The sequence below is a fragment of the Schistocerca gregaria genome, chromosome 8 (assembly GCF_023897955.1).
Source record: "Schistocerca gregaria isolate iqSchGreg1 chromosome 8, iqSchGreg1.2, whole genome shotgun sequence".
Classification (NCBI taxonomy): domain Eukaryota; kingdom Metazoa; phylum Arthropoda; class Insecta; order Orthoptera; family Acrididae; genus Schistocerca; species Schistocerca gregaria.
In genome coordinates this window covers 66,377,051-66,521,229 of record NC_064927.1, presented here as the reverse complement: position 1 = coordinate 66,521,229, position 144,179 = coordinate 66,377,051, and positions in this window count along the sequence as shown.

Sequence of the window (144,179 nt, the reverse complement as noted above, 5' to 3'; positions counted from 1 at the left end):
CTATCACCAGAGGTGTACGGCCAGTGTAGAAGATCGCTCCCCACACCATGATGCCGGGTGTTGGCCCTGTGTGCCTCGGTCGTGTGAAGTCCTGATTGTGGCGCTCACCTGCACGGCGCCAAACACGCATACGACCATCATTGGCACCAAGGCAGAAGCGACTCTCATCGCTGAAGACGACACGTTTCCATTCGTCCCTCCATTCACGCCTGTCGCGACACCACTGGAGGCGGGCTGCACGATGTTGGGGCGTGAGCGGAAGACGGCCTAACGGTGTGCGGGACCGTAGCCCAGCTTCATGGAGACGGTTCCAGCTTCATGGAGACGGTTGCGAATGGTCCTCGCCGATACCCCAGGACCAACAGTGTCCCTAATTTCCTGGGAAATGGCGGTGCGGTCCCCTACGGCACTGCGTAGGATCCTACGGTCTTGGCGTGCATCCGTGCGTCGCTGCGGTCCGGTCCCAGGTCGACGGGCACGAGCACCTTCCGCCGACCACTGGCGACAACATCGATGTACTGTGGAGACCTCACACCCCACGTGTTGAGCAATTCGGCGGTACGTCCACCCGGCCTCCCGCATGCCCACTATACGCCCTCGCTCAAAGTCCGTCAACTGCACATACGGCTCACGTCCACGCTGTCGCGGCATGCTACCAGTGTTAAAGACTGCGATGGAGCTCCGTATGCCACGGCAAACTGGCTGACACTGACGGCGGCGGTGCACAAATGCTGCGCAGCTAGCGCCATTCGACGGCCAACACCGCGGTTCCTGGTGTGTCCGCTGTGCCGTGCGTGTGATCATTGCTTGTACAGCCCTCTCGCAGTGTCCGGAGCAAGTATGGTGGGTCTGACACACCGGTGTCAATGTGTTCTTTTTTCCATTTCCAGGAGTGTATTATCATTTTCTGGACGTCTGATTTTTTTATTGTCCATCTACACTACAGACAGATTAAATGTCACTCCTGTGCTAATGGAAGACATTTTCAACTGTATACATTGCGTCATTTAATTTTCGTTTTACTTACACCACAGTCTCACGCAATAAAGCTTTCTCAAAGGCCATTTGATACCGCCATTCGGTCATTTCGCCTTGATAGTCCTACTTCCCAACAGTCAGATCGTGTTCTCACCTTCTGTTCTTAGTCACGACTAGGATTACACTCCTGCACATTTCTGTAGGAGAAAAATAGTCGATGAGTATGAGGGGATCACAATGCCATAGCTCTCAAGACTGGTCATACTCGCGGAACTACAGCTGCAAAGAAGGAAGGCAGTGTAGCTCCAACGTAACAGTGGCGCTTTCATTTGTAATGTATGCAATCCGCAACATTAGATTCGCACTCGCGGCGTTCCTGGCCTCTGCCGCAATCCACATTATGATGTGAGGCGGAGGGAAATTGTGTAACACAATCTCTATCATGTTCCAGTCGGGAATCTGCATAAGCTCGATTCTCTCTAATTTTACTTTCTTAGTCTTTTCGTAATATATACTTTGGAGACAGCAACATGTTTGATGACTCTTCTAGGAAGTTATGCATTCGGAATTTAGACAGTACACCACACCATGGTACACAAGGCCTCTCTTGTAGCATCTGCCACCATAACTAGATAGGTATCTCTGTCATTCTTTTGGGCTTACTAAACGAAATTGTGGAGAAAAGTGCTGCTCTTATTTGGATCGTCCATTTCCTGTATCAGTCCTACCTGGCACGTATCTGATGAGCAATATTCAAACGAGGATTTTGTAAGCCAGTAATCCAACTCCTTCATGGGCAGACAACACTTCCCAAGGATTCTTCTAATGAATCTCAGTCTGACATCTGCCTAACCTGCGATTAGTTTTATGTGATAGCTCCAACATAATTCGCTCTGTACATAAACCCCCAGATAATTAGTGGATGTCACTGCGTGTAGTGATTATTCTGGATTCGTTTCTTCTTCCTGTTTATGTACAATACGATACATTTGTTTATGTGGAGTTTTAATTGTCATTCCTTGCACCAAGCGTCGAATCTATATTATATATTTACCACGTGTACCAGTATGAAACGAGCGTTAAGATACAATTGTGTCGATAGGGAACATTTGATGTGAACGAGACTTAACTTTTTTTGTTTGGTTGGTATGATATCTGTCAAAGATATTTAGCATTCATCAAGTCATGGAACAAACAGCATCATATGTTTTCATCGTGTTAACAATGTCGGATTTTCTACCAGAAACTGAAGCTTTGCGGAAAGCACTGATTTTTTGTTTTCATTTAAAAATAGGCCTGCAGAGTCGAATCCAATGCTTGTCGAGGCATATGGTGATCATGCTCTATCAGAAGCAACATTCCAAAGATGGTTTCAACGATTCCGAAATAATGACTTTGATGTAAGAAATGAAGAACGTGAAAGACCACCAAAAAAGTTCGAAGACGTCGAATTGCAAGCAATATTGGATGAAGATGATACTTTGAGTCAGAAGTAAATGGCACAATGGCACAATGCTAAATGTTGCACAACAAACAATTTCTGACCGTTTGAAAGCTATGGGAAAGATCCAAAAGTGTGGAAAATGGGTGCCACATGAATTGATTGAAAGATAGATGGAAAACCGAAAAACCATTAGTCAAATTTAGCTTCAAAGGCATGAATAAAAATCAATTTTGCATTGAATTGTTACTAGCGATGAAAAATGGATTTATTTTAAGAATCCTAAACAGTTAAAATCATGGGTTTATCCGGGACAACCATCAACATCGACTGCAAAACAGATCGATTCGGCAAGAAGACAATGCTCTATGTTTGGTGGGATCAGAAAGGTGTGGTGTATCACAAGCTTCTAAAACCTGGTGAAACTGTGAATACTAAACGCTACACACAGCAAATGATCATTGTGAACTATGCATTGATCGAAAAAAGACCACAATGGGCCAGTAGACATGGCAATGTAATTTTTTTACCAGACGATGCACCTGCACACAAAGCCAAACTGGTTCAGGATACAACCAAAACACTTAGCTGGGAGCTGCTACCCCACCCACCGTATTCACCAGACTTGGCCCCTTCCAACTACCATTTGTTTTCATCAATGGAACACGTATTGGCTGAGGAACACATCGATTCCTAAGAAAAAGTCAAAAATTGGATGTCTGATTGGTCTGCTCCAAAAGACGAACATTTTTATTGGCGTGGTGTCCACAAATTGCCAGAAAGGTGGTCAAAATGTATAGAAATCAGTTGTCAGTACTTTGTATAAAATATTTTTACTTTTCAATTCAAAATTAGTGTTTCATTATCACAAAAAAGCTCATTTCATACCGGTACACCTGGTATATACAGGGTGAGTCACCTAACATTACCGCTGGATATATTTCGTAAACCACATCAAATACTGACGAATTGATTCCACAGACCGAACGTGAGGAGAGGGGCTAGTGTAATTGGTTAATACAAACCACACAAAAATGAACGGCAGTATGTTTTTTAACACAAAGCTACGTTTTTTTTAAAAAGGAACCCCATTAGTTTTGTTAGCACATCTGAACATATAAACAAATACGTAATCAGTGCCGTTTGTTGCATTGTAAAATGTTAATTACATCCAGAGATATTGTAACCTAAAGTTGACGCTTGATTAACATTCCTCCGCTGTTCGATCGTGTGTATCGGAGAGCACCGAATTACGTAGGGATCCAAAGGGAACTGTGATGGACTTTAGGTTCAGAAGAGACTGGAACAGCACATTACGTCCACATGCTAACACCTTTTTATTGGTCTTTTTCACTGACGCACATGTACATTACCATGAGGGGTGAGGTTCACGTACACACGTGGTTTCCGTTTTCAATTACGGAGTGGAATAGAGTGTGTCCCGACATGTCAGGCCAATAGGTGTTCAATGTGGTGGCCATCATTTGCTGCACACAATTGCAATCTCTGGCGTAATGAATGTCGTACACGCCGCAGTACATCTGGCGTAATGTCGCCGCAAGCTGCCACAATACGTTGTTTCATATCCTCTGAGGTCGTAGGCACATCACGGTACACATTCTCCTTTAACGTATCCCACAGAAAGAAGTCCAGAGGTGTAAGACCAGGAGAATGGGCTGGCCAATTTATGCGTCCTCCACGTCCTTTGAAATGCCCGTCGAACATCCTGTCAAGGGTCAGCCTAGTGTTAATTGCGGAATGTGCACGTGCACTATCATGCTGATGCCACATACGTCGACGCGTTTCCAGTGGAACATTTTCGAGCAACGTTGGCAGATCATTCTGTAGAAACGCGATGTATGTTGCAGCTGTTTGGGCCCCCTGCAATGAAGTGAGGACCAATGAGGTGGTCGCCAATGATTCCGCACCATACATTTACAGTTCACGGTCGCTGTCGTTCTACCTGTCTGAGCCAACAAGGATTGTCCACGGACCAGTAATGCATGTTCCGTAGATTCACTGCCCCGTGGTTTGTGAAACCCGCTTCATCGGTAAACAGGTAGAACTGCAGCACATTCTCTGTTAACGCCCATTGACAGAACTGCACTCGATGATTGACATCATCACCATCTAATTGCTGATGTGGCGACACATGAAACGGGTGAAAGCGGTGACGATGCAGCATGCGCATGACACTACTTTGACTCAGTCCACCGGCTCTCGCAATATCCCGTGTACTAATGTGTAAGTTCATGGCAACAGCAGCTAACACACCAACTGCACCCGCTTCTCCTGTGACGGGCCTGTTACGGACCCGTTTGCGTGCTACGACCATACCTGTTGCATACAGTTGGCGGTAGATATTTTGCAATATGCGGCACGTTGGACGCTCTCTGTTCGGGTACCGTTCTGCATACACCCTGTAGGCTTCAGCTGCATTTCGTCGACGCTCGCCATAGATGAGTATCATCTCCGCCTTTTCAGTGTTTGAATACACCATCGTCACAGTTCCTACAACACTACACTATCACAGACGTCTGGTAACACGGTGTACTACAGCTGTTCTGCGTGCGGAGACGAATGCAGAATAACAATAGCAGCAAGAGCTACATGCGGACACTGCGACAGCTAGACCAAACCACAACAGTGCATTACAGCTACAATCGTAAACACGGTCGTCATCATAAACATGTCCCTGCAGTTGCTGCTCGCCGACCGTGGTCGGTGTTTGTTACAACACGCAACTGAACGTCGGAGATTTCAAGCGTCAATTTTAGGTTACAATATCTCCGGATGTAATTAACATATTACAGTGCAACAAAAGGCACTGATTACGTATTTGTTCAGATGTGCTAACAAAACTAACGTAGTTCCACTTAAAAAAAAACGTAGGTTTGTGTTAAAAAACCTACTTCAGTGCATTTTTGTGTGGTTTGTATTAAACAATTACACTAGCCCCTCTCCTCACGTTCGGTCTGTGGAATCGGTTCTTCAGTATTTGATGTCGTTTACGAAATACATACAGCGGTAACGTTAGGTGACTCACCCTGTATATCGTTGCGACTGCTCTGTGTACAGGTGTACAACAACATTATTCACGAAAAGGATTGTGAAACCTCCGACGTTATCAAATAGGTCATTTATGTATATTATGGAAACTGATGGTCCTACAACACTTCACTGGAGTATGCCCAAAGGTACTTTTACGTCTGAAGGGTTCTCTCATTTAAGAATGACACTGTGTTCAGTTTTCTAAACACTTTTGAAGCCAATCAGAAATCTCGTCCATTTGTGGTCTTCGGCTCGATTTCCAAAGTGCACCAAAGATTTTGTTGGGAAATGAATTCCATTCATCGGCTATGGCAAACTAAGAAACAGTTAGCCTACATCAACGGTGATACTGACATGAATTTCATCAATGCTGACGAGGAGAACACGGCAAGTGCCATAATCCTATTTCCCAGAAACTTCGCTCTATAGAAAATGGGGCAGAATAACCCGACACATATCTCGACTTATTCACAGATACTCAGCAGCTTCTGAGAAAACGACGGTCAAGGTTTTATCAAGTAAACAGTCCAACCAAAGCGGTTGTACAGTGGCTAGCTTCGCTGCTTCTCACTTTTGCGTCCTGGTATCGAAACCGGATTATTATTTTTAATTTTTGTTTTTTATTTATCTATCCATGTCCGTAGAAGTTTGCTACACGAATTTTTTCAGTACTTATTGAAATAGCAGTGTCCTAATTAGCCTACTAACTGTATGTCTAGTGAATGAATTTTTTAAAAAGGTGAGAAAATTATTTGTAATTTTTTCGGTGAAAATCCTGTAGTGTATCTTGATTCATAATGATCTGCAAGGGCCAGTTTCCGGTAAACAGGTCCCTTGTGCGTAGCTTTCCGCGAAATTATTGTCAACGCCAGAAATTTTCAGTAATGTTAACGATGTTTCGTTCCCGAGTGACATAAATGTGAATAAACGTCACTTTGGCAACTTGCCTTCGCACTACACTTGTGGTGTTCGGAAGTTATATGTTTCGAATGTTTCTACCATCGATAACATCCAAGGGAATGACCAAACCTTCCTGTAGAATAAACGTAACAATAAAATTCAAAACTTAGTATACGAATTGATAAGGAATTAAATGCAAGAACACTATATGTTACGCGCTGCTTCGCTCATATATCAGTGTTTCTGTAATGATGAGTAATGAAGAATAAGTAACTTTAATAATTTTAAATGATGTCAGTGTGTATAGCGGTGTAGATAAGTATGTATAGAAAATGTATGCTGTGCTGGCATGCAGGTACATAATGAAAGTGTTTCTATTATTTTGCTGTATATCGAATTTGAAAGCATGAATTGTATTTTTAAATTATATTTTAAAAAAATGTTTCGAAGAAGTAGCGATTTTAGGGATTCCTCTGGCTCACGTAGTACTGCATTGTGAGTTTGTCACCAGAGCAACACATACCGTCCGTTTCGCCCTTCGTTTTGATCTATCGCCCTATGATGACTAATTTATGATTAACATAGTCAGTTAATAGATCATATTCACATGTAGCGCACCAAAAGCCTCCCACGTTCCACATGCATAGCATAACATAGGATTTGCATTGTCACGGAGTAATCTATAGACACTAAGAGGCGGCGACGATTGTGAAGACGTCGCCTCCTTGCCACTCACACATACCATTTTTTTAAATGTTGATAATGCTCAGAAAAAGATAAAGCCTTATGAACTAGCCTATGATCCTTCTCAGGGCTCAAGCTGGCTGCGAATCAAATACCATCTCAGTGTTAGAGCTGCCAAAACATAACAAAGTGAGTTACAGAGTTGTGAAAACGTATCAGTCAGTTACTTTCACAATTTATAATACTGTCAGTAGTATGAAAGCATATATAAAACCCGTTGAGAAGCACTGTATTGATTAGCTGAATCGTATTACGTAGAATATGTCAACAAATAAACTTGTGTCATACGTTTGTTCGTGAGGCTTCCACACTACTAAACATCCCTAGGTCCACTGTTTCCGATGTGATAGTGTGAATGTGTGGGTGCTATTCTGTCATTCTGCGCAACGGATTAATCTGAGATGTACCCTTTACCCTGTGGCTCCAGAAAGATGCAATTTCCACCCCCACACTACTACAGAAGTCAGACAGACGCTCCTAACGCTCTAAAGAGAAATGCCTGAAAAACTTTCAGCAACAAATATCTTCTGGAGTCTTCCGCTATAAGGAAATGACACAAAAATTCACAAAATTCCTTACGTAACTAGAGGGATACTTGGGTACTGGAGTAGTACTAGTTAGTGTAAGAAAAACATGGAACTAACGAAAGTTATTATTTATTTTGCAAAAATTCTGAGAAATCACAATGGCACTTTTAGTTGTGAATTGAACAAGTTATATCCTGGTTCTTTTCGGAATGTGAAGTTACCTCTTAAGGATAGGATTCGCTAATGAGATTTCTATACAAAGTTTAAGATTGTTATTGACTTGGCAGAATGGCTGAGAGACGCACCTACTCAGCTTGAATAATTATGAATTAAAATGTTGCTAGGTACGGTCGAGGCTGTCAGGTGTGAAATGCAGTGAAGTGTACTGTTGTGGAGGAAATATGGGGCTCGTAAGAGCTGTAGCGCACAATACCATAAGCTGTGAAGACTGCTGTCTGCGCTGCTCGCTGCTGACAAATAAGATAACTCTTGTTCTACACTCCTGGAATTGGAAAAAAGAACACATTGACACCGGTGTGTCAGACCCACCATACTTGCTCCGGACACTGCGAGAGGGCTGTACAAGCAATGACCACACGCACGGCACAGCGGACACACCAGGAACCGCGGTGTTGGCCGTCGAATGGCGCTAGCTGCGCAGCATTTGTGCACCGCCGCCGTCAGTGTCAGCCAGTTTGCCGTGGCATACGGAGCTCCATCGCAGTCTTTAACACCAGTAGCATGCCGCGACAGCGTGGACGTGAACCGTATGTGCAGTTGACGGACTTTGAGCGAGGGCGTATAGTGGGCATGCAGGAGGCCGGAGGGACGTACCGCCGAATTGCTCAACACGTGGGGCGTGAGGTCTCCACAGTACATCGATGTTGTCGCCAGTGGTCGGCGGAAGGTGCACGTGCCCGTCGACCTGGGACCGGACCGCAGCGACGCACGGATGCACGCCAAGACCGTAGGATCCTACGCAGTGCCGTAGGGGACCACACCGCCACTTCCCAGCAAATTAGGGACACTGTTGCTCCTGGGGTATCGGCGAGGACCATTCGCAACCGTCTCCATGAAGCTGAGCTACGGTCCCGCACACCGTTAGGCCGTCTTCCGTTCACGCCCCAACATCGTGCAGCCCGCCTCCAGTGGTGTCGCGACAGGCGTGAATGGAGGGACAAATGGAGACGTGTCGTCTTCAGCGATGAGAGTCGCTTCTGCCTTGGTGCCAATGATGGTCGTATGCGTGTTTGGCGCCGTGCAGGTGAGTGCCACAATCAGGACTGCATACGACCGAGGCACACAGGACCAATACCCGGCATCATGGTGTGGGGAGCGATCTCCTACACTGGCCGTACACCTCTGGTGATCGTCGAGGGGACACTGAATAGTGCACGGTACATCCAAACCATCATCGAACCCATCGTTCTACCATTCCTAGACCGGCAAGGGAACTTGCTGTTCCAACAGGACAATGCACGTCCGCATGTATCCCGTGCCACCCAACGTGCTCTAGAAGGTGTAAGTCAACTACCCTGGTCAGCAAGATCTCCGGATCTGTCCCCCATTGAGCATGTTTGGGACTGGATGAAGCGTCGTCTCACGCGGTCTGCAGGTCCAGCACGAACGCTGGTCCAACTGAGGCGCCAGGTGGAAATGGCATGGCAAGCCGTTCCACAGGACTACATCCAGCATCTCTACGATCGTCTCCATGGGAGAATAGCAGACTGCATTGCTGCGAAAGGTGGATATACACTGTACTAGTGCCGACATTGTGCATGCTCTGTTGCCTGTGTCTATGTGCCTGTGGTTCTGTCAGTGTGATCATGTGATGTATCTGACCCCAGGAATGTGTCAATAAAGTTTCCCCTTCCTGGGACAAAGAATTCACGGTGTTCTTATTTCAATTTCCAGGTGTGTATCGGGATTGACCTTCGCCAATCAAACTCTCCCTGTGCCTTGATGAAGTCAAGGACTCCAATTCGCCCCTAGTCTAACTGGTACACTGATCTGATAACCAATCACCGTGATGCCACTCAAAAATTCGCTCGCAGGCGTTTAACTATATATCTGTCCGTTCACACCGCACAATAAGTGTGGCGGCCAACACAGTGAGCAACGTTTAATCGCAAGGACTCAATGTAGAGTCACACTCCGATTCGCTCTTGACAGAGGTTCTCTCCCAGTGAAGTACTGAGGAGAGACTTGCTCCTCGCTCTTTGAGTACAGGTACGAGCGCACAAGCTCATTACGTGTTCTCGCTCCAAGAGCGACAACGGAACGGCCAATCTTCATGCCAGACATGAAGGGGTATACCTTTCGGTCTCTTCCATTACCTCTGCAGCTCAAGGTGTCAGAAATATCGTCTGCCAATCACCATTGCTCTTCTAAAACGGGAGAATGACGTTTCGTTTAAGGCCACCTGTCCGGAAATCTGTAGTATCGGCGTTTGGCGTTTGCTGTCTCTATGTGAAAACATCTGAAACCACGTGCTATGTTTGTAAAGAATGCGTAGGCCGGGAGCTCGTACACAAGGTAGCGGAATTTGCTTTTAAGCTGAACATGAACACGGGGTCGTTCTCCCTTTCACTCGGGCAAATGCTGTCCGCTCTATGGGCAGTTGCTCGTCGACGTAGATAGGTTAACTCGTCCTGTGAAGGGACCAGCCTCCTGGCATGCAGTTTGCCTCTCCCCAACTAAAAGCATTTGTGACCATCGTGTCTTGAATGTGTGTGTGTACGCCAGCCTCGAGTATTTCAAGCTCGGTGCGCACTTGCAATTTACTTCTTATTTGCATATCGTTTACATGAATTCATACAACATTGACTTTATCTTATCGAGTTTGGGTGTGAATGGAGAGTCTTGATGTGCGGAATATGATTGTAAGGTCGGAATATGTAAGCAAAGAAGGTCAGGAGAATACAACGTCTTACAATAGTGAAGTGGAAACGTGAAGGGACACGTACAGCACAAAACCATACAGGACGACCTCGTTTGTTGACTGACAGAGATAGCTGGCAGTTGAAGATGGTCGTAGTGTGTAATAGGCATACATCTATCGAGACCGTCACACAAGAATTCCAAACTGAAGCAGGATTCACTGCAAGTACTGTGACAGTTAGGCGGGAGGTGAGAGAACGTGGATTTCATGGTAGAGCGGATGCTCATAAGCCACATATCACGCTGGTAAATGTCAAACGACGCCTCGCTTTGTGTAAGGAGCGTAAACATTGGACGATTGAACAGGGAAAAACGTTGTGGGGAGTGACGAATCACAGTATACAATGCGGCGATCCGATGGCAGGGTGTAGGTATGGCAAATGCCCGGTGAATGTCATCTTCTGGCGTGTGTAGTGCCAACAGTAATATTCAGAGGCGCTCGTGTTATGGTATGCTTGTGATTTTCATGGTGATGGCTTTCACTTCTTGTTGCTTTGTGTGGCACTATCATAGCACAGGGCTACACTGATGTTTGAAGTACCTTCTTGCTTCCCACTGTTGAAAAGCAATTCGGGGACGGCGATTGCATCTTTCAACACGATCGAGCACTTTTTCATAATCCACGGCCTGTAGTGGAGTGGTTACACGACAATAACATCCCTTTAAAGAACTGGCCTGCACAGGGTCAGGACCTGAATCCTATAAAACACCTTTGGCATGTTTTGCAACGCCGACTCCGTGCTGGTCCTCATTGACCGATATCGATACCTCTCCTCAGAGCAGCACTCCGTGAAGAATGGGCTGCCATTCCCCAAGAACCTACCAGCACCTGATTGGACGTATGCCTGTTAGAGTGGAAGCTGTCATCAAGGCTAAGGGTGGGACAACACCGTATTGAATTCCAGCACAACCGATGGAGGGCACCACGAACTTGTAAGTTATTTTCAGCCAGGTGTCCGGTTACTTTTAAACACATAGTGTATCTCGTAGTACGGACTTAGTAAATGTGCCTAGCTTCTTCATCAGCACGCACGCTATCTAATGCCAAATTTCAATGATATCTGTTCAGCACTTTAGCCTGAAAACTTAACTGACAGAGTTACTTTCGCATTTATAATACTGACACGACAGTATGGACATACATGTATTAAACACATTGCGGATTTATAAGCATTTTATTCTACCTGTAACCTACGAATAATGCCGTGTATCAGTAAAATTAAATAAAATGTGTGTCTGGCTTTGTTGATTGAGAGACGCAGGACGAGATGTTCTGGCGTTGACGAAAGCCTCTTTATTTGACTCCACTTGTGTGACTTGCACGTCGATGATGATAGAACTATGATGAGGACAATTCACACATCCAGACACGACCAGGAAAGAAGCGACTCCGGTGGGAACTGAACCTAGAAACCTAGAATTGTGAAACGGCAACACTGACCGCGAGACCATGAGCTGCTAACACAAAAATGAATTCAACAAAGAAGTTATAGGAGACACATGTCGCTCAATTGCTACAATGTAACGGGCTTGATATTAGTGTGGTAATACGGATTGAACACGTAAACATTGTACTTACAACTTTTTATCGCATTATGTGGAACATATCAAACAATAAAAGTATTTTCAAAAATATCATAAAGGTTAGAAGCCAAATAGTAAATACCGTCTTCAAAGAGTTATTATTGTTTCATATTTATCATTATATTCTTCAAATGGAGATACACGTAGTAATACATCGTTTCTAAAATGATCTGTGTTCTTTCCCAGCGTTCAAGCTATCTCCGTACCGAATTTTATCAAAACTGATTCTGCTGTTCATTTGTGAAAGCAAAACAGACAGAGTTACTTTCACATTTTTTATATTAGTATGCATGAGAGTTCAAAAAGAGTGTAACCCTTGATAATACCTTACACACATATACACGGTGTTACAAAATGGTACGGCCAGACTTTCAGGACACATTCCTCACACACAAAGAAAGAAAATATGTTATGTGGACATATGTCCGGAAACGCTTACTTTCCATGTTAGAGCTCATTTTATTACTTCTCTTCAAATCACATTAATCATGGAATGCAAACACACAGCAACAGAACGCACCAGCGTTTCAAACACTTTGTTAAAGGACATGTTCAAAATGTCCTCCGTTAGCAAGGATACATGCATGCACCCTCCGTCGCATGGAATCCCTGATACGCTGATGCAGCCCTGGAGAATGGCGTATTATATCACAGCCGTCCATAATACAAGCACAAAGAGTCTCTACATTTGGTACCGGGGTTGTGTAGACAAGAGCTTTCAAATGCCCCCACAAATGAAAGTCAAGAGGGTTGCGGTCAGGAGAGCGTGGAGGCCATGGAATTGGCCCACCTCTACTAATGCATCGGTCACCGAATCTGTTGTTGAGAAGCGTAGGAACACTTCGACTTAAATGTGCAGAAACTCCATCGTGCATGAACCACATGTTGTGTCGTACTTGTAAAGACACATGTTCTAGCAGCAAGTATCCCGTATGAGATGATGATAATGTGCTCCATTGAGCGTAGGTGGAAGAACATGGGGCCCAATCAAGACATCACCAACAATGCCTGCCCAAACGTTCACAGAAAATCTGTGTTGATGACGTGATTGCACAATTGCGTGCGGATTCTCGTCAGCCCACACATGTTGACCGGAAAAATTTACAATTTGATCACGTTGGAATGAAGCCTCATCCGTAAAGAGAACATTTGCACTAAAATGACGATTGACACATTGTTGGATAAACCATTCGCAGAAGTGTACCCGTGGAGGTCATTCAGCTGCTGATAGTGCCTGCACACGCTGTACATAGTACGGAAACAAGTGGTTCTCCCGTAGCACCCTCCATACAGTGACGTGGTCAACGTTACCTTGTACAGCAGCAACTTCTCTGACGCTGACATTAGGGTTATCGTCAACTGCACGAAGAATTGCCTCGTCCATTGCAGGTGTCCTCGTCATTCTAGGTCTTCCCCAGTCGCGAATCATAGGCTGGAATGTTCAGTGCTCCCTAAGACGCCGATCAATTACTTCGAACGTCTTCCTGTCGGGACACCTTCGTTCTGGAAATCTGTGTCGATACAAACGTACCGCGCGACGGCTATTGCCCCGTGCTAATCCATACATCAAATGGGCATCTGCCAACTCCGCATTTGTGAACATTGCACTGACTGCAAAACCACGTTCGTAATCAACACTAACCTGTTGATGCTACGTACTGATGTGCTTGATGCTTGTACTGTAGAGCAATGAGTCGAATGGCGCAAGCACCGTAGTCATCATTGCCTTCCTTCAATCGGGCCAACTGGCGGTGAATCGAGGAAGCACAGTACATACTGACGAAACTAAAATGAGCTCTAACATGGAAATTAAGCGTTTCCGGACACATGTCGACATAACATCTTTTCTTTATTTGTGTGTGAGGAATGTTTCCTGAAAGTTTGGCCGTACCTTTTTGTAACACTCTGTATTATATAACAACAGTATGACACATTTTGTGAAACCCCGTTCTAATGTTATAATCAGTACAACATTCTTGTATCTCCTAACATGATAACATACGAGCAATAACCCTCTACTGACATAGATAGATAAGCTATAAACAAAAACGCAAATAAATTACATCGAAAGCTTTGCTCGTCGGTTTCTCAAAAACGTTGGGATATCTAAGGGATAAGCTGAGACAGGGTTTCGCATATTTTGCCTCGTCCTCCACTGAGCGAAGTTTCTGGGGAATCTGGTTACGGCACTTGCCGTGTTCTCCACGTGAGCGGAATCGGAAGTTTCACTCCCGGCGCTGACTGGGAACCGCCGACATTTATTTATCTGCTGTCAGCTTTGAAAAGCGAGTGAGGCTGGCGCCTAGAGCATGCCCACCACGGGCGGCCGCTGTGACCCACATACTGGGAGGCAGCGTGCGGAACGTTTGAACGGCGCCGGGGCTTTATTAAAAAAGATACGTCAGAGCTTCCGGCATTATTCAGCACGCGGGCGCGGCCGGGCGTGCAAATTTGAACAGGCCCCACAAAAGGCGAAATATTGCAGCCGGGCGCGCCGTTATTTGTGTTGACAATACATGGAAAATCATTCAGCAAAGCGCCCGCCCCGACTGCAATTGTTTTCTTTTCACAGCCGACGTCAATCGCACAATGGCCGCTTTTTTCGAATGTGTTAATTGGCAACCTCTGTGAACAACAGAATGTTGTGTGATCCTCCTGCTAACGCAGCGAGCTAAAATAACGATAACGACTTAATTACAGTAGTAAATCATAAATTTAAATTCCACGTGTTTCCCGCTACACTGTGTGTAGCAGTTCGTGGCTTTCTATCGCCCTCTAAATGAACAATTCTGTCTCAGCACGCGGCCTCTATAAAAACATTTTTTGGGGCTTTTGGGGTAATTACTTTACGATAACTGCAACAACCAAGAAATTGAAGCACAGTGAGAAATTAAAAAAATATAGTGATAGACCAACGCTCATGAAACTAATACAGAAAACAGGTTATTTGTTTTTTACTGTTTTACTTAAACCGAAAAACGGTGAAATTTTTCATTGGAGTATTTCGTAAACGTTCACTGTTAGATTTTAAACACTTAGACTATTGTATAGGTCAGTGATAGGCCAAATTGTCGGCCGGTAAACTAAATAAATGAGTAAGCGCTGTAAAGCGAACATGAACAAGAATATTAGGGGCACTGTGCATGATATTCTATATAACAGTAGTTTTATTTATGACTGCCGATATACTACGCCTTATACGTTCCTGAAATGTCTTTGTACGATGTGACACGGTACAAATTGCACCTGGACAAGATTCTTGAAAACTTTTACTTCAAATTTCATATGAATCCAGATCGTTCCCCAAATTGGAACAATGTCAAATGTTTCATCTAATTCTTCTTTGAATGCCGTAAATTGTTGAGGACTTCGTATAATGAGCAGACTCAGTGATTACCTTGAATAGGCATCTGCTCACTAACTTATCTTGTTGAAAGGAACTGCAGTAAGATGATTAAAACATAGAGAACAAATTTTCTGGTATGGGACTGTTCAAAAATACCATCATACGTCTCTCCACAAAGGGCTGAGGGATACTCACAATGTGGTCTCGTCCGTTATCGGATAAACCGCATTCGTTTCGTGAGTGTTGGTCTACCACTATAAGTTCTTAGTTTCTCACTGTACTACAACATCTTGGTTGTTGCAGTTATCGTAAAGTAATTAGCACCAAAATTACCCAAAATCTGTTTTTGTAGGTTCGAAATTTACACGTTGCGTTGAATTTGAGCTATAAAAGAAGGAAATTATTTCTGGCTATATTTATATCGCACACCGCTTCCCGTGACATCACCGAAGTTAAGCGCTGTCGGGCGTGGTCGGCACTTGGATGGATGACCATCCAGGCTGCCATGCGCTGTTGCCACTTTTCTGGGTGCACTTAGCCTCATGATGGCAATTGAAGAGCTACTCGACCGATTAGTAGCGGCTTCGGTCAAGAATACCATCATAACGACCGGGAAAGCGGTGTGCTGACCCCACGCCCCCCCCCCCCCCCCCACCACTGAGGATGACACGGCGGTCGGATGGTCCCGGTAGGCCACTCGTGGCTTGAAGACGGAGTGCTTTATATTTATATTGCAGGACTGGTGTAACTGTCTCTTTCCTATTGGCATTCCTCTTCAGCCATGCCCCTTCGTGTCACTTTTTCTCCATCAGACAGCATTCTAAAGTATCCTCTCCATCTCTCGGTAATTCTCAGTGATGTTCCACTGAAGTTCTAATATTAACTTTTCCCAAAACCTTTTTAATCTAATAATTCGATTGTACCACAGTTATTCTTTTTAGGTGCAGTGTAATAGCTTGTTGACACAATGCCTACTTCATATTATCTCGTTATCTGCTATTTACTTTTATTCAGCCAGGCACCTGGGTATATTTCAGCTACATCTTTCTGTTTCCACTTTTCTGCAGAATATTTAGGTGACCGACGAAATCCTCTTCGGGTGCTACGAGCTGTGTTACTATGCATGCTTACTGTCTTGACTACTGGCTGCAGAAAATAGAAAAAATGCCTCGGGTAAATGTCTGAAAGTACATCATTAATCAATGTTGCAAAAAACCCTGGTAAGCCACATGTTTTTTTTATTTCTATGATGCGTATTATTTCATGCGTGATCACACTGGCGACGACGATGGGATCCAATGAGGGGTCCTGCCCATTCGTCTCGTACAGGGTGGCTAGAGGGTGGTTCATTCTCGGAATGCTAAACAACAATTCAAGAAAATCACATTAATAGTTCTTATTACAATAAAGAAGATTTATAATACTTTGAATTTACAACGGTGTCGCAAGCCGGGGACGACATGCCAACAAGTAATGTTCTTCGCTATAGACAGTCTCTGCGTAAGCAATGGATATGGATCACTAATAACTGCTATCGGTCTACAACTGTTCTGGTCTATGAGTCCTAGTGTGGTACTGTGCTGTCCGGCCGAGGCTAGCAGGATGGGCGCTTAGATTCTCCTCTTGTAGGGGCCGCTACTGTCGTGGTGCGATCCTAGTCAGCGGGCTGTTGGCTGACGTCGTCTCACAGCCTTCTCTACTGTATGCTTTCTTCATCTTTGTGGTAACGCTTGTGGTTACGCTCGAACATGGGGGGACTTTGCTAGATGGTGCTATACACACACTGGCTAGTCGCGGCTCTGACACCATCGGTTGTGCTTTAGTTCAGAGAGCCCTTCCTTGTTGACGTTGAGAGCTAGACTCTATGTTTGGTACTGAGTCTTCGTACTCTACGAGAAATACAGTTTAGGTAAATATTCTGTTTACTGTGTTAATTTACTTGGTAATTATTTCTGCTCCTGTCCAGCTTCCCCATGATGAGAGTTACCACACCACTCTCACGACTGTGTGTACAAAATCTAATGCAACGTTATTAACTTAATAGCTCGTTTCCACCTCATTTCTTTGCCATAGATTCTTTTGTAATTCATTCTGCGTGCTGTAATTCTGGTACAGGACTATAGGCCACATTCGAATCAGTTCGTCATATATATTATCTTGCTGTTTTTCGCTCTAAAATCGATTGTGTGAAGAGACGTCATTGTACTCTCTAACGAACTGAAACGCAAAAAGACCATCATGATAAAACAGAGGTCACATGGAAAGATTTAGATGCTCATTTTTCAATGTGGCGGTTCTGTGCATCCTGCTCTGAGCACTTGAGTTTGAGTTGCAGGGTGAACATGTAGCTGCAGATATACACTCCTGGAAATGGAAAAAAGAACACATTGACACCGGTGTGTCAGACCCACCATACTTGCTCCGGACCTGCGAGAGGGCTGTACAAGCAATGATCACACGCACGGCACAGCGGACACACCAGGAAACGCGGTGTTGGCCGTCGAATGGCGCTAGCTGCGCAGCATTTGTGCACCGCCGCCGTCAGTGTCAGCCAGTTTGCCGTGGCATACGGAGCTCCATCGCAGTCTTTAACACTGGTAGCGACAGCGTGGACGTGAACCGTATGTGCAGTTGACGGACTTTGAGCGAGGGCGTATAGTGGGCATGCAGGAGGCCGGGTGGACGTACCGCCGAATTGCTCAACACGTGGGGCGTGAGGTCTCCACAGTACATCGATGTTGTCGCCAGTGGTCGGCGGAAGGTGCACGTGCCCGTCGACCTCGGACCGGACCGCAGCGACGCACGGATGCACGCCAAGACCGTAGGATCCTACGCAGTGCCGTAGGGGACCACACCGCCACTTCCCAGCAAATTAGGGACACTGTTGGTCCTGGGGTATCGGCGAGGACCATTCTCAACCGTCTCCATGAAGCTGGGCTACGGTCCCGCACACCGTTAGGCCGTCTTCCGCTCACGCCCCAACATCGTGCAGCCCGCCTCCAGTGGTGTCGCGACAGGCGTGAATGGAGGGACGAATGGAGACGTGTCGTCTTCAGCGATGAGAGTCGCTTCTGCCTTGGTGCCAATGATGGTCGTATGCGTGTTTGGCGCCGTGCAGGTGAGCGCCACAATCAGGACTGCATACGACCGAGGCACACAGGACCAATACCCGGCATCATGGTGTGGGGAGCGATCTCCTACACTGGCCGTACACCTCTGGTGATCGTCGAGGGGACACTGAATAGTGCACGGTACATCCAAACCGTCATCGAACCCATCGTTCTACCATTCCTAGACCGGCAAGGGAACTTGCTGTTCCAACAGGACAATGCACGTCCGCATGTATCCCGTGCCACCCAACGTGCTCTAGAAGGTGTAAGTCAACTACCCTGGTCAGCAAGATCTCCGGATCTGTCCCCCATTGAGCATGTTTGGGACTGGATGAAGCGTCGTCTCACGCGGTCTGCACGGCCAGCACGAACGCTGGTCCAACTGAGGCGCCAGGTGGAAATGACATGGCAAGCCGTTCCACAGGACTACATCCAGCATCTCTACGATCGTCTCCATGGGAGAATAGCAGCCAGCATCGCTGCGAAAGGTGGATATCTACTGTACTAGTGCCGACATTGTGCATGCTCTGTTGCCTTTGTCTATGTGCCTGTGGTTCTGTCAGTGTGATCATGTGATGTATCTGACCCCAGGAATGTGTCAATAAAGTTTCCCCTTCCTGAGACAATGAATTCACGGTGTTCTTATTTCAATTTCCAGGAGTGTAGATTACTATGCTAAGAATGCAAGAACAGGAACCTATGATACAGTTTATTTGGCATGCCACCCATAGTAAACCATGTCTGAAAAACAACTTCCAAGCCATTTTTAACATTAAATCGCCCATCGCTGTAATCTGAATAGTTAATACTTCGATGTATCAATGTGTAGACAAGAGCGAATTATTATAATGTAACTCTTCTGAATAACTGAGAGTAATATTATACTTTTTCTGTGTTGAAGACACGTCATCTGCTGTAGTCTGATATGCTGCTTCTGTATTCCTGCTTCATCAGTAATATTAGTGCCAATGATCTAGTTGCGAAAATTTTCAGGAAATTTTTAAAAGATTGAAAGAAAAAGGGCAGGAATTAGGGGTAAATCTGTGGAACAGCACATTTAACGATCAGTGACAGTCACGCTTACATGCTTTCCTGTGTACACTACTTTCACATGTCATATAAAGCTCAAGGATATATAAAAATTCGTTACATATCAAAACACTAAGAAATTTACGCTAGCTTATTCCAAGTGCCACAAATGATTCAAGTGTTACTGTTATTATGGGCTTGTCATGTTCAGTAGAGACTGCCATAGAGCACCTCAGACTATACACATAACTTGCTTAACATGGGTATGTTAAGCAAACAAGAGTAATGTCCATCATAAAATTTTATAAAGTCAAATGAATCCAGTGATTAGGATAAAATATCAAAAAAGTCCATTAAGGATAGTACTTTGGAGTCTAGTAACATATTAAACTACGGTGAAACTAGTCGTTTATCAGTGGAAGACTTCCTGAATGGGTGAAATATGCTCAAGTTAAGCCTTTGCTTATGAAAGGAGATCAAGAAATGCCGTCAAGTTTCCGTCCAATTTCACAATTTCTCTTTTTCCGTCATTCTCAAAAATTTTAGAGAAGATAAAATTCAGTCAGCTTATTATCTGGTAACAAATAGTACTTTGCCCAAGTCTCAGTTCGGGTTTCTAAAGGGTTCTAATTCTGAGAAGGCTATCTACACATGCAGTGAAACGTGTTTAATTCATTAGCATTAAATTACAGACTACTGGTATATTTTGCGATCTTTCAAAGTCATTTTACTGTGCAAATCACATCTGTTTAAGTAAATGAGAATATCACGGGTTAAGAGGAAATGCTGAAAATGGCTCGATTCCTATATCTCCGGTAGGAAAGAGACATGAATTAAGCTTTCAGGCAACATCCAACTGGGAAATCATTACCTGTGGCGTCGCGCAAGATTCTGTCTTAGGGCCCTTGCTTTTTCTTGTGTATCTCAACGACCTTCCTCAGTAACATTACCAGATGCTAAATTTGTTTTATTTGCAGATGACATAAACATTCAATAAATAGCAAATCAATTGTATACTTCGAAAGATTGACTTACGAAAGTTTCATGGACATTAATAAATAGTTCCTAGCCAATCTTTGCCAGTAAATTTTGAAGAAACACACCACATACAATTTAGAACTTGAAAGATGTTTGCTAACAGTACATGTCTAAAATATAGAGGCAAACAGAAGAAGTAGCAGTGTTAAGTTATTAGGATTACAGCTTGATACTAAGATCAACTGCTAGGAACACACCAAATACACACCTGGAAATTGCGGGACCGTAGCCCAGCTTCATGGAGACGGTTGCAAATGGTCCTCGCCGATACCCCAGGAGCAACAGTGTCCCTAATTTGCTGCGAAGTGGCGGTGCGGTCCCCTACGGCACTGCGTAGGATCCTACGGTCTTGGCGTGCATCCGTGCGTCGCTGCGGTCCGGTCCCAGGTCGACGGGCACGTGCACCTTCCGCCGATCACTGGCGACAACATCGATGTACTGTGGAGACCTCACGCCCCACGTGTTGAGCAATTCGGCGGTACGTCCACCCGGCCTCCAGCATGCCCACTATACGCCCTCGCTCAAAGTCCGTCAACTGCACATACGGTTCACGTCCACGTTGTCGCGGCATGCTACCAGTGTTAAAGACTGCGATGGAGCTCCGTATGCCACGGCAAACTGGCTGACACTGACGGCGGCGGTGCACAAATGCTGCGCAGCTAGCGCCATTCGACGGCCAACACCGCGGTTCCTGGTGTGTCCGCTGTGCCGTGCGTGTGATCATTGCTTGTACAGCCCTCTCGCAGTGTCCGGAGCAAATATGGTGGGTCTGACACACCGGTGTCAATGTGTTCTTTTTTCCATTTCCAGGAGTGTAATTGCCCAAGCGCCTAAAAAAATCTCTATTTGCAAATCGAACGTTGTCAGACATAGGGGATATGAAAATGGAAAAGCTGTCCTACGGGATTATTTTGGGTAACTCATTCAAGCCAGGCTAAAATTTTGTGAGTACAAAAACGTGTAATGAGAAATATTTGTGGTGTGAAATCAAGAACATTCTGCGGAAGCCTGTGCAGAGCAATAGGGATATTAACTATTCTTTCCCAATACATTTATTCCTTATTGAGATTTGTCATTAAAGCTATATTCCTTTTTGAAATCAACAGATTTCAAAGAATCACTGTTAGAAAAGTCACATACTTTGATCCAAAAAGATCTCCATTATTCTGGAACACATATTTTCAATAATTTGTCAGCAGCAATAAAAAGGTTAACCACCAATAAAGTTCAGGTCAAGAGGAGCCTAAAAGATTTATTGGTGGCCAACTCATTCTAAACCACTGGTGACTTTCTTAGCAGAAACAACTGATGTGAGTGCGGGCGCTTGTGTGTGTGTTATACTAAAATGTAAAATAATACGAATGTTAGTACACTCTGTCTTTAGTACAAATTCTGTGCAGATATGAGATCATTGAAAGTAAGCGTTGTACAATGATTCTTTTATTCAGTCTTAAGTACTGTAAGTAGGCGCCTCTTAGCGCTCGGTATGAAAAATCAGTGGCTGTGCTGTGCGCAGTCTGTGTTTAGTTTGCATTGTTGTCTGCCATTGTTGTGTTGGGCAGCGGCAGCTGGATGCTAACAGCGCGTAGCGTTGCGCAGTTGGAGGTGAGCCGCCAGCAGTGGTGGACGTGGGGAGAGAGATGGCGGAGTTTTGAAATTTGTAAGAATTGGTGTCATGAACTGATATATATATTATGACTATAAAGGTAAATACATTGTTTGTTCCCTATTAAAATCTTTCATTTGCTAACTGTGCCTATCAGTAGTTAGTGACTTCCGTAGTTTGAATCTTTTAGTTAGCTGGCAGTAGTGGCGCTTGCTGTATTGCAATAGTTCGAGTAACGAAGATTTTTGTGAGGTAAGTGATTTGTGAAACATATAGGTTAATGTTAGTCAGGGCCATTCTCTTGTAGGGATTATTGAAAGTCAGATTGCGTTGCTCTAAAAACTATTGTGTGTCAGTTTAAGCACAGTCGTGTATAAATTTTACAAAGGGGACGTTTCAGTACCCCATAAATGACCGTATGTTTAAAAATTTTCCGACTCGTTCCACATCCATGTCAATTATTCCACTTGGGGTCTGTGGACGGTACATTAGCATAGTCGTATTTTTTGTTCATTGTAGATATTCTGAAGGATGTCACCATGTATCAGTTGGAACGAGAAGTACGCCTAATCTGATCTAATCTAATCTAATCAAACTAACTCTCCACTGGTTTTGTAAACCGTCGTTTGTATAACACTTCTGCTCAAGGCCACACATTTAATTCACATTCATGAGTGCCCGATATGGCTTGCAGCTCCATCACTTTAATGGCAATACGATGAGCATTTCTAAATGGAAAGCGCTCGCTAAATCATCGTGGTGTTGCGTTCACACCAAATTAATAAATATCCAGCGCGGAGAAATGAAGTTGCGGTTTGCTTCAGGATAGGTACGGACAATGCCGCTCGGACGGTATGATCCAACCGTTTAAAAAAATATATACATGTATATAATTTCAAGATAATTGAATTCCGCTAATAAATGACTTTTCATACTTGCTAAGCAACTGGGTGTGAGGGGGGGGGGGGGGGGGGGGGTATACGTTTATCAGTTAAGTTTATTTTTTCCGCGTACGCATTTTCATGTATTATGAATTTATTTAACTTCTTTTTTCGCTTACTCTGCTTCGTTACTTTTACAGCGCTACGCATCAATGGGGAAAATACCAAATCGCCTAGTCACTAGTGCTGTTGGCTGTTCAGTAAGGGCTATAAGTAATCATTAGAGTTGTGCTGAGTCTCATTAACTAAAGAATCTAAGGAAGAATTTTTTCACAGTTCAAAAGAAGCACATATTTAGGTTGACGTCACCTAAAATTAGTTCTCCACAAGCTACCGTAAAGTGTGTGGCCGAGGATGCATAACACACCTCGACCATCCTATTTGATTTAGAGGGAGGAATACTTCGAACTGCAAAAGAGAAATGTGCTGGCGGTTTTGAATAATACCTTCCAATCAGTAATGTGCTACTTCGTGGTTGCAAAATACTGATGCGAATTGTACACAAAAGAGTGAACAAACAGGAACATGCGAGGCAATACTGACTTATCTTAGAAAAAGAAAGGCACAGACCCTTTTATATCATTTGTAGACTTGGGAAACGCTCTCGAGAAAGTTGACTGGAGTACACTCACTGAAATTATAATGGTAGCAGGGATAATCTGCAGGAAACAACTTGAATGTTTATAAAATGTATAGATAAAGTAGACAGATGTGCTACTGAGCAGTTTATTGAGTACTCATCCGTTGAGCGTTAAATATGTGAACATGTACCTGCAAGTTGCTTTTTGATTTTAAGTGTTTTATTAATGACAAACTTTAATATAATGTGCTTTATTTTATCTAAATGATGACTTGTCGTGAGGTCCAATTCAAAATGAACACGTTTATAACAAAAAAATTTGAAGACCTGAAGGTGACTGCAAGGTCAATCGAAATCGATTGTTTGTAATTAAAAAGAAAAGATATTTATGCGATCCTGGTTTTATTATGTTTTTGTCAAATAAAACAGTTTGCTTCTCCTGATTTCCAACATGAGAAAATTCAATCATTAGGTAGAAATTAGACTGTAGTTGTAACAGTCAATAGGGAAACAGTAGCGGAGAAATACTGGGGCAAGGTTGTGGCCTATACACAATATTATTATATCTGTACACTGAGGAAGCGCTTAAGGAAACCAAGGAGAAATATTGGAACGGGTCTGGCCGTTGTGGCTGAGCGGTTCTAGGCGCTTCAGTCTGGAACCGCGCGATCGCTACGGTCGCAGGTTCGAATCCAGCCTCGGGCATAGATGTGTGTGATGTCCTTAGGTTAGTTATGTTTAAGTAGTTCTAAGTTCTAGGGGACTGATGACCTCAGACGTTAAGTCCCATAGTGCTCATTTGAACACTTTTTTGGCAACAGATTTAAGAAATTAACATGAAAGGAATCCAACAGAGACCTTTGAGTGATAACAGATTGTTCACCACATGATACCACTTGAACGCCACCACCATTGCTAGAACAGGAAGGCTAAGATATTACCAAGAAGGCTGCGGCGATGATCGTTCAACGAGCGCTGTACAGTCAATCCCATCCCGCACACTAAAAAAATGTTGCAGTGAGATGCAGCCTCTCTAGAATATCAACCCACAAATAACTAACAGAAATATAAAATTTACGGGCACTGTAAATTCCATCGACCAACATGGGCATGCGACTCAAGACTGGCTGGCGAGGGACTGTAGAATTACCGAGGCGTGAATGTGTGCATTACGTTAGAGGTAGTCAATACGGTGCACAAAACAAATAACATACGCGCTTTCCTATCGGAAAGTCCAAAACCTTTGAGGGACTGCACAAGCGCATCCACCACGTATCGTAATCGAAAAATGTGATGCTTCCATAAAAAACGACTAGACAGCTGTTTTAGTTTCTTGCATCAGAGACCACAGAGAAAGAACAGGGACTCGAAGGCAGCTGTAAGCTTCAACAAAACACACAGACAAGTGATCACCCAATTACCTTATCAAATTTGGATTATAAGATTGTGGCAAGGGCAGTGAACAGTAGTACGGCAAAGAGAGCATCACCCCACTCTGCTACTAAGTGCAATACTCCGCTGGCTGATGGCTGACAGTACGAAACAATACTATATGAAAATCAGCGATGGGTGGACATGTCTCATAAATTTTCCCTGCGAATTGTACCACAGTTTCTTAGAAAGAGGAACGCAACAGTCTTACAATCGGCCAGATGTTAAAAACACGATCGCAAACAACTATGTTACTGTCACACACTGTCCTTGTGAGGACGGGAACCGACCCAGCCTTTGTGCCTCGGTCCGTTGACGGCGCTCTGGCCATACGTTGTGCCAGTGTGTGTGCAGGAGCGGATAACTTGCGACCGTCAGCTGGGGTGGATGACCACTCGACCTAGTGAGAAACATCCAGTGCTGCGAGGAGGGTACAGGGTGGTCCATTCATCGTGACCGGCACAAATATCTCACGAAATAAGCGTCAAACGAAAAAACTACAAAGACCGAAACTTGTCTAGCTTGAAGGGGGAAACCAGATGGTGCTATGGTTCGCCCGCTAGATGGAGCTGCCATAGGTCAAACGGAATCCCCATTTTTTTTATTAGATATTCGTGTAGTACGTAAATAATTCTGAATGTTTTAGTTGGACCACTTTTTTCGCTTTGTGATAGATGGCGCTGGAATAGTCACAAAAAATGGCTCACAATATTAGACGAACAGTTGGTAACAGCTAGGTTTTTAAGTAAAAATACAGAACGTAGGTACGTTTCAACATTTTATTTCGGTTGTTCCAATGTGATACAAGCACCTTTTTGAAGTTATCGTTTCTGAGAACGTATGCTGTTACAGCGTGATTACTGTAAATACCACATTAATACGATAAATGCTCAAAATGATGTCCGTCAACCTCAATGCATTCCTCTCAACAGCGAGTAGTTTGCCTTCCGTAATGTTCGCACATGCATTGACAATGCGCTGACGCATGTTGTCAGGCGTTGTCGGTGGATCACGATGGCAAATATCCTTCAACTTTCCCCACAGAAAGAAATCCAGGGACGTCAGATCCCGTGTACGTGAGGGTCATGAAATATGCTATTCAATACCGTTTCAACCGCACGCGTGCTATGTGCCGGACATCCATCATGTTGCAAGGACATCGCCATTCTGTCATGCAGTGAAACATCTTGTAGTAACATTGGTAGAACATTAGCGTAGTAAATCGGCATACATTGTATCATTTAGAATGCCATCGATAAAATGTGGGCCAATTATCCTTCCTCCCATAATGCCGCACCATACATTAAATCGCCAAGGTCGCTGATTTTCGCCTTGTCGCAGCCATAGTGGATTTTCCGTTGCCCAATGGTGTATGTTATGCCGGTTTACGTTACCGCTGTTGCTGAATGACGCTTCGTCGCTAAATAGAACGCGTGCAAAAAATCTTTCATCTTCCCTTAATTTATCTTGTGCCCAGTGGCAGAACTGTACACGACGTTCAAAGTCGTCGCTATTCAATTCCTGGTGCATATAAATACGGTACGGGTGCAATCGAAGTTGATGTAGCATTCTCAACACCGACGTTTCTGAGATTCCCGATTCTCGCGCAATTTATGTGCTACTGATGTGTGAATTAGCCGCGACAGCAGCTAAAACACGTGCTTGGGCATCATCATTTGTTGCAGGTCCTGGTTGACGTTTCACATGTGACTGAACACTTCCTGTTTCCTTAAATAACGTAACTACCCGACGAACGGCCTGAACACTTGTACGATGTCTTCCAAGATACCGAGCAGCATACATATCACACGCCCGTTGGCTATTTTGATCACAGTAGCCATACTTCAATGATATTGACCCTTTGCGCAATTGGTAAACTGTCCATTTTAACACAGGAAATGTATCACGAAGCAAATATCGTCCGCACTGGCGGAATGTTACGTGATACCACATACTTATACGTTTGTGATTATCACAGCGCCATCAATCACAATGCGAAAAACGTGGTCCAACTAAAACATTCATATTTCTTTACATACTACAGGAATATGTAATAAAAATGCGGGTTCCTATTAAAAAACATGCAGTTGATATCCGTTTGACCTATGGCAGCGCCATGTAGCAGGCCATCCATAGCGCTATCTGGTTCCTCCCTTCAAGCAAGACGAGTTTCGTTGTTTGTAGTTTTTTCGTTTGATGCTTGTTTCGTGAGATATTTGGCCCGGTCACTATCAATGGACCACCCTGTATATAGTGCATGTGCTTACGCAGTCTGTCTTCACAGTATATGTACGAGTGTCTGGCTGTAGATAGCTATATGCAAGATGATTACTACATGGGTTTCAGGCTGAAATATTCAAGCTTCCTTACTCAGTTACATAGCAGTGTTACTGAGCAAGTGTCTCTCCGTATTTGACGATATGTAGACCACATTTGCAGGGTTTAACTGTCAGTGCAATATCGCAATCTGTATAAAATAAGTCTCGTCTGCAGAAAAAAATGGCAGACAGTGCTCCCGGACCGGCAGCAGCAGCTGTTTGGCGGGTAAATTCAGTAAGAGCCAAACAGAATGCTCCATTCACACACAAGACAATCTTTGTGCTGGAACGTAGGAGCCTCTACATAGCGGTGAGAACGTTTACCGTTTCAGAGACGTTCGTGAAAAGCATGACGTCATTATTTCCAGAAAGGGTAACACGTGATGGACGTGGTGCAGCGATAGGACCATCAGGAGGAATGCATTCAGAGTTATTCTAGGCTAGTTCCGTAAACAGTTCCTGCTAGGACAATAATTTCCACGCAGAGCTCCTACAGCAATAACAAATGCGACCGTTAACTATTTCTGCGGCACTTTACTCTTTATGGGAAGGGTTGATTCGTAATGGATGATCTGTCCCATTAGGATCGCTAAGAAGAATGCTCTTGTGTTATTCTGGCAAGCATTGAAAAAGATTTCGATAGTGCATCCAGAGGGAGAGACCTGTGACGTCTGTATAACACAGTTTGTGCCATGTATGTTAGAATTACCTTGACCTAGTAAAACATCTTTTTTGATATTGTACAGACACTGTAATCTTGATGTATTGACCCACATGGTTTTCATGTGAACCACTACGAATTTCCACTTACTTCTTTACAGTATTTGATTATGCCCCAGTTATTGGGTTGCAGCATTTTACCCAAATGTTTCAGTTACGATATTCTTTAGACATGGGTTTGGTTTCGATTGCTGTTATTGAGTGTGAGATATTCTTACATCATCTGTCTGATGTCGACCGACTTCTTTGAGTATTCGCTGACACATATCTTTCGATGTTGTATTTGAATGTTTCTCGAGTCAGTTGGCAGTTGATGGTTGGAGTGCTGGCACGTAAGTTTCTAACATTCATTTACAGTGGTTATTAGAGTTGTAAACTCTGGTATTTATTGTATTTATGTCGCTCTGCAGATTATCTGCGTATCCAGTAATGCTGGCAACTGATATGATATATATGGGGATCATAGCAACTCGTACCACATGAAGAACAGTGAGTCAGTGTTTTCAGTGTAGGGAGGCCTTTTCGATATTGGCATATAGCTGCTTTATAAGTGTGGTAATGGTTCAGGTCTCTGCTTGTTCTGAGATTAGTGTTACACCATTTGTAACTGTAGGTTGTTGGGTGACTATTGCAAGCTATCTTCTGCCTGTATGGTTATAATAACTCTTATATTATCTCTTCTTCACTCCTCCTCCCACCCACTATACATTTCGTGCCACGTCTCTCATTTTTTCATAGCTGTTTTAATATTGACTAAGTATCTGCCTGTTGCCAACTCTCATAGGTAGTTTGTTGTTCCATGACACAGTTGTTACTGGACTTGGTTATCTGGCATTACTTGGGTTTGTACGTGATAAGTAGTTTGTAGTGTGGATTAGAGGATTTGTAGAGTAAATGATCGATGTTGACATGTACGATGCTGTTTCTTTCACAGGCAGTTAATTTGGTCGTATGTGACAAATTCAGTGGTTATGCACCCATTTTCGAGTTTATATAATTATGCATTTACCATCACTCAGATTCTGCTGGATAGGTCTATGGAATCCCCAGTGTTTCAGTTGTAATAGGAGACTTATTGTCAACTCATAGACTGCTGTGAGATGGTCACAGTATCACATCAAACGATAGGGTTCGCTTGAGATTCAATTATTTGCATGTTGTGTGGGCTTCTCACTGGCCAACTCATAAATTGGTTTGTGAGACGATATGTATGACCAGTATAACTCTTGAAATTTGATTACATAGATATGATGGTTTTTAGTTTTGATGTAGATCGAAGTCCAAGTTGTACGTTACTTACAATACATTTAGTCATAAGTATATGCAATTTAAATTTTATTGTAGTTTTGCTTGTTTACTTGCGTTTCATACATACGAGTACCTTTCGAGTGGGTTGCTGGACAGGAAGCTAACGTGAACTTTGCTGCCACTAGGCTTTAGTTACGTGTCTGGTGGTAGAACGGTGTTTGTTCAATGTCGCTTTACCATGCAATTACTTTAGTCATATATGACACATTTAGTGATTACATATCTGTCTTCAATTTCGCGTAGATTGGCATTACATTTGTAAGTAGGCTGTTTAGGTTTTTATGTTGGTAACGTCACCTAGAGCTCTGTATGAAAATCACTGGCTGTGCTGTTTGTAGTCTGTGGCTGGTTCGCATTGTTGGAATATTCGCCATTATAGTGTTGGGCAGTTGGATGATGTGAACAGCGCGCCGGCCGCAGTGGTCTCGCTTTACCATGCAATTACTTTAGTCATATATGACACATTTAGTGATTACATATCTGTCTTCAATTTCGCGTAGATTGGCATTACATTTGTAAGTAGGCTGTTTAGGTTTTTATGTTGGTAACGTCACCTAGAGCTCTGTATGAAAATCACTGGCTGTGCTGTTTGTAGTCTGTGGCTGGTTCGCATTGTTGGAATATTCGCCATTATAGTGTTGGGCAGTTGGATGATGTGAACAGCGCGCCGGCCGCAGTGGTCTCGCGGTTCTAGGCGAGCAGTCCGGAACCGCGCGACTGCTACGGTCGCACGTTCGAATCCTGCCTCGGGCATGGATGTGTGTGATGTCCTTAGGTTAGTTAGGTTTAAGTAGTTCTAAGTTCTAGGTGACTGATCACCAAAGATCTTAAGTCCCATAGTGCTCAGAGCCATTTGAACCACTTTTTCAACAGCGCGTAGCGTTCCTTAGTTGGAGGTGAGCCGCCAGCAGTGATGGACGTGGGGAGAGAGATGGCAGAATTTTAAGAGCGGACGATCTGAACGTGTGTTCGCCAGAAAGAGTAAATTTATAACATTGGATATCATGAACTTATATATATATATATATATATATATATATATATATATATATATATATATATATTACTAACTATGCCTATCAGTAGTTAGTGCCTTCAGTAGTTAGAATCTTTTATTCAGATAGCAGTATTGGCGCACGCTGTATTACAGGAGTTTGAGTAACGAAGATTTTTGGGAAGTAAGTGACTTATGAAAGGTATAGCTTATTGTTAGTCAGGGCCATTCTTTTGCCGAGATTATTGAAAGTCAGATTGCGTTGCGCTAAAAAATATTGTGTGTCAGTTTAAGCACAGTCATTTATAATTTTTCTAAGAGGACGTTTCACATTACTTTAAGTTCCACTACATACGATTCCTGGCATTACCAGCGTTTTTGTTGAATTAGTGTATGTATTGCCGACTTATAAATTGCTGTCACTCTTCAACAGTTCATGCCTGACAGAAAAATTACAGTTACTTACGTTTTGATTATGAGCATGGTGTGTGGCCTCCTCACTGGTCAATTAATAACAGGGCTTGACTTTGACACGATTTGTATGACTGGTAGTCCCGATAAAAAAATAATTAATTCAATGCATATAATGGCTCTTGGTTTCAATGTCATCGAAAGAGCTAAGTGTGTATGGCTGAACGGCATTTATTCATAACTATATATTATTTTAGATCTCAATTATTTCTTCATCATTTATGTTTAACTCACATAAACACTTTTTAAGCGATGTGCTACCCAGTATGCTTTTCTGATATATATTGTTGAGTCATCCTTTATGAGTCTGCATCATGAATGTTTCCTTGTGGGTGTCTTTCATACGTTCTACATATGTTATGGTATGAGGTGTGTTTTACATCCGTTTTATAACACGTCTTGGACATTCATTTTATAGTTATGACATAGTGTATGCTCCTCATCTCTGTACAACAAAGCATTTTATACTTTGACACAACACATAGGTCATGTTCCTCCTCTTTATTTGTTTGTGAGGCATTGTTTCCCTCCATTTATCACCTTCTGCAGTTATTTTGTCTTGCAGTAGGTTATTTCAGGGTTGTGCAGATAGTATATGTCCAACTGTCCCATAAATATCATGAATAGTTATTTGAAAAAGTTTCTAATAGAGAGTATAATTGTACAATGTATTGATTGGAAATTCGTTATGGTATATTTTAGTTATGTGTCATTGGATGTATCTGTTTGTTCCATCAAACGTTCATTGTAAGCTCATTTCTAGAGTGTTGCCATTGTTTCTGTTTTAATCTGTTTCTATGTAACTTAATTAATAAGTTGATAATGCTATTGTTAATGTTTTATGCATACAGGCCTGAAGATGACGTGCTGGAGCATTGGAAATGGTTGCAACAAAATCAAATCAAATCATAAGGATGGCTGTGCTTGTTTTACTTTGACACAATAGTAAACGGCCATTGTCCCAGTGACCTCCTGCTAGAAGGACGGACATACAAAAAATAAAGACATATGTCTGTCCTATGCAGCAGCTCAGCACAGGCTCAGTCCTTTCCCCGCCAATTCCAAGGAAGAAGTGGTGACTGGATCACTTAGGTTAGTGGAGCCCAATTGACCTACACTCCTGGAAATGGAAAAAAGAACACATTGACACCGGTGTGTCAGACCCACCATACTTGCTCCGGACACTGCGACAGGGCTGTACAAGCAATGATCACACGCACGGCACAGCGGACACGCCAGCAACCGCGGTGTTGGCCGTCAAATGGCGCTAGCTGCGCAGCATTTGTGCACCGCCGCCGTCAGTGTCAGCCAGTTTGCCGTGACATACGGAGCTCCATCGCAGTCTTTAACACTGGTAGCATGCCGCGACAGCGTGGACGTGAACCGTATGTGCAGTTGACGGACTTTGAGCGAGGGCGTATAGTGGGCATGCGGGAGGCCGGGTGGACGTACCGCCGAATTGCTCAACACGTGGGGCGTGAGGTCTCCACAGTACATCGATGTTGTCGCCAGTGGTCGGCGGAAGGTGCACGTGCCCGTCGACCTGGGACCGGACCGCAGCGACGCACGGATGCAAGCCGAGACTGTAGGATCCTACGCAGTGCCGTAGGGGACCGCACCGCCACTTGCCAGCAAATTAGGGACACTGTTGCTCCTGGGGTATCGGCGAGGACCATTCGCAACCGTCTCCATGAAGCTGGGCTACGGTCCCGCACACCGTTAGGCCGTCTTCAACTCACGCCCCAACATCGTGCAGTCCGCCTCCAGTGATGTCGCGACAGGCGTGAATGGAGGGACGAATGGAGACGTGTCGTCTTCAGCGATGAGAGTCGCTTCTGCCTTGGTGCCAATGATGGTCGTATGTATTTTGGCGCCATGCAGGTGAGCGCCACAATCAGGACTGCATACGACCGAGGCACACAGGGCCAACACCTGGCATCATGGTGTGGGGAGCGATCTCCTACACTGGCCGTACACCTCTGGTGATCGTCGAGGGGACACTGAATAGTGCACGGTACATCCAAACCGTCATCGAACCCATCGTTCTACCATTCCTAGACCGGCAAGGGAACTTGCTGTTCCAACAGGACAATGCACGTCCGCATGTATCCCGTGCCACCCAACGTGCTCTAGAAGGTGTAAGTCAACTACCCTGACCAGCAAGATCTCCGGATCTGTTCCCCATTGAGCATGTTTGGGACTGGATGAAGCGTCGTCTCACGCGGTCTGCACATCCAGCACGAACGCTGGTCCAACTGAGGCGCCAGGTGGAAATGGCATGGCAAGCCGTTCCACAGGACTACATCCAGCATCTCTACGATCGTCTCCATGGGAGAATAGCAGCCTGCATTGCTGCGAAAGGTGGATATACACTGTACTAGTGCCGACGTTGTGCATGCTCTGTTGCCTGTGTGTATGTGCCTGTGGTTCTGTCAGTGTGATCATGTGATGTATCTGACCCCAGGAATGTGTCAATAAAGTTTCCCCTTCCTGGGGCAATGAATTCACGGTGTTCTTATTTCAATTTCTAGGAGTGTATTTTCCCACCAAAATTTCCCGCCATTTTCTTATGTTAGTGGAGGTAGCGCAATTGACCTTTTCACTGCCAAAATTTGAAATTCCCTCCATCTTCTGGGGGACGGTGTAAGGGGGTTAGGTTAGTGGAGGTAACGCAATTGACCTATTTTCCTGCAAACATTTGTACTTCCTGCCATGACGTCGTTGCGATATTGCCATATCTGTCGCCACCATCTTGATCCGGCACCTCGAATAAACTGGCAACAATGCAGAGTGGGGTAACACTCTCTTTGCCCTACTGCTGTGAATAGCCACCTGTCTGCATTGCTTTAGAAAGTCACAAGGCAACCTTAATACTAGCCTATGACTGGGCCTGAGCTGTGGAACAGTATGTGCACAACATACAAGACCCCCTCAGCGTCCATTAAGAAGTGGGATCTCCTTCGCTGACACAGTTGCTGGCACTTACGGCGGAAGGAGGGCAACGGACGCTCAACGCCCATCACACATACACAACACGCAGCCTCAGCAACAAACACGCAATCCGCATAGACAACACAATCCACTGCACCCGTAATGGCTACTCAACCCTGCCCCCTGAAATTGCCGACTGCAACACTAGGCAAACAATGCAGACGCATCCACACAAAAATAACCCCAAACTTGGGGATGGAGAAGGAAGAACACAATCAACAGAAGAGAGAACACCACAGGAGATACACCAACACTAAGCCAACCAAACACAGGCACACAGTCAAACACAGGAAAACTCTGACCAACAATACTCTCCCCTCGCCGTACACAACACACACACCTCAAGAAGAGACACACATCAGAACACGCAAACTGGCCCAGCGCTGACACAAGAAGCAGCAGACAACATACAGCCCTACAAACACACCACTTGACACGAGTAATCGGTGGCTTAGTGGACCCATTATTCCTCATGAGAGCCTGAACTTCGTCACCACACTTCACAGAGGTCTACGTACACGACAATGATTGGACCTCCAGTCTGGTGTTCCACAGTTTCAACAAGCCTCCGCCGGCTACAGGTCATACGGAACAAGGTGCTGCATACCATAAGCAATGCTCCACGATACACAAGGACAGAGAACCTTTACAATGAACACCGAGCCGAGACTCACTCGACGATATTTCGCCACACGGCGATACAGTAAAGAAAGTACAGATCACAAATATCGGCGAACCCCTACGTATTAGCAAAGTTAACTGGCACTAACAACAGAACACAGACATCCACCGAACCAGCAACAACAGGGTAGCCAATACGCACATTAAATGCAAACACAATCCACATTACTTTCACATGGTGTGATCGATTTATGACCAACGGATCATTAACATGGCGACAGTGGCTTGTTGCAGGTACGTAGACGCTGCACCTGGCTCAGGAAACACTGTCGGTGCCTCGTACGAGCAATGCCTCTCATTGATTCAGACCAATGCTCCTTATGACAAACCTAAGATACGACATTGGTATCGAGCATAACTAATCGTAACCTTATTCTTGCATGATTTGTCGAGCAAGCAAGGAAACCTGCTATTGTTCTTACTAACTGTACAGGGTGTTACAGAGCGTTGTTTCCCTTGACGCTTGCCTCTGTACTTTTCAGTCTGCCTTTAAACCAGCTTCTCTTCGTTCGCCTTCGTCCACTTTCTATCGCTTCGATTGACCCCTGTTAGTGGGTAATCCAACCCAAACCCATAGACATCATCGCAGACCCGCATCCTGTGGACTCCTTGATTAAAACTAACAAATGCAAAGGCTACAATCACCTGATATGCAGGGGTTCGGCGGTATTTGCGTTGTTTGTATACATTTAGCACATCACAGGTCGTTAAGCATACCTAGTAAAGAGTGTCTTTGGGAGATTATGTTTCCACCTGTGATTGTGACCGCAGTTTCCCAGATTTAGATTGTTCGTGTGTCTCGAGTTACTGTACAGTCATGTGGCAAAATATCTCCTAGAGTCTCTAAGCGGTATTAATTGTGGGGGTCCCCACTCCCTGTGTACCGTGGAGCACTGCTTATAATATGAAGCATCTTGTTCTATATGATCTGCAGCCGGCGAAGGCATGTCAGAGCTGTGGAATACCAGACTGGAACTGTGTACGTCATCAGAGTTCTAATCAGTGTTATGTACATGGATTTCGACACTCAGAGTACTTTGTCCGGTATACATTGTCACTATGCTGGTGCAAGCATGGAGAGGCTCCATACTTTATGTATATTGTGTGTGTGTGTGTGTGTGTGTGTGTGTGTGTGTGTGAAGCAGTACAGCATCTGCAGTCTGGGTCGTAGGCAGTTCTTCAATGCTAAGCAAAGCAGGTGACAATCAAGGAGCCTCAGAGGCCCACTCTGCACGATGGGATCCTGCAATTCATATCGACGTACAAGAGAAGGGTCAGACACCAAAATGTTGTGATTTCCAGGCCATCAACAGCCTCCAATAACTACAGTCGTTCATTCCGACGTCACGTGAATGGGTGATATCAAGCGAGTAAGTAAATTTAGGTCATCCTCAAATTGCTGCCCGTGAATCATTGGAACCCCAGAAGGCTCTACCACTACCCACTCTCGGGTGGTTCTAGGGAAGTTCCCTCATCTGCAGGAGCAGTACTAGGCGAAACACAAGGTGCCTCAGCTGCCGTTTCAGCGTCATCGACCCCATCAGGAATGCAAGACTCAGCACAAGATACATCAGGGAAAGGTGAGTGAGGAGTAGATGCATGCAACGCCTCACCATCCTTTGTACGACGTTGCACTGTGGACACTGCCCATTTGGTGACAATGATTTCAGGGCCATGCCGCGAGGATAATGGTGGGAATCTGAAATCAGTGAGTTGCGCATCTCTCTTTTGTGCCATTGCACCCTGCAAAGACATGTTACCAACCTAGTGAGCAGTAGAATCGAGATCAGCTAACGTCAGTTCAAATGCGGACTTCGACATAAATACCTAACAGAGAAAACACCTCCCCACTTGCCAACTATGTGGATGGGGCCAGGAGGTGCTGTATTAAAACGTGGGGAGACCTTTCCAACCTCGGTCCGCATCGCAGGGTCCCGCAATGCTCATGCCACCGCCCCAGTTACCCAGTGCTACGCGCTGCTGTGTCGAGCAGGCCTTGTACCCCAGTTATAGTGGCAGATGCTACAAGAGAGGCCTTGTGTACCATGGTGTGGTGTACTGTCTAAATTCCGAATGCATAACTTCCTAGAAGAGTCATCAAACATGTTGCTGTCTCCAAAGTATGTATTACGAAAAGACTAAGAAAGTAAAATTAGAGAGAATCGAGCTTATGCAGATTCCCGACTGGAACATGATAGAGATTGTGTTACACAATTACGTCAGGATGGCTGTGCCAGAAGCCAACTCAGTGGCCACCATCCCTGTTGACTCCATACTGCTCCGCCGGAAGCGATGGGCTGGCCCCGCTGCTGCTCTTCCTCGCGGGCGTAGCTGGGAACATGGAGCTACTATTACCTCGTTAGAAAACAACACCTATTTATACTCGGCTGCACGCCTCTATTTTGCTATCGCACCGCTTTGCATCACGTACGCATAACACTTGGGTTGGCCAGTGGCCCTCTTGTGCCTGTGACTTGCGCCGTGGAAACTGCTGTGTGCGCCCTCTCCGGCAGTTCTACGCCCCTGTTGCCTCTATTTGCTTTCGCAACTGCTGGTATGCGTAACTTACTGCAATCTGGCCTCCACCTGGCTGTAACTCATACTTTGAATATCGCACAAAACTAACTATCCCTGTCCTAAACGGTGGTGCCGCTACAATACGTTGTATGAATGCAGTAACCATAAATCTGTAAATGGAAAGAAATTTTGGGTTTGAGTACCATCTCCACTTAACAGATCCCGCTGCTGCATTGGCCGGGAATCGAATCCGGCAGCCCGTGATCCAGAGACAGCAAAGCTAGCCACTAGACCACGATCTGCGGACGAAACTGAAGCTGACACTACTTTATCTCAGAACACACTTGGAACCCATCGCCGATATAACGAGCGAACTATGCCGCTACCAACTGACACACACCAGAAACTAACGGTATAGATCAAAGGACGATGTAATACATACGACGACACAAACAAGTCAGGAAAATCTACCCAGATGCGCGTGACGCTGCGATAAAGCGGCTAATTAACAACTTTACCACTCGACGCTCGAGGCTAAACTAACAGTAGACCACGACACCAGAGGCGAAGCTTATCCTATTGGCTCCGTTCGCTATTCGGGCAAGCGACTTCAATTTGCAAACGAGTATACAGAAAAGGAAATTCTATAGGCTAGCTATTATTTAGCCGTGACATGTTATACAAGTTTAGAGTCCATGAAATAACTTGCACAGAGCATTGTATTGATGAGTTCAGCATACCATATTAGGTCATACATATGCAGATCTTTCGAACCGCTTCACCATTTGGAGACGTATTGTCAGCAGTTATTCACTTACGTGTCTAAGCACCATGATTGTAAAGAGGGGTCACGATTCCCATTGCGCAGTGTTCGACAATGCGTTGCTGATTATTACATTCCTGCAATTTTTATTGTATCTTCCGACTGATTTTCACAGAGTTTGATGTTCCGTTGTACAAGCTATGTTCCTCATTTATTAGGTGGACTATGTATTGTGCGTGCTACTCACTTCATTTGTTAATCATTTTTGAAGTAAGATAGAGATACAAAATTGTTGAATTTGTTTATAACAAGGCACAAATCGTAGCAAATCAGGGCTTAAAGATACTAGTTGTGTCAGTAATCAAATTTCAAGCGACTTTATCTAACCTTTGACGAGCCATCAAGTCAAATCGCAGAGGCATGGTGTCCAATGGCGTCACCCACCTGCATGATAATGCCCACAAACACACGGCCAATGCGGTGAAGACGACACTGCAGCAGTTTCGGTGAGAAACGCTGGAACATCCATCTTACAGTCCCGGCATTTCACTGTGTGACTTTTATGTGTTTAGACCTCTAAAGCAAGCTATTTGCGGACATGGATTCGCTACGGGTGACGAAGTGTGTGATTGGGTTCAGGCCTGGATCCGACAGCAGCCTACCAGCTTTTTCAAGGATGGAATCGACCAGCTCGCGTCGCAATGGGATAAATGTACCAACAGATCAAAATGGCTCCGAGCACTATGGGACTTACCTTTTGAGGTCATCAGTCCCCTAGAACTACTTAAACCTAACTAACCTAAGGACATCACACACATCCATGCCCGAGGTAGGATTCGAACCTGCGACCGTAGCTGTCGCGCGGTTCCAGACTGTAGCGCCTAGAACCGCTCGTCCACTCTGGCCGGCGTACTACGTGTAACTACATTTTTGAGTTGGTAAAATCGTTACCATTGCTTTACACTAGTGACCTAGTTTCATTTGAATGCCCCTCCCCGCAAGACACAACAGACACAATTCTCAGCTTATCCACACACTAAGAATGTAGTGCCCATTATCCACATTATATATATTGAAGTTTTCCCAGCGTATTTCCAATTTGAACATTTCTCGGGTATCCGACCATGCTGTGCTCTTCCTCTCGGCGCCCTATATATACTAGCCGTTACCCACTCCACCGTTCCTCTCCTGGTGTCTTTGGTGCGGCCGGAGCGGCGGCTACCGGAGGTGGTGGGGGAAGCGGCGCCTGGGTCTGAACTGGGGTCTCAATCTCCCTGCTGCCACCGTCGGGGGCGGTCCTCGATCTCTGTGACCGCATCATTCTCTCCAGGCTGAGTGCAGGGTTCCAAGCCTGACTAAGTTGAAGGTTGCCGGCTTTATTAACTAGATCGTCCTGTAATCAGATTTCGATGGTCTCTTTAGTAAAGTAGTGTAGTAGGCAGACATCTATCCAGGCGTCATACAGGAATTCCAAACTGCATCAGGATCCAGTGCAAGTGCTACGACAGTTTGGTGGTACGCGAAAAAACTTGGATTTCATGGTCGAGCGGCTGATCATAAGCCACAGATCACGCCGGCAAATGCCAAACGACGCCTTGCTTGGTATAAGGACCGCAAATATTGGACGATTGAAGAGTGGAAAAACGTTGTGTGGAGTGACGAATCATGGTACACAACGTGGCTGTCTGATGGCATGGTGTGGGTACGGCGACTGCCCTCTGAACGTCACCTGCCAGCGTGTGTAGTGCTAACACTAAAATTCGAAAACGGTGGTGTTATAGTGTGGTCTTGTTTTTCATGCAAGGGTAGTTTTGCGTGGAAGTATCACAGCACAGGCTTACGTTGATGTTTTAAATACCTTCTTGCTTTGCACTGTTGAAGAGCAATTCGGAAATGGCGATTGCTTCTTTCAACACGATCGGACACCTGTTTATAATGCACATCCTGTGGCGGAGTGGTTACACGACAATAACATTCCTCTAAGGGACTGTCCTGCACAGAGTTCTGACCTGAATCCTATAGAACACCTTTAGGATGTTTTGGAACACTGACTTCGTGCTAGGCCTCACCGACCGACATCCATACCTCTCTTCAGCGCACCACTTCGTGATTGGGCTGCCATCCTCCAAGAAATCTTCAAGCAACTAATTGAACGTTTGCATGCGAGAGTGGAAGCTGTCATCAAGGCTAAGGGTGGGACACCACCATGTTGAATTCCCGCATTACCGATGGAGGGCGCCACGAACTTGTAAGTGTGACTTTTTCAGCCAGGTATCCGGATACTTTTCATCACATAGTGTACCTACGCTCATGAGACCGCTATGTTTATGTACCTTAATCAGACTGACCAACTGCGTTATGAATTTGGACGGGAAGCACAGGACTGTAAGAATGTCGTAGGTCTAATTCGTTTTTACCGGCATCGGAATAGACCTGAGGTAACGGCAGAAAACACTCTAGCTGCCGTCTCGAACTTTCACAATAAAAGAAGTTTCAGGCAATAAACAGATATACATACAACGTGTTTAACATTTTTTTTTTTTAAGTTTCAGATACTCTTAAAGGAGGTAGTACTGGTCAAAACTAGAAGAAAAGTTCCTATAATGATACTTCGGGAATCCAATAGCTGTTGAACTATGGACCGTTTAAGATCCACACTTCATAGGCCGCACTTTGTTTTCGCATGAGGCAGAATTCAGAAGAGGTGGCATATTAGGCTACATTACCACAATTATCACGGGTGAGCAGATGTAAATCCTCGTGCAATCATGGAGATGATGTAACAAGATCGCTCCAGTAGAAACGTTTGGGCTGGAAATGTTACTGACAGACTCATAGGACGATACATTTTACCAATACATTAATTACCAGCGTTATTGGGGAGAGTTACTCCTGCAGAAAACAACAATTGTGGTTTAACGTGCACCGAGTTTTTGCTACGGGTTGTGCGATAGCACAGTACCTCATCGCAACGTTTCATTGGCGATGTGTTGGCCAAGGAGCTCCAGTATCATGGCTCCCCGTTCACTGGACCTGTATCTGTTGGAATTCTGGTTTTGAGGGCATTTGAAGGCATTGGCGCATGTCCAGCCCATGAACACTCTGCTAGCTTTATGAGAGCGTGTAACTAATCCATGTGCCGCAGTCCGAATGGAGCCACGTCTATCTGAAAGAGTGCGTATTTGACCGCGGAAAAGGGTGTGTAACAGGAGGACTGGTAGCCACATGCAACACTGCCTGTAGTGCCTGCTTGTACAGAACAGCCAGAAGGGAATGACAGGACAGCTGTTTTCAGGTATGTCATTGTAGCAACATTTTTTTTCTAATTATGGTTAGTACTTTCTTGTGCAGGAATACGTGAATCTTTCTTGAGCACCGTGTCTAATACGTACATTCAGACAGTACACGAAACAGTGATGACAAAGTAATGGATTGGAATGCTGGCAGCAATTGTCGTCAACGTGTCACTTCGTTGCGCCTTTGCCTCCAGTGCGTCGGTAGAACGTACAACACTCTGCAAGTTTCCTCTCCGAAGGACGATACATTATCCAGGCCGAAATTCGGAAGAAATTTTTCGAATCTAGGAAATAATACGGCTCAGTTTCCCTCTGAAGGATTAAAACAGTTAGTTTCACCCTATGGATCGAAAGTAGTAGAACGTGTCATAGAAGTGTGTGGTCATTTGTGGACGACAAGTGCTGTCGGTGATCACTGCACTTGAAATGTTAAAGCACCACTCAGCCCGCATACGAACTATTGTTCAACAACAACAGCCGCCGAATCGCCAGTCATAGCTCACTCAGATCGTGATATCACAGCAGAAATTTATTGCACTGCTACCATCAACGCGGCGCCATGAGCAGCAGACGAGAACCGTAATTGCTGCATGTTTTCTCAGCAGGCATTAGAGAGATGATTTATTCTATGGGTACGGTACGAGTGACTGACTCCACTTGTAACAGAACCGGAGCTTACCTGCTTTGTACCTCTCTCTTTCCCTCGTAAATGGGACAGAGTTGCGTCTTATCACGTGCATCTGATAATTCTCACGCGTAGTAGATCGTCTACATGAACAATGCCGACAAGATTGCTCTGCAGAAGTCAACGCTCGGTGACAGAATGGCACAGAAAGCGTATATTTTAATTAACGCTGTATTATTCAATATGATCGAAATAAAATGCTAATTACCTCGTTAAAAGTGTTTGTAAAAAATTTTAATGGCAAAAAAGCAAGTGCATAACACGCATCAGAAAAGTATTTCTCTACAATTTTATGTTTTATGTGTGAAAATAATAACTTTCTTCTGAAGTTTCTCCGATGTTGGCATCTTTTCGAAAGCTAAGATCAGTCACTTACAGATAATTATACAATGAGAATCGAAACAAAAGGAACTGCCATTCGGTGAGGGATACGTATTAACATAATGGTTATTTAGTACAGCTTTGGACTCACGTATATTAGGACGTGACCAGTACGACAGCTTCAGACGGAAGGAGCGGTTGGTTTGTTGATGATCTCCATTGAGAATGGGAGCTGTGTGTGCAACATAATTTACCTGAAAAATTTTAAATTGCCAATATGCTACCACGTCTGCTTTTAAGGAAGTGCGATGTTTATTCGTTTCTTTGTAAGGTGAACGTATATGAATGTGACAGTATAGCTTTAGATTAACGACTGCAATCCAATCGGTAGTTTTCTACAATCATGTGTTGAATATTGTAGTTATTCTTAATTTCCATGTTTTAAAGAAGAACTTGGTAAAAGGAAGGAAACACATGGGAAAAAGCGTCTCAGAATTTGGAACATAGAAATTAAAGAAGCCTATACAGATAAGCAAATAGCTTACTTGAAGTTTCTACAGATAAAAACATCAGAAATCTGCGAAACGCAAAACAAAAAGGAACGCTGCGAAATAAATAGCGCGCAAAGTGGACCAAGGGTCGTGGAACTCATTCATAATAGTTTTAGAACACGAGGTACGTGTCAGACAGCAATGAGCATACACGATCATGAAAGGCCTCAACAAGGGAGGGAAAGACACTGCCTCATTGAACATTACACCCAACGCACAATGGACAAATCATTATACAGATTTGTGGCGTACACAGAAGGTTGAAGATGACACACGCGAAGTTATGTACATTGAAACAGTAGGTCCAAATACTATGGACGAACTACAAGAGGCTTTGAAAGATAAACAGAAAAGCAACTGGAAAAGATGAAACAAATGCAGAGCTAATTAAAAATGGAGAGTTACCAACAGATAAAAGACTTTTACAATTAATAAATGAAAGTTGGTGGAACTGCAATATCCCAGACCTTTGGTATACAGCGGAAGTAATCTCTCTTTTTGAAAAATAGAAACGTAATGGCTGTAAAAACTATCATGGCATAAGTATTTCAATCACTGGCTACAGACTATCCTGAAAGATCATCAATAACCGCATTAACCACCAGAATATTACAGAAACCACTATTTCTGAAGAATAAAATGGATTTAGATCGGGTCGTTCATGCTCAGACAATGTATTTCTAATTAAAAACATCATAGAGAAACAAAGAGAATTTAACATAGAGACCCATACGGCCTTCATCGACCTTGAGAAAGTCTCTGACTGTGTGAGCCGTGGTGGCCTACAGAAGATTATGTCTGAACCTGGATATCCCAGTCACCTAATACAGGTAGTCGAAAGTTTTTACAAAACTACACGCATTGAAATAATTAGAAGTAGGAATCGATTAGAAGAAATAATTACTAACCAAGGCGTTAGAAAATGATTCTGACTATCACATACCCTTTATAATGTCTACATTTACTTCATTATTCGCGAATGAAAATGTAAAGCAAGCAAAGGAACTAAGATAACGAATGAGAAACACTTGAATGTACTTTTGTTTGCTGATGACAGCGTTATTATTTAAATATCAGCATTCCACCTAAACAAAATTTGCAAGAAGTAGAACTTTAAAGTTTCTCGTAACAAAACAAAAATAATGGCATTCCGAGAAATATGTCCACTCAGATCAAAAATTGTTTTCGATAGTTCAATTTTAGTACAGTTGTCTCAAATCTCTTATTTAGGCTATGCTGTAAGTTTTGATTTGGATCCTGATATTGAAATTAAAATACGCAAATTCCAAGCTGTCTGTTGTACCACTAGCACAACATTGGGCCATAAAGTACAAAAAGAAATCATAAGGAAATTCTATAAATAACGGCGGTTTCGGTGTTATCCTACGGAAGCGAAAGCTGGGTAACCGGAAAAAAATAAATAAAGAAAGAAAATGAAAAATAAAATAAAGAGATGAGGTTTTTAAGAAAGACGAAGAACTGAAAAAGAAGAGATATGATGAGAAACATAGAAAATAGAACAAGGAAAACTAAAAATGACAGACTAAAAACAAGATACACGTATGAGGAAATGTATAAGAAGGTGATGTATTCTTTCATTCCAACTTCGCGATCTATATATCTAGGAGGAAATGAAGGAAATAAATTAAACTTCAGGAGCAAGATTGAAATTCTTGGTGAAAGGATATCAGTCTTACGATTTTCTAATTACATTACTATCCTCATCGGAACTGAGGAGCAACTGTAGGAAGTGTTGAATGGAATGAGCAGTCCAGTGAGCACTGGATATGGATACGGAGAGAACAAAGGGAAGATGAAAGTAACTGAGACTAGGAGAAATGAGATTAGCGAGAAGCTTAAAATTAAAATTGAGGACCAAGAAGTAGGAGAAGTTAAGGAATTCTGCTACTTTGGAAGCAAAAGGACGAAGGAAGAAGCTGGAAAGATATAAGAAGCAGTCTAATACAGACAAAGAGGGAATTTCTGACCAAAAGAAATCAACTTGTATCGAAAATCGGTCTCATTTTGGGGAGGAACATTCTGAGAATGTACGTTTCGAATATAGCATTGCGAGGTAGTGAGTTGTTACGTATGGAAAAACCGGAAAAAATGCTTCGAAGCGTTTCAGATGCATTGTATGAGGTTTAGGGATTGCAGCCGGATCATATTCATTTATTGCCGCAATATTTGAGCTGGCAACCTTCCAGCCATCTTCAGGTGAGTGTCCGCCACTGGAGACCGCTAGTTCACGGTGTGGGCTTTACGCTACAGAAGGATGTTGAAAATAAGTGGACTGATGAAGTAAGGAATGAGGAGTATCTCCGCAGGATCAGCGCGGCGAGTAGAGGAGCACTTGGAAAACATTTGAAAGAAGGTACAGGCGGATGCGACACGCAAGTATCCAAAACTAGCAGACGAAGTTTCATGGGGTTTTCGCTGGTAATTTCAGCATGGTTTGGGGCACGGTATAGGCTTTAGTTCATCAAAAAAGGATCAAGGCGAAAATATATTGTGATTTAAAGTTTTACCAAAACTTTCTTGTCTGTCTGTCTTAAAACGGTAATCTCCTAAACTACCATTCTACTGGTAACTTCATCATAGGTACCATAATGGATACATTTCATAAAACTCAGATCATGGAGAAAAAGATATTCTTATGTATTATGAAAATGTATGTATGTGTCTATGTTCCACATTTTCCCCGAAATCGATGGGGCGATTTCAACCAAACTTGGCACACATATTAACTATTGTTTGGAAAGAACCGCTACTGTCGTAAGAACCTCCCGCCTACCATAGGGGTGGAGGTGAAAAAGCAGTGTAGTCCACGATGAGCAAATATCCAGATTTTATTCATCCAACATTTGAAAGCGAGAGCACTTTGTGACTTACAACAGGCTTTACACATAATTTCAAACCTACACGAAACATAATTATGAAAGGAGAAAAGTTTATCACATACATTTCGCCAGTTCGTTTTCGCTTCAGGCATGACGTTTTAATTTATTAGTTCTTTGCTACTAAGCAAATTCGCAACACATTTTGCAGACAGTATCCGCATATGCTGTCGAAAATACCTACAAAATTATATTGTTGTACGATATATAGTTGAGGACATAAGAGGAAAGGAGGAGATGGACAGAGAGAGGTACAAGAAGAGATGGATACTCAGCTAGTGAAGAATAATTTGCATTGAAGGTGAGGAAGCTGTAGAAGATAAAAGCTCTAGAAAAAAGACAGAGACTGGAATACACCCAGTAAATAATTGTGTGCACGTAGGGTCCCAAAGAGTGCTTTCGTCATTCTGAAAAGGAGCTATAAATATAATACCGCGCAAAAATAAAATTGAAGTCAAGCCATAAAAGGATCTATAACCCTACGACTATAGTGAATGTGGCGTTTTCTTGAAGTAAAAAGGAAAAATAAATTAAAATATCCGACAATGTTCCTGTGTGCTTACGGTTCACACCTCTTGCCATGTGAGGATAGTCCAGCGCTGATGAACATGAGCGTTTTACTTGGAATACATCGAACAAATATACACTACTAGCCATTAAAATTGCTACACCACGAAGATGTCGTGCTACAGACGCGAAATTTATCCGACAGGAAGAAGATGCGGTGATATGCAAATGATTTAGCTTGTCAGAGCATTCACACAAAGCTGGTGAGGGTGGCGACACCTACAACGTGTTGACATGAGGAAAGTTTCCAACCTGTTTTTCATACACAAACAGCAGTTGACCGGCGTTGCCTAGTCATACGTTGATGTGATGCCTCGTGTAAGGAGGAGAAATGCGTACCATCACTTTTCCGACTTTGATAAAGGTCGAATTGTAGCCTACCGCGATTGCGGTTTATCGTATCGCGACATTGCTGCTCGCGTTGGTCCAGATCGAATGACTGTTAGCAGAATATGGAATCGGTGGGTTCAGGAGTGTAATACGGAACGCCATGCTGGATCCCAACGCCCTCGTATCACTAGCAGTCGAGATGACAGGCATCTTATCCGCATGGCTGTAACGGATCGTGCAGCCACGTCTCTATCCCTGAGTCTCAACAGATGGGGACGTTTGAAAGACAACAACCATCTGCACGAACAGTTCGACGACGTTTGCAACAGCATGGACTATCATCTCGGAGACCATGGCTGCGGTTACCCTTGCGCTGCATCCCAGACAGCAGCGCCTGCGAAGGTGTATTCAACGACGAACCTGGGTGCACGAATGGCAAAACGTCTTTTTTTCGGATGAATCCAGGTTTTGTTTACAGCATCATGATGATCGCATCCGTGTTTGGCGACATCGCGGTGAACACACATTGGAAGCGTGTATTCGCCATCGCCATACTGGCGTATCACCCGGCGTGATGGTATGGGGTGCCATTGGTTACCTGTCTCGGTCACCTCTTGTTCTCATTGACGGTAGTTTGAACAGTGGACTTTTCAGTTCAGATGAGTTACGACCCGTGGCTCTACCCTTCATTCGATCCCTGCGAAACCCTACATTTCAGCAGGATAATGCACAACCACATGTTGCAGGTCCTCTATGGGCCTTTCTGGATAGAGAAAATGTTGGACTGCTGAAATGACCAGCACATTCTCCAGATCTCTCACCAATTGAAAACGTCTGGTCAATGGTGGCCGAGCAACTGGCTCGTAACAATACGCCAGTCACTACTCTTGATGAACTGTGGCATCGTGTTGAATGTGCATGGGCAGCTGTACCTGTACACGCCATCCAAACTTTTACTCAATGCCAGTTGTATCAAGGCCGTTATTACGGCGAGAGATGGTTGTTCTCGGTACTGATTTCTCAGTATCTATGCACCCAAACTGCGTGTAAATGTGATCACATATCATTTCTAGTATAATATATTTGTCCAATGAATACCCGTATATCATCTGCATTTCTTCTTGCTGTAGCAATTTTAATGGCCAGTGGTGTATATGGACATAGGGCGAAAGTGTTATTCTGAGGTTAGCACACTAGAGACATACGTTACATGTCGTTCCAACCAGTCTGAATAGTGCTAAAAGATATGAAATAACAAAGATTTTGCTGAAATGATTCAGCTCGGAGAAATTCGCGAGATGTAACCAGTATTGTCCCGGTATGCGACGCAGCTGGTTTCCAGAGAGTGTGGTCGCTGCAGGCCCTGTCGACGAGGGAAGGGCGAAGGGCGAAGGACGAAGGGCGCAGCGGTGCGGCCGCCGTGGGTCGCGAGCAGCATGCCGGGTTGTGGCAGACACTTGTCACACCGACACGCGAGCGACAGTCGGCGGCGTGAACTTTCCATTCCTCTCTCTGTCCGGTCCGTACTAGTATTGAAGTAATTATACACCAAACAGTCTCGCTGTTGACACTATAGCCCGCAGTCTGTTGGAAAATGAAGCGTACAAAAGCTGTGCGTTTATTAACTGCGCGTGTGGGTAATCCACGTGGCATGGGCACGCGGACCCGACTACCGAAGGTTTTAAGAAGAAAATTTCGCCTCAGGGTTACTCACTGTTCAGTATAAGATAGTTGAAAATATCTATGGAAACTTTATAATACAATAACTGAGTAGCCTGCCGCGGCCGGCTTCAAGAAGACCAAAATTGTTCCGGTGTTGTATCGAGCCATAAACAACGGTTTTACAGGATATTTTTAACTTTTAGAATGACCCGATACAGCTCTCATAAGAATTGTAATCAAAGTTGAATGAAATTGAACTGCAGGGAGGATAAACTGCATTATCATCACCATTATCATCATCTTTTAAACGCTATGCCCTGTCGCTGCAATAAATCTTATTATTTTGTGCTGTCCATTTCTTGGTGTCCTAATTTATTTATTTTTCCTTCTGTTCATTGCGACTATAGAACTTGATATGTACTCAACGTTCCTTAATACGGTGGTTCCGCCTTGGATTTTGCACTCTTTTTCAACTTTATTATAACTGATGTTAAAACAAGAAACGTAATGATGAATAAACCATCAGAAATAAGTTTATGTATTAACAAACAACCACCTAATACAGCAACGTCAAAAAAACAAAATCACCAACACATTTATCTGAAGGATTTAAATCAAGGAATTAAAAGAAATGGAAGTAATGGAAATGTGATTAAGAAGAAGAGTCACAACAAACAACAAAAGGTACTAAAGAGAAAGGCATAGTGATTGACGTGTTTGAGAAATTAAAAAGAAACTTGATTGAACAACTAATTCGACGAAACAGGTTCACAAAAAGCATTTCAGAATGAAAAACTCTGGTAAAAAGGTTGAGAAGCGTGCCGAGAACATACAGAGGAATTAACTGTAGCCGTAGAACCAAAAGGTAAAGTTGGCGAGGGACGGAGAAAGTTGACAATATCAATAATTTTCCCTCTTTCTTACCTGTAACAGATATCTTGCTATTTTCTTTCATGGCTACACCCTGATTTTCCTTCAAAAAATCTTTCCTTCCAACACGCTTGTTAAAAAAATTATACTGTATAAATAACTTTAAGTTACGTTTTCCCTTATTTGATGATTGATATGAAGTTTCTGTGCTGGGCAAAGTATTTCAAAACATTTCATTTGATTTTTCCCGTCCTATCCATCATTTCTAACCATCCTCTGCCTTTATTCGGCAGAATCGTGCTTCGACGGCCAAGCAGTAGCACACTTCAGACGAACGTCTTGAAAAACTATTTCTCCTCCTACTTTCCAATAATTGCCTTATTTAACTGAAAACGTTTCTTGCAGTTGCATATCTTTTACCTATTTCCATGCTGCGTCTATTCTTTTTTGTAATTGCGGTACCTCTACAATGACATGTATTAGCTTCTTCTACTTAATTTTGTTTTTTCATGTAGGTGGCAGACCTCGGACTCCTTTGTTATTTCATAATTTTGGTTAATTGACTGTTAGATATTTTTGTAAGGTTATGCGTCACAGTACTAACATGGTTAATGAAGTACATGTTTATACACACCGTCAGCTGCATAAACGTTTCAGTTCATGTGGTCACTCTGATCATGAACAAAATGTTTTAACTTCTTGTATTCAGATGCACTAAGTATCATTGCCTTAACGCTGATGTTTGCCTGTTTGCGACAATATTGGGCTCGCTATGTTTAGGGCACCAGAAAGCAAGATTCTGAATCGACTTGAGTGTCACAGGATGTTCCGTATTTTGAAACTAGTTGCACGTTTCAGTAAAGTTAGTACAGCAGCTGACTGTGTACAAACATGTCTTTCGTTAAAGACTGACGATAAACTTTAAGTTCAAACTTTTTTTACTGTCAGTGAACGGAAATGGAAAAGATTCTTCGTAACACAAGGACTGCGCGTAGAAATCTGTTGCGTTCTGGTTTTTTGTCCTTTTTTGTTTTTTCTTCATGGAGAAATCTCGAGCGCCACACGAGGCGTAATTGTGGAATCTCTATGGTACTGCTACCTGTTTTCTGGATACTGAGTTTTTTGTACAGTTATGGTTGAGTCAGCAGCAGAGAAATTATTTAAAAATCTGATAGAGTCTATGAGATTTTAATAATAACATCTAACATCTCCAGCCTGCACCAGAAATGTTTCCCTTCACCTTCACGTTCGATCTGTTCTGCGACAGCAGGACAGTTACTATTTTCTAACAACAGGTCATTACGAAAACTTCCACGGCCAAAATGGCAGTTTTCTAAGCTAGGTACAGAGGGTGGTATTATTGGTAGTTGTGAGCTCTAATGTTAGGCACGTTACATGGCCCCTTAGGGACATGACTGCCAAGCACTCTGAGTGCATACCGGGTGGAGTCATTCCGGACGTGGAGCAGGTCTTTACGCATGCCATGAAGATCACCAAGTGTAGCCAACATTAGTTGTTGGCTCACGTCGTTACCACAGGTGGGTGTCGCTTTGAACGGAAGAGATTCTCTCTGGTTTCGAGCGGCAATCTGAAGTGGTGAATGCTGCTTGCAAGACGCTTGCGAGATGAAAGCAGAGCTCAGCATTTGCTGCGTAGTCGACAGGACTGAGTGCGGACCGCTAGTAGAGAGCCGAGTGGAGGACCTCAATGAGAGGCTGCAGATTCCTCGACATGTGCCATAGGGTGGTGGGGTTTCGGGTTCCGCTAAATAGGTTACGAATCCATTACACGCAGGAGACGGCTACACCGGTAGCACGGGCTAGGTGGCGTTGACGGGGGATTTCTTACGTTAGAGGATGTAAAGGAAACTCAAAAAGGGCTTCATCCTCAAAGGGTGCAAGTCGAACACAAGAAGAACGTAGATACGGTACCATTGGTATAACAGTTGTATACTACCGTAGCTAAGTTGGGAAATTACCAGAGCTCCAAGTGCTAATAAAAGACACGAAAGCTGACTGAAGCCGAATTTTTTGCCAAGGACCTAGCGGTGTTCTGAAAGGATAGGTTAAATACAGTTGGTGGATGCGTGTTTTTGCTGTTAGAAGTAGTTTATCTTGTAGCGAAATTTAGTTACTACATGCAGAGATCATTCTTGTAAACCGGAACAAAATAATAATTGTCTCCCAACTCAAAAGATACATTGCTCAAAGGTTCAAAGAAAACTTGAGTCTAATTTACGACATTCACCTGATGGTGGTGATTTCAATGTACCCTCGATATGTTGGCGGAAATGCATGTATATATCCGGAAGTAGGCAAAGAAACGTTATCCGAAATTGTCGAGAATGCGCTCTCTGAAAATTATTTCGCGCAGTTAGTCCATGGGCCCACGCAAATAGCTGATGTATTAGTGAACACAGGTCAGTCGTAGCGAGACTGTATAACGTAACTCCCAAATCCATGAAAAATAAACTAAAAATATATCTATTCAAAAACGCGGATAAAATTTCGCTTGGCGCCTTCATGAGAGAGACACTCCACTGCTTCCAAATTAACAATGTAACTATAGACAGATGTGGCTTGAATTTAAATAAATAGTATAGACAACAAATAAATTAGTAAACGATGGAGCGATCCTTCACGGTATACAGAACAGATCAGATCACAAATAACGAAGAAAGCATGACAAATTTAAATGAAGACAAAATCTCAGAGACTGGCGATCTTTTACAGAAGCGAACTTCAGTGTGAAATGCTTATAAGTTTTTCCGTAACGAAACTTTGTCGCGAAACCTGGTAGGAAATCCAGAGAGATTCTGGCCGTACATGAAGTATTCCAGCGGTAAGAGACAATCAATGTCTTCTCTGCTCCATACCTATGGAGGTACAGTCTACGAAAGTGCTATTAAAGCAGAGTTAAATCAAAAACACAAAGTACTGTGTTTGAGAAGTAGCTGACTTGGTTAGTTATTCTGACACCGTGAATTTCAGGCACTTCAAGTGTGCTAATCTTATTAACACTGTTGCATCGGACTTAATGTTTACAAGAATAAGCAGAATCTAATAATACAGTCGATAGCTACCTCGATGAGACAGCCATAATAGCGGCTGAATGGATCGCCTCCAAGCTGGCTAATTCTGATCATGAAACAAACTCACCGACTCTTCCAAAGTATGGGGTGTCAAAATACATATGTATCACTAGTGTTAGGAAAGTCAATAAACACAATATAGTGTATGTGTTTGATCATGTTTATTTTTCTCCAAACTCTAACTTACACAATTACACGTACCCGTGCCGTTTAAGGCTAGGAGGAGAAAAAATTACGAACTGACAAGAGAATATAGCAAGACAAAAGAAGACACTTCCAGAGTTATCAGCATTCTATGCTTCCACACTACGCAGGTTCCTTTTTGTCATAAAAGAATGTATTAACTGTCCATGTGAAAATATGTCACAAAAGGATATTGTGTCTCTACACAGCCCCCTAGGTCGAGGCATTAAAATGATCTCTTTTTCTCCTCGAAATCGGCTTTCTGTATTTTTCTCTACAAAAATGTTCTTGTATCACAAATATTCAGTAGGATATATGACTCTCAAAGGCTTGTTCATTGAAAATATCTGTATCAATATACCATACGCAGGGTAGAATTGGAAGGACTTATGTGATCGCTCTAAGCTTGTGGTTATAGCTTGATACCAGTGCCTACCAATTTTAATTGTATATTACAGCACTGATGATGGTCACTAAGTGATCGAAAATCGATTTTTGCTGACAATAAAACGACAAAACAAGGCCAGTGCTGATTTTCCTTCCAAGTCTATCCACAATTTGGTCGTGGTGCACACAACACCTCATAGAGTCGCCAATCATACTCAGGGGCTTAATTCATTATTGTCCCCCAATCCGAGAAAAAGCGAAGTCAGTACATAAGGAAAGAAAGTTTTAACAACATTTAGTATTGAACTTTGCCAAAGCTTTTTAAATTTTGTTTTGAGAAGTTGTGGAGACGCAATTTCGTTTAGTGGATTACTTTACGTTGAAAATAAATATTTTCTTTTTTGTTAAAAAGCGATTTGCTATAGTGTTTAGAGTATTGATAACTCTGGGGATATCCTTCCTTTTTTGTTTTGCTACGTTCTCTAGTCATTTCGTTCGTTATCTGTTCTCTTCCGAGCCTCTAACTTTACGAATATGTATAAATTACGAAAATTATCATTTTGGAGAACAGTAAGTGCAATAACATACATCAAATACACACATTGCGTTGTACTCCTTCACTTCTCTCAGACCAATGATATATCTGTATTTTAACAGCCATTACGGCTATCTAATTGAGATAACTAATATTGTATCGCTTGTATATAACTTGCTTATTTTTGTAATCTTTAAGTGTGACGCAACAGTGTGAACAAGATATGCGCACTTGTACTATTTCAAATTCATGATTACAGAATAATTAACCCAAGCCACCTACTTTTAAGACATTTCACGTTTTTCATTTAGCACTTGATCTTGGCCGTCAGTGTAAGAATTACATTAAAAGCAGTCAAAACAGTTAATTCGTGTAACGAAGGTCTGAGGGCATTTTTTGTTTTAACTGCTTTAACTCATCAGCCTTGGGAAATGGTTTGGTGCTGCCTCAGTCATTTCCTGCCTTGGACGAATCTATGGTTATAGACCATAAAGTAGGTAAAAACTATGGCCCATGTCTTGTTACGCCGGCTGTAATGGCCGAGTGGTTCTAGGCCCTTCAGTCCGGAACCACGCGGCTGTTGCGGTCGCAACTTCAAATCCTGCCTCGGTCATGGATGTGTGTGATGCCCTTAGGTTAATTAGGTTTAAGTAGTTCTACGTGCAGGGGACTGATGACGTCAGATGTTAAGTACCATAGTGCTTAGAGCCATTTGTGTTGTTACCTAATATTTTTAAATAAGCTTTGCAGAAGTCATAAACTTATTTGATGTTAGCATTCTGTTCCTGGATAATCCATTCAGATATTTTATTGATTACTTTTAAATCCCATGATCAATTCAGAAACCATGTTACTTCATCTTCAGATGTGGTTTTTGGCAGACGAACTCAACCGAAATATTGACGTGCTCAAAATAATCAAAAACATAACCACGTCGGAAATATATAGTTGTATTGTGAGTATAAAAAATGCCATTACTTATGATCAAACAGCATACAATAACCGATGTTTCATACCTGCATACTATTACTGGGCGAGGGACTTCATGCCAAGTCAGGCGCAACTTCCCTACTTCCCTGCGTTGCTTCACCATAGTGAAGCCAAATGCCTCATAGCACATTTCTCATTTCATCTATTCTAAAACAAAGTTAGTCACACGCCTATTATGTTCTTGTTATCGATGGAAAGTAAAACTCTTAACATTCTTTTCTTCTACATCTACATCTACATCTACATCTACATGACTACTCTGCAATTCACATTTAAGTGCTTGGCAGAGGGTTCATCGAACCACAATCATACTATCTCTCTACTATTCCACTCCCGAACAGCGAGCGGGAAAAACGAACACCTAAACCTTTCTGTTCGAGCTCTGATTTCCCTTATTTTATTTTGATGATCATTCCTACCTATGTAGGTTGGGCTCAACAAAATATTTTCGCATTCGGAAGAGAAAGTTGGTGACTGAAATTTCGTAAAAAGCTCTCGCCGCGACGAAAAACGTCTATGCTGTAATGACTTCCATCCCAACTCGTGTATCATATCTGCCACACTCTCTCCCCTATAACGCGATAATACAAAACGAGCTGCCCTTCTTTGCACCCTCTCGATGTCCTCCGTCAATCCCACCTGGTAAGGATCCCACACCGCGCAGCAATATTCTAACAGAGGACGAACGAGTGTAGTGTAAGCTGTCTCTTTAGTGGACTTGCATCTTCTAAGTGTCCTGCCAATGAAACGCAACCTTTGGCTCGCCTTCCCGACAATATTATCTATGTGGTCCTTCCAACTGAAGCTGTTCGTAATTTTAACACCCAGGTACTTAGTTGAATTGACAGCCTTGAGAATTGTACTATTTATCGAGTAATCGAATTCCAACGGATTTCTTTTCGAACTCATGTGGATCATCTCACACTTTTCGTTATTTAGCGTCAACTGCCACCTGACACACCATACAGCAATCTTTTCTAAATCACTTTGCAGCTGATACTGGTCTTCGGATGACCTTACTAGACGGTAAATTACAGCATCATCTGCGAACAACCTAAGAGAACTGCTCAGATTGTCACCCAGGTCATTTATATAGATCAGGAACAGTAGAGGTCCCAGGACGCTTCCCTGGGGAACACCTGATATCACTTCAGTTTTACTCGATGATTTGCCGTCTATTACTACGAACTGCGACCTTCCTGACAGGAAATCACGAATCCAGTCGCACAACTGAGACGATACCCCATAGCTCCGCAGCTTGATTAGAAGTCGCTTGTGAGGAACGGTGTCAAAAGCTTTCCGCAAATCTAGAAATACGGAATCAACTTGAGATCCCCTGTCGATAGCGGCCATTCCTTATTATCCTTCTTTTTATTCGACTCTTATCGTTCCTTGTTGGATAAGATATGCGTTAACGGGACGTTGCCGGCAATTACAACACGCTTAATTCGATGAAGCCGTCATTATTAGGGATTCACTTTTTAATTTAATATTGGTCTATGATCATCAGTTTTCTCATTATTTTGCAACTATCCTCGAGTTTAAAAATCATAAACAAAAATAATACACATTTAATTTTCCTTTGTAGTGGACTGAAAAATGCTGTTTAGAAATTCTACTTAGTTTACGCCCATAAAAATTTCTTCATGCCCCACTTTTACAACGAAAATATTCAGGATTACTCACTTATTCATTCGACCCGACGTAGCAAGTCTTAGAAAACCCTGTTGCTCTCAGATGGAATATTGTCTTAAGCGCAAGTGTGCTGGAAATAGAAAACATTTACCACAAGACGTTATCTGAAGCAAAACCTAAAGTCCGCTAGGAGCACCTCCAAATTTTAGAAACGGAAGAAAGTTGTACGAACACTGTCCAGTTGCGGTACAGAATTTTGGATGGAACGAGTGACAAATTCATTGAATACTGTGCACTGTCTTGTGAAGTTTTTCCCTTTATGTTTACAGTTCATTCACTTGAATGTAATACAGAAAATAAATCAAACAAAATTTGTAGAGATAGCAATAAAAGTTTTTACACACAGGCACGCTTATGATGAAACTGTGACCCCGAAATTTACTTTGACATTGCACAGACGCTATAAAGACAGCAGATAATTTTGTTGTTAAATTTTTTTGTAAAAGACAATACTCATTTAAGCTTTTTAAAAGTTTTTGATGATAGAGACAAAGTAAATACATATTTAAGCTATGATTGATTAAGGTGTTCAGTGCTGGTCTGCTGCTTGCTGGTTCGTCAGGGGTCTCACAAAACTAAAGCAAGAGTGTCATTTGATGCCGTCTCTTGCTGTCTTACTTTTACATGCAACGCATCCATGCAATTTAAAATTTGTCTGTACTAAGTACATCTTATTGTTGTAGTCATTCAGTAATCGGGCTGTCTACAAAGACAGAACGATCATAGCTGGTGCGAATTAGTCGAAACAGTATCACGTATTTATTTCACAACTGCGTGGTGGTTTTGCTCTCGTTTGACACGAAGTAAGACACAACGTGGTAATTACAGGTAACTGTATGTGTCGTAAATTATGACACCCAAAAAAATGAATCTGTTCTACACGCAGGGAATGAAGCATCATTTGTTAAGTAATACAGTTTTAATTAATTAATCACCACATTTTATTACAACGGTAATGTTTTTCTGCCATGTGAAGACCACTTTCCTACATGGCAATGAACAGTAAAGTAAATTTTTTTCAGCTAATATCGTGACGAGGTATTTGAACGTACTCTGTTCCCAACACAAAGTACTGTCTTACCCGCCGGCACCGCAAATTAATCTCCAAGAGGCATTTATCGAGTCAGAATTTACTGATTTGTGTAGTTTAGAGGAGTAACAAACGCACTTTGGAAATCTCCGAAGTAATTGGCGACGTTCGCATGTGAAGTTCGGTAAGTGGATGAAGTTGACACTCATGTATGACTTTTGTCGTATACTATGCGAAACATAATGACAGTTTACATCTCACATGTGAAATATTTTCGTGTAAACTGTGCTCTCTAACGAAAACAACACTCACAGATAAATCGAAACATTTTAAATATCTGTAGGCCCAGAAAAACGCTCGACGTTTGAAATCCTGAGAGAAACAAAAATGCCCCATAGGAAAACTCAGACAATAGGCATATTTACAAGAAGTAAAGAGGATTAATAAGAATGGAAGACCAGCTGCGCATTGCTGAATTAAAAGGGGCGTAAGGTGAGGGTGCAGGAAACTAAAAAGAAAAAGAAATCGGGAGTGGGATTAAAATTTATGGCGGGCGGGTATCAATGATAAGACGAAGTCGCTGTCACCTGTAAAAGTGAAGAAGGCTTACAGGGGCTGCTGAATGGTAAGGACTGTCTACTGAGAGATGAACATTAACTCTTTCACACCTGAATTTTTTTCTAGAGGAAGAAAAATTTTTCTTTATACATTAATGCTCTTAGGTGATTTCTTATGATTTTAGATCCAAAGATTTATAACATATGTGTACTCGTTTTCACAACATGCTTGGTACATTTCACTTCTTTTTATGGACTACAACAATTAGTTTGAAAATATTCACTGTTTTAGCAAATGAACTGACTATTCAATAATTACCATGAGGAATGTCAATAATAACATTGAGTTACACTGTGGGGTAAAACTAATAAATCACTTCCGTGTATTCTGCGGTCCACGAGCAGCTGCGTACTGCTACATTCATTTGTTGATATTTTTATAGTTGTGCCCAACAGGTGGCAACAGTCGTACCTGGTGAAAGGAAGAACATTCACAAATATGTGCGTGAGGTTTCCATTGAGGAAAAATATTTCTGCTGCAGTTAATACACAGCAAATATTAATGCACACAGTTGTAGCTAGAGGCTCTGAAAGTGTTAAGAGCAAACCAAAGAAATGCAGAAGCATTGAGTAGTGGGAGTAGAAATTAAGCTGAACGTCGAAGTTGGTAAGGCGTAAAGGATTAAGGGAAACAATTCTTCTACCTTTGTCGCAGAATAACGTGGGACAGATGAAGCAAGAAAGACGTAAGGCACGGAAAATGCAGCCAATGGGATCATTCCTCGCAGAAATAAGTCTGATTGTCAATTGCAGGCCACGCCTTTCAGAAAGAAACGTCTTAGAATGTACGCCTGAAGTATAGCATTGTCAGGAAATTACTGATTTACTGTGGGGAAACTGGAAGACAAGAGAATCGAATATACTGAGATGTGATGGTGCACAAGGTTGCTGAAAACTGGGTGGACTGATAATATAAGAAATGAGGAGGTCATCCACTGAATTCACGGGAATATAAATATGTTAATAGCAAAACCTAGAAGGAACAGGGTGATAGGACATGTATTAAAACAATAAAGAGCAACTTCGACAGTGCTATAGGCAGTCATGGACAGCAGAAAATATGGCTCTAAGTACTATGGGACCTAACATCAGAGGTCATCATCCCCCTAGGCTTAGAACTACTTAAACCTAACTAACCTAACGATATCACACACAGCCATGCCCGTGGCAGGATTAGTCCTACGACCGTAGCGACAGCTCGGTTCCGGACTGAAGCGCCTAGAACCGCTCGGCCACAGCGGCCGGCTCGGTGAGAGAGATTGGACTACACAGGAGAAATAGTTGAAGACGTTACATGCAAGTATTATTCTGAGATGAGGCATATAAAATCGTAAAGCACCACACTACACCAATCAGAAGAGAGATGAGCCAAAAGATCGCAGGTCCCAACAGCTAAAGCGCACGTTGTCTCCTGTAAACGTCCAGTCCTAAATCGCCTCTCTTTTGAAAGCAGAATCAGTAACATAACTTTCACCATGTATTAAAAGGCAGTCAAATTATGAATGAAATTTGCTACTCAGAAGACAATACCTCTCTGTTGTGATTCAGGCTCCAAGGGATACAGTGATGTTTTGTTGAACACAATTTTGTAAAGTGGTTTATACAACTTTCAAGACACGGCTTTAATGTTGCAGTAACTAAAGATATGTTTCATTGTTTTGTTGAGGAACAGCTTACTGAATTGCGTTGCCGTCATAAAATACACCTAATTTTATGCTGAGCTGCGCCTGAGTTGTTTTGCTATTCCAGTCGCCAGACGACAAAACTGAATGAGGCTAATTTAAATACGAATGCGGGTTGTGTTTCCACTGTCGTTGCAGGACACAGTGCACATTCTGCAAGAAAGACAGCAGACCTGAACAGTCATGATTTGATAGTTTTATAAAATGAACAAACAAGCAGATTGAAAATATGTAAAATGAAAAATGAATTGTGGTTTGCTTCCTTAATGAAAGCTAAACTGTAACTTGTCTTAGAGGCAAGGAATGTGGTAAGACATGGAGCACAGATTCAGATTGGGCCAACTCTCTCGGTATGGGCTTAGCTGTGATAAACGTTGCAGTTCAAGAACGCCAGGAAAGTAGAGAAGGAGTTCGCTGTCAGAAGGTGCAGCACATTCTAACAATAAACAGAGAAGATTCACAACAAAGGAAACACAAACGTTTGTGTCTTTCTCCAGAACCCTTTATTCTGCAGCCCTTCCCGTAAGCAAAGCCAATTGGCTCCAAGTAAAGCCAAGACATGTACAAACTGTGCATTGTTACCAAACACGAGTATGAACACAGCTTCCGAAGGTACTTCATGTACTGTGTTCTCTCTCGCAGTGCATAAATTCCATATGGGAGTGTCATACATTTAAAATTACCACCCTTCCTTCCGATTCCGAAAGTGAAATCATAGTTAGCGCAAAAGAAACTTTGTAATTACTTTTAGTACTCTGCTGCACGTATTTATTATCTACCAATTTAGACGGTAACACCACCCATCATCTGTATCCCTCAAACTGTGCAAATGTCAGTCAGGTTCCCACATGAATATAAGAGAAACATCTCCTAGTTGTCTGTACTGATAATAAAAACACTTACTACTCAGAATGTAGAGAAGTGCGTCACTTATCTATTTCGTATGTCTGACCACGTGCTCAAGCTGATTTACTTGTGAAAACGGCAATTAAAGTGTCCGTGCTGCACACCTCAGTTTATCTCATTACTTCTTTCCTAACTGTTGTATCTCTACCAAAGCTCTGACTCAGCTATAACGAAAACATCATGTCTCACGTTAATCTGTTTTCACGTGAACCTTGTGTTAGCCCACGGACGTCGGCTCCAAGCAGATATCTCTGGTGGGAGTGGAAAAAATTAGCATTTCCAGTTGAAAAATGGCCTTTAAATCATAGTGGTATTCAAACCAGCATCACATTAATGTTAATCTATTTTTTACTGAAATTCTAACCTTACGTGACGATGTAGCTACTGTAACGCGCCAGTAAAACGTAAATAACTCTCTGCACACAGTAACGGGGAAATGAAGGTGTTGATTACACGTACAGCATTACGGGGCACATATCCTGTTTTTCCTACAATATCCACATGTCCTTCCACTTTAAATAGATATTTAACCTTCATTAGAGCTGACTCATTATGTGACTCTATTTGCTTTAAGTGTACAGTGATTCATGCTTGGTTTTAAATTCGCTATGAATTGCAATGTAAAATTATTGGCATGTCCTACTATTTATTATTTTATAGTGTTGACGCACCGTACATTTGTAACTCCTACGAACGTATAGGATCAGCAAATCGTTTAAAGTGCAATGGTCATACTAAATAAAGGCCGACACAAATTTTCTGTGAACATTTCACTTCAAGCGGCCATTGATTAAATACCGAAACACTATGCAATTCTACATGAACCGAGTTCAGCTGGTTTTCTCAAGCTCTCTAACGAATACTGATGTTGGTAAACGCACTGTTATTCCTGCGGGTGTATTATGGAACAGAGACAATATAATAACGGCACTGCCAAACTGTAATACGCCACATTACGGGTTTGTTGTAACACATGAAAGACAGCCTCGACTGGAAAGTTATTTTTATTATAAATAACGCGTTTCGACTGATTAAGGCTTCCTCAAATGTTTCAGAAAGACATTACGGGACATGTTTCTATGCTATGCTAATTTCTTAAAAAAGTATTTGAGATGAGTTTTTAAAAAATCAACACACACGAAAGGCTATGGAAGGCTATGACAGCAATGCACATTACCCGCTGGTAGAGCGGTTAACCAGAAAGATGCTAAAAAAGCATATAAAGGAAGAATTGACGTTCAGTTTCCCCCTCGCTCCTTTACATGTTCTTTGTGCTGTCTTTTCTGTCTTCCGCCTACGGCGCTCCTATTTCTTATAGTCTTCTGCACCGAAAACCTTCTGTATTTAGTACTTCTTGTGACAGTACTTTCTGTAATCTTCGTTTTTTGATATTATTATTTTTATCTAACTCTGTGCTTCATGAATCCAAATCCACTGTTACGGTTCAGAGACAATTCAGGACTAAATTTGGCAACCCAGCATCTCAAAGAGAAAGTCTTATTAATTGGTACAACTGCTTCGCAGAAACTCGTTGTGTTAGTTGTAACAATATTGACGGTCCATTTTTTATTTATTTATTTATTTGTTTATTTTTTTTTTTTGTGAGTCAACTGCAACTAGAATATCGTACCTGGATATGCTTGAACATTATCTAACGTCTCATTTACAAAAGGATATGGGCACAGTATGTATTTTCCAGCAAGATAGCGGGTCACCACATTATCATCATGAAGTTGTCCGAATTACATTGGATGTGGTAGAATAATATCCTGGCCATCACGATCACCTGATTTAATCCCAATGGATTTCTTTGTAAGGGGATCCATTAAAGATATAATATTTGATATTCCACTTCCAAGAAAGATCGACGAGCTGCAACGACGGATAACACAAGGAGTTGTCCGAATTGCATTGGATGTGGTAGAATAATATCCTGGCCATCACGATCACCTGATTTAATCCCAATGAATTTCTTTGTATGGGGTAACATTAAAGATATAGTATTTGATATTCCACTTCCAAGAAAGATCGACGAGCTGCAACGACGGATAACACAAGCAGTTACACCAGACATCTTGTTTCATAGAAATGGCAGGAAATACATTACAGATGGGACATTGGTCGTGTTACAGAAATTAACCATATTGAAAATTTGCCAGTAAAACTTGAAGATACACTGGAGTCAGTGCTGTATCAAATATTTCTGTAATTTATTTACCTTTTTCACAATTAAAGCTTACGTTTCTATAATTAATTTACAGTGAAGTGACAAAAGCCGTAGGACACCGATATGCACATATACAGGGGATAGGCGAAATAATGTTAACAGTGGCAGTAATGGTTGGTTGTGTTTAACGGTCAACAATGCAGGTAAGACACATGTCTTCAGTACGGACTAGGCATCAGTGCAGGTTGCTTAAGAGTGGTGCACACTTCGTATTTGCATTCTGAGGCCGAGGTAGACGTGCCATTAAAAACCTAACAGAGTTCCAAATCAAAACTAAATGACAGAGATCATCTAACATGAAATGTTTCAAACAACACAAAACTACGGCGGCTAAAGTGGCTTCAGAGCTCTCAACAGACATCTTCTGGACCCCGTATCTATCGACACTGTCCGCCGAGAGCTTCATAAAACGAATATTCATAAACGAGCTGCTTTACCCAAACCATTAGTGACGCCAGCTAACGCAAAAACATGTAACGTGTGGTGTCAGGAGCATAAATCCTCGACGGCACATCCGTGGAAACACGTCATATGGTCCCACGAGTCAACGTTTTCGTTGTTTCCAACATCAGTCCGAGTCTGCGTCTGTGGAACTCCAAAAGAAGGCTACAATCCTGATTCCAACGGTTAAGCATGGAGGTGTGATGGTGCGGGTAGCCGTAACATGGTGTTCTGCTGGTCCCATCATTACTCTCAAAGGCCATGTTACAGCCAACGATTATGTGAACATTTTAGGTGATCAGGTGCACCCCATTATTCAGATGTTGTTCCCAACCATGATGTCGTATTTCGGGACGATAACGCACCCATTCACACAGCCAGTACTGTACGATCGTGGTATGAGGAGCATGCAACTGAACTGCAGCGTCTTCGCTGGCCAGCACGTCCCCGGACTTGAAAATTATCGAGCCCTTGTGGCCGGCATTAAAGCACAGACTTCGGAGCAGATTTCCGCCTCCCTCGTCGCTACAAGAGTTAGGAGGAGAAGAGTGGCATAACATTCCACTGGAGACTACGCAATCATAATATGCCAGTATTCCAAGAAGAATAGCAGCTGTATTACGAGAAAATAGGGGTCCAGTCCCTTACTAATAAACCATTCCCAGGTACAGGTGTCCACATCATCCTGTCTGTCCCCTGTACAGATGGCGGTAGTATCGTGTACACAAGCTATAAAAGGGCAGTGAATCGGCGGAGTTGTCATTTGTACTCAGGTGATTCATGTGAAAAGGTTTCCCATGTGACTATGGCCGTACGGCGGGAATTAACAGACTTTGAACGTGGAAAGGCAGTTGGAGCTAGAGAATACCACATTTCAGATTTGACTCTCACCACCGACAACAAAGTGGGCGACGGCCTTCACTTGACGTGCGAGATCAGTGGCGTATTCGTAGTCTGTGCTAACGGACAAGCAACATTGCGTGAAACAACCTCAGAAATTAGTGTGGGGACTGTGCCGAGAAATTTGGCATTAATGAAGCATGGCAGCTGACGACCCAAGCGAGTGCCTCTGCTAATAGCACGCCATCACCTGCACCGCCTCTACTCGGCACGCGACCGTTTCAGTTGGACCCCAGTCGACTGAAAAACCATGGCCCGGTCAGATGAGCCCGTATGTAAGCTGCTAAGAGCTGATGGTAGGTTCTGCACGTGGCACGGAGGCCACAGAATCACGGATCCAAGTTGTCCGCAAGGCAGTACGCAAACTGGTGGTGGCTCCATAGTAGTGTGGGCTGTGTTTACTTCGAATGGACTGGGACCGATCATTGACTGGGAATAGTTATGTTCGGCTCGTTGGAGATCATTTGCACCCATTCGTGCACTTTATATTCTGAAACGGTGATGGAACTTTTGTGGATGACATTGCGTATGTCATTCGGCCACAATTGTTCTGCACAATTCGATCGAATGATCTGGCCGTCCAGATCGGCCATCACGAATCCCATGGAAAATTTATGAGACGTACTCGAGAGGTGAAGTCGTGCACATAATGGTGCATCGGCAACACTTCCGCAGTTACGGAAGCATGTAGAGGCAGCATGGCTCAATACCACTGCAGAGGAGTTCCAACGGCTTGTTGAGTTTATGGCACGTCGATTTGTTGCATTACGCAAAAAGAGGTCCGACAGGAAATGACTTGGTTTTCCATAACTTTTGCGACCTGAATGTACAAACAGCCCGTACTTGTTGCAGCAGAAATTATCTGACGTGCGTTCTTTCTCCGGTGTTTCACATCCTGATACGTTGAATACCAGCCGGCAGTGCTGCTTTTCTGGGCGAACGCTGGGGGATGCGTACCCCTAAACTTTTTCGTCGACAAAATAACTTTTTTACGATGCTGAGAACTTGGAAGAGTGCCAAAGATTTATTTCATGGACGTCAATTTTTATTTCATTTTTTTTGTTGGTAATTGCAATACGAACGATGCCAGTGCGTTTTTTTGGTGGGTAAAGGAATGTCATTGACTGTTTCGAAGCTGCGGCAACCGTCCTCGACAACTGAATCATCGCTGGCAGCCAGTTCAACAAGCATGTACTCCCCCCGCCCGCTAATACATGGTTCACATGACACTGAGCACTATGACACTTAACATCTGTGGTCCTCAGTCCCCTAGAACCTAGAACTACTTAAACCTAAGGACATCACACAACACCCAGTCATCACGAGGCAGGGAAAATCCCTGACCCTGCTGGGAATCGATCCCGGGAACCCGGGCGTAGGAAGCGAGAACGCTACCGCACGACCACGAGCTGTGGACCGGCTCGCTAATAGTGGGCGATGGTAGTGCTAAGCGGATATGCGTACGCTCAAACGCCGAACTACCGATAGATGTCTCTACGGTCCCGCTACATGATGATATTGATGACATCGTAGCTAAAAGCAGACGGGTAGTATCCCATGCTTCAGTTACAAGTAATTTTCGCTGCATTATATCCAATGCCGGAGCACCCTCAAACTTTTTTTTAGAAAAAAAAAGCACTTCCTGGCGCGTCGCTATTCCCCGGGTTACGCAGTGGCGATCGGGTAGCGGCAGAGCACTTGCGGGAAGACAGAAGGTTAGCTAGGAAGCAGAATTTACGTACGGATTCGGGAGGTCCATTTCTGACCGAAGACAGCGCGGGGTGAGGCAGGGTACGCCACGACGCGGTCGCGGTGAAAGCTAATGAAGCGGCCGCTCTGCCTTATCGCCTGCGACTCGCGGCGGGCCACGAACAAGATTAATGAGGGCATAAATCCGCCTCTCCTTCCATCTTACTTCATATTTCATAATTAATTCCCCGAGTCGTATTTCGCCGCACGGCGTTGCTCTTCGACTGCCAGACGGACAGGAGGGTGTGGGGGGCAGAGGGGAAGAAAGCTACGAGGAGAAACATAAGAGAGTCGCGCCAGCGTTTTGTTTTCGGTCCGGGCCGTTGCATATTTTTCTAGGATTTATCGCGGCGTGGCGCGGCCGGCCAGATTTATCTGTTGCCGCGGCCGGTCGTGTCCACAGTAAATCACGTGTGCCCAGCGCTACACCTGGCCGCGTAGTCCGTGGGTGGAGTAGTGAGGGGGGAGGGGAGGCGCTGGCCACGCCCACCGCCCAACATTCATCTGCCGAGTCGGTAGCTGCGTTATTGCGGCCCCACAACCGAGTTCGTTAGCCAACCCGCAGCTGTTGTTCCTCCATTCTTTTAATACGCCCATGGAAAATTATTAATAGCGTCTAATTTTTTTAATGACTTAGATTACGTAACGTCCGAAGGCAGGTCAGCGTCTGCTGCAATTACCGCGATGTTCCTACCTGTCTTCCTTATTTATACGTCCTTGCGTAGCCACAGATCGTAATTTTTTAATATCATTAATCTGTAGACTTGCTTGAGGGCTTCTTTCTTTTCGTCTTGTCTTGTGTAGGATCTATCATCGCTTCACACATGATGCGCAATGCGATCTTGAAAGTCTTTGTCTTTTACCTGAAATCTCGACGTCTGCGAACACTTCCCTTCTTCTCCCTTCTCCAGCGACTCTTTAACACGTTTGTAATTTTCCGAAATCTGACTTATTGTTTGTGAAAGGAGTCTTCCATCTACGCCTTTCTTGGTATATACACAGGTTGTTCCAAATAAATACCGACTCACTTCCGGGACAGGTTCCTTATAAAGAAATAATGAAAAAATGTCTAGTAGATATGCACTGGAATACTCTCTTTCAAATTCTGATGGTGGCAGGGGTAAAATACAGGGAGCGAAAGGCTATTTACAATTTGTACAGAAACCAGATGGTAGTTATAAGAGTCGAGGGACACGAAAGGGAGTGAGACAGGGTTGTAGCCTCTCCCCCATGTTATTCAATCTGTATATTGAGTAAGCAGTAAAGGAAACAAAAGAGAAATTTGGATTAGGTATTAAAATCCATGGAGAAGATATAAAAACTTCGAGGTTCGCTGATGACATTGTAATTCTGTCAGAGACAGCAAAGGACTTGGAAGAGCAGTTGAACGGAATGGATAGTATCTTGAAAAGAGGATATAAGATGAACATCAACAAAAGTAAAACGACGATAATCGAATGTAGTCGAATTAAGTCAGGGGATGCTGAGGGAATTAGATTAGGAAATCAGACACGTAAAGGAGTCCTGCTATTTGGGGAGCAAGATAACTGATGATGGTCGAAGTAGAGAGGATATAAAATGTACTGGCAAGGAAAGCGTTTATGAAGAAGAGATATTTGTTAACATCGGGTATAGATTTAAGTGTCGGGAAGTCGTTACAGAAAGTATTTGTATGGAGTGTAGCCATGTATGGAAGTGAAACGTGGATGATAAATAGTTTGGACAGTAAGAGAATAGAAGCTTTTGAAATGTGGTGCTACAGAAGAATGCTGAAGATTAGATGGGTAGATCACATAACTAATGAGGAGGTTTTGAATATGATTGGGCAGAAGAGAAGCTTGTGTCACAAACTGACTAGAAGAAGGGATCGGTTGGTAGGACATGTTCTGAGGCATCAAGGGATCACCAATTTAGTATTGGAGGGCAGCGTGGAGGGTAAAAATCGTAGAGGGAGAGCAAGAGATGAATACACTAAGCAGATTCAGAAGGATGTAGGTTGCAGTAGTTACTGGGAGATGAAGAAGCTTGCACAGGATTGAGTAGTATGGCGAGCTGCATCAAACCAGTCTGAGGACTGAAGACCACAAAAACAACAACAAATATCGACTCTAAAATGAATAACTTAAGAGGCACCATCAACGATATTATGAAACAGATCTCTTCTACTGGTAGGTCTTTGCTTCCTAAATTTTGGGAGGGGGAACTATTAAGCAAAACAGTAAAAAATGTCCAGTAATCATGGGATGTCAGACGTATGCTTCAGGAGCTATGAGCACTTGTTTATTTTCGCTTGTATGAACCACATGTCTTCCACTGAATAAGTGGTAATGGCTCTTCAGATATGCATTTTAGAGCCCACGGTCACTGGACATTGTTTGCTTGCTACTTTGTCCTCACAAAATAAGAAAAACAAAGAGTTTGCAGTAGAATGGATGTGTTTCGTCGTATCGAAGATGAACAAGCGCTGATATCTCTTAACGTTTGCGCTTTTCTTTGGGATACCCTATATACAATATATGTATGACGTGTAGGATCATAGAGAGCATTCTGCCTTATTTGAGCATTCTTTCTAATCATCCACCACTCTCTAATTTCTCTCTCCATGTAATCTCTTCGTATCTTCAGTCCACTTTGTGTCTGCATTGTTTGGGACTTCATTCTCTGATCTAACACTCCCATAGTAGAGCTCGTCTCTGTATACTTTTCTGTCTTCAGTGTCTTATCACTTTCTTAGGGGTGGCTTCACTCATCGTGTCAGGCAATCTGTCGCAGCATAAGTCCTGGAATTCCAACTTCAGAAAAGTTAAAATTAAAAATCTTGTATTGTGTTTTTAAACATATTTATTGTACACTAAAAACAAAATTAAAGTATTATTAGACAGGCAAACAATACTTACAATATAAAACGAGCGGCTACATGCTCACTGCTCAAAACCCGAAACCAGACTCTCCCTGCCCACATAGCAATCACGAACAGTCCTCGGCATTGTTTAAAACTGTTATTTCACTAGTTAACAATTAAAACCCTCAGCCTAAAACAAATGACATATTTTAATGATTAGCTAGATTCTTATATATGAAACTCATAAGTGAATTCCAGTCGATTAATTAATTGTAGAACGTATGAACACTATGATATGAAATAGATTAAACAGTTATTTTTTTCAGTTATAAGTTATTCTAGGTGATTTAGATATTTTGTTTACATTTGAGATCCTGAAGCAGACTGGGAAATGTTCATTTTAAATAGGCCACAATGGACTGTTACGTTTCAGTCTGTTGGATCGATTTGCCCTTTTTCTAGCTCAAGTTTGACTTGCGTAGTCTATGGTATTTATTGTTGACTGCTTTTATCTAATTCGGGATTCTATTGGTGAGTCTTGTTGTTGGTGGCCTGTTGATGTGGCTGTAGAGCTTTACCCTTCTTTTCCTGACATCTGCCGCTAGGTTTGACATCGTTTCTATAGTTTTTCCTTGAGTGTAATCTGTGTCCCTCTTCTCTCAGCTTTGGGCCGAAACTTTTACTCATGATTTTACGTTCTTCTTTCAACATACTTTCCATGTTGCTTTCCGGATGAAGTGTCAGTGTCTCATCTGCAGAAAGTATTTCTGGCTTGATTAGTGTGTTGTAACATCCGATCTTTCTTGGCTGTACATAAATTTCTTATTATACAGGGTGTATCATAATTAAAGGCGTAAACGCACACAGTTTTTTCATATGTATGCGTTTACGCCATTAATAATGATACAGCATGTATATGTCTTCAGTGAGCTCTTTCATTTTCCGTAGTCAGGTGTTCTGCGAGTTCTTTTCTCCTCCTGAAGGTTAGAGAATTTCACGTAGATATTTGATATGTGTAGCCCTATTTATCTTGCCCTTTTTTGTATTTAACTTTGAGCAGAATATTTCAGACTTCTGGAAGGAGATATACACGTCAACTTTTTCTACACCTTCTTTTAGTATCTATATTTGTTTGGTTACAGTTGCCTCGTTATCCGAGAGTATAGGGGGACCGTGTAGGGAAGTTATGTTTCGGATTTATATCTTGTCCTGGGATCGTTCTAGTCCTGTTGGTTCTCAGCATTCTTGGATTTTCAGTTCTTTATCCCATTCCCTAGTTACTTTGTCCAGGAGTAGGTTGAACAATAGTAGGAATAATCCGTCACCTTGGTGCACTGCAGTTTTGATCATGGGAGGATCAGAGATTTCATCCACGAATTTAACTTTCTATGTTGTGCCAGCCAGTGTTTGTTTGACCAACCGTAGTGTTTTTGAGTCGAGTCCCAATACTTTAAAGATGGTAAACAAGGACTGTCTGTCAACAGATACCGTCCCGAGACGCACGTTGTCGAGGAAAGCGTCAGTTTGTTTTCCGTTTCACACAAAATGATTATTAAAGTGAAATTGGACGTGGCAACTCGATAAAGCGACCCTAAATTAGTCTGTAGCGATATTCGTTTTGTCGATATGCATTAACAGGGGCACTAAAACGCGAAGAATAACCAGCACTCCAGCAGCCATAGCACCACCTTGCCCTTAGCCGACTGTTACAGCCACTCTCAGTTGCTGATGGCGTAACGGCTACTCTTCGTGTTTTAATGTTCCTGTTAAAACATATCGACAAAAACTTTCGCACTCGTCTAATTTGGCACCACTTTATGGAATCGGCACTTAAAGTTCCGCTTTAAAAGAGTTTTTGTTTGTAACGGGAAACAAACCGAGGCTTTCCGTCAACACTGGGCGTCATGAGCAGTGCTTGTCTGAACTGAGTCTAGCTGCACATTGCGAATACGAAGTTCCTAATATTGCCAAAATATCAGCTCTTAGGAGGATGCCCTATATATCTTTTATTGGTTTCATGTTATCTTCCATCTGTCTCTAATTAAAATATTAAGTTCCGTGTACCAAAATTGTTTCACTCGGGAAGATGGTACTGGAAAATCGTTCGAATGGCTCTGAGCACTATGGGACTTAACTGCTGAGGTCGTTAGTCCCCTAGAACTTAGAGCTACGTAAACCTAACTAACCTAAGGACATCACACACATCCATGAGTGTGCTATTGAAGTATCTGTGGTCTGCTCGTGTATGCATTTGTATGTGTGTGTATGTGTGTGTGTGTGTGTGTGTGAGTGTTTTTAGGTGTGATATATCTTTTTTGTGCTGTGTGTGTGTGTGTGTGTGTGTGTGTGTGTGTGTGTGTGTGTGTGTGTGTGTGTGAGTCCAGATGGTGTGGGGACGAGGTTTTTATTTATGTTATCATTTCCTTTTTTAAGTGTAGTAGGGTGCCTGTGCTGATGTGTGTTTGTTCATTTATCACATGTTTGTTTTCTGCTATGGCTTTCTGGATATGGAAGTTTTCTCGCATTTGTATACGATGTTTGTCATGGTTGCTTATTCTCATTATTTTCATTTCTTGTTCCATGTTTGTAGGATGATGATTGTAGTGTTTTAAATGCTCTGAAAATGTGGAAAGATTTGTTTCATACTTCCAACATCTGATATGTTCTTTGTATCTAGTTTTAAAATTCCTGCATGTCATGCCTATGTATACTGCATCACAACTTTGACATTCAAGTTTATATATTCCTGATTGTTGGAATATGTCCCTCTTGGTAGCTGGCTAGCTTATGTATGAGTGAAGGGTTTGCCCGGGCTTATATGCTATTTTGAAGCCCTGTCTCTTTAGGATGTTTGCAACTCAGTGCGTTAGTTTATGTGTGTAGGTCATGGTGTACCATCTGGTTCTTTTCTGTGTGGTATTGTCATTGTGTGTGTTTGTTGAGTGTGTTTGTAAGTTTTCAGGTTGTGAGTACTTTTGTATTGTGGAACTGTTGTGTTTGTTTTTTATTTGTGTTTTTATTTTTTGATTGAGCTTGTTTACCACATGTGTGTCATACCTGTTGTTCCTAGCTATTTGTATGATTGTACTTATTTCTTGTTCATAGTTTGTCTTGATGAGTGGGATTCTGTTTAATCTATGTAACATGTGTCTTAGTGCTGCAAGTTTCTGGCTGTGGGGGTGGTTGGATGTGGAATGTATTATTGTGTCTGTGGCTGTTGGTTTTCTAAAGATGTTAAATGTATGTTTACCATTTTCTTTTTTAATTGTAATGTGAAGACAATTTATTTGATTTTCTTTTTCTTTTTCAAGTGTGAATTTTATGTTCAGATGAGCTTTGTTTATTTCTGAATGGAGTTCATCTATTTTTTCACTTAGCTCATCTACCAGACAAATAATGGCATCCACGTATCTGTACCAATATATGATTTTGAAACTTTCATTTGTGGTTATCTTATCAAATATCAGATTTTCTAGGTGACTGATGAAAATGTTTGCTAGTGTTCCTGATATTGGGGATTCCATGGGAAGTCCATCAGTTTGTAGATAATATTCTTTCTCAAACTTAAAGTAGTTTTGTTCAGTTGACAGTCTGAGCATATTTGTTATTTCTTTTATTGCGTCTGTGGTGAGGTTGCTGTGGGATGAGAGATTTTTGTCCATGATTTCTATTGTTTCTGTGATAGGGATGGAGGTATACATATTTTCTATATCGAATGAAATCAGTGATGCTGTGTGTGGTACCTGTATGTTTTCTATTAGGTTACGTGTGTTTATCACTGTTCTGTTGTTTTCTACTTTATAGTGTTTTGTAACTAACTTTTGGAGGTGTTTGGTTATGTGGTATGTTGGGGCTTTCTTGAAGTTGACAACAGCTCTAATTGGCATTCCGTCTTTATGTACTTTCGGTTGACTGCGGTGTGTTGGTGCTTGTGGGTTTTTCTGTGTTAAGTAGTATTTGTTTGTCTGTGAGTGTGTGTTGAATGTTTTTCAATGTTCCTTTCACATTTGCCTGGAATCGTGTAGTTGGATCTGACTTCAGTTTTTTATGGCGTTGGTGTTTATGTCTTCCTTGGTTTTTGTGATTTATTGCTCTTTATCCATGAGTACTGTTACATTTCCATTGTCTGCTCTTGTTATTAGAACATTATTGTCTGTTAACTTTTGTTTTAACCTTTTCATAGTAGCTGCTTCTGTTTGGTTGTTCTTATTGTGTGTCTGCTGAGTTTGTTTTATTATGCTTTTTATTTCTTCTTTTACTAGTTCTCTTGTCAGTCCTATGTTTATTTCACAATTATTTTGTTGTTATTCACGTGTAAGGATGTGTTCTGTTTCTACTATGAGATTTTCACACAACACACACACACACACACACACACACACACACACACACACACACACACACACACATACACACACATACAAATGCATACACGAGCAGACCACAGATACTTCAATAGCACACTCATAAGTTTGGCAATAACATTCGATCTTTGGCAAAAACATTTGAAAGTCGGCAACAGAAACCAAAACATTGCATTACAACAAGCATTCAGTGCATAGTGGTGTGGAATGTGGAAAAAACCGCAAATTGGCGTTCATAAGAAGAAGAACATCACCAAAAATGCAACAGGAGCGTAATTTGTAAGAAATTGTTCACGTAACCTGTAAGTACAGTTCAAAACATTACAACCTAATAGGAAATACCATCCACCAGAACAGTTTATAACCTATAAACACAATGACAAAAATGTAAATAAAATAACTAACATATGTACATATTCCAGGCCACTGATGATGCCTTGCAGAAAATAAAGGCGAAACGCGTATGGCACTAAAAATTGTGTTTTATTCAGTTGCTGTCGGACGGTCCATAAGTAAAAATTATCAATATACCGTAATAATAAAAGCGGGTTATAAGCTATGAGCTACCTGGGTAAGTTATCCTTGCATTACGAAGCAAGTGCGTTTATTTAGGTGTCCAGTTTAGTTTACCAAATCGCTAACCAGACTAACATTAATTATAATTTTTCAATAGTCACCTTTCGACAACCGGTGATATATATGTATATATAAAGAGAATTTAAATAAAAGGAAATAAATCAGTTTATATTTGGACATTTATTTTAACATCAATCATTGTTTTGTTAAAATTTCAGCATATTAAACTTGATTCATAACTAAACGGTTGCCTTATTTAGAATTTAGGATTGCAAAAAAGTGAGTTTGTAATTTTTTTTTTTTTTTCATCAGTCTACTGACTGGTTTGATGCAGCCCGCCACGAATTCCTTTCCTGTGCTAACCTCTTCATCTCAGAGTAGCACTTGCAACCTACGTCCTCAATTATTTGCTTGACGTATTCCAATCTCTGTCTTCCTCTACAGTTTTTGCCCTCTACAGCTCCCTCTAGTACCATGGAAGTCATTCCCTCATGTCTTAGCAGACATCCTATCATCCTGTCCCTTCTCCTTATCAGTGTTTTCCACATATTCCTTTCCTCTCCGATTCTGTGGAGAACCTCCTCATTCCTTACCTTATCAGTCCACCTAATTTTCAACATTCGTCTATAGCACCACATCTCAAATGCTTCAATTCTCTTCTGTTCCTTTTTCCCCACAGTCCATGTTCCACTACCATACAATGCTGTACTCCAGACGTACATCCTCAGAAATTTCTACCTCAAATTAAGGCCGGTATTTGATATTAGTAGACTTCTCTTGGCCAGAAATGCCTTTTTTTGCCATAGCGAGTCTGCGTTTGATGTCCTCCTTGCTCCGTCCGTCATTGGTTGTTTTACTGCCTAGGTAGCAGAATTCCTTAACTTCATTGACTTCGTGACCATCAATCCTGATGTTAAGTTTCTCGCTGTTCTCATTTCTACTACTTCTCATTACCTTCGTATTTCTCCGATTTACTCTCAAACCATACTGTGTACTCATTAGACTGTTCATTCCGTTCAGCAAATCATTTAATTCTTCTTCACTTTCACTCAGGATAGCAATGTCATCAGCGAATCGTATCGTTGATATCCTTTCACCTTGTATTTTAATTCCACTCCTGAACCTTTCTTTTATTTCCATCATTGCTTCCTCGATGTACAGATTGAAGAGTAGGGACGAAAGGCTACAGCCTTGTCTTACTCCCTTCTTAATACGAGCACGTCGTTTTTGATGGTCCACTCTTATTATTCCCTCTTGGTTGTTGTACATATTGTATATGACCCGTCTCTCCCTACAGCTTACCCCTACTTTTTTCAGAATCTTGAACAGGTTGCACCATTTCATATTGTCGAACGCTTTTTCCAGGTCGACAAATCCTATGAACGTGTCTTGATTTTTCTTTAGCCTTGCTTCCATTATTAGCCGTAACGTCAGAATTGCCTCTCTCGTGCCTTTACTTTTCCTAAAGCCAAACTGGTCGTCACCTAGCGCATTATCAATTTTCTTTTCCATTCTTCTGTACATTATTCTTGTAAGCAGCTTCGATGCATGAGTTGTTAAGCTGATTGTGCAATAATTCTCGCACTTGTCAGCTCTTGCCGTCTTCGGAATTGTGTGGATGATGCTTTTCCGAAAGTCAGATGGTATGTCGCCAGACTCATATATTCTACACACCAACGTGAATAGTCGTTTTGTTGCCACTTCCCCTAATGATTTTAGAAATTCTGATGGAATGTTATCTATCCCTTCTGCCTTATTTGACCGTAAGTCCTCCAAATCTCTTTTAAATTCCGATTCTAATACTGGATCCCCTATCTCTTCTAAATCGACTCCTGTTTCTTCTTCTATCACATCAGACAAATCTCCACCCTCATAGAGGCTTTCAATGTATTCTTTCCACCTATCTGCTCTCTCCTCTGCATTTAACAGTGGAATTCCCGTTGCATTCTTAATGTTACCACCGTTGCTTTTAATGTCACCAAAGGTTGTTTTGACTTTCCTGTATGCTGAGTCTGTCCTTCCGGCAATCATATCTTTTTCGATGTCTTCACATTTTTCCTGCAGCCATTTCGTCTTAGCTTCCCTGCACTTCCTATTTATTTTATTCCTCAGCGACTTGTATTTCTGTATTCCTGATTTTCCCGGAACATGTTTGTACTTCCTCCTTTCATCAATCAACTGAAGTATTTCTTCTGTTACCCATGGTTTCTTCGCAGCTACCTTCTTTCTACCTATGTTTTCCTTCCCAACTTCTGTGATGGCCCTTTTTAGAGATGTCCATTCCTCTTCAACTGTGCTGCCTACTGCGCTATTCATTATTGCTTTATCTATAGCGTTAGAGAACTTCGAACGTATCTCGAAATTCCTTAGAACTTCCGTATCCCACTTCTTTGCATATTGATTTTTCCTGACTAATGTCTTGAACTTCAGCCTACTCTTCATCACTACTATATTGTGATCTGAGTCTATATCTGCTCTTGGGTACTCCTTAAAATCCAGTATCTGATTTCGGAATGTCTGTCTGACCATTCTGTAATCTAATTGAAATCTTCCCGTATCTCCCGGCCTTTTCCAAGTATACCTCCTCCTCTTGTTATTCTTGAACAGGGTATACGCTATTACCAGCTGAAATTTGTTACAGAACTCAATTAGCCTTTCTCCTCTCTCATTCCTTGTCCCAAGCCCATATTCTCCTGTAACCTTTTCTTCTACTCCTTCCCATACAACTGCATTCCAGTCGCCCATGACTATTAGATTTTCATCCCCCTTTACATACTGCATTACCATTTCAATATCCTTATACACTTTCTCTATCTGTTCATCTTTAGCTTGCGACGTCGGCATGTATACCTGAACTATCGTTGTCGGTGTTGGTCTGCTGTCGATTCTTATTAGAACATCCCGGTCACTGAACTGTTCACACCCTCTGCCCTACCTTCCTATTCATAACGAATCCTACACCTGTTATACCATTTTCTGCTGCTGTTGATATTACCCGATACTCATCTGACCAAAAGTCCTTGTCTTCCTTCCACTTCACTTCACTGACCCTCTCTATATCTAGATTGAGCCTTTGCATTTCCTTTTTCAGATTTTCTAGTTTCCCTACTACGTTAAGGCTTCTGACATTCCACGCCCCGACTAGTAGAACATTATTCTTTCGTTGATTATTCAATCATTTTCTCATGGTAACCTCCCCCTTGGCAGTCCCCTCCCGGAGATCCGAATGGACGACTATTTTGGAATCTTTTGCCAATGGAGAGATCATCATGACACTTCTTCAACTACATGCCACATGTCCTGTAGATACACGTTACGTGTCTTTAATGCTGTGGTTTCCATTGCCTCCTGCATCCTCATGTCGTTGATCATTGCTGATTCTTCTGCCTTTAGGGGCAATTTCCCACCCCTAGGACAAGAGAGTGCCCTGAACCTCTATCCGCTCCTCCGCCCTCTTTGACAAGGCGGTTGGCAGAATGAGGCTGACTTCTTATGCCGGAAGTCTTCGGCCGCCAATGCTCATTATTTATCAAAATTTAGGCGGTGGCCGGGAACGAACCCGGGACCGAAGACGTTTTGATTATAAATCAAAGACGCTACCCATTTTTTTTTTTAATCCCATTTTGCTCGCTTTGGATCGTTGTGTCTGCTCGGGGCGGTCATCGTAAGACATCCGTTTTAAGTTCGTTGATGATCGATTAACTCAGTTTTTTTGTTACAAAGAGCACGTAACCCTCTGACCGAACACGCTGAGCTACCGTGTCGGCAACCATTATCCCACGGGTAATCTTACTGAACACATTAAATATTGAGCCAAGATTGGGAGACTACATGCAACACTGCATTCCTAAAATAACACACGAAGAACGTTGAAACATATGCAAGAGGAAATAAACCACAACCAACAGATTCAATTTTCACCCAGAGAAGTTACGTTCGTCGTGCAGTCCTGTCCGTCATGAAATTACCGCACACTGGTATACTAAATTCATAGTAATTGTCTGTGAAATCTTCTCGAAAAGAAAAGTTGAGGGCTACTTTGATGATTACATCCCATGCTTCACGTGGTGAACTTGGTTTACACATAGAGTGTAACTCCACAATAATTTTGATATTCAAAGTAAATTACATCGAAACGAAATTTACAAAAGAAAAACCTCGAACTGGTTACTATCGTCTTACTATTAACCTGATGGGTCAAACAATTGTATCAGCACGTGGTACTGGTCTCACAAAGTACACCCCACGTGGGTTGAACATAAAGAAAAGTTGCTATATTGAAAAATATTGTCAATACGAGACGTTATAATCTCACGGACATTCGCATTTAAAATTGATGATCTTAGAGTTACGGATCATCAACACGTGGTTCCAATTTGCTCACAAAGTAGTGACAAAGCAACTACTGGAAGATACTCTGAACTTCACACTCGAATTACAATGCGTTGCAATTTAAGATAACATAAGCTGTTTCAGATCCAAATCTGAAACAAAGGTGATTAAATTTTCAGTTAGTCTGAACTTAAGAAATCCATTGTTCTACGGACTTGCAGACACGGAGATCGTACCACTTCAGACGCTCAACACTGACCGACTGCCGTGGGCCCCTACCGAGGGTGCTTCACAGATACAAAAGGAAGTGACCAGAGAGGCAGCTTCCTATACCAACATGACAAGGGACGGACAGGACCATACTAAGGATAGAAACCTCTTTGCTCTTAGAAAGCGTACCTACCTGTTGCGACGTTGGTCCTACTGTTCTCTAGCAGACAGGCTAGTCTGCTACCGTCAAGCATGGAACTAGAAATACATTTGCTCCTTCATCCTTTCACACAGAAGGGAAGGTGGATGACAATATCTTGTCATATAAAGTACCTAAAAGAAATCGGATGTAGGTTCCGTATGAGACTGTGTGACATGAATTACATATAAGCTGTGTTTTAAAGTGCAGTAGTGTGACAGATCGTTCTTGATTATGTGTAAAAGTAACACGTTCCACTGTTCAGTCCCCTCCCAGATAGAGTCAGAAACACAACAGTAAATATAGAACTGGAATGTATGCCGTAAATGACATCAGGTTTAAGAAATTAACATGAAAGGAATCCAGCATAGAATTTCAATATTAGCATAGCATTAGCATTAGCATTAGCATTAGCATAGAATTTCAATATTAGTCCACTTTATTACATTAACGAATAAAATAGTTAACTTTGACGCACTTCTGTGCCACAGGATTGTTGTATAGTTTTTAATTAACACTTACTAGCAGAGCATCACTTGATGCACTAATTTAGAAACCTCTTGAGGTACACCGTTTACTATAGTAAAAATCCATGAGAAACGTCAACAACTCGTTCTCCCTACACTACTATGTTGACTGCTACAGATGAGGTCTTGACTCCTTGAGAAGAGGCCTCTACTGCGCTGAGCTCTTGAATGTTCGACACTATATGGACCTCAGTGTGGGAGCGCTGCTGTGCTGAGAGGGAGGCGTGGCCTTCTGCAGTGGCTCCCATTGGTTGTCGCGGATTGCAGAGAGGTCTCACTGATGTCTGTGCTATCGATTCGCTTTGTCGACTATGCCGTGGCACCTCGTTCTCAGGAAGACACCGCAGTCTCTACGATGATTGTTCGTTCTGTAACAGTTGATTTCATCATTGTGATGCGTAACGTATGGCACTCCACACAAAAATGTCCAGCAGCAGTTCAAAAAATGGTTCAAATGGCTCTGAGCACTATAGGACTTAACTGCTGTGGTGATCAGTCTCCTAGAACTTACAACTACGTAAACCTAACTAACCTAAGGACATTACACATCCATGCCGAAACGGTCAGGCGGTTCCAGACTGTAGCGGCTAGAGCCGCACGGCTACACCGGCCGGCTGCAGCAGCAGTTGTTCAACTATCTTGTGACTGAATCAGCTACTTTTGAAACTGACAAAGACTAACATTATATAGACAATTCGGTGTAAACGAGAAAGGCAAATTAGTTGTACCTTCATACTTGAACTGAAAAAAATCACACGTAAATTTAGTACATCGGGTCAGATTGGGTACAATTCTGAGCCAAGCCATCTTGGGAAAAAAAGGCATGATGGTAATAAAATAAACACCGCAACATTGCAACCTGTATTCAGAAAAAAAGCGCTACAAGAGAGGGAACAAAAGTATGGGCAATTTCCCAGTTTAGGCGAGATTTTTCATTACGGCTGACATGTGAATCGAATTTTAATAATTTTCGAATTACAGGCGGCGGTAACAGACGCGGAATGCAGACGTGCCGGACGCGCCGTTAACGTATGCATACGCCGGCGAATTGTTTACACCGCGCGAATGGTCTAAGTTGGAAATGAGCGCGGGAGCATCAATATTTATTTAGAATTTCGCACCCGTAACGCAGATAAATACTTTACGAACGCGCCCGGCGCTCCGCTGTGAAAGCGATGCGATATTCAAATAGGCCGGCTCGCGGGTGTTTCGCGTGTTCGACAAAAGCGGAGATGGATTGAACGGAGCATTCGCGCACGTCAGGTGCAGAGGGGTAGATGGATGTGTCGGGGAGCTGGGGAAAGGTTTCGGCTGTTGTCCGTCACGGTGACGGTGCGGTGAGGGGGAGGGGGGGGGTGGGGGAGGCTGTGGTAGCAGGCCCGGTAACGTGGAGCGGGAAGAAGTGTGGTGGGAACGTGCGAGGCGTCCAGTGCGCGAGAGCGCGGAAACTGTGGCTCTTCCCCCTCCCCCCCTCCCCCCCTCCCCCACGCAATTGCGACTGTGTTTTGTAATTTGTACAGTAAATTTGCAGTAGTTTCACGTGCAATTACGCGCAGATAAACACGGCTGCGCAGGCGACGGGGCGCGTCGACCGCCGGCGCAAAAACGCGCGCGTGCCGTCGGTGTTTGGAGGCGTGTGCCCGCACGCCGAGCACACAGCCTGGAGTGTTTGCCGCCGCCGACAACGCCGTCGATGCCGCGGGCGAAGCACGCACCAGCGCTCGCTATGTTCCCACTGACTGCAACGGCGAGTTCGGTTACTCGCGCCTGCGCAGAATACCAGGCTCCACAAGAAATACAGTCTTTCTTTTTTTCTTTCTCGGGAACTATGTGCCGCTTAAACGCGGGATCGGCCTTGTTACTATTGCTTTGGCAGTGTTAGTTGTAGAGGTTGGCCGGATGCCCTTTCTGCCGTAGCCACGAAACACCCGGGAAGGAATTAGTGTACCCCAGGTGTCTGAGTCTAGTGTGTGAACGTTTGAAAATGTCTGTGAGTCATGTAACTGAGGCGGAACGTGGGGACCAGCCCAGTATTCACCTTGTGGGATGTGAAAAACCGCCTAAAAACCACATCCAGGCTGGCTGGCAGACAGGCCCCCATTGTTAACACGCCAGGCGGATTCGATCCGAGACCGGCGCGCCTACCCGAGTTGGATATCTGGTGATCGCACCCAGTGAAAATCGCACCCAGCCAGAAATCTGTGAAATTCGCACCCAGTTTTGCTGGAAGCTACCTGCTCAAGGGCAGAGCCCACCTGCTCCCCCAGAGTTGTCATCCACTGAAATCGATCCCTGGGTGCCTATTCTGCATCTTTCCGCCATTGTGCCGATCGTTTCGGTACTCGAGAGCACCGAACGATCTAGTACTCGAATTAGAGTCCCTGCATTATTCAGTATGCATTTCGGTAGCGATGCCGTTCGGGTCTAGAGAACCGAAGCGCTGTTGTCCGTTCGCGTTGCGCAAGCCAATCAAAAGCAAGCGGCCACAGATCCGCGCATGCGCACTGCAGCGCTCACAGCGCCACGAACACAAAGCGGCTAGCAGGCGCCACAGGTGCGCTATTTTTCCAAGTACCGTGAATTGCGTTTACGTTGCCATAACGCATGACGTCGCATTACATCGAGCTGACGTGCCCGCCTTCATCGCCCTTGCCTCCTCCTTAACAGTACCAGGCGCAGTATATCCATTTTCATGTTTCTCAGCTGAAATGCATAAAAATTTTTACAGTTTCTCTGACTGCATGTTTCCATGCATGCAAAATAACGATAGCGTATTTGACTGTATTCTGTAGATTGTCGAAATGCTGCATTATGGCGCCTTATTCTCATTCACACTGACATCATGCTTTGGATTTTACGTTTTCGGAAAATGAGTTACGAATAATGTGTAGTACAACATTGTAGTAATACATCTATAAAAAAAAACACCCGAAAAATTGATTCTGAGAGTTTCAAAGAATAAGAAGATAAACAGAACGTGGTTATAGCTCGCCCCTACAGATCCAAATGATTAAGCAGCCCACTTCCCTTCATGATACATCAACGATTTGGTTCATAAAAACAAAATTGGAGAAGAAAAAAACGCATTTTCGACAGCTCCTGCACTTCGTCGAATTTTATAACATGCATCTCTTGAATGAAATGTTTTGTACATGGTGCAACAGTCTAAAAATATTAAGGCAGAGATATTTCATCTCTGTCTACTGTGGTTGAGGAATCGATCACAGATAAAGACTTGTGACAGGCAAGATTATGAAGATGGCTGCTACTAGTTACTTTCCCAGTAATTCAAATTTTGCTCTTAGATTCCTGTCTAACAGCATACTCGGAAATCGCTACATATTCGGAAAAAATGGTGAATTATTTCTGATAAGAAAAAATATAAAGGTCACTGTCGGTTGTTTCACTAACAGCGATTTCATCTCCAACAATATTTCGTATTTTAAATACAGAGAAATCACGAAATCATTACTGAGGAAGTGCGCTCTTACATGTAAGTAAAAACGAAAATTGCAGAAAAATCTTAACTTACACGAATAACAATGTCTCAGAACGTGTTGTATATATGAGGAAGGAAAAAAAATTTTGCGTCCACCCATGCGCGAACCCACGCATTAACCGCTTGGCAGCGCGAAACAAGAAATGCGCAGTTCTCAGATCTTGTAGTATCGTGTAGAGGAACATAGGCTGACTTCGTTGTCAAACGGTGCTGAGTAAGTCATAAATGCGTGATAGTTTGGAAGGTTTCCAATATCAGGCTTCACATAATTGCTTTCCATTGTTACTTGAAAGTTGTAAACACGTTTCGATTGTTACTAACTAACCCAATTGTAGGAAAAAGTACACAAAGGCACTATTAACGTCAGTTCACACTCATGCTATATACGTTAGCAGAGCCGATGTCTTGATATTTAATGATCTTTAAACTCTTACTTGCATAAATGTAACACGTATTTTGAGATAATATTGACCGAAAACTTTTTAGTGTAATCATTCACAGTATCAACCTGTTGTTGTTGTTGTTGTTGTCTTCAGTCCTGAGACTGGTTTGATGCAGCTCTCCATGCTACTCTATCCTGTGCAAGCTGCTTCATCTCCCAGTACCTACTGCAACCTACATCCTTCTGAATCTGCTTAGTGTACTCATCTCTCGGTCTCCCTCTACGATTTTTACCCTCCACGCTGCCCTCCAATGCTAAATTTGTGATCCCTTGATGCCTCAAAACATGTCCTACCAACCGATCCCTTCTTCTAATCAAGTTGTGCCACAAACTTCTCTTCTCCCCAATCCTATTCAATACCTCCTCATTAGTTACGTGCTCTATCCACCTTATCTTCAGTATTCTTCTGTAGCACCACATTTCGAAAGCTTCTATTCTCTTCTTGTCCAAACTAGTTATCGTCCATGTTTCACTTCCATACATGGCTACACTCCAAACAAATACTTTCAGAAACGACTTCCTGATACATAAATCTATATTCGATGTTAACAAATTTCTCTTCTTCAGAAACGCTTTCCTTGCCATTGCCAGTCTACATTTCATATCCTCTCTACTTCGACCATCATCAGTTATTTTACTTCCTAAATAGCACTCCTTTACTACTTTAAGTGTCTCATTTCCTAATCTAATTCCCTCAGCATCACCCGATTTAATTTGACTACATTCCATTATCCTCGTTTTGCTTTTGTTAATGTTCATCTTATATCCTCCTTTCAAGACACTGTCCATTCCGTTCAACTGCACTTCCAAGTCCTTTGCCGTCTCTGACAGAATTACAATGTCATCGGCGAACCTCAAAGTTTTTACTTCGTCTCCATGAATTTTAATACCTACTCCAAATTTTTCTTTTGTTTCCTTTACTGCTTGCTCAATATACAGATTGAATAACATCGGGGAGAGGCTACAACCCTGTCTCACTCCTTTCCCAACCACTGCTTCCCTTTCATGCCCCTCGACTCTTATGACTGCCATCTGGTTTCTGTACAAATTATAAATAGCCTTTCGCTCCCTGTATCTTACCCCTGCCATCTTTAGAATTTGAAAAAGAGTATTCCAGTCAACATTGTCAAAAGCTTTCTCTAAGTCTACAAATGCTAGAAACGTAGGTTTGCCTTTTCTTAATCTTTCTTCTAAGATAAGTCGTAAGGTCAGTATTGCCTCACGTGTCCCAACATTTCGACGGAATCCAAACTGATCCTCCCCGAGGTCTGCATCTACCAGTTTTTCCATTCGTCTGTAAAGAATTCGCGTTAGTATTTTGCAGCCGTGGCTTATTAAACTGATAGTTCGGTAATTTTCACATCTGTCAGCACCTGCTTTCTTTGGGATTGGAATTATTATATTCTTCTTGAAGTCTGAGGGTATTTCGCCTGTCTTATACATCTTGCTCACCAGCTGGTAGAGTTTTGTCAGGACTGGTTGTCCCAAGGCTGTCAGTAGTTCTCATGGAATGTTGTCTACTCCGGGGGCCTTGTTTCGACTCAGGTCTTTCAGTGCTCTGTCAAACTCTTCACGCAGTATCGTATCTCCCATTTCGTCTTCATCTACATCCTCTTCCATTTCCATAATATTGTCCTCAAGTACATCGCCCTTGTATAAACCTTCTATATACTCCTTCCACCTTTCTGCCTTCCCTTCTTTGCTTAGAACTGGTTTTCCATCCATGCTCTTGATATTCATACACGTGGTTCTCTTCTCTCCAAAGGTCTCTTTAATTTTCCTGTAGGCAGTATCTATCTTACCCCTAGTGAGATAAGCTTCTACATCCTTACATTTGTCCTCTAGCCATCCCTGTTTAGCCATTTTGCACTTCCTGTCGATCTCATTTTTGAGACGTCTGTATTCCTTTTTGCCTGTTTCATTTACTGCATTTTTATATTTTCTCCTTTCATCAATTAAATTCAATATTTCTTCTGTTACCCAAGGATTTCTAGCAGCCCTCGTCTTTGTACCTACTTTATCCTCTGCTGCCTTCACTACTACATCCCTCAGAGCTACCCATTCTTCTTCTACTGTATTTCTTTCCCCCATTCCTGTCAATTGTTCCCTTATGCTCTCCCTGAAACTCTGTACAACCTCTGGTTCTTTCAGTTTATCCAGGTCCCATCTCCTTAATTTCCCACATTTTTGCAGTTTCTTCAGTTTTAATCTACAGGTCATAACCAATAGATTGTGGTCGGAGTCCACATCTGCCCCTGGAAATGTCTTACAACTTAAAACCTGGTTCCTAAATCTCTGTCTTACCATTATATAATCTATCTGATACCTTTTGGTATCTCCAGGGTTCTTCCACGTATACAACCTTCTTTACCGTATTTTTAACAAAGGAAAATAGTCAATTATGAACTCACTTTCCAACTGGATGCATCCTCTGGTGATCTTTTAGTAACGCAATCACTAAATTCAAAGCTAAAACCGCTTAATATGTTTACAATAACAGATTGTGAAACCACTGTTCACCGATCGACAGATCCAGACCGAAATACAGAACCTCTCAGTACAATTGTCGTAAAATCGATGGGAGCACCGTTTGGTAACAAGTCTCAGAAGCTCACTGAACAGGATATTTCGATAAAGAACCGAAAATGACGTCACTACCGAGACTAACCTACTACACCGATCGGTATGAACGATACAGAATAGGATCCCTGTGCGGCATGGCCTACCTGCACTCGGAAAGTCCTTGTCCGCTGGAGTGAGTGACTGCTTGGCTGGGCACTGTCAGTGTGAGTCTACCTTTTGGAGTGTTCAGCTCGTTCGCCTTGTGTCTCTGTGTGCTTATACATCCGATTTGGAACTGTCAGCAACCACCCACGGTAAACCATGTGCCCACTATGATGGTTACTCGTACATCGTAAAGAGAACCAAAGCAGATGAGACTGTGATAAGGCGCTGTTCGAAACATAGAACAACATATTGCCGAGGGATGCTTAAGACCAAAGACTGTATCGTGATTGGTTCAAACGAGCATCAATGTGGGGCACCGGATGACGGTCGCTTAGAAGTAAAAAAGACGTTCCATCAGGCGAAGTACAGATCACGAGAGGAAGCGACTTCCATTTCCAAAATACACTCCTGGAAATTGAAATAAGAACACCGTGATCTCATTGTCCCAGGAAGGGGAAACTTTATTGACACATTCCTGGGGTCAGATACATCACATGATCACACTGACAGAACCACAGGCACATAGACACAGGCAACAGAGCATGCACAATGTCGGCACTAGCACAGTGTATATCCACCTTTCGCAGCAATGCAGGCTGCTATTCTCCCATGGAGACGATCGTAGAGATGCTGGATGTAGTCCTGTGGAACGGATGGCCATGCCATTTTCACCTGGCGCCTCAGTTGGACCAGTGTTCGTGCTGGACGTGCAGACCGCGTGAGACGACGCTTCATCCAGTCCCAAACATGCTCAATGGGGGACAGATCCGGAGATCTTGCTGGCCACGGTAGTTGACTTACACCTTCTAGAGCACGTTGGGTGGCACGGGATACATGCGGACGTGCATTGTCCTGTTGGAACAGCAAGTTCCCTTGCCGGTCTGGGAATGGTAGAACGATGGGTTCGATGACGGTTTGGATGTACCGTGCACTATTCAGTGTCCCCTCGACGATCACCAGAGGTATACGGCCAGTGTAGGAGATCGCTCCCCACACCATGATGCCGGGTGTTGGCCCTGTGTGCCTCGGTCGTATGCAGTCCTGATTGTGGCGCTCACCTGCACGGCGCCAAACACGCATACGGCCATCATTGGCACCAAGGCAGAAACGACTCTCATCGCTGAAGACGACACGTCTCCATTCGTCCCTCCATTCACGGCTGTCGCGACACCACTGGAGGCGGGCTGCACGATGTTGGGGCGTGAGCGGAAGACGGACTAACGGTGTGCGGGACCGTAGCCCAGCTTCATGGAGACGGTTGCGAATGGTCCTCGCCGATACCCCAGGAGCAACAGTGTCCCTGATTTGCTTGGAAGTGGCGGTGCGGTCCCCTACGGCACTGCGTAGGATCCTACGGTCTTGGCGTGCATCCGTGCGTCGCTGCGGTCCGGTCCCAGGTCGACGGGCACGTGTACCTTCCGCCGACAACTGGCGACAACATCGATGTACTGTGGAGACCTCACGCCCCACGTGTTGAGAGCAATTCGGCGGTACGTCCACCCGGCCTCCCGCATGCCCACTATACGCCCTCGCTCAAAGTCCGTCAACTGCACATACGGTTCACGTCCACGCTGTCGCGGCATGCTACCAGTGTTAAAGACTGGGATGGAGCTCCGTATGCCACGGCAAACTGGCTGACACTGACGGCGGCGGTGCACAAATGCTGCGCAGCTAGCGCCACTCGACGGCCAACACCGCGGTTCCTGGTGTGTCCGCTGTGCCGTGCGTGTGATCATTGCTTGTACAGCCCTCTCGCAGTGTCCAGAGCAAGTATGGTGGGTCTGACATACCGGTGTCAATGTGTTCTTTTTTCCATTTCCAGGAGTGTATATACAGAAGAGTTGGGCGACTTGCACAATCGAGGGTATGATTTTGTTACCGAAATGCCAGAAGAGCAAGCAATGAAGAGGATATTATACATACACAGAGCCAAGTCACACAACAGTCAGAAAGAGCCAGAAACACGACAAGAAGTTGATCTTCAGAGATACTAACCATGAATGACAGCAGCAGTGTTCTCTTAAGTGATGACTGATTTGGAGATAAGATCATAGTTTTTGGCGGAAAAGCAGGAAAAGAGGCTCTAAGGAGTGGACAAAACTTTTTTATGGATGGGACCTTCAAAACCTGTAGGAAGCAATTTTTACAAAAATATACTATTCATGCAGACTTTGGAAGTTCAAAGAAGGAAAGAAACATCTATCCGGTAGCTTTTGCATTCTTACCAATAAAGAGAGAAAAGAAATATATATCCGTGTTTTGCACAATGTTGTGGATAATGTACCAGAATGGAAACATAATAATGTTACCGCTGATTTCTAATCAGCTGCGATTTGTGCTCTAAAAGTTGTGATCCCGTCGGTTCAAGTGCATGGCTGACATTGCCATATGAAGAAATCTCTCTGGAGGAGAGTGCAAGACTTGAGACTTACTTGCGAATACAGTGAAAACGAAGAAGTAGGGCTGCTAATTCGCATGTGTGCTGCTCTCGCGTTCCTTCGACCTGAAGATTTCTACGATGGCTGGCTCGTGATACATTCACAAGCACCGGATATCGCCAAGCTTTCTCAGTTTTTCGACTATTTTGTAGGTAGGTGGTTGGTAAATGACGAAAACCCGATCAGCCTTTGGAACTGACACAGACGGCACCATTGTACCACCAACGCTGTAGAAGGCTGGCACAACAAAATTAATGATTTGCTCGGAAAACCGAAAACTAAAATTAAAGACGTGATAGAGTGCATGAAGACAAAAGCAGAGAACTCGGCATGTGTATTAATGAGGTCACAATTAAGTAAAGAAAACAACTTATAAGAAACCTGATGAAAGGCTGAAAAAAATAGTAGAAAAGTATGAAGAGAATGGTGACATCAGGGCTTGTTTGAAAGCAGTCTCTTATGTCCAAAAATTTGAATGAAGCCATATGTTAGTGCTGGACGATATATATGGAAAAATGTACAAAATGTGAATACTCATAGTGACTTACGTATTAAAAAATAAAATATAAAATTTTATAAATTAAATAAAAAAGTAAAAATGATAAAAAAAAAACACAAAAAACCTATTTTAAACACGCCTAACGACAGCTTGCTCCTACCTTTTAGCCAGTCCTAAACCTGAATAAAGTGAGATGGGAGTCTGTTGATTACGAAAAATCCATAGACACAACATTATCACTTCCTATAAGAAACGACGTTTCATGTATGAAATACCATGACTGACTATTAATTTCTTTTTTTTTTCTGTTTTCTCTCTGACAAAATCAAAATATTCTCATATGGCCTGTATCGGCCAACGTCATACATCTCCAGAAAAAATCTAAAACATATATATAAAATTACAAACATATTGTAAGTAGGCTGTTTAGGTACTTATGTTGGTAACGCCACATAGCGCTCTATATGAAAATCACTGACTATGCTATGCGAAGGCTGTGGTTGGTTTGCATTGTTGGAGTATATGCTATTGTAGTGTTGGGCAGTTGGCTGTTAACAGCTCGTAGCGTTTGGCAGTTGGAGGTGAGCCGCCAGCAGTGGTGGATGTGGGAGTGAGATGGCAGAGTTTTGAGAGCGGATGATCTGGACAGAGAAAGTACCTTTGTAACAATGGATGTCATGAACTGCTATATATATATTATGACTTTCGAACACTATTAAGGTAAATACATTGTTGTTCTCTATCAAAATCCTTCATGTGCTAACTATGCCTATCAGTAGTTAGTGCCTTCAGTAGTTTGAATCTTTTATTTAGCTGGCAGTAGTGGCGCTCGCTGTATTGCAGTAGTTTGAGTAACGAAGATTTTTGTGAAGTACGTGATTTGTGAAAGGTGTAGGTTAATGTTACTCAAGGCCATTCGTGTGTAGCGATTATTGAAAGTCAGATTGCGTTGCGCTAATGATATTGTGTGTCAGTTTAAGCACAGTCATTTATAATTTTTCTAAGGGGACGTTTGATATGTCGACACTTAGCCGAGGACACCTCACTGGAATGTTCTGATTTTTTCATGTAGTTTGTGTTATTAGTGTAGCTGTGTTTATTGCTAGCGCGTAATTATAGAGAGAATTTCCTTTGTAGCTGTAGTTTTTCATTGTTTTACAGTAAAAGAGTTGTGGCATGCATGTAGATTTGTACCAAGTATTTCGCAACTATGCTTAAAATTAACTAGATACTATTTTCAGTGCAATATTAATGTGTTTTCTTATTTTGCTCTTCAAATTGTGCTTTTCTGTGTTATCGTGTGAAATATTGTGGCAATAATGGCGTGTGAAAAACGTAACACTAGGCTCCAAAGTAAACTGAGAAATGACAGTGAATACGAAAGCTGTGTGTTAGCGCCACCGTGTAATGAATTAACTAATGTTCAAATCAGTAATTTGGTAATTGTGCATAGGGAAATGGAGCGGGTGCAAATAATGGTGTAGTCAGTGAAACAATTAGTGAACAGGGAAGCATTATCGATCGATCGGTCGGCAACAGCTCGCCTCAGGAATCCGAAATGACAGAACACAATACTGCAAATACTGTACATTCAGGTTTTGCGTCCTCACCGTTTTCTCAAATAAGTCTAGACACATTTTGTTCTTTTCAAAATGCGAATATTGCCTGTTCAAATGCACTGCCGAATAGCATGAGGAACATGTTTCAGACACCAGTGCATTGTTAGACATAATGCTTGAACAAAATCCGAAACAAATGGGACAAAATCTTCAAAAGTTAGACACAATGGAACAAAATCTTCAAAAGTTAGACACAATGGAACAACACCAGAGACAAACACAGCAACAGTTAGACGTAATGGAACAAAATCTTCAAAAGTTAGACACCACACTTGAACAAACACGTGAAGATTTAACTACTGAGTTACATAAAATCGAATCGAAATGTCAAAAAGTTTGTAATGACGTAAAAACACAAATTTGTGATCATTTTGAACCTATTTTTTCGCATCATGAAAATTCTTTACAAAATCACGAAGCAGCCATAAAAGAACTTCAAACTATTGTTCATGAAAATCACGACACCTTGCAAGCTAAAATACACTCCTGGAAATGGAAAAAAGAACACATTGACACCGGTGCGTCAGACTCACCATACTTGCTCCGGACACTGCGAGAGAGCTGTACAAGCAATGATCACACGCACGGCACAGCGGACACACCAGGAACCGCGGTGTTGGCCGTCGAGTGGCGCTAGCTGCGCAGCATTTGTGCACCGCCGCCGTCAGTGTCAGCCAGTTTGCCGTGGCATACGGAGTTCCATCGCAGTCTTTAACACTGGTAGCATGTCGCGACAGCGTGGACGTGAACCGTATGTGCAGTTGACGGACTTTGAGCGAGGGCGTATAGTGGGCATGCGGGAGGCCGGGTGGACGTACCGCCGAATTGCTCAACACGTGGGGCGTGAGGTCTCCACACTACATCATTGTTGTCGCCAGTGGTCGGCGGAAGGTGCACGTGCCCGTCGACCTGGGACCGGACCGCAGCGACGCACGGATGCACGCCAAGACCGTAGAATCCTACGCAGTGCCGTCCAGCAAATTAGGGACACTGTTGCTCCTGGGGTATCGGCGAGGACCATTCGCAACCGTCTCCATGAAGCTGGGCTACGGTCCCGCACACCGTTAGTCCCCAACATCGTGCAGCCCGCCTCCAGTGGTGTCGCGACAGGCGTGAATGGAGGGACGAATGGAGACGTGTCGTCTTCAGCGATGAGAGTCGTTTCTGCCTTGGTGCCAATGATGGTCGTACGCGTGTTTGGCGCCGTGCAGGTGAGAGCCACAATCAGGACTGCATACGACCGAGACACACAGGGCCAACACGCGGCATCATGGTGTGGGGAGCGATCTCCTACACTGGCTGTACACCTCTGGTGATCGTCGAGGGAACACTGAATAGTGCACGGTACATCCAAACCGTCATCGAACCCATCGTTCTACCATTCCTAGACCGGCAAGGGAACTTGCTGTTCCAACAGGACAATGCACGTCCGCATGTATCCCGTGCCACCCAACGTGCTCTAGAAGGTGTAAGTCAACTACCCTGGTCAGCAAGATCTCCGGATCTGTCCCCCATTGAGCATGTTTGAGGCTGGATGAAGCGTCGTCTCACGCGGTCTGCACGTCCAGCACGAACGCTGGTCCAACTGAGGCGCCAGGTGGAAATGGCATGGCAAGCCGTTCCACAGGACTACATCCAGCATCTCTACGATCGTCTCCATGGGAGAATAGCAGCCTGCATTGCTGCGAAAGGTGGATATACACTATACTAGTGCCGACATTGTGCATGCTCTGTTGCCTGTGTCTATGTGCCTGTGGTTCTGTCAGTGTGATCATGTGATGTATCTGACCCCAGGAATGTGTCAATAAAGTTTCCCCTTCCTGGGACAATGAATTCACGGTGTTCTTATTTCAATTTCCAGGAGTGTAGACTCAGTTTCATCTACCGATTCGGTTACGCAACTTGCAAAATCTCTGGAGAACTTAAAGGACACAGTAGATACGATTTCAACACCTATGGACACTCTGAAGCTTGGTTCAGAAAAACCCACTGAGGTTATCTGTTCACTATTTTAGAAAGTACCCGAACTTTCGGATCAGTTCACGAACTTATCTACAAAGGTAGATGATGATCTGAATGACACAAGACCTGTAGCCATCACTGACACAGAAGAGTGTGAACAAATTAATAAATTCAAACAAAATCAGAATCAAATTAATACGCAACACAAAAGAGAAATCCGGGAAGTACAAGATCAGTTCTCACAAGTAATACAAAAATTAAATATTTCAGAGGACACTCGCGCTCCAACACGGGAAGAGGGACTTAGAAATACGGAAAAGCCGCAAAATAATAACACAGGGCCTTTTGGAAATTATAAAAGAAATTGGCAAGGTGCACCGAATTTTGAGGTGGAACCGCCGACACTGCGTAACAATGTCGGATATGGGACTCGCCGACACGATGATTTTGACAATAAGCTGTTTATTACCACACGTAAATTCAAAACATTTAAGAATTTTGGCAACGACATTCATCCACAAGCATGACTCCATCAATTCTCTTATTGTTTTCCTCCCAACTCGTCATTAGAGCACAGATTAGAATTTATATGTGGCTACTTAGAGAATGAACCAGTAGTAAGAATGCGATCGGTCATTCACAATTGCCACAGTGAAGGAAAATTTTATCATGCCTTCCTCTCAGCATATTGGTCTCAAGCCACACAAGACCGAGTAAAACACAGCATAACTTCAGATGCAACAGTTCAGCGCGCAGTTACGATTCAGGGATAAATTCTCCACCACGTGACGGAGAAGAAAGAAACTATGGAATCTACCGACATGACGACAGACGATGTAATCGTAACGACAGACCTGAATTGCATCAGAACTGGCGGGATTCAAACAGGACAGGGCCTTTCCGACAAGGTGAATTTGTACAAGTTAGGTCTCCTAATCCTAACAACGACCCGCGCCAATAAAGAGACAGAGTAAAGGATTGCACCACACTTCACATATAAAACCGTTTATTGAGAGATAATCTGTTTTTTTAACTTAGTCTTTGCTGTAAATTTTTCCACATCACCTTACTAGTACTCTTTGTCACACTTAAAAACTCTTAACATGTAACTATGTTTTAAAGTTAACTATCCAGTCTAGAACCTGGGGAACATATTTAGACAGTAATTACGAATGCATTGTTATAGTGAACAGACGACACAGTGTTATTGCATGTGTACATTCTTGCTTGTTAGTTGCACGATCACGTAACGACTATAAGGCTCACATACTTAGAAAATATACCAGTACTGCTAATGAGATATTACTGCAACATTTTGGTTTACTTGAAAATACATTATGGATATAAAGTGCTTTCTGAGAGATACCAGATGACACAGTGGTTCGGTTATTTGACAGCTACACAATTATATCACGACGCTACTAATGTGTGACACAATTTACATGGTTGCTTTTGCGGTGTATCTGTTTTATATCTGCACAGTTTTTCTGAATTCTTCTGGAAAGGAATAAATGTTTTAGTAGTAACTTCTGTGGTAGAGCTACAATGAGACAGACTTTTCTGTAGCACAACAATACGTTACAGTACAGAACTTACTTCATCACGGCAATAAGGGTAAGAACTACGATATCTATACGCATAGCAATTCACTTTGTTTATTACGAGGTAAGTACATTGACTTCTACAGAACCTTCCTTACGGACGACGATAATTACAGCACTTGGCACGTTTTTTACCCTTAAGTAATGACAGAGATTGTCTTACAACAAGACGCACGGTTTAGCGCTACAGTACATGTATTTGAGTGATTGATTTTGTACTTAAAGCATTTATGTTTAAAGATTTTTGAATTACAATGATACAAAGGTTTTCCGTGATACATTTCATTCCATTGCTGTAACCTGTAACACCTGAGGGTATAATTACATTAATCCTCAGGGGGAACATGCCTACTTTGTGGACCACGTTTCTAGCAAGCACAAGGAGCCCTAGCTAATATGGTATTTGCTTATATAACTTTAGACATCGGTACCATATTTCTCTAACACATAAATTACACATCTATCTGATCATTTAACTGAGAGACAAATATTTTTTTACAACATCAGTGACACATGTTTACACAATTACACAGTTGTCTGAAAAACAAGAAAGCGTTTAGGCAGAGAAAAGAAAGAGGCCATTATTCTCGCTATTGACATTTCTTTGTAGAAACCATCGCAAATACGACACGCTCAAACTTGGAAATATATGATTATACTGTGGAGCTCTTAATATATGACATTTACCAAAATGCCTAATGAAATGATGAGAAACATTTTACATCTATTGTCCTTCTAGTTGAGAGATTTCCCCTTTGGAAAAAACGCCATTTGCCTAATGAATGAAGTTTCATACGTTGCATATATATATATATATATATATATATATATATATATATATATATATATATATATATATATATATATATATATCACTCATTTCGTTTAATATCTAGTTTCTAGCATTGGTTAAAATAAAATTTAATAGATGTACTAATATAGATATTTTATGCCTACAGATCCAGTTAATAATAATTATATGACCTACTTTCAAAAAACGAGGGAGCACAAAATGATATTTCCACTTCACAGGAATTTCATACATAATTTTTATCAATGACTTGATAACTTGTCTGCGAGAATAAGTTATAGTGATGCATCGCTCTAGTGTTAGGATGTGACATAGGTATTAGACATGGCCATCTTTAGTGCAATATTTTTTCTTCTTGAGCTTCGACATGTCTAGATATAAGTTACTGCATTTGCTGCTGCTCTTTTCCAGGCATAGTGCTACCGAATTTCAGTTTGTATTGCTCTGTAAAGCCAGTTTACTACTGATTTATTTATCTTGTTGGTGCACATTGGCCCATTGTAGTTATAATGTTGCATTTGCTTTGCTAATTTATATTTATTGTTGCTAACTTTGCCAATTTGCATTTTTTGTCATTGCTGTTTGTGTTAATTGTTTTGTGCTGCTGCATTGCCTCAACCATTAGTTTATGCATCTGAGCTCAGTAGAATTACGTTAGCTTAAGATGGGGTAGGCTATATAAGAGAACAAGTTGTGATGAATTGGAAGAAATGCATTGATAAGCTATAAGAAAACAGTTTGGCTAAAAAAGTATTTTGAAAGAGGATATGCACAAAAAAGTAGGGTTTAGGGACAACAGGTTTAGGTAGGATTTTCTTGGAAATAAATGATGTGGTAAGATAGTGGAAAATAAATAATGAGGTAAGAAATATGTGAACATATAAATACAGAAAGCATGCTTGGATAGGATTTTTTTCTGGAAACAAATGTTGAAATGAGAGGAAAGATCTATGAAATGAAATTTTGGGTTGGACTGCAGTACCAAATGTCACACAGAAAACAAACCTTGTCCTGTCCTTTTGTGTTATTCCACTGTTTGTTTGTGTACCCTTGTGTATTTGTGTTCTTCCTGTCTTTATGTGCTTAGCTAATAAGAGTTAAGTTGTAGAATTTTTCTGATAATATGTTATTTACTTTGAAAAGATGTTTAGACATTATTTATTCTGTTTTGTTGCTCATGTGTCAAGTTGATGTTTGGAAAGCTATTCTGATGTTTTATGTATTTACTCTCTGATGTATATGTTGTTTCGATTCTTTTGTAAAGCCCGTATTACTACAAATGTTATCTGTATTGTTATGTTCTTTAATGATGTAGTTTGTACCTTTGTTATTGTATTATCATGTTATAAAATTGTAATTGACACCAGTTTATCAAGTTAAGTAACATGTAAGCATTCATTTCACTGCACACATTTCTGTTGGTCATAGTATAAGCAAAATATGTGAAAAAAAAGAGGACTGTTAGTGTTTGCACATGTGTTAATAATTCAGCAAATGACTGGATAATAGCATTGCTGGTACTTATGACATTTCAAAAAAAATTTTTGTGAGTGCGCAAGTGGTGGTTCATGGACTTGCTATAATGTCCACAAGACTCTTCGATGGTGATTGTGCACCTGCTGCTAGCCATCTCTACAAGGACTACAGTGGGTCTGGACCTTTGATGGCCCACCAATACCATTATTTCTACAAGGACTACAGTGGGTCTACACCTTTGATGACTCACCAATATCATTATTTCTACAGAGATTGCAGTGGGTCTGTACCTCTGGTGGCCCACCAATACCGTCATCTCCAACAGGACTACAGTGGTCTGCTCTGTGATGACCTACCTACCAATATTCTTCAACTTCGTGTGACTCTGCTGTGGGTTTGCTCTTTTGTGGCCCATTACCTGTCTGCATGTCAAGAGTCAGCACTGTCTTTCCATTGGAAGGACAACACTACTTCTTCAAGACTGCATGGAAATCCACTACTTCCATGTGTATTTTCTTTTACTGTTCAGACTGTGCTGTGTGAATGCTGTGGTTGGTTTGCATTGTTGGAGTATATGCTATTGTAGCGTTCGGCAGTTGGCTGTTAACAGCGTGTAGCGTTACGCAGTTGGAGGTGGGACACTAGCAGTGGTGGTTGTGGGGAGTGAGATGGCCGAGTTTCGAGAGCGGATGATCTGGACAGAGACAGTACATTGTTTGTTCTCTATCAAAATCTTTCATTTGCTAACTATGCCTATCAGTAGTTAGTGCCTTCAGTAGTTTGAATCTTTTATTTAGCTGGCAGTAGTGGCTCTCGATGTAATGCAGTAGTTCGAGTAACGAAGATTTTTGTGAGGTAAGTGATTTGTGAAAGGTATAGATTAATGTTAGTCAGGGCCATTCTCTTGTAGGGATTATTGAAAGTCAGATTGCGTTGCGCTAAAAGTATTGTGTGTCAGTTTAAGCACAGTCATTCATAATTTTTTAAGTGGACGTTTCAATATAATTTAAAAATTGTTTCTCTTCTGCATGTCAAAACGACACCTTAAAGTAAACATAAAAAATTATGGCTAATAACTACAGATGATATAACATGTACATGTAATGTAAAGTACATAATATATGTTGTCGCATAATGTGCGAAGTTGATAGTATCCTGTACAGGGGCTGCGCTATGTAGAGCTAAATGTAATTTCACCTATATTCGTGCCTAACCCTGGACTTTCAGTTAGTATGACAATGCGTTTTAGATACATTACATGTACCGTATGCCGATCCACCGCTGTGGACCGTATTTTACATTAGGTTCATTTTAAAGTTTTCTTTCTGAATTGGAAGTGGCTACATCTTTAAATTCTGAATTTGTAAATTGATTTCTCTGAAGATATAGTACTAAGTAAAAATTATCTAACAGAAAAATGAGCACTTCTCATAGTAAATAAAGTGGCATTACCAATCTTATTAGAACATCACTAGTCACCTTCGCCTGTACACCACGTAAATGTAAATTTACACGGACTGTAAAAATTAGCTATTGCTGACAATATAGGACGGCAGTGTTTAGTAACGTCGCTGCCACACATATTACGGCCAATTCTACTGCAACATTGTCGGCCACTGTTCCCCGGCAGTGTTTGCGGCGAAACATTTCGGGGCCAAATGTGTTTACATGAGCCACGCTCAAACAAAAGCAAGGTAGTGAATTTTGTGGAGGTCTCATTCATTTGCTTTCTACGAGGAAAAAAATTAGCAAGAGCAAAAGAAATAGGGCATCAAGGATGCGTTCTTTTTTTAAAGCAGGCGAACTGCTTCCGAAACTTTAGCTTGGGACAGAGAATATACCTTTTCCAGAATGCTGAAATCAGATTTCGAATATATTGTTTAAAAATAATTCGTCGGTGAATTGGTAAAACCAATACCGCTATTATATCTTATATACGAGTTGTAACCTTTCGTTTTCGACTAGTTGGGTCTGATGCAGAGGTCTGATATTCCTGTCTCAAGAGCTGAAGAAAATAGGTTTTTAAAAGTTTACACCAGAGCTGCTAGTAATTTAGTGTTGCTTGACAAGTTTCGGGCTTTGCCTATATTAATATGTCACCAGCTACCGAGAATAATTACGTAATGAGCCGATGTGTCGAATGAGGGTAATAAATGTAGCCTATCAGTAATAGTATGGTTCATATAGCAACTAATAACGTATTTAGGATGTGTTTGGTATAGACAGTTCTGTTGATGTCATAACACTACATGTATCTCAGATTTTCGTTAAAATATGTCAAAATTGTAGCTACACCTTACTACATCATGTTAACATATCTGCATAATATATATTTTCCATAACTGTTGTGCCTTCATTACCCAGCATGATGTGATTCACGTCACAACGATATTTTATATACAATGGAGAAGTTCCACATTGAACTATACTGTGCGTCACACTGGCTTATTTATCGTAAATACTATCATAATTTTGAAAGATGTTGATGTAGCGAATTTTATTATGTCTTATATAATTATTGGTATATTTAATTTACTTCGCGATTGTATTAAGATCAATGACTATATCCAATCTAAGACAGTGTTCAGTCACATCAAAATTGTGCAATAAATATTTCATATACTTTCAGGACTATTTGAAAGCAAACATATTGTTTGATTTGTATTTCAATGAAATCTACATGCACTATTATTCGAAAGCTGATTAATGTACTCTTGATCGTTTCTGTGAATCGTTTTTAGTCGCGTATTTGATGAATAATGCATGGTGGGGTGCCTCTCATGTGCTGATTAAGGTGCTATGGAAATTTTCTATGATTCTTGTGCTGCACCATTCTGTTTGTTGAGTTAGTATTTGTTCTGGGAGCTTAGTCGTGTGAACAGAATTGTATAGGTATTTCTCCGACCATGCCCATCAGTTACACATCGAAGAAACCCGGAGATACTAAAAGCTATCAGATAGATTATATAATGGTCAGACAGAGATTTAGGAACCAGGTTTTAAATTGTAAGAAATTTCCAGGGGCAGATGTGGACACTGACCACAATCTATTGTTTATGAACTGCAGATTAAAATTGAAGAAACTGCAAAAAGGTGGGAATATAAGGAGATGGGACCTGGATAAACTGACTAAACCAGAGGTTGTGCAGAGTTTCAGGGAGAGCATGAGGGAACAATTGACAGCAGTGCGGGAAAGATGTACAGTAGATGAAGAATGGGTAGCTCTGGGGGATGAAGTAGTGAAAGCAGCAGACGATCAAGTAGGTAAAAAGACGAGGGCTAGTAGAAATCCTTGGGTAACAGAAGAAATATTGAATTTAATTGATGAAAAGAGGAAACATAAAAAGGCACTAAATGAAGCAGGCAAAAAGGAATACAAACGTCTCAAAAATGAGATCGACAGGAAGTGCAAAATGGCTAAGCAGGGATGGCTAGAGGACAAATGTAAGGATGTAGAGGCTTATCTCACTAGGGGTAAGATAGATACTGAGTACAGGAAAATTAAAGAGACCATTGGAGAAAAGAGAACCACTTCTATGAATGTCAAGAGCTCAGATGGGAACTCAGACCTAACCAAAGAAGGGAAAGCAGAAATTTGGAAGGAGTATATAGAGGGTCTATACAAGGGCGATGTACTTGAGGACAATATTATAGAAATGGAAGAGAATGTAGAAGAAGATGAAATGGGAGATACGATACTGCGTGAAGAGTTTGACAGAGCACTGAAAGACCTGAGCCGAAACAAGGCCCCGGTAGTAGACAACATTCCATTAGAACTACTGACGGCCTTCGGAGAGGCAGTCCTGACAAAACTCTAACATCTAGTGAGCAAGATGTCTGAGACAAGCGAAGTACCCTCAGACTTCAAGAAGAATATAATAATTCCAATCCCGAAGAAAGCAGGTGTTGACAGATGTGAAAATTACCGAACTATCAGTTTGATAAGTCACAGTTGCAAAATACTAATGCGAATTCTTTACAGACGAATGGAAAAACTGGTAGAAGCCGACCTCGGGGAAGATCAGTTTGGATACCGTAGAAATGTTGGAACGTGAGGCAATACTGACCTTGCGACTTATCTTAGAAGAAAGATTAAGGAAAGGCAAACCTACGTTTCTAGCATTTGTAGACTTAGAGAAAGCTTTTGACAATGTTGACTGGAATACTCTTTTCAAATTCTGAAGGTGGCAGGGGTAAAATACAGGGAGCGAAAGGCTATTTACAATTTGTACAGAAACCAGATGGCAGTTATAAGAGTCGAGAGGCATGAAAGGGAGGCAGTGGTTGAGAAGGGAGTGAGACAGGGTTGTAGCCTCTCCCCAATGTTATTCAATCTGTATATTGAGCAAGTAGTAAAGGAAACAAAAGAAAAATGTGGTGTAGGTATTAAAATCCGTGGAGCGGAAATAAAAACTTTGAGGTTAGCCGATGACACAGTAATTCTGTCAGAGACAGCAAAGGACTTGGAAGAGCAGTTGAACAGAATGGACAGTGTCTTGAAAGGAGGATATAAGATGAACATCAACAAAAGCAAAACGAGGATAATGGAATGTAGTCGAATTAAGTCGGGTGATGCTGAGGGAATTAGATTAGGAAATGATACACTTAAAGTAGTAAAGGAGTTCTTCTATTTGGTGAGCAAAATAGCTGGTGATGGTCGAAGTAGAGATGATATAAAATGTAGACTGGCAATGGAAGGAAAGCATTTCTGAAGAAGAGAAAATTGTTAACTTCGAGTATAGATTTAAGTGTCAGGAATTCGTTACAGAAAGTATTTGTATGGAGCGTAGCCATGTATGGAAGTGATACATGAACAGTAAATAGTTTGAACAAGAAGAGAATAGAAGATTTCGAAATGTGGTGCTACAGAAGAATGCTGAAGATTAGATGGGTAGATCACATAACTAATGAGGAGGTATTGAATAGAATTGGGGAGAAGAGGAGTTTGTGGCACAACTTGACGAGAAGTAGGGACCGGTTGGTAGGACATGTTTTGAGCCATCAAAAGATCACAAATTTAGCATTGGAGGACAGCGTGGAAGGTAAAAATCATAGAGGGAGACCAAGAGATGAATACACTAAGCAGATTCAGAAGGATGTAGGTTGCAGTAGGTACTGGGAGATGATGAAACTTGCACAGGATAGGGTCGCATGGAGAGCTGCATCAAACCAGTCTCAGGACTGAAGACCACAACAACAGCCCATCAATTGGCCTTTGACGAGACATATAAAGTAGTGAAGTTTCTCTCGATATTTTCGGTGGGGTGTGTATTATTCTCTGAGATGCTTGCTGAAATTGAAACGTTATTTTTGCTTCCGTTTATGTATCGGGTGTATCTCCTTTTACGGGGACCTGGAGCCCAACGGGGTGCATATCTACCCCTTGCTTTCAATGCGAGGGAACTTGCAATTTTTAACCAACACTGAATGACATTAACTAAAGCTGTAAAGGAAAGCTATTTAATTATCTCTTATAGTTTAAGAAATACCTCATTCTGTATAATAGACGGTTCACTCTTGAGGAATTTGGTGAACATAGCTCATATCATTGTGAAGATATACGTACCTAATGTCCTGAAAATGTGGTTTAGAGAAAATGAGAAAAGATTGTTCTCATTGTTTTTGACTCACCGATGTGTCTTTCAGAACATTCCAGCAGCATTATTATTGCTCGCCAGCTGCTTCTTCATCCTCTGTAGACGTTATCAGGAATCTTTTCCTTACTCTGGACTGTTAGTGATGACTTTTGCAACCCTTTCAGCAACAATTTTTGGCATTCAACACAGCTGCCATATTATTTCCAGGCTGGATGCCTAATATCTCCATTGGTTTTGTCTTGTTAATTACACCGTGACTGAAACAGATCACAGCATGCATTGTACCTGAGTACTGTCAGTGGAACAAACATTGTTTTTGGTACTCTTTACCACACATAGCTGATGGATAAGGGTTTAATGTATGGCGGTGTAGACACCTGCTAAGTAATTTTGTAACTGTATACTGGCTTTATTGTTTCCATGCCTGTGGCACGCAAGAAATGCTTAAGGTAATATTCCTTGACAGTCGGATGAGAGTGGCTGGTTCGCAGACATTTGTTCAAAGAGCATTTAAGACCTGGTCAAGAATTGAAAAGTAGATAAAAAATACATTTTTTGAAACGGGAGAAATTTGTGTTTTAGAAGGTGAGTCAAGATGTCTGTACTCACTAATCAACCCACTCAAAAGTAAAGCTTTGTCAATCACCACAAAGATATACAACACTATCAGCTGCCCCATCGTACTGTACGGTTCAGGAAGCTGGATGCTTACAAGAATGAAAGAGAAAAACTGAATGTTTTTGAAAGAAAAGTAATGAGAAAAATCTGGGCACCTGTGTTGGAGAATGGCGTATGGACAATTCGAAAGAACAATGAAATGTATCAGTTGATGGAGCAACACACTATCATCCAGAAATTAAAAAGTATGAGACATCAGTGGGCTGGACATGTGGCCAGAATGGAAAACAACAGAATCACCAAGAAAGCATTTGAAGGAATTCTCGAGGCAACAAGACCATTGGGCCGACCTCGTACAAGGTGGAAAGATGACGTAGAGAAGGACATCGCATTAGGAATTTCCGCAGGGTGGAGAGAGGCGGCTGCGAGACATAGAAGGCGGTGGAAGCAGATCGTTGATGCAGCGCGTGGTCTACAGGGCCTTTGATCGTCGAGAAGAGAGAGAGAGAGAGAGAGAGAGAGAGAGAGAGAGAGAGAGAGAGAGAAGATGACAAAAATATGTTTTTGAAAATTTCAGTCATCTCACATCCAGCTCCCCTAAAACGTCCGTCTGTCCAATGTACGCTTTATTACAACTGTTTTTTTAACTGCCAGAATAGTTATATCATCATGTTTTGGCTACTTTATAAATGATGTTGGTGTTGAGTGTGTTTCTGTCAAAATTGGAATAATGCCTGCAATAAATAAGCCAGCGTAATCCACGTGGATCACATCATGCTGGGTAATGAAGGTACCACAATAAAATATATATTGCATATACACTAACGTAATACGCTACAATAAAGTGTAAGTACAATTGTGGCATCTTCGAACGCAGATATCAGATACATTTAACTGTGGTGACATAAAAAGAGCCGTCCACACCAAACACATATTCAATACAAAATAAGTAAATAGTTACCATATGAGCCATATTATTTATGATACCTGTGTCACCTACAAACAATGCATCCACTCTAAACAGAGTTTGTTCTGTGTAAGAAGTGGCTTGTGAAAATGGGCGAAGTCCGAAACTAGTCAACCAACACTAAATAAATAATTAACAGCTTTGTTGTAAATGTGTAAAAAATGTCTTTTCTTACACATTTTTGAGCTGCCAGACGCAATGAACTGAAAATTTTTTCCATATACTTCATGGTACAAGGCATTTGCAATACTTTGGTGGAAGGGCTCAAAGATTTTATTAAAGTAGTAGTTGACCAGAGTTACAGGGCGAGAATAGTAATGTATACAATCATCGCAATAAAATAATAACAGTTTGCAAATTGATGCCCAGTTGAAACGCGCGATGAAGCTTCAAAAATGTTCAGGTGTTTTAATAACCGATGTAGAATAAATTTCTGTTAAGTACTGAAGTTCTGCTAAAACGATAGCAGTGAGAACGTCCTTTTTCAGAAAACGCTCTTTGTATACATTACTTTCTGCTTCTTTCGCTCTAGTTGTAGATGTATTTATCACGTTCATGGATTTCTCATTGGTTGTCTCGTTTGCCCATTTTAATTATTATAGTTGCTTCTGTATTTCTGTATTCTTTCAGCAGTGGTTCGTGTAATTCACTAGACGAACCTAATCTCCAAGAACAAATGAAAAGTTAACACATTCAGACAAGAACTGAGATGGATATGGCCTGGGCATTGGCGCGTTGCTGCAGTGTTGCTGGCAACACTATTGAAGCCACACATTGCTGTAAAATCGGCCTTATGCTCTCCTACCTGCCGAGCGGCGTTTCCACCAGCCGGGCGGAGAGACTAGAGGACCTTTCCTCGAACTTTCCGGGTGCTAATTTAACTGGGTGCGAGTTTCACTGGGTGCGAATTTCAGGACACCACCCGAGTCCAGGAAGCAGCGCATTAGCGCTCTCGGCTACCCTAGCGGGTCCAATGTAGTAAATGCATTGTGACTACCGTAATCATCCGAATTTTCTCAGTCATGTTCTTGAAAACGTCTGCTCGCAAAAAACATTTTGTAAGCCCTCGTCGCCAGTTTTGTAAAGGCCTCGTCGCTCCAGCTGGGGAAGCCGAGTTGCCACTGTTGCTACGGCAGGCCGAATTTGTGAGTTTGTCAAACGGCTTGTGGTGCAGTACACCGATAAGTCAATTTCTGCCTGCCAGTGTTATACAGTTGCGTCCCAGGCTCAGGTTACTGGGAGGATTCTACAACGTCTTAACAAATTAGTAGCAAAAGTCACACAAGTGACTTAAGTTGCTGAATAAAAAAGTCTGCAACACTGCATGTAATGTAACACAAAATAGGGCCTCAATGGCTAAGTGCAAATAACCGTGGGTAAACTTCGCAGTACATAGCAAATGCAATTTACAACAACTGTCTAGAGGAGGGATGATGGGACGGTAGGACACAGTGTTTATCATAAGCTGACGCATACGAACCGATATCTTCATGCATCAAGTTATCATCCATTGTACAAAAGCAATGGAGTCCTAAGTACATTGCTAAAAGAGAGCTTACACCATCTCAGATGCAGATACTTTGACACAAGAACTGATCATCTGAAAGCTGTGTTCAAGCAGAATGGTTATACTGACAATCAGATCCGTCATGCCCTGCAGATTGCACCTTCGCGGGAACCAACAGCACATACAAGCACATCGGTGGCATTCCTATCTTTTTCGGGAGCGTATCTTCAAGAAGAGGAAGAATTTTAAAGAAATTTGGTATTAAGAGTGTATTTTATCCGCCAGTTAAGACTAGAGCTCTGCTGGGCTCAGTGGAGGGTGATTTGGATTTGAGAAAGCCCAGGGTCTACAGATTCCCTACTCTAACGATACCACCACTTGCAAAGTAGGTTAGAAATCAGATTAATAATGTTGCCCAGTCAGCATATTTTCGCTTTATCGGGTAATAACAAAGTTATTGACTGTATGGTATCGTCAGAATGGAAATAATGAAGTCACTGTAAAAAAGTCATTAATTTTGGCACTTATCTTGAATGGATTCCCACGTACATTTTGTCGAAATTGTTATAACTCATCTTGTTGATTGTAGGGTGATTCCACTTTGACTGCTATAAGGTCTAGATCTGTATTTTAGCAATATTTGAAGACCTAACAAACGCGTTTTTCAGGGAATTCTTAGTGATCAAACAATCCCAGATCAGAACAATGGTATAGTAGAAATAATTTTTGACTTGGTGTTCACGATCCACATTTCTATTAAACTTCTTGTAAATTCACATATACTTCTTCTTAATTGTCACATAATCAAGAAAACAGTTTCGTATCAATCTTCATATATTTAATTTCCACTTTAACCAAACTCAAGACTTGACTGTTTATTTACAAAGCGAAATAACAACTTAACTTCTGCAAAGTGAAACAGACTGCTCTGTGCGCATTCGTGCCAAAACGGTTACAAGTAAGTCAAAGATTATCACAGTCTCATAGTAATAAATACACACAAGAACCATATCACTGTAATATATCGATACATCGGAGTACCTGTACATTAATAAAACCAGATGTGAATATTGTCACAAAAATATGTCTGTTACTTCGCAGAAAAGTTGTACGATATTACTGGAATCCAAAACTGGGGTTGTAGTGCCGTAATGGTCACGTAAATAAAGAACCATTACACTACTATTCAGGGAAAGCCTGTACTGGACAAACGACTCGTACGGTGCAGGATCGTTGCGTGGAGCATCATCGTCGCAAGCATTTATCCAGCCAGAAAAATCTGCAGAGGTGGAACATACTTTTACTAAACGACGTAAAATGTTGTACGATGAGACTCAAGTGGTTGCCCCTGCAACGCAGAATTGGGACTGTGTAGTGAAAGAAGCCATTGAAACCCGACTATCTGATAATATTATAAACAAAAATAAGGGGTATCCTTCAAGTAAGAGTTGGAACCCTGTTGTATTTGACATTAAGAAACAACGATCCTTGTTTCAGTCATCAAAATCTATCAATAGCGCTTCGTATCGGTTTATCGTTTCCGCGAGCTTTCACCACCGGTTCGCTGTTGTGCCTTGCGCTGGAGGGCAGTTAAGTTCGCGCACGCGCGGTGGAACCACGTTCGGTATACACTCCTGGAAATGGAAAAAAGAACACATTGACACCGGTGTGTCAGACCCACCATACTTGCTCCGGACACTGAGAGAGGGCTGTACAAGCAATGATCACACGCACGGCACAGCGGACACACCAGGAACCGCGGTGTTGGCCGTCGAATGGCGCTAGCTGCGCAGCATTTGTGCACCGCCGCCGTCAGTGTCAGCCAGTTTGCCGTGGCTTACGGAGCTCCATCCCAGTCTTTAACACTGGTAGCATGCCGCGACAGCGTGGAAGTGAACCGTATGTGCAGTTGACGGACTTTGAGCGAGGGCGTATAGTGGGCATGCGGGAGGCTGGGTGGACGTACCGCCGAATTGCTCAACACGTGGGGCGTGATGTCTCCACAGTACATCGATGTTGTCGCCAGTGGTCGGCGGAAGGTGCACGTGCCCGTCGACCTGGGACAGGAGCGCAGCGACACACGGATGCACGCCAAGACCGTAGGATCTTACGCAGTGCCGTAGGGGACCGCACCGCCACTTCCCAGCAAATTAGGGACACTGTTGCTCCTGGGGTATCGGCAAGGACCATTCGCAACCGTCTCCATGAAGCTGGGCTACGGTCCCGCACACTGTCAGGCCGTCTTCCCCTCACGCCCCAACATCGTGCAGCCCGCCTCCAGTGGTGTCGCGACAGGCGTGAATGGAGGGACGAATGGAGACGTGTCGTCTTCAGCGATGAGAGTCGCTTCTGCCTTGGTGCCAATGATGGTCGTATGCGTGTTTGGCGCCGTGCAGGTGAGCGCCACAATCAGGACTGCATACGACCGAGGCACACAGGGCCAACACGCGGCATCATGGTGTGGGGAGCGATCTCCTACACTGGCCGTACACCTCTGGTGATCGTCGAGGGGACACTGAATAGTGCACGGTACATCCAAACCGTCATCGAACCCATCGTTCTACCATTCCTAGACCGGCAAGGGAACTTGCTGTTCCAACAGGACAATGCACGTTCGCATGTATCCCATGCCACCCAACGTGCTCTAGAAGGTGTAAGTCAACTACCCTGGCCAGCAAGATCTCCGGATCTGTCCCCCATTGAGCATGTTTGAGACTGGATGAAGCGTCGTCTCATGCGGTCTGCAAGTCCAGCACGAACGCTGGTCCAACTGAGGCGCCAGGTGGAAATGGCATGGCAAGCCGTTCCACAGGACTACATCCAGCATCTCTACGATCGTCTCCATGGGAGAATAGCAGCCTGCATTGCTGCGAAAGGTGGATATACACTGTACTAGTGCCGACATTGTGCATGCTCTGTTGCCTGTGTCTACGTGCCTGTGGTTCTGTCAGTGTGATCACGTGATGTATCTGACCCCAGAAATGTATCAATAAAGTTTCCCCTTCCTGAGACAATGAATTCACGGTGTTCTTATTCCAATTTCCAGGAGTGTATAAAGGAGCCGCCGCGGCGTGTTTGATTTCAGTTCCGGCGAGTTTGTGCGACGGCCTACTCTCATGAAGATGGTGACCGGGTGGACCCCCGAAACGTTGTGTCCAGACAAGGGTATGTTCCGGCTGGAGACCCGACACGAATACAACCAGTTATTACATCGGGAAAGTTTACTTCTATGAGTTCAGTAAATGACGTTCCCAGTCTAAGTCAGCCCTGGACGATGATGTATAAACAAGTGCTCTTCTGCCTTCCGAATAGACTTCTGCTGGTGATCGTCCGGTGACTGGCGCATCGTACTCGGGTGGCAGTTGGCCGATGCGAATTCGATATCTTCATCCTCAGCGCTGCCTGTGGCGCTAGAGGAACTTGAGAAAGTGGCGAGTCTCCGCAGCACCAGCTCGCATCTTTGCACCTGTGGTGTTTTTGCCCTGGCTGTGTCTTGTTCGGACGACACAGCACAACAGAATGCATTCTAGTTGATTAGAACTGTCACTGGCTCACGCACTGTGCAGTATTTAACCCACTCATTCGGGTACTCCATTTCCTTTACGATAGAGGCTTGCGATACAATATTTACGTCGTTGAGAAATTAGCTTATAAGTAGCGTCCCGAGGTTTGTGGAAGTACATTGCATTGAGTATTTACGCATAGTCACGTAAATCGCGAACATAACGGGCCGCTGATTTACATACTCCGTGATGGCGCCCGATAGGGACTCATGTGGGTTACGTACCATTTACATCAGGCGAATCTGATCTACGGACCATTAACGTGAGCTCACTATAATGCTCCGAGACACAGAGAGATATAATGCTGGAAGGTAAGCCGGCCGCGGTGGCCGTGCGGTTCTGGCGCTGCAGTCCGGAACCGCGGGACTGCTGCGGCCGCAGGTTCGAATCCTGCCTCGGGCATGGGTGTGTGTGATGTCCTTAGGTTAGTTAGGTTTAAGTAGTTCTAAGTTCTAGGGGCTTATGACCTAAGATATTGAGTCCCCTAATGCTCAGAGCCATTTGAACCAAAATGCTGGAAGATACAACGGGTAGAACACCAAGCAAGAGGGGATGCGGGTGGTTCGCAGTTACCAAGGTATCTTGGATCACTACCACTGGTCCCATGCAAGCGCCAGAGAATGTCTCCCACAGCATAATACTCTTCCCACCTCCCTGCGTCCGTGGCGCGCTGCACGTTTCGCCCCGCCGTTCAACTCCATAACGGCGTTTGCGGAGACGACCATCGACCTAGTGTCGCAACTAATCTATTCAACCTAAGAACTGGCACGTTTCCACTGACTGACGGCCGAATTCCGATGGCACCCAGCCCATTGCAACCGTAATGAATAATGTCACTGGGTCAACATCTGAACATGTAGTGGTGGTCTGGTGTAGAGCCCCATGTTCCACAGTGTACGATACAGCGGTGGGCCCCGAAACACTTCTGCATGCACGAACATTCTGGTGTGTTCGCAGAGGTGAAACAGATCATCTATTGTGCCACTCTATAGAGCAAACAAGCGTTCGGTAGTGGAGGTCCTCTCATTTCGCGCCTGTGCTCAGACGGCAAAGACTACCAAATCCACCGGTTAGTCCCTCAACCGTTAGGGGTAGAAATGAATGGGACCCGGGGCAAGTAAGGCTAGCAACCTGCTTCCCTGGTACTTTAAATATGATGCTGGCAACAATCAGAGCAAAATGCCACGGACCTTTGGAGGTGATGGAGTCCCACCTCTAATTGACAAACCAGGGACTCCTAAAATACGACTCGGCAAATGAATGGTAACAAGATGGGGAGCTATTAATATGAATGGAAGCTACTCTGGGAACGAGGTAGAGCTGGCAGAGGCTGCAAGTAAGATGGGGTTGGACGTTTTAGCTGTTAGTGACATTTTGGTAAGGGGTGAGGAGGAAGTGGGAGAATACAAGGTCTACCTGTCAGGAGTCAAAGCAGGAATAGCACAATGGGGTGAACGACTTTATATCAGGAAAGAAATGAAACCCAATGTAGCTGCAATAAGGTATGTAAACGAACGACTGATGTGGATAGATTTGACAGTGTCTAGCAAGAAAATTAGGATTGTGTCAGTATATTCGCATTGTGAAGGGACAGATCAAGATACGATGGATAGTTTTTATGACGTACTCACTGATGCAGTTGTGAGAGTAAAGGATAAGAACAGTGTTCTGCTCATGGGTGATTTTAATGCCAGGATTGGAAATCGAACAGAAGGGTATGAAAAGGTTATGGGTAAATTTGGACAGGATATGGAGACCAAAACGAACGGGAAAGAACTCTTGGATTTCTGTGCCTGTATCGGCTTAGTAATCACAAACTCCTTTTTTAAACATAAAAACATTCACCGGTATACTTGGGAAGGCAGGAGAACCAGATCTGTCATTGGCTATATAGTAACAGATCAGGAATTCAGGAAGGCTGTGAGGGACACACGTGTATTCAGCGGATTCTTTGATGACACTGATCACTACTTAATCTGCAGTGAAATTGGTATTGTGAGGCCGAAAGTGCAGGAGGTGAGGTCCATATGTAGGAGGATAAGAGTGGAGAAACTTCAGGATAAGGAAATCAGGCACAAGTACATAACAATGATCTCAGAAAGGTACCAGTTAGTTGAATGTCGTCAATTACAGTCACTGGAAAAGGAATGGACAAGGTAGAGGGACACAGTACTGGAAGTGGCTAAAGAATGTCTTGGAACAGTAGTGTGTAAAGGGAGAATGGAGCAAACAGCTTGGCGGAATGACACAGTCAAGGCAGCCTGTAAAACGAGAAAGAAGGCATATCAAAAATGGCTACATAATAGAACTGAGGTAGACAGAGAAAGTTATGCAGAGAAAAGAAACAATGCCAAACAGATACTTGAAGCATCCAAGAAGAAATCTTGGGAAGACTTTTGAAACAGGTTGGATATTTTGGGTCAAGCAGCTGGAAAACCATTCTGAAGTGTTATTAGCAGTCTTGGATAGGGAGGTAAGAAGGAAATGACAAGTATTTTGGACAGGTCAGGAAAACTGCTTGTGAATCCTGTTGATACCTTGGGCAGATGGAGGGAATACTTTGAAGAGTTGCTCAATGTAGGTGAAAATACGATCAGTAACGTTTCAGATTTCGATGTACAATGAGATAGGAACTATGATGGAATTATGATCACATTTGGTCAATAGAATGCAGTGCAATGAAGCGGCTGGAGTGGATGAAATTAAGTCGGAACTCATCAAATATAGTGGAATGACAGGTCTTAAATGGCTACACACGATTACTGAAATGGCCTGGGAGTCGGGACAGGTTCCATCAGACTGCACGAAAGCAGTAATCACACCAGTCTTTTAACATGGAAAGAGAAAAGATTGTAACAACTGCAGAGGTATCTCTTTAATCAGCGTTGTGGGTAAAATCTTCTCAGGTATTGTTGAAAGGAAAGCGCGAGTATTAGTTGAAGAAAAATTGGATGAAAATCAGTGTGGGTTTAGGCCTCTCAGAGGTTGTCAGGACCAGATCTTTAGCTTACGGCAAATAATGGAGAATAGTTACGAGTCAACGTCTGTCTTGAGAGTTCTGGGAACCTGGGTGAAGCAAACCTTTTTTTTATGTGTGTAGTTTATTCTGAAACATCAGTGAGGCATGTGTCCTAACTAGTTGATGTTGCCTCCTTGATCGGAGTTCACGAACTGGGCAGTGCCTCGGCTGCATCTTGGTATCCGTGAGGTGGCTCCCAGGGCTGGGAGAGAGGGTGTGTCATCGCCAGCGCTTCCCAGTAGTCACTATAGTACGCAGCGAGATATCGCTATCTTCAGGTTGTCAAATCACACACCTTTCAGCAGTCTAATCTCCAAATTTATTTTATTTGGCAGCCATTTTCAGTGATTTGCTATGACATTTTCAGGACCCTGACTGACGTGTAGGAAGTTTCCAATCTCAGTTCCGGTCAAAATAAGGGCCAGCATTCAAATACTGGTATCTGTAGATACAGCTTGGTACAGCGATCGGCAGGTGATGGTTGAAATGATCACTGTATCAAGCAGATATCTACAAATACCAGTCTCTGAATGCTGGAATCTTCCTATACGTCGCTCAGCAGGCCTGAAGATGGCATAGTAACTCCCCGAAACTGGTAGCCAAATAAAATAAGGTAGGAAACTAGACGGCCGAAAGGTGTTTGATTTGACATCCTGTACCGAAAAGCCGAGTTTTACAACGATCTCTGAAAAGATGGACACACAGAGATCACTAATCTGTCGTATCAACTCAAGGTGGCCGACTTTATTACAGCACCGTGATCGTTACACGATACCACAACAATTATTCAGATATCGGTTTTCAACAGCTTGCACGACATTTTGAACGTTACAGAGGCTGCCACCTTCCCCCGCGACAATGCCCCCTTTCATTCAGCGCAGGACACAGTCAAACGGGGTAATTGTTTGGGTTACCAAATTTTGCCCCATCCCCATATTCTCCTCGAGTGGCACCCAGTGACTTCTTCCTCTTTACTTAGATTAAGAAATCATTGCACGGCAGGCATTTCCAGGATGACGACGTGGTGGTTTTCGATGTAGAACGTCTCCTGAGAACTGCTAAAATGGTCAGCACTATCTAAGATTTATCCTCGTCATACCAAAACTGAAACAGCTGTTACGTAATTGAAGGTGGAGGGGGAGATTGGAAATGAAGGGGAAGGAACTGTTGATATCAGCTTCATTGAGACTTTGTGCGGTATCAGCTGTGAGAGTGAAAACGTGTGCCGTACAAGAACTCGAAATCGGTATCTCCTGCGCAGTCGGCAGTCGCGTTAACCACTGACCTATCCGAACAGAGTGTTTAGTTACCGTAAATGAGTAGACTATCTCGTCACGCTCCCCGGAAAACTCACATTCCCACCCAGTACCACTTCTCTGTGTCCTCCATGCTACCTAATTTTAGATTTTCGCTGGAGATCGAGTGAAGTGCGCGTCCGCTCTGAACATTGTGTATTCGCTGTCCATCGAGGCAAATCAGTTGAACGTATACGTGGTGTGTGTTTTTTCGGACATGTCACTCATGTAACCAAAGATCTGTGTTAACAAAATGGCACTCTTCTTTATCCACACATCAGGACAGCAATCAGCAGAAATGAGAGAGACAGCGATTTAAATTCAGCAACCCATCGTGGAAGCTTCGTGAGAAACTGGTAGAATCAAAGTTCGACACTGATCAGACCTGGCATGGAAAATGGACATTTTCAGAACACGATAGATTACATCAACAACAATGGAGATCTCCACATTGTTTCGGTTTACCCAGAAAGAAATGGACGTCTTTAAATAGGACAACCGAGGCAGATGTAAATTATGGTTTTACAAGTGGGGTAAAAGCTGAAACCCCCGTCGGCGTGTGTTATAACGTGCCATCGCTATGGAAACTTCAAGTAAGAGTTTCGAGAGAACAATGCGCGATGTGAACAGTGACTCTTATGATGATGTGAAATGGCAGGAAACACTGGAGCTTGTATTTTAACTTGCCAAAATGTTAGCTGTAGTGTGATGTGTAAATACTGTATATAAAATTTTGTAAGGTATTCATATTTCCACATTATCCTCACTTTGCCTAGAGTAACGACTACTGCCTGTATCTAGGCGACTGCGCTAATACTGGGAAAATAATGATAATCTTCTGTGGCAATAATAGCGCCACTATGTACAGACACTACTGGAAGTTAAAGTGTTTTGCATACAATGTATCAGAAACCTTAGCATTGAAATTACAGAAACAAGAGAGGATGCTAAAGCCGATAATTTGAAACTAAGATCTAATCGTCAGAAATTGTTTCTATTCACGTTAAGAACTTACGAAGTTAGTAACATTTTGATGTTATTGGGACCGCTCAATGTGATGACCGCCAGTATCTGCATTACAACGTGATCCATTATCGAAACCAAACTCTGGTTTAAAGAGCTGTTGATCTCATTCTCAACACGTTGATTATGATTGGGGTGTGTCCACTGCTCTTCATGCTGTATACAAAGAATGTATTTGACGAGTGCTTGTTGATAGACCATCCCGCGTACAGTTCTGCATAATTTTCTCCAGTAATGCTGTGCCAATCTTGGTTAGTTTTCTAAGACTTTGACAATCGGAGTTTCGGAAATTTCTCTGCACAAATAAGGCTTCTTGCGAAATGTTTCTCTGTACATTCGATGAGAATGATAAAAGTAGGAAACTTGGATGCTGTTACCATCGAAATAGTGTGTAGCCGTAGCTAACATATACAGTGAAATGCTGCTTGCAGTGTGCTTACGTGTTGACTGGAAAATTCATAAGGCTGTACCACCATAAATAAGCACTTCGTCTTCAGGCCAAAAGTCGCCCATCGGGACCATCCGTCCGCCGTGTCATCCTCGTTTGAGGATGCGAATAGGAGGGGCGTGTGGTCAGCACACCGTTCTCCCCGTCATTATGATGGTTCTCGTTGACCGGAGCCGCTACTATTCGGTCGAGTAGCTTTTCAGATGGCATCACAAGGCTGGGTGCACCACGAAAAATGGAAACAGCTCATGGTGCCCAGATGGTCATCCATCCAAGCGCCGGCCAAGCCCGACAGCGCTTAACTTCGGTGATCCACTGCAGCAAGGCCGTTGCCATACAACCGTAAAAAGTAAACGTAAATCATTATCTTAGCATCACAGTATTGTCGAAAATTGGACATTTCGGCAGACAAATGGCGTTAGAGAGTGTAGCTGCCGCACAACACGCCGGAGCAAACAGTAGCTGTTGTTGGAGTGGAAACGTGCGACGAGACGGTGTCGCTGCTGGCTCGCACAGAAGTGTCGCAGTGGCCAGCATACTAAACGCGCGGTCAGGCTGGTTCCCCATCCAGGCATCTAGATTTCTACTCTTGTGACTACGCTACGACCTAAGATATAGGCCAGTGTCGACAAAGGAATTTTGTGCCGCCAACACACGCTTCTGCACTTTCATAGGGCCATCTGTAGACGGAAATTAAAACCTTCCTTCTTGTTGCCAGTGTAGTGCATACAGCGTAACCAGAGTACCAGAAGAAGTTGATTATAATCCGGTTGATAAAAATCGAACTAGCCCGATGTCTTTGCAGTATCATTGTCACCACACATCATTTAGTGAGTCCACCACATTTAACATAGTGTTAGTAGCCACGTTGGACAAAATCTAGCACCCACTACTCATGCACCAGAGGAATTGCGTTTACTGTTCGCGAGGAGCACATTTACCTTCCTGATGATGCTATTCGGAAGGACTAAGGTACAAATTCCTGCCCCACTCTCCTCAATGAACTCGCGTACTCCTTATATCGATTCAGAGATTTCACAAAACAAGGTCACGAACGATGGCCTTCTCCATTCTTGTAAACGTAGATTTTGCTTCATTGCTTCATAGGTAAAAGAAATATTTCCACTCGTCAGACCAACAGCTGTACCGAGCGCAGGTGTTCTTTCGCTAGGAGCTCAACGGGAGTTTGTCAATGTGGGCGGTGCCGCTGTCGGGGCAGATCTTAACGAACGACGAGGAGGCGCTTGCGTGGGCAGAGGGATGCAACAGCAACTGATGAGGACGTAGTAGGGTGGGGGAGCGGCTCCCAGCAGCGGACAGAGCGGTGGCAGAGGCGGCCTAAGTGGGCATTGTGCAGGGCGCGCCTTATCTTGGCCAGGTGGCTGCCGCGGCGGCCTCCGCAGATTACGCTACCCAGGAGCCAACAGCCAGGAGCCGCCCCCGCGCGCCATTGTTGCCCCCGGGGGCCTTATCGCCGGTCGCAGCCCGGGGGATCCCAACAAGCCGGGAGCCCAACAAGCAGGGAGCCCCACAGGCGGCCGCTGCCGCCGCTGCGACCGTGGCGCGCAGCAGCTTCAGTCACTCCCATGTCCACACACAGTACGTCCTCTGCAGACCACTGTGCAGTCCTCAGAGAGCAACCCTCTTCTTAAGCACTTTATTTCGTCGTTACCTACATTACTGGCCATTAAAATTGCTACACCACGAAGATGACGTGCTACAGACGCGAAATTTAACCGACGGGAAGAAGGTGATGTGATAAGAAAATTATTATCTTTTTAGAGCATTCACACAACGTTGGCGCCGGTGGCGACACCTACAACGTGCTGACATGAGGAAAGTCTCCAACCGATTTCACATACACAAACAGCAGTTGATCGGCGTTGCCTGGTCAAACGTTGTTGTGATGCCTCGTGTAAGCATGAGAAATGCGTACCATCACGTTTCCGACTTTGATAGAGGTCGGATTGTAGACTATCGCGGTTGCGGTTTATCGTATCGCAAAATTGCCACCCGTTTTGGTCGAGATCCAATGACTGTTAACAGAATATGGAATCGGTGGGTTCAGACGGGTAATACGGAACGCCGTGTTGGATCCCAACGGCCTCGTATCACTAGCAGTCGAGATCACAGGCATCTTATCCGCATGGCTGTAACGGGTCGTGAAGCCACGTCTCGATCCCTCAGTAAACAGATGGGGACGTTTGCATGACAACAACCATCTGCACGAACAGTTCCACGACGTTTGCAGCAGCATGGACTATCAGGTCGGAGACCGTGGCTGCGGTTACCCTTGTCGCTGTATCACAGACAGGAGCGCCTGCGTTGGTGTTCAACGACGAACCTGGGTGCACGAATGGCAAAACGTCATTTTTTCGGATGAATCCAGGTTCTGTTTACATTATCATGATGGTCGCATCCGTGTTTGGCGACATCGCGGTGAACGCACATTGGAAGCGTGTATTCGTCGTCGCCATACTGGCGTGTCACCCGGCGTGATGGTATGGGGTGCCATTGGTTACACGTCTCGGTCACCTCTTGTTCTCATTGACGGCACTTTGAACACTCGACGTTACATTTCAGATGTGTTACGACCCTCGGCCCTACTCTTCATTCGATAGCTGCGAAACCCTACATTTCAGAAGAACAATGCACGACAGCATATTGCAGGTCCTGTACGGGCCTTTCTGGATACAGAAAATGTTCGACTGCTGCCATGACCAGCACATTCTCCAGATCTCTCACCAATTGAAAACGTCTGTTCAATGGTGGCCGAGCAACTGGCTTGTCACAATACGCCAGTCACTACTCTTGATGGACTGTGGTATCGTGTTGAAGCTGCATGGGCAGCTGTACCTGTACACGCCGTCCAAGCTCTGTTTGACTCAATGCCCCGTCGAACCAAGGCCGTTATTACGACCAGAGGTGTTTGTTCTGGGTACTGATTTCTCAGGATCTTAGCACCCAAATTGCGTGAAAATGTAATCAAATTTGAGTTCTAGTATAATATATTTGTCCAATGAATACCAGTTTATCATCTGCAGTTCTTCTTGGTGTAGCAATTTTAATGGCCAGTAGTGTACAGTACTTCACTTATTGTTAAAGAATTTTCTTTTTCTCTTTGATTGAAATATGTCTTATCAGCATCACTCAGTAGCACATACACACACACACACACACTCACATACAGGGTTTTCATTATGCCTCTAACGCTACACATCGCATCAAAAGAAAAGGTAGACTTCTAACTTGTCTCTGGGGGTAGGTGGTGGGGTGGAGGGGAGGGGAACATCCAATGATACCACACTCGACCCACCACCCAACCGCGTATGTGGGTGATGGAGGACAACCTTGAAATATTCCGTGTGAAACCCCATTTTTTATTGCAGACTACGTTTCTAAGGTAACCTCTACATACTATGTTTTGCCTTAAGCATTTTCTTCGGAAATTGGAAATTTGTGGTGAAGGTTTTATGGGACCACACTGCTAACGCCATCGGTCTCTAGCCTTCCGCACTACCTAAACTAACTTAAACTTACTTACGGTAAGGACAATATACCCATGCCCGATGGAGGACTCGAACCTCCGACGGGGGAAGCCGCAGAGGCATTTTCTTCGTTTCGAGACAGATACCGCTGTCATCTGAGGAACACAAATGGATGCACAGTCGTAATTTACGACATCCTACTCAGTGGCCCTTGAATATCCAACTGCACGTGAGATCCCACTTCCGTTCTGCGAGGGTAGGACAGAGAGGTATTTCATAACATCTAACTGGAAGTCTCATTCGCAAAGTTTTATTCCTCCGACATATCGAAGATTCAGTCCAATGAAATTAATTAATTTGATTACTAATTTGAGTTCTGAAAGTGGCAACAAAAGTGTTGTGAATAAATTCACTAGTTCATTTACAAAACCTAAATGTATAGCTCGCGATTGAAGGTTATTGAGAGGAATATGCATTTCTTTATATAAAACTAATAATATATACGACCAATCAGAAGTATATGTGTGCCCGGCTGATGTGACCGAGTGGTTCTAGGCGCGACCGCTACGGTCAGAGGTTCGAATCTTGCCTCTGGCATGGATGTTTGTGGTGTTCTTAGGTTACTTAGGTTTAAGTAGTTCTAAGTTCTAGGGGACTGATGAAATGGCTCTGAGCACTATGGGACTTAACATCTGAGGTCGCGCGGCTTCAGACTGAAGCACCTAGAACCGCTCGGCTACCAGCGGCTGGCGGGACTGATGACCTTAGATGTTAAGTCCCATAGTGCTCAGAGCTATTTGAACCGTATATTTGTGATACAAGCAAGCGATGGTTTGCAGCCTCTAATTGGGAACTCCATTCACTCCGTTGTATTCTCCCGACACATCGAACAGGGGACTGCTCGACGCGCAACTGTGACCGTGACTCGAGGCGAAAAATACTCTGCTTTTCCAATTAGAGTTGGTGTTCAAACGTGGTTTCTTCAAGAAACTTCAATAAACTTAGTGATCTGCTTTTCAAATGGCCGTGCACAGGACAGAAGCATTTCTGAAGGAATGTCAGCAAGGCGTTTCTCATGCAGTCGACCATGTCTTCGTAGCCTGTTGGCTCTTGCTGGTTCACATTGTCATTCGGATATCCCCAGAGAAAGAAATCCAACGACGTCAAATCCGGCGAACTAGCGGGCCAGTTAATAGGGCAAACTCTGCCGATCCAGTGACCAGTGTAAACCCGGTCTAATACCTCTCGTGCATCAATTGCGTAATGCGCTGGGCAATCGTCATGTGGAAACCACATAGGTTGTCGAACGGCCAGGGCAATACCCTGCAGTAGTACTGGTAGTTCTTGCTCCAGAAACGTTCGATATTTGCGTCCATTCAACTCGTCGATAAAATACGGACCAATGGATCTGCTCCCACGATGACACACCAAGGACGTTAATAGTCAATTTACCCTAACCAGTAGTAATTGCCTACACTTCAGTGATGCTCCCACAATGACACACCAAGGACATTAATAGTCATCTGGTTAACTTGCTCAGAGCTAAGAAAATCATCACCCCACTTTCTTTAGCCACACATTAACATATTAACTTATTAAGCTGTTAGATTTTTATAGATTTTTCTGATACATTGTACCCTTTTTAAATCATTATTCACTATGTTAAGCATAGAATTGTTCACACCAATGTTACGTGTGAATATCACGCAAAGTTTTACTCTGTCTTTTTGAATACTTACTTCATTCTAAAATCGTTGTTTTGGAGAACCATTTCATAGAAATAGTTACTCTTCCCACCGCATTGTTTATCAGTACGCACCACCACATGCAACAGTTTGAATATGTATTAAGAAACAGAAACCTGACAACATACCGCCGTTTGAGTCTCGTACAGATTCCCGTATAGAGGACATAGTGATAGACATCCCTGGGGTTGTGAAGCTGAATGGTTTGAAAATAATGTAACACCCCACCCGTCACTTATCTGGTTTTGGCATGTGTTCACCCCAGCTAACTGACTAACAGATCAACAGAGAATGTAAACCTGCCGCAATATCGGATAACGCAAAGAAAGTAATAAGGCAATGTGACTCTTGATTGAACTGCGGTGGCAGTGTTGACATTAATTGATTCAGAATTAATTAAATGTTGAACATAAAATTGATTAAGAAAGTGACTTGGGATTTCAACTACTTGATTGAAAACAGATGCAGTCGATTAGCACAAATTTATTTTAACTCCCGACCTTCAATCATCACATTACATGACTCTCCTGTCAGGCAGTGGTAATAAATTGCATTTACATGGAGTGAAGTGCAATAAATCAAAATTAATTCCTATCAACTGACCCAGGCGTAATGCGCAGTGCGAGGAGAATTCATCAATACATGGCCCATGAAACCCTCATGGAAACTTTGCCGACGTGATCCAACAAATTAATCAGTGGCCTCATTCAAGCTGGAGCGGGTGCAATATCACCAAATTCAGCGTGGCAGTGCAGCGTTGTTGTGAGGATATCGGCCGGACTCGTGGTGCTGCAAGGCTGCACTCGTCTATTCACTTCTAGCTATCTTGCTCAGTACATAGCTGAACCAAAGCTTCATATCTCCAAGCTCAAACGTACCATTTGCTGAGTCCTAAACCATAGAGATGATCACTCTTTCTCAGGCAAGCTGAATAAAGAACGCCACTTCTGCACTCTAAGCAAGCTGGGAAGACCTCTACGGAGACTTCTCCCAGTCTGCTCTTTGCCTTGATTTCCCCTCCAGCAAAATCACTTATGCCAATTGCAGTGCAAGTCGCATTAATGATGTGTCGCTTCCCAGTGCCAACCAAGACCTGCTCTGGAAAGTGAACAAATTCCTACAAAATTTCCCTTCATCTCATTTTCTGCTATTTAGCTCCTCCCAGGCCACCCATAAAGGTTAGCATCTGCACAAAACACAAATTTTTCCAGAATCCTGACTCCCAGGAGAGTACTTCAAATTCCTTGGCACTACGTTCCCATCGGATGCCAGCGTATTTCATTCTGTAGCATAACAAAGTAAGACAAAGCAAAGATGATGCTCTTTATAGGAAATGCTCAATATGTCCACCATCATTCCTCAACAACAGCTGTAGTTGAGGAATAATGTTGTGAACAGCACTGCAAAGCAAGTCCGGAGTTATGTTGAGGCATTGGCGTCGGATGTTGTCTTTCAGCATCCCTAGAGATGTCAGTCAGTCATGATGCACTTGCGACTTCAGTAACCCCAAAGCCAATAATCACACGGACTGAGGTATGGAGACCTGTGAGGCCAAGCATGACGGAATTGGCGGCTGAGCACACGATCATCACCAAACGATGCACACAAGAGGTCTTTCACGCATCTAGCAATATGGGGTGGAGCGCCATCCTGCATAAACATCGTACATTCCAGAAGGTGTTTATGTGCCAAGCTGGGGATGAAAAGATTCTGCAACATATCGGCGTACCTCTCACTCGTCACGGTAGCAGTTACTGACATTGTGCTGTCCAGCGCCATCTGTCGAACATTTTGTGAACTTTTTTTGTTCTAATAAAACTCCATGTCATTCCAAGCATGTGTGTCAATTTTTACCTCTCTATCTACATTATTCCATGGTTTATTAAGTTTTCAAATTTATACTGACTTTTTGATCACCCTGTATATAGGACATCATTTTTCCCTCGTTGTGTTTGGGAGTGGAACAGGGAGAAAAGATGCTAGTTGTGGATCGCGTCACGTCGCCACGCACCGTATGGTGGATTGCGGAGAATGTATGTAGACGTAGATGTAGAAATTGCTTTTTACTGTTGTGCTTTTGAGAAATCTACAACAATATTGCCAAGACGCGAGGTAAGTGGGAATTCTGATTAGGGTGTGATAATTGTTTTGCTTCAGTTGCGCATCTAACACCAGGGCTATTCAGAAAGTTAGGTGAAACCAGGCGCTGAAAGTAAACCACCGTTAAAACCTGACGAAGCTTTGCACAGATGTGTTGGGCAGTGTCTCTAAAACGCCTGTGGATCGCGTCACGTCGCTCTTTACAATTATAAGAGCACAGTGAGGACATAAAGATGCCTACATAAGTTGTGTCTCCCGCTAAGCATGAGCCCTTGAGAGAGATTTCGCCTGATGGTACGCAGCCCACCTAACATATCTGTCATGCGTACCCTTCATGTCCGTCTCTAATGACCTCGTTGTCGACGGGACGTTAAACACTAATCTCCTCCTCCTCCTCCTCCTTCTTTATGACAATTCTCGGCCGCACACTGCAAGGGCAATGAGGACGCTCCCGAGCGTTTTCGATGGAAAGTGTGGGGTCACTCACCATATGGCCCGAACGTGGCTTTGTCTCATTTTCATTTCTGCTCACATGAACTTTTTGACAACGTCAACGAACTGTGGACCAGCTGAGAAGATTGGCGAAAAGCACAGACGGCTGGCTTCGATGACGAGGGTACTGGAAAGTTGGTACAATACTAGGACAAACGTTTAAGTCGGAGCGGCGACTATATAGAGAAGTAGCTAGAAGGTGTAGGTAGTATATGCTTCTAAAATATTTTTGACTTTCACAGAGATTTTCATTTCGCTACCGACTGGACCTTACTTTCCGAACAGCCCTCGTAAAGGTACATACAGATCAGTTATAGAACAGTTCATAATAAGTTCTGTTAATTCAAACGTTAGCATACGAGTTTAAGTTGGACAACACTTTGTGGGTAAATAGTTTTGGTAACACTTATATAGAGTAGGATTTTAATGGTCGGCTAAATTTCAGACAGAACAAAATATAGTGGGGAGGTTACAGCTCCATCTCTGAAGGCGCCCCATCTCTGCTCACATGAACTGCTGGCTACGAAGACAACTTTTTGACAACGTCAGCGAACTGTGGACCAGCTGAGAGGATTGGCGAAAAGCACAGACGGCTGGCTTCGATGACGAGGGTACTGGAAAGTTGGTACAATACTAGGACAAACGTTTAAGTCGGAGCGGCGACTATATAGAGAAGTAGCTAGAAGGTGTAGGTAGCATATGCTTCTAAAATATTTTTGACTTTCACAGAGTTTTTCATTTCGCTACCGACTGGACCTTACTTTCCGAACAACCCTCGTAAAAGTACATACAGATCAGTTATAGAACAGTTCATAATAAGCTCTGTTTATTCAAACGTTAGCATACGAGTTTAAGTTGGACAACACTTTGTGGGTAAATAGTTTTGGTAACACTTATATAGAGCAGGATTTTAATGGTCGGCTAAATTTCAGACAGAACAAAATATAGTGGGGAGGTTACAGCTCCATCTCTGAAGGCGCCCGTTTAAACCAGCACTTCGCCAGCACTTCTGTGCATCGTGCGGTGCCACCCGCACATTACATGCCAAAGTCTGTGGATTGTTGTAGTTGTATCTCTGCCATGCCCGTTTCCGTCAAAATACTTGATATTTAACATGGGATAAAATGATTTTGGTGCTGGGTACTCCTGTAACAGCAGATGAGTACTAATCTCTACATCGCCGATCTTCCCAGTGCAGTGAAGGTTGGAGTTCAAACTGCTTCTAACTCATTGCACAATGTGATACTCCTACAGCGTTTACTAGCAAAATTTTGAACCGTTCTCAAATTTAACGCTGCGTGTTAGCCATAAATTTCCGAACACAGATTCCCGCTTGAAGAAACGATCAGTTTGCCATCACGTCTGAATTACTGAGCTCTGCTCAGGCGCAGTCTGAGTATCCATATTCTTCTGATCACCGATCGCTTGCGCAATTAACTACACTACTGGCCATTAAAATTGCTACACCAAGAAGAAATGCAGATGATAAACGGGTATTCATTGGACAAGTATATTATAGTATAACTGACATGTGGTTACATTTTCACGCAATTTGGGTGCATAAATCCTGATGAAATTGTAAGGCATTTCCAGATGTGGACTCTGACCACAATCAATTGGTTATGACCTGTAGATTAAAACTGAAGAAACTAAAAAAAAAGGTGGGAAATTAAGGAGATGGGACCTGGATAAACTGAAAAAACCAGAGTTTGTACAGAGTTCCAAGGAGAGCATAAGGGAACAATTGACAGGAATGGGGGAAAGAAATACAGTAAAAGAAGAATGGGTAGCTTTGAGGGATGAAGGAGTGAAGGCAGCAGACCATCAAGTAGGTAAAAAGACGAGGGCTAGTAGAAATCCTTGGGTAACAGAAGAAATATTGAATTTAATTGAAAGGAGGAAATATAAAAGTGCAGTAAATGAAGCAGGCAAAAATAAATACAAACGTCTCAAAAATGAGATCGACAGGAAGTGCAAAATGGCTAAGCAGGGATGGCTAGAGGACAAATGTAAGGATGTAGAGGCTTATCTCACTAGGGGTAAGATAGATACTGCCTACAGGAAAATTAAAGAGACCTTCGGAGATAAGAGAACCACTTGTATGAACATCAAGAGCTCAGATGGAAACTCAGTTCTAACCACAGAAGGGAAAGCAGGAAGGTGGAAGGAGTATATAGAGGGTCTATACAAGGCCGATGTACTTGAGGACAACATTATGGAAATGGAAGAGGATGTAGATGAAGATGAAATGGGAGTTACGATACTGATTGAAGAGGTTGACAGAGCACTGAAAGACCTGAGTCGAAACTAGGCCCCCGGAGTAGACAACATACCATTGGAACTACTGACGGCCTTCGGAGAGCCAATCCTGACAAAACTCTACCATCTAGTGAGCAAGATGTATGAAACAGGCGAAATACCCTCAGACTTCAAGAAGAATATAATAATTCCAATCCCGAAGAAAGCATGTGTTGACAGATGTTAAAATTACCGAATTATGAGTTTGATAATTCACAGTTGCAAAATACTAATGCGAATTCTTTACAGACGAATGGAAAAACTAGTAGAAGCCGACCTCGGGAAAGATCAGTTTGGATTCCGTAGAAATGTTGGAACACGTGAGGCAATACTGACCCTACCACTTACCTTAGAAGCTAGATTAAGGAAGGGCAAACCTACGTTTCTAGCATTTAAAGACTTAGAGAAAGCTTTTGACTATGTTGACTGGCAGGGGTAAAATACAGGGATCGAAAGGCTATTTACAATTTGTACAGAAACCAGATGGCAGTTATAAGAGTTGAGGGGCATGAAAGGGAAGCAGTGATTGGGAAGGCAGTGAGACAGGGTTGTAGCCTATCCCCGATGTTATTCAATCTGTAAATTGAGCAAGCAGTGAAGGAAACAAAAGAAAAATTCGGAGTAGGTATTAAAATCCATGGAGAAGAATTAAAACTTTGAGGTTCGCTGATGACATTGTAATTGTGTCAGAGACAGCTAAGGACTTGCAAGAGCAGTTTAACGGAATGGATAGTGTCTTGAAAGGAGGATATAAGTTGAACATCAACAAAATCAAAATGAGGATAATGGAATGTAGTCGAATTAAGTCGGGTGATGCAGAGGGAATTAGATTAGGAAATGAGACCCTTAACGTAGTATAGGAGTTTTGCTATTTGGGGAGCAAAATAACTGATGATGGTCGAAGTAGAGAGGATATAAAATGTAGACTGGCAATTGCAAGGAAAGCATTTCTGATGAAGAGAAATTTGTTAATATCGAGTATTGATTTAAGTGTCAGGAAGTCATTTCTGAAAGTATTTGTATGGAGTGTAGCCATGTATGGAAGTGAAACATGGACGATAAATAGTTTGGACAAGAAGAGAATAGAAGCTTTCGAAATGTGGTGCTACAGAAGAATGATGAAGATTAGATGGGTAGATCACATAACTAATGAGGAAGTATTGAATAGGAGGGCAGCGTGGAGGGTAAAAATCGTAGAGGGAGAGCAAGAGATGAATACACTGAGCAGATTCAGAAGGATGTAGGTTGCAGTAGGTACTGGGAGATGAAGAAGCTTGCACGGGATAGAGTAGCATGGAGAGCTGCATCAAACCAGTCTTAGGACTGAAGATCACAACAAGAACAACAACGAAGAACTTATCGGTTCGGACAGAGCCACGAAATTTGCGTTAATGGGCTGTGGCAGCACACAACCGACGCGAGGGCCTTTGCTAGCAACGTGACATCGCCTGCAGCGCACCTCCTGGGGCCGTGATCTTATCGTTTGGAACGTAGACGACTGGAAAATGGTGACCTGGTCACATGAGTCTAAATTTCAGTTGCTAAAAGCTGGCGGTAGGGTTCGAGTGTGGCGTTGACCCCATAGAGACATGTACCCAAATTGTCAACAAGGCATTGTACAACCTAGTGACGGCTCCGTAATTGTGTCGACTGTGTTTACAAGGAACAGACTGTGTACTCTGCTCCAAGTGCAACGATCATTGATTGGAAATGGTATGTTTGGCTCGTTGGAGACCATTTGGAGCGATTCATATACTTCATGTTCCCAAACAAAGATAGAATTTTTATGAATGACAACGTGCTATGTCATCCGGCCAAAATTGTTCGTGAGTTCTTTGAAGAATATTCTGAGCAATTCGAGGGAATAACTTGCCGACCCATCGAATATTTATGGGTCATAATCGAGAGGTCGGTTCTTCCACAAAATCCTGCCCCGGCAACACTTTCGCATTTATGGCCGGCTATTGAGGCAGCATGGCTGGATGTTTCTTCAGGGGACTGCCAAGGACTTGGTGAACCACAGGCACGTCGAGCCGCTGTGCTACACGATGTGAGGAGGCGTCCCACAGCTCAGTGTACATATCTGGCGCATAAAAGACTTCGAGGGGTTGTATGCATCGTCATGAGGAATAAACTGATTATAAAAACCCATGTCTAGGAGCAACTTAAAACGTTACAGAACGTCGAAGTTGCAGGCGAAAACGTTCGCCGATTGACCATCTCCTCATAACAAACTTGCGAACCACAGATCAAAATCCACGGAATTCATCTGACAGCATTCAGAACATGACATGGCGTCTAACGAGTGCTCACTTGTCGCAGTAACACTCTGTATGTTTATGTTTAAGCTTTAACCATACACCTGCAACGATATTAAGATCTGATCCCGGTGATATTAATGATGAACAGGTAGATCCACATCAGATCATGTGAGTAATTCTATAAAAGTCGAGCAACAGATATCTTAATTTAAACCGGGGCGAATCAATCATACAGAGAACAAAAAATACAATGAACAGAGTTCCATCTGTCTATGAAATGAAACAAAAAGCCGCAACGGAGTCCTGTTTATTGCTAAAACGCATGGACTTGACTCCAGACTTTTAGCACAGAATACAAATCGATTACGAACGTTCAAGATAATATCTTTGCGCAAGTGGGTTAAATTTGAAAGAATGGTAAGAATGATGCACAATTAGCTGCCAATGACTGCTGAATTAATTAATAGATTGAAGGAAAGACTCAGGAAAGTAGACATGAGTACCAGTTACCTTGCCTAAGCACATGAGATCACTAGCTGAGAAGCACGGAGGCAGAACCCTACCTTGAAACAAATGGCTACGTGTCCGCCTCGCCACGTCGTGCGCAACTGCTGCTCATGGCTTATCATTGGAAAGCTCGAATGTGAAGAACGGCCACAGTGATAGTCCAAAGTGACAATTCGGCCGCAGCATTTACTATCGGCTCTGAGAAAGGCCCAAAACGACCATCAACTAAAGCATTGTTTTCAGGAGGAACAGAAAATACAAACTGTTCGCTGCCCTCCTCCCCAACCCGAGGGTGGTCTTCTCAAAATCTTGCTGCACCGGATTCTCGTTAGCCAATAGCTGTGGACTTTCTAAGCTCCACCCAATCAAAAAAGTGTGTGAAATCTTATGGGACTTAACTGCTAAGGTCATCAGTCCCTAAGCTTACACACTACTTAACCTAAATTATCCTAAGGACAAACAGACACACACATGCCCGAGGGAGGACTCGAACCTCCGCCGGGACCAGCCGCACAGTCTATGGCTGCAGAGCCTGAGACCGCTCGGCTAATCCCTCGTGGCCAATTAAAAATTTTAGCACTCTCCTTCCTCCTAAAGCATATGCTCCGATTAACCAGTAATACATATTTCACTGCGGGCCGGTGTGGCCGAGCGGTTCTAGGCGCTTCAGTCTGGAACCGCGCGAGCGCTACGGTCGCAGGTTCGAATGCTGCCTTGGGCATTCATGTGTGTGATATCGTTAGGTTAGTTAGATTTAAGTAGTTCTGAGTTCTAAGGGGCTGATGACCTCAGAAGTTAAGTCCCATAGTGCTGAGAGCCATTTGAACCATTTTTGTTAAGTCCCATAGTGCTTAGAGCCACATATTTCTCTCTTGATGTGGGGCAGAAAGCAGAAATTTTCCACTCTGCGGTTGTCTTCATGTTTCGACCCACAACAGCGGCTGCGCGTAGACGCTGGCGAGTTCTCATAAGCTCATTTTGTGAACGAATCAAGGGATCCCATACAAAACTTACACAAACGCCGTTGTTCTCCTTTGAGAGCAGCTGGTTCCTCTCACTCTAAGAGACCCTCTTGATATCTATCTGTCTAGAAACTTCTCACTACACGAGTTTACATCTTGCTGAGTTCGGTCTCCTGTCCTCTGCTGTGGACGTCAACGGGGCACCGAGTTCCGTTCCAATAGCGTCTGTCGCCCAGTGCCCGCGATAAACAGTTTTACAACACGATCAAGTAACTTATGGGTTTGCTGCCGGCAGTTATTTGAACATTCAATTTGGGAAAAGTTAAGGTCTCAGTTTTACAACACGCTTGCTATTCTACTCTGGTGTTCTTACAGTCACCCAGCAGACTCAGTTCACAGAACAATTATACATAGCTTTCACCACTGCGAAAACGAGATAGTGAAATTCGTCTTAAATACATAACCATCGATGACTGTTTGTTATACGCCTACTGCAACACATCACCTGTAATCGGGAATTCAGTTGACAGTCTAATTTGAACAGTGGGTTATTATCTAGGTTACGGGTCAGTTTTGGGAGATTTGGCTCCGTAACAAATGCAAGGACCACAGAGGAGAGCGGAGACAACTGCCTCACCTTTACAAGTCACTTTTACTGCCCATGTAGTGCCCCAGTGTTTGGAAATTTTCTCCTGCAACTTCGACACTCTGTGGAGTCATTAAATTACGTTTTTGGACAAGGGTAACATACAAGATTAATAGAATTAACAGACTAAAATTTTTACAATCTGAGTTTATGCATCAGGTGTTCACTGATGACGTAGAACGTGAGGCGATCAGACTGAAAACCGCCTCGTGGCATTTCGGGTGACGTGACGTGGCTAGGAAATTACAGAAACGAAGCAGAGACGGATGACAAGCATTCTAGCAACTACATCGGCCGCAAATCTGGGAAATGCATTGACATGAGCGACTTTGACAGAGGCTGGATTATTAGAACCCAGGGCTAAGTTTGTCGGAAACTGGGAGACGGGTGAGCCCAAATGGATCTGAGCACTATGGGATTTAACATCTGTGGTCATCAGTCCCCTAGAACTTAGAACTACTTAAACCTAACTAACCTAAGTACATCACACACATCCATGCCCGAGGCAGGATTCGAACCTGCAACCGTAGCAGTCGCGCGGTTCCGGATTGAGCTCCTAGAACCGCTAGACCACTGCGGCCGGCAGACTGGTGAGCTATTGACGTGTTAGCAGAGGAAAGGTGTTCGATATTGACGCCCCATTTCAGAAGGTGAAGTTGGGAGATTGGCTCGCACTGTAAGGTAGGGCCGGAGGCGATCTATGGCAGATATGACGACAGAGCACAGTGTCGGTGCAGGCACGAGTGTTTCGGATCTCACCGTCCAGCAAACGTTGCCGAGCATCTGGCTCTGGACGACACATACATGATCCCACGTTGACCCAACGGCATTATCAGTTACTAACGGAATGGACGCAGGTTCAACAAGACAGGACCGTGGATAATTAGAAGCGAGTAGCCCGGTCGGATGAACCACGTTCTTGTCGTATCATATAGATGATAGTGTCGGGATACGCCGTTTACCAGATGAACGCCTGCACCGCGCCACGTTCTGTGAACTGAGTCTGCTGGGTGACTGTAAGAACACCAGAGTAGAATAGCAAGCGTGTTGTAAAACTGATAGTAATGTGCTATGGGGGACACCGGCATGGCTGTCCCTGGGACCTGCGGTAAAAATGAAAGGCTTCATGGTAGCTGTGGACTACGAAAACATTTTTGCGGACCATCTACGTCCCTTCGTGATTGATGTCTTTGCCGACGGCGATGGCGTCTTCCACCAGGTTAACTGTCAGTGCCACGAGGCCATAGCAACGCTTCACTAGACTGAGGGGTGTGACAATGAACTCACGTTGAGGCCTTGGCCACCAAATTCGCGTGACGTGAACGAATCTCGGACACTATCTGGTGCCAGCGCTGTATCCCCTGAACACCAGCCCTGAATTTACGGAAATTGTGGGACCGGGTGATCAAGAAGTTAGTATAAATTTGAAAAGTTAATAAACCACGGAATAATGTAGATGGAGAGGTAAAAATTGACACACATGCTTGGAATGACATGGGGTTTTGTTAGAACCACCCCATATTGCTAGACGCGTGAAAGATCTCTTGCGCGCGTAGTTTAGTGACGACCGTGTGCTCAGCCGCCACTTTCGTCATGCTTGGCCTCCCAGGTCCGCAGACCTCAGTCCGTGCGATTATTGCCTTTGGGGTTACCTGAAGTCGCAAGTGTATCGTGATCGACCGACATCTCTAGGGATGCTGAAAGACAACATCCAACGCCAGTGCCTCCCCATCACTACGAACATGTTTTACAGTGCTGTTCATAACATCTTTTCTGGAGTACAGCTATTGTTGAGGAATGATGGTGGACATATTGAGCATTTCCTGTAAAGAAGATCATCTTTGCTTTGTCTTACTTTGTTATGCTAATTATTGCTATTCTGATCAGATGAAGCGCCAACTGTCGGACATTTCTTGAACGTTTTTTCTTTTCGTTCTAATAAAACCCCATGCAAGCAATTCAGACTGCCTGTGACATTATCCAAACAAAACCGATATTATTCGAACGGGAACAACTCAAGTTCGTGCGATGGATACATGTTAGCACAGTAACTGGACATCCCATCCTGAACAGTTGTTGTGAAAGCAGCACGTTTTTGAAGTTATTTAGATTTAAAAAGTTACAAAAGGTGACCGATTTAAGTTATCGTAGTCAGCACACTACTTCTCCGATTTCCTTAGTAAATTTCGACTGAGTGGCTTCCGGACCAGTACTCCCCATCTTAAACAGACAGATCTGAGCTTCTCAGTCGTCTCTGAGAGCTTGTTCAACATGTCGAAAACACGCTGAATATTTCAAAGCGATGCAAATTTTGGCGACTTGTTCTAATTGTACAGAAATGTAAAAACTTGTACTTCTCAAAACGCAGAAAATTAATAACATGTGACTCCAATGGGACACACGCAGTTTGAATCAGTCGACTCATACAATACCCGAGTGTAGCAATTCGCAGAGAAGTGACATGGAACGATCACATAAGCACAGTCGTAGATGAAGCAGGTGACAGACTTCGGTTCATTGGGAGGTTCAAAAATGGCTCTGAGCACTATGGGACTTAACATCTGTGGTCATCAGTGCCCTAGAACTTAGAACTACTTAAACCTAACTAACCTAAGGCCATCACACACATCCATGCCCGAGGCAGGATTCGAACCTGCGACCGTAGCGGTTACGCGGTTCCAGACCGAAGCGGCTACAACCGCAAAGCCACACCGGCCTGCTCATTGGAAGAATACTGGCAAAATTCAGTCTGTTTACACAGGAAACTGCTCATCACAAAACACGTTGCCACTCATCCCAGAATACAGCTCAAAAGTGTGGGACCCACACCAAATAGCTCAAACGGCGGATATTGAACGCATTCAGACAAGGAAAGCACGACTGGTCACAAGTTTGTTTTACCCGTGGGAGAACGCTGCTGATATGCTGAGGAAACTGAACTGTCAGACGCTTGTGATAGACACAGACCATACCGAAAAGGCTTACTTAAGTTTTAAGAGCCAGTGGAGGATATAGCCATACACTACAGACCGACAAGTATAATTCACGTTTTCCCGTAGGGACTGGAAGACATTATTCGAGTAATTACAGCGTGTACAGTATCATTTAAGCATTTATCCTTCTTGCACGCCGTGCGGGAATGAAACGGATCTAAGTAGCAGTAATTACATTATATAATGTTTTCTCCTTACGTTTTCATGTTTTATAAATAACTGTTTGCTCCTTTTTGACCGTCCACGTATTGTGGTGCGAACTCTTCTGCGATGAGACAGACGGGTGAATACGTGAGTAAACTTCCAGAATGAGATTTTCACTCTGCAGAGGAGTGTGCGCTGATATGAAACTTCCTGGCAGATTTAAACTGTGTGCCCGACCGAGACTCGAACTCGGGACCTTTGCCTCTCGCGGGCAGAGCACTTGCCCTCGAAAGTCAACAGTCCCGAATTCGAGTCTCGGTCGGGCACACAGTCTTAATCTGCCAGGAAGTTTCATATCAGCGCACACTCCGCTGCAGAGTGAAAATCTCATTCTGGAAACATCCCCCAAGCTGTGGCTAAGCCATGTCTCCGCAATATCCTTTCTTTCAGGAGTGCTAGTTCTGCAAGGTTCGCAGGAGAGCTTCTGTAAAGTTTGGAAGGTAGGAGACGAGATACTGGCAGAAGTAAGGCTGTGAGTACCGGGCATGAGTCGTGCTTCGGTAGGTCAGATGGTAGAGCACTTGCCCGCGAAAGGCAAAGGTCCCGAGTTCGAGTCTCAGTCGGGCACACAGTTTTAATCTGCCAGGAAGTTTCATCAGTAAACTTATCCCGCCTCCCTACCCTTCCGTCGCCTCTCCTCATCCCCCCGCCACGATAGAAGCACTTACTACGTTATTTCTGTATTTTTCGACTAAGAATGATTGTTATAAGGTCTCTCACTGTCGCAGCTATATCAGTTTGAAACATCTGGTCACACACACGTTCCTGACTTCTCATTCATAAAACATGGCTGCCGCAGTAACAGCGTGTAACCCTAATGACCTCTGGGCCTCTTGAGGGACGCCTTCTGTCGGCCACTCCGATCGAACAGCGGGGCGAAAAGAAAGGCCCGGAGAGGAAACGAGCGAATTGATTAGCCATAAATTTCCCTGCCCAGCAGCTGGGTGAAGGAGCGCGTCGGCCGATAAATCGCCGACGACCGCGTCGACTGACGGCTGTCGGCCGACGCCTGTGACGTCTGACGGCTGGCGGCTGACGGATGGACGCCTAATTGAGGCCTGCGGCGCGTCGCACGCCAGCTGACCAGGCGGTCCGCGCATGCGCGTCGGACTGCCGGGCTAATGTAAACAAATTTATTCGCTCTAATAGAAGGATCACTCCGTGCCCGCCACGGATATTAATTAAGGAATTAAAAAGCAATACAATTACAGGGACAAGCGCGCTCTCCGCCGGAGGGGCTCCGCAGCCAAATGGAATGGAATTTCATTGCGGAGCCGAGGGGCGCACTTGCGGCGAAACAGCGCGGATGGACGCCATACATTTTTCATGCGCTCTGTTCCTACAAAGGAGAAAAAAATTCATTAAAATCGCTTTACATTTCGAATAATTCCCGAAAGCCTGCCTGCGATAAGCCCTTCCGTGGTTGGTTTAAATCCATTTCTTCTCTGTGAGAAACAGAGGAAAAAACACAAAAAACTGCAAGTTCGTTAATCTTTTCTGCATCTATTCTGCCGTTGATCTTGCGAGACACATTACAACGGGTTATATCTCGTCAGGATCAGACCTTTATACCGCCTCACATTTCAGAAAAGAGTGGAGAAATTTACTTGACATTAAGATCAGCAGAGGGCTGTGGACGTAGAATCGAGCTAAATTTTCCGGATAACCGTATGCCGGAAACTCGACACTGTGGCGTTTTTTCTTCTTCTTCCGGGATGGGTCTTGTAGCCCGTTCAGGCGTCACCACCTCTTCCTCGGCTTCCCACACTCTGTCTTATAATAGGAGTGTACTCCATCGTTTGTCGAGAGACTCTCTAATGAGACATACGCAATCCTGCTTTTGCTAGATTAATTTTTCAGTTAATACCTCTAGACACAGTTCTTTCCCTATTTCTTCATTTCTTGTCTTCTGTTCTGCAGACTTTCACTGATCTAAGGAACTTCATTCCTGATGTTTCGCAGTTTCTTAGTCTTTCAATCTTAATATCCAACTTTTTGCTCCGTGTGGTGTTGCGACTAGCGCCAAGACTATATACAATTTCATTTGAGTTTCTCTTTCCATTTTAACCTCCAATGTTCTTATCGTGAGGTATATACATTGATAACTCAAAACATTATGACTACTGCGTATCGCGCTGGATGCCGCCTGGTGATGTTGCAGGAACGTGACGCGGTAACAAAAGTATGTAAGCGAAGCAGACACGGACGGGGTATTACCTTAGCGAAGATGTAGGCTGCACACGGGGAAATCCATTGAGATAAGTGTTATGTTGGCAGAAGAGCCAACACCGTGTTACTAGTGGAGGCCGAAATGCACGCGTTTTAGCTCACGCAGGCTGGCGTGAGGAGGGAAGAACTATACTGACGTGAGGTCTGGAACATGACAAGGAATCAGACTTCAGAAAGCGGACGTAATTAGTGTTATACTTAACTTTAATGCATTAATCATGAACGTCGCTGTTGACGGTACATGAGTCACAATATTATCTGTTCACATAGTACTTATAGTAACTGAATATGGCGCCTTGCAAGGTCGTAGCAAATGACGTAGCTCAAGGCTATGCTAAACTGTCGTCTCCGCATATGAGAGCGTATGTACACAGTGAACCATCGCTAGCAAAGTGCAACTGGGGCGAGTGCTAGGGCGTATCTCTAGACTAGACCTGCCGTGTGGCGGGCTCAAAAAATGGTTCAAATGGCTCTGAGCACTATGGGACTTAACATCTGTGGTCATCAGTCCCCTAGAACTTAGAAGTACTTAAACCTAACTAACCTAAGGACATTACACACATCCATGCCCGAGGCAGGATTTGAACCTGCGACCGTAGCAGTCGCGCGGTTCCGGACCGAGCGCCTTAACCGCGAGGCCACCGCGGCTGGCGGCGGCGCTCGGTCTGCAATCACTGACACGCTGGTCCGACGTATACTAATGGACTGCGGCCGATTTAAAGGCTACCACCTAGCAAGTGCGGTGTCTGGCGGTGGCACCACAATAAGCAACTTTGACAAAGGGCAAATTATTATTACGTAGAGCCTGTCAACGAGTATCTCTAGAACGGCGTAGCTGATCGGATGTTCACACACTACTGTCGTAAGCATCTACAGAAAGAGGTAAAAGGAGAGTGAAACTACCACTAGGAGCTAATAGGTTGGACGTCAGCGGCTCTTCACAGAACGTGGGGTTCGGATGCTTGTCTGCTCTGTAAAGAAGGGTACTTGGTTATCTGTGGCATCTCTGGTGAAAGAGCACGCACATGTGTTTCCGAGCACACCGTTCATCGTGCACTGCTGAACATTCGTACATATTCACATGTTAACCCGACGACATCGCCTATTACGATTGCAGTGGGCATGGGTCCATCTGGCTCTTTGGCTGAACCACGTTTTTGCTACACAAGGTCGACGGTCGTCCCCACAGACGCCGTCATCGAGGTGGACGGCGGCTCGAAACGTGCAGCGCGCCACAGACGAAGACTGGTGAGAGCAGTATTATGGTACGGAAGACGTACTCCCGCGCTTGCATGGGACATGTGGTAGTAATCAAAGACTCGCTGACAGCTGGGAACCATCTTCATCCCTTCATGCTTGATGTCTTCCCACACAGCGATGCCATCTTTCAGTAGTATAACAGTCCGTGTCTCTGAGCCGGAACAGTGCTAGAGTGGTTTGAGGAGCATTATAGTGAGCTCACGATAACGTCTCGGCAACCAAATTCATCTGGAGTAAATTCGATGGAACCCTTCTGGGTCTTTGTCGGGTGCCATCACCGTGTACTTAAATCAGCGCCCTGTTGTTTACGCGAATTATATGACCTGTGCGTAAATACCTAATGCCACATACCTCCGCAACTTACTAACAAGCTGTCGGTTCTCTGATACGCATCAGTGATTTATTTTGTTCCAAAGATGAAAAACATGCTATTAAGCAGGTGGTCACAAAGTTTTCTTATTTATGTCTTTCTCTTCTTCCAAAGTTATGTCACATACTAGATTCTGGAAAGAGATACCTATTTTATTATACAGGGTGTTACAAAAAGGTACGGCCAAACTTTCAGAAACATTCCTCACATACAAAGAAAGAAAATATGTTATGTGGACATATGTCCGGAAACGCTTACTTTCCATGTTAGAGCTCATTTTATTACTTCTCTTCAAATCACATTAATCATGGAATGGAAACATATAGCAACAGAACGTACAAGCGTGACTTCAAACTCTTTGTTACGGGAAATGTACAAAATATCCTCCATTAGCGAGGATACATGCATCCACCCTCCGTCGCATGGAATCCCTGATGCGCTGATTCAGCCCTGGAGAATGGCGTATTGTATCACAGCCATCCACAATACGAGCACGAAGAGTCTCTACGTTTGGTACCCGGGTTGCGTAGACAAGAGCTTTCAAATGCCCCCATAAATGAAAGTCAAGAGGGCTGAAGTCAGGAGAGCGTGGAGGCCATGGAATTGGTCCGCCTCTACCAATACATCGGTCACCGAATCTGTTGTTGAGAAGCGTACGAACACTTCGACTGAAAGGTGCAGGAGCTCCATCTAGCACGAACCACATGTTGTGTCGTACTTGTAAAGACACATGTTCTAGCAGCACAGGTAGAGTATCCCGTATGAAATCATGATAACGTGCTCCATTGAGCGTAGGTGAAAGAACATGGGGCCTAATCAAGACATCACCAACAATGCCTCCCCAAACGTTCACAGAAAATCTGTGTAGATGACGTGATTGCACAATTGCGTGCTGATTCTCGTCAATTGGGCCAACCTTTCTGTGAATCGAGGAAGTACAGTTCATACTGACGAAACTAAAATGAGCTCTAACATGGAAATTAAGCGTTTCCGGACACATGTCCACATAACATCTTTTCTTTATTTGTGTGAGGAATGTTTCCTGAAAGTTTGGCCGTACCTTTTTGTAACTCTCTGTATTGTTACTGTTGGTTATCTTTCTTCTTATGGGGTAATTTCTTAAAGTGCTATTGCCATAAAACGGCAGGCAATAGGCTAGCACATTCTCATTCGCAACCCATACTCGAGGCTTCTACCCACATTATTTGATTGTAGCTGAGATGGACCCGCTGTACAGTTCCCCGAAGTATACAGCAGCGAATATCAGTCAACGTCCCGTTTCTTAGCTGCTGGACGTCGGAGGTAAGACATGTTAGCTAGGATTTTTTCATTTTGTATGTATGAGGAGGAACACAAATAATTGTAGAACCATATATAAATGATCTAATATACTACATATAATGTCATTCACAATAGAATGAAGGCACGTGCTCCTGATAGAACTACGTTTTTGCTTCTAACTCCACCCACACACCACCAGCGATGCGAAATGTGCGCCTGCACCAGTGGATCAGCAACCCCCTGCCAAGCGTACTTCCTTCTATTTGCATCCACACAAGCTACTACAGCCTGCCGCAAGGTAACGTCAGCCGAATCGCTGACCAAGAAATCTGTGCTGAAATATATTCTCCGCACGAGCCGTGGAGCAACTTGGGGTGACTTGCGTGCCTCTGCTATAGGGACAGCCGTACCGTGGGTGCCAACTTCATCAGAGGGATGTCCGTGAAGAGGCTAGACTAGCATGTGGTTGTTGAGTAGAGGCAATAGCCTCTTCAGTACCGGGCGTAAACATCAGTCTGACTGACGTGGCTATGCAACATTAGCCGATACGGCCTTTCAGTGTTGGTACTGCGAACACCTGGAAGCCAGACGAAGCTGCGGCCGTTGTATTTCCAGAATACATGCGGCTCTATTCGTCTTTTGGTAAAATATCCTGAAGATAAAATAGTTCTGATCTTCGGACGTGAACTACTCATGAGACGGGTCGGAGTATCGAATGTGAGACGATTTTAAAAGGGAAATGGGTAGGCCGAAGATAGATATAGTTGGTTAGAGTGAAGTGCGGTGGCAAGAAGATCACGGCTTGTGGTCAGGTGAGTACATACAAAAGCACATATGGTTAAAGCACGCGTGGGTCTAATGACAAATAAGGAAACAGGAATTCGGATAGGCTGCCATGAACGGCATAGTGAACGCATTATCGTAGCGAATTTAGTTACTAACATACATATGTCAAAGTAGTGCAAGTATATATGTCTATTATTCCGCAGATGATGAAGAGGATTCAAAGAACATACGATGAGAAAAAGCCAGATCGTTCAGTGAGAAGGAGATTTAACTGTGGGGCTAGAATTCCATAGTGCGAAAAGGGAAAGAAGGGAAAGTAGTAGTTGAACTTGTTCTGATGGAAAGCGATCAAAGACGAATCCGCCTACTAGAAGTCTGCGCAGAGCACAGTTTAATTAGTGCTAACACTTGGTTTAATCATGGAGGTTTGCAGCAGACCTGGAGACACCGAAAAGTTTCAGATAGATTACATAATGGTAAGACAGAGGTAAGAGAACCAGAATCTAAACTGCAAAACATTCCCAGAGGCAGATGTCAGCTCTGACTACAATTTATTAGTTATAAACAGCAGAATAACACTGAAGAAATCGCAGAATAGCAGGAAATTAAGAGGATGGGACGTGGATAAACTGAAAGAAACTGAACTCGTGGAGGGTTTCCAAGGAAGATTAGGTAACAAATGATTTAAACGGGAGAAAGAAACCATTTAGAAGACGAATGGGTAGCTTTGAGAAATGAAACAGTAAATTCAGCAGATTAAATAGGCGAAAAGACAAGATCCAGTAGAAATCGTTGGTTAACACATGAGGTATTAACATTAATTAGAGTAAGGTAAAATATGTAAGTATAGCAAAGGAAGCAGGATAAATGGAATACAAACGTCCACTAAAGACATCGGCAGTGAGTGGAAAATACCAGAAAAGGAATGGCTACAAATGAAATGCAAGACTGTAGAATAGCATGGTCCTTACTTTTTAAGATAAGCTTTTCCATTATGCTTGGCCATGGTAAGTTTCAATGTACTATGTCCGGACATTTGGAAACAATATTAAAAACCATAGATAAATTTCATTTATTTACTACCTACAAAAACATTATACGAAATTAACTGATTAACCAGTTACTTTTAACTCAGTTATTAAAGCTATCGTGTAAATTTTAATAATTCAAACTATAAACGTAAAGTGTTAAAAGTTTCTTTCAAAACACCAAATTGTTTTTAATGTCTCCTTTCTGTGTCCTGGAAAGTTACAATGATGATTCCGATGAAACATTGTACTTCTGTTTCTACACTCCTGGAAATTTAAATAAGAACACCGTGAATTCATTGTCCCAGGAAGGGGAAACTTTATTGACACATTCCTGGGGTCAGATACATCACATGATCACACTGACAGAACCACAGGCACATAGACACAGGCAACAGAGCATGCACAATGTCGGCACTAGTACAGTGCATATCCATCTTTCGCAGCAATGCAGGCCGTTATTCTCCCATGGAGACGATCGTAGAGATGCTGGATGTAGTCCTGTGGAACGGCTTGCCATGCCATTTCCACCTGGCGCCTCAGTTGGACCAGCGTTCGTGCTGGACTTGCAGACCGCGTGAGACGACGCTTCATCCAGTCCCAAACATGCTCAATGGGGGACAGATCCGGAGATCTTGCTGGCCAGGGTAGTTGACTTACACCTTCTAGAGCACGTTGGGTGGCACGGGATACATGCGGACGTGCATTATCCTGTTGGAACAGCAAGTTCCCTTACCGGTCTAGGAATGTTAGAACGATGGGTTCGATGACGGTTTGGATGTACCGTGCACTATTCAGTGTCCCCTCGACGATCACCAGAGGTGTACGGCCAGTGTAGGAGATCGCTCCCCACACCATGATGCCGGGTGTTGGCCCTGTGTGCCTCGGTCGTATGCAGTCCTGCTTGTGGCGCTCACCTGCACGGCGCCAAACACGCATACGACCATCATTGGCACCAAGGCAGAAGCGACTCTCATCGCTGAAGACGACACGTCTCCATTCATCCCTCCATTCAAGCCTGTCGTGACACCACTGGAGGCGGGCTGCACGATGTTGGGGCGTGAGCGGAAGACGGCCTAACGCTGTGCGGGACCGTAGCCCAGCTTCATGGAGACGGTTGCGAATGGTCCTCACCAATACCCCAGGAGCAACAGTGTCCCTAATTTGCTGGGAAGTGGCGGTGCGGTCCCCTACGGCACTACGTAGGATCCTACGGTCTTGGCGTGCATCCGTGCGTCGCTGCGGTCCGGTTCCAGGTCGACGGGCACGTGCACCTTCCGCCGACCACTGGCGACAACATCGATGTACTGTGGAGACCTCACGCCCCACGTGTTGAGCAATTCGGCGGTACGTCCACCCGGCCTCCCGCATGCCCACTATACGCCCTCGCTCAAAGTCCGTCAACTGCACATACGGTTCACGTCCACGCTGTCGCGGCATGCTACCAGTGTTAAAGACTGCGATGGAGCTCCGTAAGCCACGGCAAACTGGCTGACACTGACAGCGGCGGTGCACAAATGCTGCGCAGCTAGCGCCATTTGACGGCCAACACCGCGGTTCCTGGTGTGTCCGCTGTGCCGCGCGTGTGATCATTGCTTGTCCAGCCCTCTCGCAGTGTCCAGAGCAAGTATGGTGGGTCTGACACACCGGTGTCAATGTGTTCTTTTTTCCATTTCCAGGAGTGTAGTTTTATTGTTGCCTTGGCGACGTCGATGCCTCTTTTGGACGATCATTTACAACTTTCAGTTTATTGGTGTGAAGTGTGGGCAAAATTTTCGATTTCATGTCAGTTCTTAACACTCGAGTCGAATGTGGTGACAACTATTCTTCTTTTACTAGAGAGAAAATTTTTTCTACCATTATTGATGATTTCTCTGATTTAATCGATTCTTTCCTGAAACCTAGTAATATTTTCATCTGATATTTTCTGTCTGATATTTCCTGCTCGGTTCATCGTGATCTAATGCACAGAAAATTTTCAGTTTTTAATCAGAAGGCAAATTTGGATCGAAGAATGCAAATGTGACAGATTCATGAGGCAGGTACCGTAAAATATTTTTCATTTTTTGTAGAGCCACATGGCAAATGCTTTGCTGGCAGAAGTAGCTGAGAAGCACACTTAGACGTACAAACGGAGAAAGAAAATACGTCATCGTGCTGTTAATACAAATTCATGACGGAACATAAATATTTTCGTGGGATATGCGGATTTTGCTCTGTTTGTGTAATTAATACTTCTTAATCTTTGAACATGGATTGTACAGAGATACAGAGTTTCGCAGATAAATGATCTCGGTTGGTGATAAAAAGACATAAATTTCTGAGTTTTTCATTTAGGTTATCTTCATTACCTTTTAATTTTACGTCACCAGTATTTTGTCTGATTCGACGCTGCCCACCATCATTTCCTCTCCTGTTTCAACCTCTTCACCTCAGAGCACTCGCACCGTACATCCATAGTTGTTTGTTGGCTGTAAGCTAGTGCGTGTCTTCGTCCATAGTTTTTACCTTCAACAAATTTCTCTAGTACTGTGGAAGTTATTCCCTGATGTCCTAAGATATGTCCTATCACCTTGATCTTTCCCCAGTTTTTCCCACATGTTCCTTTCTTCTCCGATTCTGCGTAGAACCTCCTCATTCCGTATATTACCAGTACACGTAATTTTCAACATACTTCTGTAGGACCACATCTCCTACTCTTCGATTCTCTTTCTTACTGGTTTTCACACAGTCCATGATTCACTGCCATAAAATGCTGTGCTCCAGACGTACATTCTCAGATACGTCTTCCTCAGATTAATTTCGATACTTGGCAGTAGCAGAGTTCTCTTGGCCAGTAATGTCCTCTTTGCCTGCACCAGTCTGCTGTCTTCCTTGCGTCATCTGTAATTTGTTATTTTGCTTCCAGTATAGTGGCATTCCTTAACTTCGCTTCTTCGTGGACATTATGTCTACCTTAAATTTATTTCTGCGCTAATCCTAATTTTTTCACCATTCTTCAGTTTACTCTGTCTCCATACTCCACACACTAGATCCTCGCCGCGCGGTCTGAGGATCTCGTCACGGCTCGCGCGGCTCCCCCCGTCAGAGGTTCGAGTCCTCCCTCAGGCATGGGTGTGTGGGTTGTCCTAAGGGTAAGTTGGTTTAAGTTACATTAAGTAGTGCGTAAACTTAAGGGCCGATGACCTCAATAGTTTGGTCCCATAAGACTTTACCACAAATTTCCAAATTTTCCACTAGATCCTCATTCCACTCAAAAAAATGTAAGTCTTCACTTTAAATGACGATAGCAATGTCTCCAGCGAATCTCCTCAATGACATGCTTTCTATCTAACTTTTAATCCCACTATTCGACCTTTAACTTTATCCGTTTAAAATGTGGTACGAGGGGCGTTCATTCAGCAATGGGACACTTTTTTATCTGAAAACAGAGTGGTTTTATTCAATATTTCAATGTATCATATTTTTCCCCACTCTTTTGCCTACAAAACACTATTTTTCAACATACACTCCGTTCAATGCGACGGCCTTGCGCCATTTAACTGAGACGTCCTGCATGCCAGAATCGTACCACTGTATTGGTGGATGTCAGAGCCAACGTCTTGTTACATCAATAACCACACCGTTATCCACTTAATACTTCCCCCGGAGTTCATCCTTCATTGGGCCAAGCAAATGGAAGACGCGAGATGCGGGATTCGGGCTGTAGTGTGAATGAGGAAGAACAGTCGAATGAAACTTCCTGGCAGATTAAAATAGTGTGCTGGGCCGAGATTCGAATTAGGGGTCTTCGCCTTTCGGGGGCAAGTGCTTTACCAACTCAGCTACCCAAGCACGACTCACGCCCCGTCCTCACAGCTTTACTTCTGTCAGTACGTCGTCTCCTACCTTCAAATGAAGTTTTATGAGTTCACCCCGGGTGCATACACTTGTGTCGGGCCTTGTATTGTCCTCGAGAAGGAGATCATGATTTGCATTTTTGCAGCAACGAACACGCTGAAACAGTTTCTTCAGTTTCTTGAGGTTAGCACAGTACACTTCAGAGTTGATCGTTGCCGCATGAGGGGGGACATCAAAGATCGTCGCCTTTACTGTTTGTGGGTGCGGCTTTGAACTTCGGAGAAAGGGCGAGGCGGGGGGGGGGGGGGGGGGGGGTTGTCTTAGTGGTCTTCTGTCAGGGGCGAAGAAACCAGCCAGCACGCACCTTCTGCGGCTCCCCCCGTCAGAGTTTCAAGTCCACCCTCAGGCATAGGAGTGTGTGTTGTCCGTAGCATAAGTTAGTTTCAGTTAGACTAAGTAGTGTGTAAGCTTACGGACCGATGACCTAAGCAGTCTGGTCAAATAAAAAAAAAGAAGCACACACCTTTTAGTACCCCAAGTGCTGGACAAGTTTGTCAGTACTACGAAGAAGGACGTGTAGCTGAACAGTGAGGTGTTTCCATCCGATCCGTCGATCACCTCGAATGAGAGTGTCCCACACTCAGGAGGTCAGACAGATTTGTGCGACCTTGCTGCGATGATGACCGACGTCCTCGTACTCGCCTTATTAGTAGTCGGGCGTAGAGATGGTCCAAATAAATTCAGGCAAATCCCAGACAACACAGAAGCTCACAGGGGGTCATTATGCACACGCTTCAGCTGTGAAATAAACGAGAGTATATAGTAATAACGATACGATATAATGTACCTGCTGCCATTTAGTCCACAGAGATTGTCGGCCGGGGTGGCCGAGCGGTTCTAGGCGCTACAGTCCGGAACCGCGCAACCACTACGGTCGCAGGTTCGAATCCTGCCTCGGGCATGGATGTGTGTGATGTCATTGGGTCGGGTTTAAGTAGCTCTAGGGGACTGATGACCTCAGACGTTAAGTCCCATAGTGCTCAGAGACATTTGAACCATTTCACAAAGATTAGTAAACTACAACTGTGTGTGGTGTGCGTACTGTAAGACCTTCGGTACACACACCATCAGATTATTTGACTTGTCGCTCTAACGAAGTAGGCGAGTGTCAGCAATACGTCTCGTGGTCTTATCGTAGCGTGTTTATCTTCTGCCGATAGGTCAGACGATAGAAATTCCACTTGCACGCATAGAGTAGCAGATTGACGGTGACCAACATTAAACAGACCTTGATTAATTTTCACACACATTTATTAACATAAAATTACATAACTTGATTCTGGGTGCTATTCTCACATATCTCTGATACTTGACAAAGTGTCTATACATTTATCTTCATGGCTATGTACAGGAATATGATAATCTTATTAGGCGCTGTCTGAAAATTGAATGTTGAGTAGTACAGACTAATGTAGACTGGTACAGACAGGTGCAAGTAAATGCAGACTGACAAATTGGGGGTCTCTACACTCGCTATAATACCTCGCACGTTCGTGTATCACTGCGGGAGTGTGATCCGCTAGGAGAAAAGGTTCTACGGTAGCACCAATCTCATTAGCTGCGTTACATATTAACACCCGATTCGGCGGAAGTAGAATTTGGTCCGTCTCTAAGACAGCGCCATCTCGTAGTGCGGAGACGGACGAGCGCTGCGCCTGCACTGTTGTGCTTAGTGAGGCGCGCTCTGTTGGGAAAGTTGTGTACGCACTGACTACGCGGAACTATGTACGCAACACTGTGCACGAAGGTAGCCAGTAACAGAAAAATTTGCCTACGCTCAGTGCGTCCGACGCTGTGTGCCCCTTGCCGACGTGCCTCTCCGTGAACCCGTACGTGTAGCCCAGTTT